The 134,953-nt window shown below is 36.6% G+C and overlaps 19 protein-coding genes and 1 long non-coding RNA gene across 48 annotated transcripts in view; 10 read left to right on the top strand and 10 right to left on the bottom strand.

The window, feature by feature from the left end:
* Positions 1 to 486: 486 nt before the first annotated feature.
* LOC111798317 (glutathione synthetase, chloroplastic) lies at positions 487 to 12,509 on the bottom strand. 3 transcript variants are annotated; one of them, XM_023681381.2, is made up of 13 exons: positions 12,334 to 12,508; positions 12,084 to 12,254; positions 11,307 to 11,476; positions 10,478 to 10,553; positions 9,210 to 9,340; positions 6,134 to 6,256; positions 5,963 to 6,043; positions 5,642 to 5,722; positions 5,483 to 5,552; positions 3,824 to 3,945; positions 1,961 to 2,100; positions 1,674 to 1,866; positions 487 to 826 (listed from the first exon to the last, which is right to left on the bottom strand). In XM_023681381.2, exons 1-13 carry the CDS (start codon positions 12,469 to 12,471, stop codon positions 703 to 705), a joined length of 1,620 nt encoding a protein of 539 aa, XP_023537149.2. In that variant the 5' UTR covers positions 12,472 to 12,508; the 3' UTR covers positions 487 to 702. The 3 variants fall into 3 exon arrangements, with proteins under 3 accessions (XP_023537149.2, XP_023537148.2, XP_086981813.1); XM_023681380.2 differs by having other exon boundaries at positions 12,084 to 12,509; XM_087125687.1 differs by lacking the exon at positions 487 to 826 and adding an exon at positions 1,135 to 1,580 and having other exon boundaries at positions 12,084 to 12,509.
* Positions 12,510 to 16,717: 4,208 nt separating this feature from the next.
* Positions 16,718 to 27,506, bottom strand: LOC111798318 (glutathione synthetase, chloroplastic). 13 transcript variants are annotated; one of them, XM_087125682.1, is made up of 17 exons: positions 27,345 to 27,506; positions 26,266 to 26,539; positions 26,034 to 26,150; positions 25,194 to 25,382; positions 25,024 to 25,102; positions 22,993 to 23,149; positions 22,384 to 22,553; positions 21,806 to 21,881; positions 20,747 to 20,877; positions 19,853 to 19,975; positions 19,694 to 19,774; positions 19,480 to 19,560; positions 19,317 to 19,386; positions 18,599 to 18,720; positions 17,599 to 17,738; positions 17,314 to 17,506; positions 16,718 to 17,007 (listed from the first exon to the last, which is right to left on the bottom strand). In XM_087125682.1, the coding sequence occupies exons 4-17, from the start codon at positions 25,288 to 25,290 to the stop codon at positions 16,884 to 16,886; spliced, it is 1,644 nt and encodes a 547-aa protein (XP_086981808.1). In that variant the 5' UTR covers positions 25,291 to 25,382; positions 26,034 to 26,150; positions 26,266 to 26,539; positions 27,345 to 27,506; the 3' UTR covers positions 16,718 to 16,883. The 13 variants fall into 13 exon arrangements, with proteins under 13 accessions (XP_086981808.1, XP_086981809.1, XP_086981810.1 ...); XM_087125683.1 differs by having other exon boundaries at positions 25,194 to 25,352; XM_087125684.1 differs by having other exon boundaries at positions 25,190 to 26,150.
* A 4,430-nt stretch (positions 27,507 to 31,936) lies between these two features.
* On the top strand, positions 31,937 to 32,813 carry LOC111798491 (putative WRKY transcription factor 50). The gene is made up of 3 exons (XM_023681670.2): positions 31,937 to 32,341; positions 32,423 to 32,531; positions 32,606 to 32,813. The coding sequence occupies exons 1-3, from the start codon at positions 32,134 to 32,136 to the stop codon at positions 32,724 to 32,726; spliced, it is 438 nt and encodes a 145-aa protein (XP_023537438.1). The 5' UTR covers positions 31,937 to 32,133; the 3' UTR covers positions 32,727 to 32,813.
* A 101-nt stretch (positions 32,814 to 32,914) lies between these two features.
* LOC111798490 (protein PLASTID MOVEMENT IMPAIRED 1-RELATED 2-like) lies at positions 32,915 to 36,782 on the bottom strand. Its single transcript, XM_023681669.2, has 2 exons — positions 36,525 to 36,782; positions 32,915 to 36,236 (listed from the first exon to the last, which is right to left on the bottom strand). The coding sequence occupies exon 2, from the start codon at positions 36,154 to 36,156 to the stop codon at positions 33,049 to 33,051; it is 3,108 nt and encodes a 1,035-aa protein (XP_023537437.2). The 5' UTR covers positions 36,157 to 36,236; positions 36,525 to 36,782; the 3' UTR covers positions 32,915 to 33,048.
* A 16,937-nt stretch (positions 36,783 to 53,719) lies between these two features.
* On the bottom strand, positions 53,720 to 55,527 carry LOC111797991 (protein phosphatase). Of its 4 annotated transcripts, none has more exons than XM_023680919.2 (4): positions 55,283 to 55,527; positions 55,104 to 55,188; positions 54,933 to 55,011; positions 53,720 to 54,093 (listed from the first exon to the last, which is right to left on the bottom strand). In XM_023680919.2, the coding sequence occupies exons 1-4, from the start codon at positions 55,369 to 55,371 to the stop codon at positions 54,017 to 54,019; spliced, it is 330 nt and encodes a 109-aa protein (XP_023536687.1). In that variant the 5' UTR covers positions 55,372 to 55,527; the 3' UTR covers positions 53,720 to 54,016. The 4 variants fall into 4 exon arrangements, with proteins under 4 accessions (XP_023536687.1, XP_023536688.1, XP_086981349.1 ...); XM_023680920.2 differs by having other exon boundaries at positions 53,720 to 54,127; positions 55,283 to 55,525; XM_087125223.1 differs by having other exon boundaries at positions 54,041 to 54,170; positions 55,283 to 55,526.
* Positions 55,528 to 55,824: 297 nt separating this feature from the next.
* Positions 55,825 to 59,692, bottom strand: LOC111797989 (protein phosphatase 2C 50-like). 2 transcript variants are annotated; one of them, XM_023680916.2, is made up of 5 exons: positions 59,465 to 59,692; positions 58,090 to 59,231; positions 57,694 to 58,011; positions 57,513 to 57,618; positions 55,825 to 56,507 (listed from the first exon to the last, which is right to left on the bottom strand). In XM_023680916.2, the coding sequence occupies exons 2-5, from the start codon at positions 58,912 to 58,914 to the stop codon at positions 56,170 to 56,172; spliced, it is 1,587 nt and encodes a 528-aa protein (XP_023536684.2). In that variant the 5' UTR covers positions 58,915 to 59,231; positions 59,465 to 59,692; the 3' UTR covers positions 55,825 to 56,169. The 2 variants fall into 2 exon arrangements, with proteins under 2 accessions (XP_023536684.2, XP_023536685.1); XM_023680917.2 differs by having other exon boundaries at positions 58,090 to 58,772.
* Positions 59,693 to 62,917: 3,225 nt separating this feature from the next.
* LOC111797988 (U-box domain-containing protein 51) lies at positions 62,918 to 67,936 on the top strand. Of its 3 annotated transcripts, XR_002815628.2 has the most exons (10): positions 62,918 to 63,447; positions 63,562 to 63,644; positions 64,362 to 64,483; positions 64,563 to 64,775; positions 64,883 to 65,189; positions 65,291 to 65,392; positions 66,049 to 66,477; positions 66,554 to 67,321; positions 67,414 to 67,622; positions 67,701 to 67,936. XR_002815628.2 is itself a non-coding variant. In XM_023680914.2 (9 exons), exons 1-9 carry the CDS (start codon positions 63,276 to 63,278, stop codon positions 67,438 to 67,440), a joined length of 2,223 nt encoding a protein of 740 aa, XP_023536682.2. In that variant the 5' UTR covers positions 62,918 to 63,275; the 3' UTR covers positions 67,441 to 67,936. The 3 variants fall into 3 exon arrangements, 2 of the variants coding, with proteins under 2 accessions (XP_023536682.2, XP_023536683.2); XM_023680914.2 differs by having other exon boundaries at positions 67,414 to 67,936; XM_023680915.2 differs by having other exon boundaries at positions 63,285 to 63,451; positions 67,414 to 67,936.
* A 331-nt stretch (positions 67,937 to 68,267) lies between these two features.
* On the top strand, positions 68,268 to 69,853 carry LOC111797990 (uncharacterized). The gene has a single exon (XM_023680918.2). The coding sequence runs from the start codon at positions 68,953 to 68,955 to the stop codon at positions 69,481 to 69,483; it is 531 nt and encodes a 176-aa protein (XP_023536686.2). The 5' UTR covers positions 68,268 to 68,952; the 3' UTR covers positions 69,484 to 69,853.
* A 787-nt stretch (positions 69,854 to 70,640) lies between these two features.
* Positions 70,641 to 73,686, top strand: LOC147791612 (uncharacterized). The gene has a single exon (XM_087125229.1). The coding sequence runs from the start codon at positions 73,214 to 73,216 to the stop codon at positions 73,529 to 73,531; it is 318 nt and encodes a 105-aa protein (XP_086981355.1). The 5' UTR covers positions 70,641 to 73,213; the 3' UTR covers positions 73,532 to 73,686.
* A 934-nt stretch (positions 73,687 to 74,620) lies between these two features.
* Positions 74,621 to 76,426, top strand: LOC147791611 (uncharacterized). Its single transcript, XM_087125713.1, has 2 exons — positions 74,621 to 75,835; positions 76,261 to 76,426. The coding sequence occupies exon 1, from the start codon at positions 75,080 to 75,082 to the stop codon at positions 75,800 to 75,802; it is 723 nt and encodes a 240-aa protein (XP_086981839.1). The 5' UTR covers positions 74,621 to 75,079; the 3' UTR covers positions 75,803 to 75,835; positions 76,261 to 76,426.
* Positions 76,427 to 77,299: 873 nt separating this feature from the next.
* Positions 77,300 to 81,279, top strand: LOC111798849 (mitochondrial carrier protein CoAc1). Of its 2 annotated transcripts, none has more exons than XM_023682198.2 (8): positions 77,300 to 77,543; positions 77,856 to 78,310; positions 78,910 to 78,995; positions 79,079 to 79,286; positions 79,495 to 79,627; positions 79,760 to 79,944; positions 80,657 to 80,785; positions 80,859 to 81,279. In XM_023682198.2, the coding sequence occupies exons 2-8, from the start codon at positions 78,119 to 78,121 to the stop codon at positions 80,961 to 80,963; spliced, it is 1,038 nt and encodes a 345-aa protein (XP_023537966.2). In that variant the 5' UTR covers positions 77,300 to 77,543; positions 77,856 to 78,118; the 3' UTR covers positions 80,964 to 81,279. The 2 variants fall into 2 exon arrangements, with proteins under 2 accessions (XP_023537966.2, XP_023537965.2); XM_023682197.2 differs by having other exon boundaries at positions 77,803 to 78,310.
* A 675-nt stretch (positions 81,280 to 81,954) lies between these two features.
* Positions 81,955 to 88,880, bottom strand: LOC111798410 (heat shock factor protein HSF30-like). 4 transcript variants are annotated; one of them, XM_023681533.2, is made up of 5 exons: positions 88,461 to 88,880; positions 87,312 to 88,151; positions 87,153 to 87,214; positions 84,373 to 86,830; positions 81,955 to 83,351 (listed from the first exon to the last, which is right to left on the bottom strand). In XM_023681533.2, exons 1-2 carry the CDS (start codon positions 88,761 to 88,763, stop codon positions 87,384 to 87,386), a joined length of 1,071 nt encoding a protein of 356 aa, XP_023537301.2. In that variant the 5' UTR covers positions 88,764 to 88,880; the 3' UTR covers positions 81,955 to 83,351; positions 84,373 to 86,830; positions 87,153 to 87,214; positions 87,312 to 87,383. The 4 variants fall into 4 exon arrangements, with proteins under 4 accessions (XP_023537301.2, XP_023537302.2, XP_023537299.2 ...); XM_023681534.2 differs by having other exon boundaries at positions 84,373 to 86,827; XM_023681531.2 differs by having other exon boundaries at positions 87,153 to 88,151.
* Positions 82,592 to 86,841, top strand: EDA39 (calmodulin-binding family protein). Of its 2 annotated transcripts, XM_023681528.2 has the most exons (8): positions 82,592 to 82,938; positions 83,016 to 83,130; positions 83,206 to 83,271; positions 84,008 to 84,096; positions 84,176 to 84,263; positions 84,355 to 84,585; positions 84,665 to 84,766; positions 86,220 to 86,841. In XM_023681528.2, the coding sequence occupies exons 1-8, from the start codon at positions 82,592 to 82,594 to the stop codon at positions 86,649 to 86,651; spliced, it is 1,470 nt and encodes a 489-aa protein (XP_023537296.2). In that variant the 3' UTR covers positions 86,652 to 86,841. The 2 variants fall into 2 exon arrangements, with proteins under 2 accessions (XP_023537296.2, XP_086981264.1); XM_087125138.1 differs by lacking the exons at positions 84,008 to 84,096; positions 84,176 to 84,263.
* Positions 88,881 to 90,561: 1,681 nt separating the features above from the next.
* On the bottom strand, positions 90,562 to 94,584 carry LOC111798128 (ADP/ATP translocase At5g56450). Its single transcript, XM_023681106.2, has 2 exons — positions 93,924 to 94,584; positions 90,562 to 91,561 (listed from the first exon to the last, which is right to left on the bottom strand). The coding sequence occupies exons 1-2, from the start codon at positions 94,269 to 94,271 to the stop codon at positions 90,932 to 90,934; spliced, it is 978 nt and encodes a 325-aa protein (XP_023536874.1). The 5' UTR covers positions 94,272 to 94,584; the 3' UTR covers positions 90,562 to 90,931.
* Positions 94,585 to 97,663: 3,079 nt separating this feature from the next.
* Positions 97,664 to 99,736, top strand: LOC111799189 (zinc transporter 4, chloroplastic). 2 transcript variants are annotated; one of them, XM_023682624.2, is made up of 4 exons: positions 97,664 to 97,914; positions 97,989 to 98,046; positions 98,274 to 98,980; positions 99,047 to 99,736. In XM_023682624.2, the coding sequence occupies exons 1-4, from the start codon at positions 97,900 to 97,902 to the stop codon at positions 99,500 to 99,502; spliced, it is 1,236 nt and encodes a 411-aa protein (XP_023538392.2). In that variant the 5' UTR covers positions 97,664 to 97,899; the 3' UTR covers positions 99,503 to 99,736. The 2 variants fall into 2 exon arrangements, with proteins under 2 accessions (XP_023538392.2, XP_086981275.1); XM_087125149.1 differs by having other exon boundaries at positions 97,906 to 98,046.
* A 6,032-nt stretch (positions 99,737 to 105,768) lies between these two features.
* LOC111799293 (glycine dehydrogenase (decarboxylating), mitochondrial) lies at positions 105,769 to 111,301 on the top strand. Its single transcript, XM_023682785.2, has 15 exons — positions 105,769 to 107,201; positions 107,301 to 107,546; positions 107,632 to 107,709; positions 107,960 to 108,060; positions 108,145 to 108,340; positions 108,454 to 108,579; positions 109,274 to 109,459; positions 109,539 to 109,652; positions 109,744 to 109,896; positions 109,975 to 110,163; positions 110,253 to 110,330; positions 110,409 to 110,534; positions 110,617 to 110,715; positions 110,805 to 110,922; positions 111,011 to 111,301. The coding sequence occupies exons 1-15, from the start codon at positions 105,954 to 105,956 to the stop codon at positions 111,103 to 111,105; spliced, it is 3,153 nt and encodes a 1,050-aa protein (XP_023538553.1). The 5' UTR covers positions 105,769 to 105,953; the 3' UTR covers positions 111,106 to 111,301.
* Positions 109,127 to 110,134, bottom strand: LOC147791610 (uncharacterized). Its single transcript, XR_015421772.1, has 3 exons — positions 109,994 to 110,134; positions 109,548 to 109,891; positions 109,127 to 109,421 (listed from the first exon to the last, which is right to left on the bottom strand). It is a non-coding gene; the product is annotated as an uncharacterized LOC147791610 (long non-coding RNA).
* Positions 110,335 to 116,596, bottom strand: CBL10 (calcineurin B-like protein 10). 3 transcript variants are annotated; one of them, XR_002815801.2, is made up of 11 exons: positions 116,180 to 116,596; positions 115,914 to 116,085; positions 115,689 to 115,771; positions 114,518 to 114,595; positions 113,636 to 113,744; positions 113,507 to 113,559; positions 113,312 to 113,392; positions 113,116 to 113,228; positions 112,855 to 112,988; positions 111,661 to 112,269; positions 110,335 to 111,624 (listed from the first exon to the last, which is right to left on the bottom strand). XR_002815801.2 is itself a non-coding variant. In XM_023682783.2 (9 exons), the coding sequence occupies exons 1-9, from the start codon at positions 116,189 to 116,191 to the stop codon at positions 112,934 to 112,936; spliced, it is 756 nt and encodes a 251-aa protein (XP_023538551.1). In that variant the 5' UTR covers positions 116,192 to 116,595; the 3' UTR covers positions 112,515 to 112,933. The 3 variants fall into 3 exon arrangements, 2 of the variants coding, with proteins under 2 accessions (XP_023538551.1, XP_023538552.1); XM_023682783.2 differs by lacking the exons at positions 110,335 to 111,624; positions 111,661 to 112,269 and having other exon boundaries at positions 112,515 to 112,988; positions 116,180 to 116,595; XM_023682784.2 differs by lacking the exons at positions 110,335 to 111,624; positions 111,661 to 112,269 and having other exon boundaries at positions 112,515 to 112,988; positions 114,536 to 114,595; positions 116,180 to 116,593.
* A 6,377-nt stretch (positions 116,597 to 122,973) lies between these two features.
* On the top strand, positions 122,974 to 132,544 carry LOC111799051 (K(+) efflux antiporter 6). Its single transcript, XM_023682441.2, has 20 exons — positions 122,974 to 123,418; positions 123,922 to 123,965; positions 124,121 to 124,179; positions 124,273 to 124,348; positions 124,438 to 124,499; positions 124,573 to 124,648; positions 124,762 to 124,836; positions 125,739 to 125,810; positions 125,893 to 125,976; positions 126,234 to 126,302; positions 126,392 to 126,469; positions 126,559 to 126,647; positions 127,919 to 128,015; positions 128,113 to 128,166; positions 128,773 to 128,868; positions 129,231 to 129,419; positions 129,510 to 129,587; positions 130,777 to 130,821; positions 131,761 to 131,850; positions 131,945 to 132,544. Exons 1-20 carry the CDS (start codon positions 123,190 to 123,192, stop codon positions 132,026 to 132,028), a joined length of 1,746 nt encoding a protein of 581 aa, XP_023538209.2. The 5' UTR covers positions 122,974 to 123,189; the 3' UTR covers positions 132,029 to 132,544.
* A 1,558-nt stretch (positions 132,545 to 134,102) lies between these two features.
* The window catches only part of LOC111799076 (putative transcription factor At5g61620), a 1,751-nt gene continuing 900 nt past the window's right edge, over positions 134,103 to 134,953 (bottom strand). Inside the window, exon 3 of the mRNA XM_023682473.2 lies at positions 134,103 to 134,651. Within this exon, the coding sequence (XP_023538241.2) occupies positions 134,280 to 134,651 (372 nt within the window). The 3' untranslated portion in view covers positions 134,103 to 134,279. The remainder of the gene's footprint in view (positions 134,652 to 134,953) is intronic.

Genomic DNA, 134,953 nt, shown 5'->3' with positions numbered 1-134,953 from the left:
TTCACTTGTAGCTGTTTACGATCTTAATTAATATAATTATTACAATCCCAAATTTATTAATATAAATTAATTCTTTTTCGAAATATATATAAAAATTAGTTTGTGTAATTTCAATCTGGTTTATTGAGTTATGTCATTATAAAATTTTGGACAATAAAATTATCCCTTCACATAATTCTCTTTAAACTTTATTCAATCCCTTTGAAATTTTCTTTTAAGAGGCTCGAGCCATAGCCTTGTATTCGAGTCATGACAAACAAGATTTTATGAAATATGAAGAATACTGGAATACTTCCGTAAGTCTTGCCTCTATACAAAGGTAGGGTTCTTACTCTCCTATTTATTCTTTTATTTTAATTCTTAATAAAATCAAAACAGTTTCCGATGTCTCCGCTGTATGAATGAAGTGTTCATTCCCTTCAATTGATATCAGAGTCAAATTTCAATCCTGGGACATGTGGGTGTGCTAACAAGGACGCCACTAAATCAGAGAAACTTGGAAACTTTAGATGAATTCAGCATAGTTGGGGGAGAAAGTTGTCTGGTGAGTAACATGAATCATAAATATCAATAAAATCTATCCCTTAGTTGGGAGTTTATTAGGATTCCAAATGATCAAATCCCATTGAAGAACTTAGAAAATTCAACCAATATAGGAGATTTTCTATGGGTTTTTGCAAAGGAGAATTGGAAACAAAGCCGTCAAGTTAAGTAAATACTGTCCAAGACAGCAAATCCAGCTGCAACACCACCCTCATTTGATGATGATACTTTTGTCCTCATCAAGTAACCACATCGGTCATTCACAATTACTTTGTCCTTGTTTCTGCACATATCAAACAAAGAAGTTTCAGGAAAGAATGAAAAACATAAAAGACAAGGTGGTAATTTGAGCGTAGCTTGGGAATAGGCCACAAATGGCTATTCCAAATGTCGATGGTTCGTTCGATCCCGACCCACAATTCGACCAACAAAAACATCAGAGAGATAAAACAACCACTAGTTCATATTTCGTATCATTAGCATATGTAACGACCCAGATCCACTGCTAGTAGATATTGTCCGCTTTGGGCTTTCCCTTTCGGGCTTCCCCTCAAGGCTTTAAAACGCGTCTGCTAGGGGAAGGTTTCCACACCCTTATAAATGGTGGTTTGTTCTCCTCCCCAACCAATGTGGGACATCACAGCGTAAGCAAGCGGGTCAGTTTCCTTGTCTAGGAGGGAAAAGAACTGATGTAGGCTGTGTTTAGGCTGTTGGTGGCTGCTTGTTATTTATAGCCTTCAGCCCCTCTGTTCTTTCAACGGCTGCTTCAAGTCTTAAATGTTCTCTTTGCTTGTTATTTATAGCCTTCAGACCCTCTGTTCCTCTTTTAACGGCTGCTTCAAGTCTTAAGTGTTCTCTTTTAAGGAATTTACTGTAGCTTGAATCCAAACTAACTGAAAAATATACTTCAAACCAACCGAACCAACCGAACCAACCAATTTTCCGATTAATTTCTTTAATTTCAGCTAATGCCTCTACTAAATATTTCATTTAAAAGTATCTTCCTAACAGAAATCTCAAAGTCACACCATGGTTGACTGAAAAGAGCAGAACAAGAAAAAAAATATATAGAGTAAAGTAGGTTAGCATCAGATAATCTCAAAGAAGTTGTAGATAAGGGAGTTGCATACCTCAAGTAAGCGCCAAATATACCGAGCTCTGAAATTGCGTGATCCTTGTGACAAATCCCATCTCGAACAAAAATGGTCGGGTAAACAGATGGGAATATCCTCTGCATAAGAATGTAAGCAGCATCTTCTACATTCCCTTCCTTCTGCAATCTTACAAGGGTTTTCCTCACATCATCGCCATAGATATTGTTCCCTGAAGGAGAGTGATGAATTCTTTGTTAATGGATTTACTGCAAAGGAGTTAAGGCAAATCACATTGAGAAAACTCAAAAGGTGATGGAACCGACCTCCGCCTTCTCTTTGCGGCTTCATAACGAATAGGTCTGGTGCTTCAATGGCTTTTTTTACGATATCTTTGTCATCTAAACTCCACAACCCTGCAAAGCATTTCCTTATCTTGGCAATATCCTCTTTATTGTCAAGGAACCTGAAGTAGGGGCTTAAAAGTTCAGCTGCATATAGAAATTGCAATAAGGAAAGCTATTTCCTACATAAATTATCAAATCCCAACAAGATCAATCCCACTACGAGGATTGAAATGCTCTAACAGTGAATATTTTTATGAGGACAAAGTCTATTGAGCTTCAGGAAATAAATGGTATGCTTCAGTTTCTCAACTTATAAAGAGAATTCATTTCAAGATTTTTGACGCACTCTCCTCTAAGTACAACCTTGGTTTCTTCAATGGGTTAATGATTCTTGTAAAGCTGAAGAGTTTTACGATGATGTTTCATGATGGGCTTTAAAAGGCCTTTTTGTTGGTTGGTGGTTGGTTCTTGGTTTTCTTTGGAAGATTTAAAATAGCTACCGTTTTTTAGCGTTTGGTAGGGACCTTATTCATAGTTTCATCATTCATTTGCTGTCCTTCTAAGTTTTTCTTTGGGGTGTGCAGCTAAGTTCTGAAATCCGCTCACTGAAAGAATTGAGAACGAATTGCCTGCATGGAGAATTCCCCACAATTTCCAAATGTGCTGGTTTAGCTTTTACTTTTTTAAAATATATAAACACATTCATACACATATACATATACATACACTAACGGGTATTGCACTGGGAATCTTTTGTACAAATACATAAATTAAGAGGTTGATAGCCATATTATAAACTAGAGGGTGGTATTGTTGCCTTCTATTGAGAGCAGCCTCGAGAGAGATAATATTTGGGATAGAAACTATGCATCATTGAATTAGAAGGCTTTAAAGCTCTCCTTAGGGAAGTAGCTTGCTTTGGCATGGTTGCTAACTTAAAAAAATTTAGGTCCCGTTAGATAACTATTTGATTTTTGAAGCTCAAATTTAAAAACCAAATGTTTATCGAACAAAGGCTTAAATATTTGTGCCTTGTCGAAGTAAGAAACTATGGCCTATATTTGGAATATATTCTATTTTGAGAGAGTTGAAAAACACCCATCTCCATAGAGAGAGTTAATAAGGTAAGGATTGCTTAGGGTGATTTAAAGAAACAGTTCTGTCAGAAACCGGCCAGAGATAATTCTTTCATCTAAAGGGTTAATTCAGGCTTTGGCCATTTGATAATTAAGGGAAATATAATAGTACACAAAAACCACATTCCTTAATTTACAGGAGCAATATGTCTAATGATGCACTGACTCTAAGAGACTGTGTCAACTTGGAAGAGAGTGTACAATAAAAGTTACAGCTTTGATCATCCTATAGATACAATCAAGGCATTTTCAGCAGGGAATTTGAGCATCTTCAGTCTTAATTAATGCAGTCCTAACGACCTCAGACGATCGACCATCTTCTGTTTCTAAGGGAAAAGCTAAGGTGTTGTGGGTGGACTAGTCTTGCATCCCATTTTTAGGAAATCGGGAAACCGTAGGATCATCGGGGTAGTATTCTTGCAGCAAGTCTAAGATCAATTTCCATCTTTAACAATTGAAATAACTCTTTTGTAAGCTTTTCAGATTTTGGTTATCTTCTGAGGATTACTTATCTTCCTCTTCACCCCATCTTATAATGAAATTGACTATAACTTAAAAACTTCTATATTCGTCTTGGGTGGGAAGTTGACTGCATTCTATAACATAAAGAACTTATGTATCTGTCTTAAAAAGTTGACTACAATGTGTTGGAGGGAATTGAATCGGGAGAAAAGATGAGAACTGAAGATACAGAAATAATTAATACCTTTCAAGTACATTCGGTTTTGCCAGTTCCTGTTGAATTTTTTTGGTGCCTGCTAAATGGTAAGATATGGACGGGCATTTGACTGCAGATGACTGCTCCACAAGTAACCTAGCTGCCCATTCCTGAAATTTGTTTCCATTCAAATGAGAAAATAACCCCAAAGCTTCACTCAAGATATAATGAACTTGAATAGTTGACAAGGGAAGTAAAAAAAAAAAACTTTAAGAGAGACTTTTTATTGCTTAGAATTGAAATAGATAAAAGTCATCAAATTGGAAGGATTACATTAAAAGAAAACAACCATCAGATGTATGGCTAATGAGTTGGCAGACTGCAGTTTAATTTACTGTAACAATTGCCTGTACATATGTACCAAGGATTACCCTTAAATGGGAACCACAAATACTTCTCCTTCAGGAAGACCATTATTGAAAAATAGAAAGAAAGGGGTCGTGGAAGTACATAAAAATTATATCAAAACCTCATCACCAGCCGAATTCACCAAAGGATGGGTGATGGAGGAAGTAAATCTTTCTAGACCAATCTTTGGATTGAAAACACCACGTTAACCTTGCAGTTTCCACTTGTGTATGACTCTCTCATAGGCAAACCAACCATGATCAAAGAAACATGGAACAATGTAAACAATTTCTGGTTCCCAAAGCTTGGTAGGAACTTAAAGGATAACGAAGCTATGTAATGAATATTAAAACTCGACCTCGTCCCAGTTGTATCTAAAGAAGCAAACTCGTTGACATGGCTTCCTACCGCTAACGTGGTCTTGTCTACAAATCTCTGATGATGAACATAAGGAAAAGGCAAAAGCAATAAACCCCACTCTAGCAAAAACAATATGGAAATAAAATCACCCTGAAAATGTGAAGTTCTTCTTGTAGAAAATAACCCATACACCCATGACTCTATTTCCAAGGTGGTGCTCATTATCCAAGAAAGACACCGAATCACAAAACCACTTATTTTGCAATGCACATACACTCACAATTTCTAAAATAGGGTTCTCAATACCTTCAGATTGCATCTGAGGTAAGAGAGGTAAAGGATTTATTGGACATGGCCTTAACGTACCACCTTTTCAAGAACGCAAAAGCTCAACTATGGAAAAATGCTTTCATTTCGAATCTGTGGAAAGAAAGAAATTTAAGAGTATTCACGAAGAAGACACATGCTTATACAAAACTTTTCGACAATGTTGTTTACCACACTATATCTTGGATTTAGTTGTCTTATACTTTTGCTTCCTATAGTCATACCTTACAATAATGGTTTTTCTTTTTTGTAAGTATCATGGATAACACTTCCTCTTGTAAATTTCAAGCATGAATGAAATTATTTTTTATCAAAATAATAAATAGTAAAGAAATAAAACTATTGAGATTCATCAGCTTAAGGAACTTTAAATCCACAAACAACTAATCTACATTCAGATTTATATTATACAATTGAATTTGAATTTACTTTTACTTGCATCTTAAAAGTCTCACAAAAGTACTGAGATTCATAAGAAAATGTGAGTTTTTTCCTAAAATGAAGGGTAACACTAATGCATACCAGCAAGCTCATTCCAAAATAATATATCAACTTAATCCCAACCAAAGAAAGGTCTGCTGCCAGCAGCAGCCTAATGAAGCAGTTGCTCACCGTTTCAGAAGGATAGTCAATAGGCGTATATCCAGCCCTGAAGTACACAACTGCAACTGCTTGGCCATCTCTGCAGAGGAAAGTTCTCGGGAATTATAAGTAACATAAAATTGTAACCCAATTTTCGAAAGAAAAACTTAGACATTCAACACTACTTACACAAGGAGTGTTCCATCAGATTGAAGTTCTCCCTCCCGATCGATTTCTGCCATTGTTTTCCGAATAGTCTTGACATTATGTGTGTTATAAAGCTAAGGAACACTTACTTGGAAAGCTCAAGATATATCAAATTGTTCAATTAGTCAAAAACAACAATATATATATATATATATATATATCAATATCTGCAGTTTTGGTCACAAGTAAATTGGACGTTGAGAAAATTAATCCATGCTATCTATAGTAGATCGGAAGAATGGGTGAACAATAGAGATAATTATGTACTCTAATGGAGCCTGTCAATCAGAAAAACGTGGATATCTTTTCCTCAAATGAACAGAAAGCCAATGTTGATCATACATGTTGCGTTCCTCGGCTTGAACCACAATCATAATAACAGCACTGCAAAAATTAATAACCCACGTCAGTCATGCTGAAAATTAGGTTTGTAGGGATGGTGATGAATAATAAGGTCAAATTTTCAAATCTAACCTTGGATTGTTATATTCGGTCCAAGCTTTGGCCAATACCTCAGCAGACTGATTACCGGAATTATTTTCAGGAATCATTCTAGAGTCTAATCCAAGGACTTCCCCATATTGATCAAGTAAGTCACTGGCAGGATCAAATAACAAAAGGAATGATCAGGCAAGGAAATAAATTATGTCTTTTACTGAAGAGTAAAGATAAAGCTCTGGAACATCTCAAACAATCAAGAGAACTTTTGGAGGAAAAGTACAAAACTCTGAGACATAAATTCTTAGAATAACACCAACCTAAGCACTATTAACTTAAGTCCAAAAATGATATTTTAAGAAGAGACCATGAAGCTTTCTATTGACAAGATGAGTAAGTACAATGATAGAAACTTAACATTGAATCAAGGGAACTAAGTTGCAACAGAGGAAAATCTGAGGGTCCCTATAAATCCCCTCACCAAGTTACTGGTATTCCCATCAAGAGCATACCCCCAATCCTTACTTTCTACTATTATTTATACTATATCAATGTTTTAAAAGGATTAAGGCGGCCCTGAGGGTTTTCTCGTGGAGAGGCGAGGCATAAGTCTTGAGGCGGTATGAGGTATAAGCCTCATTGTAAATTTGAAAAATATATTTAAAGCATAAAACATAGGACCTTATACATTCCTAATATTATAAAATTTCTTAAAAGGAAGAAAGTACACTAAAAAATTAATAACTATAAAGGAAATAATCTCAATAGTCCATCAATGTTCATCACAGCATCTACCTTTCTTGTGTTAATAATAATCTTGAGTTCATCCAAAATATGATTATTGTTATCACTAATAATATAACTAATAATAAGAAAAAGAAAAAAAAAGAAAAAAAAAAGAGAGAGAATGGAAAGAAAAATAGTAATCAAAATTTAAAAGAAAACTAAAAGAAAACAGGAAAAAAGGGGTTGAACAAAAGAGAATCGTAATGCGGTTTCCCAAATTCTCTCTCTTCTCAGTTGAAAAATCGACAGCATGGAGGACAGGGGCCCTTTATCCTTATTAGATCAAACACCCATGAGAAGACTTTTAAGAGAACATATTGAGAACTTAACTGCATAGGAGCACATTTACTGGAAACAACACTGTAAGTTGAATTGGCCTAAAGAGAGTGATAAAAATACAAAGAAAAAAATAATAATAATCGTATCATGGCTGCACACAAGAGGAAAAATTCGATTTCTGAGGTCCTATCTTAAGAAGGAATCAGTTTACTTTCAGCAAGCGATATTGAGAATGAATTCAATGATTGGAGTCCGATTAGAGTTGTTCAACTTGCAGATTGGGAAATTGATTTTTCTGACGAGGTTTATCAAGCAGTAAAACCCTTAGGCTCAAGTAAGTCCGCTGGTCTTGATGGTTTCACTGCGGAGTTCTTAAATTCTGATAGAATATTATTAAGCAAGATGTTATGACTATGATTAGAGACTTCTATACTGTTAGGATAATCAATGTGGCTCTCAATGAAACATACGTTTGCTTAATTCCAAAAAACTAGATTCTAAATATGTGTTTGAGTATTCGCCTATTAGTCTTATCCCTTGGACATATAAGATCATTGCCCGCATTCCATCTAATAGATTGAACTTCTTATGCCTTCTCAGTTTCTAGTGCATTTTAAGTTTTCTTTGATATATGCATAGTCCCATGGCCCATGGCTCACCACCAATAAACAAAGGATTACAACTTGTTGCCTGTGAGGCGTTCACATAGAGGCTTACACCTTTCAGTGTAGGCCTCTTTTTATGTCTTCAACGCATAAGCCTTGAGACACAATGTTGCCACCTAGCCTCAAGGCTTACACCTTGAACGCTATTTAAAACATTGTACCATATTACTTACCAGCCTTTTCATATTCTAACTTAAAGATGGAGGTTTTGTCATATCTTAAATACAGTCATTTCCCATACACTAGTTACCCTTTTTGTCTTTGACAATTAATTATCTCTTTTGATTGATTTCACTTGTATAGTTACCCCTTTTTGTTTTCGACTATTAATTACCTCTCTTGACTGACTTCCACTTGTATACTTTCATGATTAGGACCTATGATATAAAAAGAAGTGAAAGCACACCGCAATAAAGGAATTTCTCAATATACAATTGGTAGAGATCAAAGAAATCTTGTAATTACAAAGGTGCGGAGAGATGTCACCTATCTCAAGAGGGTGGAAGGGAGTACAGCCAACGAAATTGATAATTTTTCGCACACTAAAGAATTTCCCTATACTCTTAACTAACTTCTTAAAAAATTATTCAACTTCTTTCCAACTAAATCTTTCAAAAAAGAGCATCGATCCAAAAGGACCAAACATAATCTTCCACCTCTTATGCATCCTTTCAACCTACCCGAGTGCCCGTTTGTTCACTTTGGAAAGGTCAAGATCTCCAAGAATGTCAAATTCTTTGCTCGGTAGGTTTTGTAAGGAAAAGTCAACACTTAGAATTATATTGAGAGGCACCCTTCCTATTCCTTGAGGCTGCAGCGGTGCATCCTTTACAGAGGAGAATTTGAAAAATCTCAACCATATTCGTCATTGTGGGATCAGGACTTGGAGTTGTTTGGGCTTTGTTTGACATGTAACACAGACTGTCATTCTATGATGGACAAAATGCCACAACAACCTCCTTTTTGGAATAAGGGCAGGGTTTTGCTGGTTGCTTTGTTGTTTCGTGCGGTGTTTATAAGAAAGGAGCAATAGAATTTTTAGGGGAGTAGAGAGGTTTGAGATACCATTAGATTAACACTTCTTCATGACTTCAATCTCTCGAGTTTTTTTTGTAATTACCAGCTAGGTACCATTCTTTTCTTTTGGAGTCTCTTTCTTTCATTGGACTTCCCTTGTTGGGATATTTTTCTTATATGCCCTTGTATAAGAAAAGTTGGGTTCTCATAAAAATAAATAAATAATTGAAGGATCAAATATAATCATCTGTATGTACTCATTTTTTCTGATAAAAGTTATATTTTAATGGGAGGATTAAAATGGCCAAATATACACAAAATTGAAGGCACAAGAAATCTTAATGGTAAATTTCTCTAATACTTACCTATGAAGTTTACTGACTATTTGACTAAGTCCAGCAAATGAAGATGATATGGTGTTGAGCTCTACTTGAAGAAGTAATTTTGTTTTCTCATCAAGCATATAATCTGAGCGATGTAAACCCAGACGAATTTCCTGCTTGAATAATTGGAGAAGTTCGTTATAATCCTTCAGTTAAATAATACAACCCTTTTGGATAAAACTGCATACCAAAGAGAAATTAAGTAGGTAAGGCCTTTAGGAACCACGAACATCAAAATTAAGTAGGTAATGTCTTTAAAAACCACAAACATCATGGAAGTTTCATGTTCATTTACAAAACTGAAGTAATGAGATTTCTCGTCTACTATTCTAACAAGTGAATGGAATATATCTAATGAAACGGCTGCACCAAAAAACTAATTTTTTTAACAAAAAACTTGTCATAAACAACATTTTAAAAGGCGTTCTAGGCGTAAGCCTTGAAGTGAGACAGCAACATTGTTTCTCAAGGCTTATGCCTTTAACACACAAAGAGCCTCAGTGCAAACAACTCTGTGGCTATAAGGCGTAAGCCTTGTGTTTATTTGTGGTGCGCCATAAGCTCATGCTGTGCAAGCGGTGCATTTAATTCAAGCAGTGCATTTTCGTCAACCATAATTTGGTGGTTGGCCATGGGGCTACGCAGATATTAAAGAAACCTTAAAAATGCACTGCAAAATGAGAAGAAGAAGTTCAATTGGTTTACTTAAAAAAAATATATCCAACGTTCACCTTGAGGTGTTATTTTAAAAATAGAGCTGACTGTGAGCGACTGCATTAACCAAAGGAAAAAGTCACAACAGCAACACAACAAGGTGAACTTTGTTTTATTCTTTTTCCTTTCTTTACTCTTGTTATCTTTTTGTTTTTGTTTCTTCACAGTGAGTTTTATTATTTTTTCCTACTTAACCTTTGTTTTCATTTTGTTTAGATTATTATTAACACAAACGGGACTATTGAGATTTTTTCCCTTTTAGTTCTTAACTTCTTAGTGTGTTTTTGTACTTTTAAGAAATAATATAATATTAAGAATATGTATATGGTCTTGTGTTTTATGATTACAATATATTTTTTAAATTTAAAATGAGGCTTACGCCTCACCTCTCTGTAAGGAAACACCTCAACCGCCTTAAGCCTTTTAAAAAATTGGTCATAAAGCATATGAACTGTATCCAAAAAAACTACAATATAAAAGTTTCATAGTTTACTCATCACGCCAAACAATATCAATAAAACTTAGCATACACTTACCTCTTTTTTGTCCATCTGAAGCATCTTGGAATGAATATCTAAAAGTCTAGACGTAAAATCATCCGCTTTTTTTGTTCTGCAACATGAATGACATATAAAACATCTTTTTGAGGCAGAGACAATCTCGATTAATAACCATGATGGTAGAAAATAGGGAAGGTAGTCATACACCCTAATTAGAAGAATTAAAGAGGAAAGAACAAAAAATAAGGATGAACCAGATCACAAGATGAATAGAATACATTGGGATCACGATCCATACATGCTAATAAAGAAGGCACTGCCATCAAACGAAATGACATACAAAGACAAGTTACAAAAAACAAAAGTAAGTACTGTGTAAAATGTGAAGGTCCAAGCAAGAGCAGAGCTAAGACAAGATGATTGTGTCAAGTATAAGGACATGAGAATTCCAATCTGAAAACATCATTCTCCAATTTCAGATATTTAAGCAAGTATGATATTAGAAATTCTAGAAATGTTGACACATACAAGTTGAGATGAAAAGGGATGTAGGACTGAGCATGTTGATTGCTTCATCAAGTATTACTATTTAATACATTAGCGGTGGCCTCGGAAGAACCATGTTGATATTTAACTAATGCATAGGGTAATGAGAATGGAAAGAAAATGTAATAGACCACTGATGAGCAAGTGATTATTAATTACATAAAGTGGAAACTGGCTTTTAGTTTTTCTAAGCCAGAGGTCAGAGCATACCTATCCTCAAGACATATTTCATGGAACGGTCAAGAACATGTTTCATGGAAATTAGAAGAAAGAGTCAATAACTAGTGTCTGTGCCAGACATGAAAGGGCTCGAGCATACCTCGATAATGATTCCTGTAGAAATTTCCCATCCAAGCTCACTCGATCGACTAATTCATTAAAAATGGAGACTAACTCACATGCTTGCTTCCAATGAGTTTCAGGAAATGATCCAGGCAACAAGGCAATTGGCGAATGAACCAAACCTACACCAGGTACTATGCCTGATCTCTGCAGCCCAAAATATTTGAAATTATATTAAAATTTTACCCCCAAAATACGTTTGTTGTTTCAGCATCAGAAACCACTCTACATACATCCTTATTCCAATCACTATTTTGAGAAATTTCTACCATATTTTTAATGGAGAAATAACAGTTATACTTGAAATTGTTGGATGAATGTCCCACATCTGCTAATTTAGGGAATGATCATGGTTTATAATCAAGGAATACTCTCTCCATTAGTATGAGGCCGTTTGGGGAAGCCGAAAGCAAAGCCATGAGAGCTTATGCTCAAAGTGGACAATATCATACCATTTCGGAGAGTCGTGAAAGACGAGAGGATATGGAATTTTTAATATTTTGGTTCAGAATCTAAAGGAATGCACCATATCTTCTTCCAATGCTCCTTTAGTAAGAACATTTGCGTTTCTGTTTCATAAACACTAATTGGAGAGAGTATCATAAGCAACGAGTAATAATCCACTATTATCAATCATTCGATCCTTCATCTTTCCAAACTAACAGCAGAAGCAACAATCATAAGACATTTTCAGCAAACAAAAACCAAATAAGAGGCAAAGAACATCCATCCTATAAACTGCAGAAACGCTTACCTTCACTGACTTGTCACCAACAACAAGTCCATGTAGAGAACTCCAAACAAGAGCGTCATAGACAATCTTGTTCAGCAACTCTTGATCAATGCCATGAATATCCGCCATGGTTTTCAAATACTTCACTTGGGTTTCAAATTCACCTACTTGATTACACCTTAAAGACAAATTCTGTGGAGAGGAACAACAACGAAAAGAGTGAGAAGTGAATTTGATAGATCTGATTTGATTCTGATTTGCTGGACGTAACTTTGATACGCAAATTGGCGATTGGGGAAAGCAGAAATGTTGAGTGGAGGAAGCTGTAAGGAGAGAGCATGAAGAATGAGCAGAACCCATGTCGAATTTTAGCTCTATCTTTGTAAAAAGATGCGGCCAATGCCGCCATTAGCACGAGGGAGCACAGCCAGCCGAGTGGATTGGGCGTGGAAGTTTTATTAAAAAAATATTAAATTAATACAAATATATATATATATATTAAATTAATAATAATATTCCTCAATTTTATTTTCAAAGATATTCTTATAATTTAAAAAATAAACAAAAAATACGTTTATTTTTATTATTAATTTTAGACATAACCCATCAAAAATATTTTTAAATTGTGAGAAAGTGTACCTTAAAAATATATTTCCATCCACTTTTAATACCGCTTTTAAAAATCATATTAATATCTTTAAATTTTTAAACAAAAGTTAAACGAAAACCACTTATTTATCACTCATAAATCATCTTTCTCCGTGATAAAAAAAAATTAAAGAAAAATGGAAAAAAAAATTAATAGGGTTGCGATCCCATACCAACCATGAAACCCTTTTTAAACTTACCATTAATGGTACTTTTTAACTTTTTAAAAATATTTAAAGATATTAATAAAATTAATATTTTTGAAATATTTTAAAAACAAATTGAAGGTAATATTTTAGAAACCGCTAATTTTGATAAGAAGGAATAAAAAGCATATGAATCCAAAATTAGCGGTTTGGATTACATCCCATCAAATATGAATCCGATGTCCTTTCCTTTAATGTTCATATTTTATTTTAAAACCATTTCAATCCTTTACTTTTCCTTCTCCTTCTAGTTGTCCATATTCTATAGCACGACCTCGTGACTCTTCGTAACGGAGGAAAATATTGTTGAAATTTGTTATGAGTCCCACGTTGGCTAATTATAAAGAGAATATTATAGGTATCTATCTAGCTACGGAGCTTATACTTAGGGACTTCCATTAAATATAAAATTGAAAATTATGGACTTATTAAACAATTTTCAAAGTTTAATGGTCAAATAGACACAAATCTCGAAGTTTATGAACTAAACTTGTAATTCAACGAAAAGAATATGTTTATTTACCAACATTGGTTATAACTTTTGAGGATAAGATCAACTTTAGCCTTAAGTGTAACAATTTTCACCATAAACTTTAAAATGATTATAACTCAAGGATTATAACTCAAGTTCTCGCAGACAAAAATTTATAACTCAAGGATTAAAATCAAGTAGTTAATGATTATTTCGTAAAATATTAATCTTTTTCAACAGATTTATAAAAAGAGATTAAATATTTTGTGGTCTAGTTTTATACAAGTTCAGGGTAGAAAATACCCACTCACATGTATTCACATCAACGATTTGGATAAAATTATTAATAATAATTACAAAATGAGTCAATCACATACTCTTCAAGTTTATGCTAATAACTTAAAATTTTTTATATAATGAATAATGTTAAATTACAAATAGTCAAAATTACTATTAAAATTAAACCATTAATTATGGGCTTTAGAGCATAAATACCTATCGTTTTCAACTAGAGCATAGATTCAATAAATTCATTTGACAAATGCATGTCCAAATGAAAACTATACATTGCATATTGGTGAAATCATGGTTGATGCCACCTCATGACATGGAGCCTTGCCTTTTATGAATGGATCATCATATTATTGCCAAAGATACAGAGATAATGACCTCTCCAAAAAAAGATATATGGTTTCGACTCAAGTTGGCGCTAATTAAGAACCTGCTATACAAAAGGTGATATGCTACATTAACGTGTCGAATGCTATTGTTGATGGTTCCGTGGTCGTTTCTAAAAAATGACAGAATCACTTGAGTGCTATGTTGTTACAAGACATTGAAGGATTGTATTAAAGTAATAAAAAATTGAAGCCATACAAAAGATTGCACAAATGTTAATGAGGAAGGGAGAACAAAATGATATTGAAAGCATCAAGAAATACTTGTCTAATCCCTTTTTCTTTGGTGTCCCTATAGAAGAAAATCCACAAATATTGTACACCATCACTCAAGAAAGATTGCACAGAGCGTTGCTAGCATAAAAGAAAGAAAATGGAATGGAACGTGCCCTTTATTATGTGAGTAGGACAGGAGATGGAGTTGAGATAAATTACTTTCCAATCGAAAAAATATGGGTTGCTATTTTCTTTGCGTCGTAATAAAGGAAAGAGTCGCAATTCCATTAACCTTACACGGATACCGCTAACTCAAAAAAATATAGGTTGGATGAAAGATGTGGTTCATGGATTCTTTTCGGTCCATCTGAGAAGTTTTTGAAAAGAGGCAATGGAATTGATTTTCTAAGATTGGTTGGTCATGCAAGTTGGATGAAAGATGTGGTTCATGGTTTCTTTTCGGTCCATCTGAGAAGTTTTTGAAAAGAGGCAATGGAATTGATTTTCTAAGATTGGTTGGTCATGCAAGGAGAATGTATAGCTAGCTGATTGACTTAAAATACCAAAAGAAGGAGCTCAAAAGCTTTTAGTGGAGAAGAGGCATCGGTAGTCCTCTTGATATATGCGCATTGTGTCACAAATATACTATGAATAGAGTAGGTTGTGACCCTCGCTTTGCGACAAGCAAAGTGGCGACCCTTAAGTGGCGCCCATCTGGCCACGTGATAGCCTAGAAGAGTGTCGTGATGCGACTGAAGAGAATGGTGTATCATCCAACATATCACACAGAGTGGATATTGAAGAGATGACGAGACATAAGCAAGATAAGGGCCACAATTAGACACGAGTGTCAAAGATAGACTTGTTGAAGGATCGAGTAGGGCCCCAAGCCTTAACCTCGAAAGTCGGAGTTCCAAAGGGAATTTGGGCATGCGGTTCTCGAGTCAAGTCCGTCCATATGAAATATGACGTCAAATTTAGTGTCAATCGAACACCGTATGGCCATTCACCAAAATGGATCTACCCGAGGAAGATTGAAACTGCCTCAAAATGTACTTTAGGGGGAGGCATGGTGTCAGCTCTCCACCACCCCTGGCCCTATGCCTAAGCGAGCTACCCTATGACACACAAGCATTGCGAGACGAGTGTCTGAGTAACTTCCTTTAAAATGGGTTCTTCAAGGACAGTACCGGGTGGCACGAGTGTGTCATTATTGCGTCCTAGCACGAGTACACATGGGCTGGGGGTGCAACACTAGCACACTTGTGCTGCTCGATGTTGGCTTTTTACCGATCCAACACCTAGTACTATCCTTGAAAAACTCATTTCAAAGGAAGTAGCTTGAGACACTCGCCCTCACTTGACACATATGTGCCACAAGGTAGCTCACTTAGGCCACAGGGCCCAAGGATGGTGGAGAGCTGACATCATGCTCTCCCAAGAGGTATATTGTGAGGCCTTTTCAATCTTTCTCAAATAGATGCCATTTTGGTAAACAGTCAAACGGAGTCGTGGAATGTCCGTCCGGTGTCCGACTGACACCAAATTCCCTCCAGAACCCCGACTTTCGAGGTTAAGGCTCGGAGCCCTACCTGGCTCTTCAACAAGCCTATTTTTGACACTTGTGTCTACTTGTAGGCCTTATTTTGCTTATGTCTCGTCTTCTCTTCAATGTACACTCTATGCGGTGTGTTGGATGAGTCATTGTCCTCCTCATTCGCATCATGACACTCGTCTAGGCCCTTGCATGGTCATATAGGCGCCACTTAAGTGTCGCCGCTTTGCTTGTCACAACATGAGGGTCATAACCTACTTTATTCATAGTATGATCGTGACATGATGCTTATATATCAAGAGGACCATAGGTGCTCCTCCACTAAAAGCTTTTCGACTCCTTTTTAGTATTTTAAGTCAATCAGCTATACATCCTCCTTGCATGGCCAACTGAACTTAGCAAATTAAAACACCTCCTCTCCCCCTTGATCTCACAATTCCATTGCCTCTTTCCGTCTCTTTCTAGAAGAAAACCCAAAACAGCTCCTCTCCCACATCCTTTATCCAACCTTTTTTTCTTTTTCATTTTCTTTTTCTTTTTTTCTTTTGAGTTAGCAGTATTAGTGATGCTTAATAGAATCATGGCTCTTTCCTTTCCTTTATTACAACGTAGGGGACCAAAAGTATTAGTGATGCTTAATAGAATCGTGGCTCTTTCCTTTATTACAACGTAGGGAACCAAAAGCCTCCTCTTTATCTTCACAATCTTTCGATTCATAGCGAGACTCCTCGGCCTCAAGCCCTACACCCAAGGCTCCTATCTCTAACATTGGAGGCTCCCGAGCTGGGGTATTTTTCTTTGGATACAACCTTAGAGTTGCAATGGCGGGGATTCTTCCCACCCCTTAATATCAGAGAAAAAAACAAAGCCTAAAGAACCTAAAGGCAGAGAAACTTGAACTCCATAAATAGAAAACTCTAGATCAATTCAGCATAGTTGGGGGAGAGAAAGATGTCTGCAGAATATATAAAATCCTTCCCTAAGTTGGGGATTATTAGGATTTTCTATAGGTTTTTGCAAAGGAAGAATTAGGAACAAAACCTGTTGTCAAGTTAAGTAAATACTGTCCAAAACAGCAAATCCAGCTGCAACCCCACCCTCATTTGATGAAGATACTTTGGTCGTCATCAGGTAACCACATTGGTCATTGACAATTACTTTGTCCTTGTTCCTGCATATCAAACAAACAAGTTTCACAATTAAAACGTCTCTGTTTGTCCCTTCTTTCTTCATCCATCATAATCATCCAATTGGTTAGCATCAGATAATCTCAAAGAAGTTGTAGATAACTGAGTTGCTGTAACGGCCCAAACCCACCGCTAGCAGATATTGTCCTCTTTGGGCTTTCCCTTTCGGGCTTACCCTCAAAGTTTTTAAAGCACGTCTACTAGGGAAAGATTTCCACACCCTTATAAAGGGTGTTTTGTTCTCCTTCCCCTCCTCTTCCCAACCGATGTGGGATATCACAGTTGCATACCTTAAGTAAGCGCCAAATATACCAAGCTCTGAAATTGCGGGATCCTTATAACAAATCCCATCTCGAACAAAAATCGTTGGGTAAACAGGTGGGGATATCCTCTGCATAAGAATGTAAGCAGCATCTTCTACATTCCCTTCCTTCCGCAATCTTACAAGGGTTTTCCTCACATCATCGCCATAGATATTGTTCCCTGAAGGAGATTGATGAATTCTTTGTTAAGAAAAGGAAGAAAGGTGTTCAGGCGAATGACAATGAGAAAATTCAAAAGGTGATGGAACCGACCTCCGCCTTCTCTTTGCTGCTTCATAATGAATAGGTCTGGTGTTTCGATGGCTTTGTTTACTATATCTTTGTCATCTAAACTCCACAACCCTGTAAAACATTTCCTTATCTTGGCAATATCCTCTTTATTGTCAAAGAACCTGAAGTAGGGGCTTAAAAGTTCAGCTGCATATAGAAATTGCAATAAGAAAAGCTATTTCCTACATAATTATCAAATCCCAACAATCTGATAACAATGTCTTATCTTAACAGCTCTCAGCAATTGGGAGATATAGGTTTAATTGTTTCAACAGCGTTGGAGAATGAAGATGCATTGGTAATGGCAGTCAGTTTATTAGCAGGCATGCATGTAGATTAGTCTCCACCTCATGGTGATATGTCCAAGCAAAACATGCTTCATTTTGGAGTACCTATGGTTGAGCCACCGAGAAGGAAGGTGTACCTTATTTATATAGGTACTAACTTTCAATTCTTTTAAGTCTTTCTTAGTCATCTTATTCTTAGGATCGCTCTTATTCAAATGTACCCTTCCTTTACTCGAGTGTCACATAGTTGTGTGGAATCAGTCATTCAGCTGGTAAATTTTACTAGACTAATCTACTATGTATATTTTCACCTTCTATGGAGAGAGCAGCCACGAGATAGAAATATTTGGGATAGAAACTATGATTTAGTGAATAAAAAGGCTTTAAAGCTATCCTTGGGAGAGTAGCTTGTTTTGCCACTTGGTTGCTACTTAGTTTCGTCTAAAAAGTATCCAAAAATAAAACATTTAGAGCCGTTTGAATCACCATTTGGGTTTTGAAAATTGATCCAACAGATACAATTAAGGCATTTTCAGCAGGGAATTGGGATAACTCGACACCTTTCCCTCGAGTAATGCAGTCCTAATGACCTCAGACGATCATTAAACTATCTCGGACCATCTTTCGTTTCTAATGGAAAAGCATAGGATCATTGGGTAATATTTTTCAGCAAGACTAAGATCAATAATTAATACCTTTCAAGTACATTTGGTTGTGCAAGTTCCTGTTGAATTTTTTTGGTGCCCACTAAATGGTAAGATATGGATGGGCATTTGACTGCAGATGACTGCTCCACAAGTAACCTTGCTTTCCATTCCTGAAATTTGTTACCATTCAAATGAAAAATTGCTTGGAATTGAAATAGATAAAAGTCATCAATTTCTATATGAAAAAACCAACTTTTGCTTGTCTTAAGATTTCATAAAACTATTGAGATTCATTCGAAAATGCACACTAATGCCCAGGAAGCTCATTCCAAAAGAATATATGAACGTAATCCCAATCAAAGAAGTGTTGTAACGGAAGCGGAGGCAAGATCGATCGCACTCACTCACCCACAAACAAAAGTTAAACAAAGAGACACAAAGATTTATGTGGTTCGGAGATAAGAAATTCCCCTACATCTACGGGTAACAACCAATCTCAATAATCAAAGTGTTTACAAAGTGTATATCTCACACCACAAAATCTCTCAACAAAGTTCCTGCCAGATGTCACTCAACAAATGCAAAATGACACTCAAACTCAATACAAGACAACCCTTTATATATATAGGTATAGAAGCATTAATGTCATACATGAATCAACAAAATGGAAGATGAACCAAATAAATTAGAGTTATGAATCAAATAAATGCCATGCATAGGAGATGCATGAATGACAAGTTAGAACAGGAAGGAAGCAGTTACTTACCGATTCAGAAGGATAGTCAGTGGGTGTATATCCAGCCCTGTAGTACACAACTGCAACTGCTTGGCCATCTCTGCAGGAGGAAGCTCTCAGGAATTCCAAGTAACATAAAATGGTAACCCAATTTTCATAGGAAAAACTAATTTTGACATTCAAAACTACTTACACAAGGAGTGTTCCATCAGATTGCAGTTCTCCCTCCCTATCGATTTCTGCCAGTGTTTTCCGAAGAGTTTTGACATAATGTGTATTATAAAGCTAAGGAACGTTTACGTGGAAAACTCGATAGATCAAATTGTTCAAATAGTAAAAAGAATGGGTGCACAATAAAGAAAATTCTGTACTCTAATGGAGCCTGACAATCAGGAAAAAGTGGATATCTTTTTCTCAAGTTAACAGAAAGGCAGTGTTGATCATACATGTTGCGTTCCTCAGCTTGAACCACAATCATGATAACAGCACTACAAAAATTAATAACCCACTGAAAATTAGGTTTGAGGAATGGTGATGAATAAGAAGATCAAATTTTCAAATCTAACCTTGGGTTGTTATATTCAGTCCAAGCTTTGACCAATGCCTCAGCATATTGATTACCCGCATGATTTTCAGGAATCATTCTCGAGTCTAATCCGAGGACTTCCCCATATTGACCAAGTAAATCACTGCAAGATAAAATAACAAAATGAATGATCAGGCATGGATAAATAATGTTCTTTTACTGAAGAGTTAAGACAAAGCTCTGGGACATCTCAAACAATCCAGAGAACTTCCGGAGGAAAAGTTGTAACAGCCCAAGTCCACCGCTAGAAGATATTGTCCTCTTTGGACTTTCCCTTCTGGGCTTCCCCTCAAGATTTTTAAAACACGTATACTAGGGAGAGGTTTCCACACCTAGTAAGGAATGCTTTGTTCCCTCTCCAACTAATGTGGGATCTCACAATCCCCCCTTGTAAGCCTAACGTCCTCGCTGGCACATTGTCCAGTGTCTAGCTCTGATACCATTTTTAATAGCTCAAGCCCACTGCTAGCAAATATTGTCCCTTTTGGCTCGTTACGAATCATCGTCAGCCTCACGGTTTTAAAACGCGTTTGCTAGGGAGAGGTTTCCACACTCTTATAAGGAATACTTCGTTCCCCTCTCCAACCGATGTGGGTCTCACATTAACAACTAGGCATCATTCTTTTCTGTTGGAGTCTCGTTCTTCTATTGGACTTCCCTTGTTGGGATATTTTTCTTATATGCCCTTGTATATGAAAACTTGGTTTCTCATAAAAATAAATAAATAATTGAAGGATCAAATACAATCTGCTGTATGTACAAGTTTTTTCTGATAGAAGTTATATTTTAATGGGAGGATTAAAATGGCCAAATATACACAAAATCTAAGGCACAAGAAATCTCAATGGTAAATGTCTATAAAAGTTATATTTACCTATGAAGTTGGCTGACTAGATGACTAAATTCAGCAAATGAACATGATATGGTGTTGAGCTCTACTTGAAGAAGTAATTTTGTTTTCTCATCAAGCATATAATCTGAGCGATGTAAACCCAAGCGAATTTCCTACTTGAATAATTGGAGAAGTTCGTTATAATCCTTCAATTAAATAATACAACCCTTTTGGATAAAATTGCATAGCATGGAGAAATTATGTAGGTAAGGCCTTTCGGAACCACAAACATCAAAATTAAGTAGGTAATGTCTTTAGGAGCCACAAACATAATGGAAGTTTCATATTCATTTACAAGACTGAAGTTAACTTATTCTAAACTGCAAGGTTATGTAAATATTTCATGTCACATAGTAAAAACATAACAACTAAAAACTTGTCATAAACAACGTTTTAAAAGGTGTTTAAGGCAGAAGCCTTGAAGCGAGGCAGCAACATTGTTTCTCAAGGCTTATGTCTTTTACACACAAAGAGGGGCCTACGCCTCTCTCAATAGAGGCATAAGCCTCAATCCTAACACCTCTGTGGCTATAAGGCGTAAGCCTTGTGTTTTCTGGTGCGCCATAGGCCCGTGCTGTGCAAGCGGTGCATTTAATTCAAGCAGTTCATTTTCGTCAACCATGGGGAAAGACAGATATCAAAGAAAACTTAAAAATGCACTGAAAAATTAGAAGAAGTTCTATTGGTTTACTTAAAAATATATATATATATATCCAGTGTTCACCTTGCTGTGTTATTTTAAAATAGAGCTGACTCTGAGTGACTGCATTAACAAAAGAAAAAAGTCACAACTCTTTGACAACCAACACAACAAGGTGAGTTTTGTTTTATTCTTTGTCCCTTCTTTACTCTTGTGTTCTTTTTGTTTTTATTTGTTCACAGTGAGTTTTTACCCTTCGCCTCTCTATAAGGAAAAACCTCAAGCCGCCTTAAGCCTTTTAAAACATTGGTCATGAAACACATTAACTGTATCCAAAAAGCTACAATATAAAAGTTTGATAGTTGACCTACACAATATCAAAAAAATTAGCATACACTTACCTCTTTTTTGTCAATCTGAAGCATCTTGGAATGAATATCTAAAAGTCTAGACGTAAAAGCATCCACTTTTTTGGTTCTGCAACATGAATGACATATGAAAAGTCTTTTATAGGCAGAGACGTAAAAGCATCTTGGAATAAATATCTAAAAGTCTAGACGTAAAAGCATCTTGGAATGAATAACTAAAAGTCTAGACGTAAAAGCATCCACTTTTTTTGGTTCTGCAACATGAATGACATATCAAAAGTCTTTTTTAGGCAGAGACAATCTCCACTAATAACCATAATGGTAGAAAATAGGGAAGGTAGTCATACACCCTAACTAGTTAGAAGAATTAAAAAGGAAAGAACAAACAAATGAGGATGAACCAGATCAGCAGATGAATAGAATACATTCGGATCATAATCGATACATGCTAATAAAGAAGGCACTGCCTTTTAGTTTTTCTAAGCCAGAGGTCAGAGCGTACCTAAGCTCAAGACATATTACATGGAACAGCCAAGAACATGTTTCATGGAAATTAGAAAAAATAGTCAATAACTAGTGTCTGTGCCAGGCATGAAAGGGCTCGAGCATACCTCGATAATGATTCCTGTATAAATTTCCCATCCAAGCTAACTCGATCGACTAATTCATTAAAAATGGAGACTAACTCACATGCTTGCTTCCAATGAGTTTCAGGAAATAACCCAGGCAACAAGGCAATTGGGGCATGAACCAAACCTACACCAGGTACTTTACCTGATCTCTGCAGCCCAAAACATTTGAAATGATATTAAAATTTACCCCAAAAGACGTTTGCTGTTTCAGCATCAGAAACCACTTTACATACGTCCTTATTCCAATCACTATTTTGAGAAATTTCTACCATTTTTTTAATGGAGAAATAACAGTTACTTGAAATGATGAGAGGATATGGAATTTTCAATCTTTTTGGTTCAGAATCTAAAGGAATGCACCATATCTTCTTCCAATGCTCCTTTAGTAAGAACATTTGCGTTTCTCTTTCATAAACACTAATTGGAGAGAGTATCATAAGCAACGAGTAATAGTCCATTATTATGAATCATTCGGTCCTTCATCTTTCGAAACTAACAGTAGAAGCAACAATCACAAGACATTTTCAGCATACAAAAACCAAATAGAAGGCAGAGAACATCAATCCTATAAACTGCAGAAACGCTTACCTTCACTGACTTGTCACCAACAACAAGTCCATGTAGAGAACTCCAAACAAGAGCATCATAGACCATCTTCTTCAGCAACTCTTGATCAATGCCATGAATATCCACCATGGTTTTCAAAGACTTCACTTGGGTTTCGAATTCACCTACTTGATTACACCTTAAAGGAAAATGTTGTGAAGAGGAACAACAACAATGAAAAGGGTGAGAAGTGAATTTGATAGATCTGATTCGATTCTGACTTGTTGGGCGTAACTTTGATACGCAAATTGAAGATTGGGAAAAGCAGAAATGTTTGGTGGAGAAAGTTGTAACGAGAGAGCATGAAGAATGAGCATAACCCATGTCGAATTTTAGCTCCATCTTTGTAAAAAGTTGCGGCTTTTCCTGTTCTTTGTTTCTTTCTTTTTCTTTGTTCTTATAATCTTATTAAGGCTAATGCAGACCCCGGAAAGGAGGGTCAAAATGACCAAATGTGGGTTGACTTTGACCGATTTTTCTAACTTTCACTATTTTCTTCTATATATTTTTTCCGTTTATGGAATTTTTCAAAGCATTTTTCTCTTCTATCTCATCTTGAAATTTGGCCTCTAAGACTCAATAGAATCTCAAAAGCTCGACTTTAAAAGAAAAGATTGGGTTTCTAATTCCTCGTCGAGACTCAGGTGTTACAAATTCTCCCCTCCTTAAAAACTTTCGTCCTCAAAAGTTGCTTATGCCCGATTCCCAAAGGACATTCTCTTGCTCAAGTTGTTACATTGACTCGATGGTAGCTCTACCAAACCGTGACCATGGACACCCGCTCATTGCACATCCTCGTGTGGATGATGCAGATCCACCGCGCAGGGTAACCCACCCAAACTCTCTCTTAGGTCACACGTTCCTAACCGGCCTCACGCCAAGCTAAACGTACCATACTGGAGTGGAATTTGCAAACACTGTACTGGCTGCTATCGGCTTATAGGCTACCTTTATTTTTCTCCAAGGTTGCTGTGGTGGCCTTCTAGGTCTCTAGAGGCGTCTAGGCAGTTTAAATCTCATCTCTCATTTCCAAGACTTTAGGGTTAGCTCCTATGGCCAAACCAATCTCTGGGTGCATATAGGTTTAAACCTCTAATCATTCACGATCATGGCGTGCAAGGTCAACAAGAAACATACTGACCTGGGTCAAACATGTAAAACACACTAGTTGTAGTGCACTAATCTTAATTGAGCTCTCTCGTGCATGCTTTACTAGGGAGATATTCCTATCGATCGCCTAAGCGTGTAATCCACAATTTAAACTTCACCTTAGACATATATGGGGAATCGAGGAGGTCTATTGGATTCCTAAAGCGGCTAGGTGGCTTGACATGATTTTATGACTCCAAGCTGCTCTTTTTTTACTCCTCAAGTCATTCTTAGTCTAGGAGCATTAAGGTCTAGACCCTCTGACCATTGTGTATGATTCTAAAGTGCTCAATCTACTTGAAGTGTTCTGACCTAAGTTATCGTCTAGTCAACCTAACTCTAATGCCCTAGTTCTATGCAAATAAACATGCTTTACAGGGAGAACATACAATCACACCAGGAGCTAACACGTACTATATCATGCAAACATAGAAGCAAACAAGCTCTATAGGAATATAACATCCATCAATCACCCGGAGCACAAGTCACAATAGCTCATCCTTTTTTCTAACACAATGGAAAGCATATAAAACGACGTTCATCACAAATCTCATCATAGAGGTATTTTTGTAATTTCTTACATCATGCATACCACACTCATCCATATTGCCCAACTCGTATTTTAATCATGCATATTTTCTTTTTAGCCTTGTATAATACATAAAATAGCATGCTTCTTGGAAATCTCAACCTAAGGGTATAACTGTAATTTTACCATGACATACGTACAATACATACTCATCCAAAACGCCCTTTCAAAGTCCCTAATATGCATTTTCTAACCACCTAAGGTAAGGAATGTTAGCATGATAGCATATTCTAGCGATTGCTAATTACTTGCCTAAAATCCATGTGGTAACTTACTTGGATGAAGCGTGCCCTCCCAAGCTAGCTTTTTCGTGAGTCAGGAGCTCCAAAATTTCTAAAATTCCTCTGGTAGGTCCTGATTCAAGTAAAATTAGGGTCAATATCGAAATCAGGATGAAAATAGGTAAACGGAGGCTGAACAGTACAAAAAGAAGTCACTGACGCGCCTACACGCGAAAGAAGATTCCCTACGCGCGCAGGCCATGCATGAGTAATCAATGCTTTGAGGGTGGATAGGCAGGATCTCAGCATGCCACGTGTCATGTTTGATTTGTGAACATATCTCCCATGATGTGAGTTCAACGTATCTCCCACGATCAGCACATCTGAGGCAGGTCAGCTAATGGCTCTCGGGTCTAAATAAATGCTATCATAATGTTCATAGGTAGTGCCAACTTTCTTGAGTCTAAAAAATCACTACAACAAATATTGGATACAATAGCAGGTGAACAACTATCATAGACCTTTGATAGCTTTTTTCGTACATCCTAACAACCAACACTATTAAATGTCTTAGACTTTTTTTATAACTTTTTTGTATAGCTATAATGGATGGTTATAATATTCACATATAGCATTTTTATTAAAGCTATAGTATGTTATAAAATAAATTTAATTCAATTTAACTAAATGAACATATGGAATACTTCAAAACACATTAAATAATATGACTTCCATTCATAATTAAAATTTTATAATCTATTTACATTACAAAATAAAGTATTCAATACACGAGGGGTGGGGCTAAAAAGGATGGATAGGACAATCTTTACATGTTTTTTCGTCATGAGTTCGTGAGGAATTAAGTCAAAGACTCACTTGGGTTAGCCTTCCTTATCCACAAGTACTACAACATCATCATCAAACTTTACCTCACTTATTCAAAACACACTAACAAAACTAACATCTATGTTTATCAGAGTTCTACTACAGTATCACCAAGCAAGCATTTTAACCTCAACAATTAATAATTAATAAACTAAATAAGACTGGACATAATCACTAACTTGTAGAGTGTCAAATTTCTTCGCTCGAACTATCATGTCATCTCTTAAAGAACTCTCATCGCCACTGCCGCTGACATAGATTTCGACAATACTATCGTTTGTTGGTCGCATATGCATCTGTGGAAAAGAAAATTTAGAAAATAATGCAGAAGAAATGGGAAAAAGAGTTCAGCCGAGGAAATGTGGAAGATAAGAGCACAAACGAAAGAGAAAGAAGAAGCTTTTGACCCACCTTGCCTAAATTGTCATTAGGCTAATGCCTCCATCATTGTTCACTTTTAAATAAAATATCCCTTCAAAAAACTGTGTCTTATCGAGGGATTGTGAGTATGCATATTAGTTTATTATGATTAATTCATCTTAATCAATTAGAAAAAAACCAATATGCATGCTCACAATCTCTAACGCAGTTTCTTAAAGAGCTATCTTATTTAACCAAATTGAAAAAACCCCATCATGACTCCCATGCCCGTTCCTTGAATCTCTACATTCTTTCCCATTTCCATCTGAATAAAGAAGTTCAACAAGTGAGCAATCATTGAAATATGTACACGCAAACAACTATTGTTTGAAAAGAGCCACTTCAATAGAACTAGAAATATGCAATTAATTTTACGACGAGAGGTGAATTTTCCTGAAAAAAATAAAAAAGAATGCACAAGCAACCAAAGCAAACATAAGAAAAACATCATTCTAATAACGGGCAAGGAAATCATTTGTATGGGCAGTACCTTCTACTTCCTATGGTTCCTTAGAAAGTAGAAGTAAGCTTTTCCAATGATCAAAAATATTGACAATGAAATAAAACAAGACTATATCAGCAATTGACTTTAAATAGCCCCTAATAAACACAATCTTTAAAATCAAACACAACAAACTAAATCAACGATTTCAGATTTCATAACACAATACCATTTCAGATTTCATAACACAATACTTCCAATTGGAACTCTCAACACAAATTAGAGACAACATTTCTCACGCCACGCTCTACTTCTTGATAAGGGATAAAGATAAAGAAAGTGACTAAAACAAATAGAACAAATTCAAAATCGAAAAGATAGAATAAAACCTCGCTACAATCTTTCAATTTTTGAATGATAACTTACATTGATTGCTTAGCCACGAAACCACGAAAGGAGATTTTTCTCATTATGTAAGTTAAATTGCAGATAACACAACATGCAGAAATCAAAACTTGAAAAGAATGGAGATACTAGTAATTAATCGAAACTAAAAAGATAAAAAAAAGGAAGAGTTCTTGTTAGAGAAAATTAGAATTTGTGGAATCTCAAACTTATTCACTTTTACCATCGAGCCATGGAGGAATCTAATCGCCTCTGTTGCCAAGATGCGAGGAAAATCGTCATTCGTCGATTACGTGTCGTGTGTGGGGAAAAGATGAGAAAATAATGCATACGAAATGAGATCGTGGAAAAGGTTGAAGAAAGTAAGGGAAGAGAAATTGGAAAATGTTACAGAAATAATGGAAAACAAGACTAAAAGAAATATAATTACTAGGGTTGCATGCGGAACCCGACCCATGGGTTGGGTCGAGGTAATTTTTCCAACCACTCTATAGTTTTCAAATTATGATAAAATAGATTGCAACAAATAGATAATAAATAAGAATAACAAACGAAAATAATAAACTTTTTAAAAGAGCGAATCTGTAAAATAAAAATAATATGATCTAAAACCTTCTACATAGCATGTTCATAAGTAGTGTCAAATTTCTTGAGTCTAAAAAATCACGGCAACAAATACGAGATATGATAGCTAGTTAACAACTATAGTAAATCTTTGATAGCTTTTTACGTAATCCCGACAAGCGACACTATTAAATGTCAGAGACTTTCTATAACGTTCTATTATGGAGTATGAAATTATCTTTAATTTATAATAATTTTTTTACACTATAACCTAGTATTTATAGCTTTAATCTTATACTATAACAAAGTTATTTAATAATTTATAATTACTATAGCTATCCTAATAACCTTTTGATAGCATTTATTTTCTGTTGCATAAATTTAATTCAATCTAACTATAATGTTTACGGGCCGTTCTCCTTTCTTTACCTTTAAAACTTTTAGTACAAATCTCTTCGCTTGGACTATCATGTCATCTCTTAAAGAACTCTTATTGCCACTGCCATTATCGCTAACATAGATGTCGATAATACCATCGTTCGTTGGTTGCATGTTCAACAAGGGAGCAATTCATTGAAATATTATGCTTTAAAATAATTCAATTATACGTCATCATTCGACAACAACAAATTCATATTAATGTTGATATAATAAATAATTCTTTCGGTTTTGGTAAACTCAAATTCATTTCTAACAAACCCAAAACTCGAACCAAATTTATTCAATTCCAAAAAATTAACTCAACCCAATTAATATATTTAATATATTATAGACCATATATGTATATTTTATATTTTTTTTGTTTAATATATTAAATATTAATGTAGACCTTTTTAATTAAATATATTTTTTTCTCCCGTGTATATCAAATTTAACATTTCAAATTAAATATATTTTTTCGTAATTAAATATTAATTTAAACCATTAAAATTAAATATATATTTTTTCTCTTTATATTATATATATAAAATATTAATTTAAACACATTTTTTCTTTACATTTAATATACTAAATCTAATATGCATTCCGAGTATGAAAGGACATTCCATCCTTACCATCGTTCATAAAAACAAAGTAGGCATCAACATGTTTCCGATGACGGCGACGGCTTGTAAGTAGACATCAACATGTTTCCGACGACGGCGACGGCGGAAAGCCGCCGCAATAGCCGCTGTACTGAAGTTTATTGATTTCAGTCAACGATGCCTTGGGCAATGGTTTCGAGTCTTTGACGTTGACTGAGTTGTCGCAGTATTCGGATGTCCACGTGGCATAATACGTCAGCAAAATGACGTAGGTGACCCACCATATTCCCGTCCCTAAATCCACCGTGGAATGAATCTTTTCTTTTTCTTTTGACTTTTGCAACTAAAAAATGAAGCAATTGGACCAATTTTTAATGGTGGGCCTCCTCTCCTCCATTGACCATGACTTCTTTTTTTTATAATTTATTTATTATTATTATTAGAGAATATTTTGTTATTTTTCTTTTAAATATCAATTAAATTGTCATAAATTTGAAATTTTAGGTTAGTATTTAATATTAATGTTATGTTAATCCAACCCGTTAAGCTTTCTTTGGTCCAATTCGTGATCGATATCCACTTTCTAACTAATTTAGCATAAGGCCAGTTTCCTTCAATTTTAACGTTTTAAAGTGTTTTCTTAAGTTTAAGTCGAATTAAAGACTCTAAAAGCTTATCTAAGTGAGATTAATAGGGTCAGGAGTAAGAGCCACGATATGACCACCTATGTTTTATCCATATGGTCACAATTATACATATTGAAACTTGACGATACAGTCAAGAGAGAGAGTAGCAATACGATCACGTGTGATGATATGGCCATGTTCGACGATATGGTCAATTAAATAAAAGCTAATAAAAAATAGTTTCGGACATTTAACATTTTTGCATCTATTTGCATACTCTGGTCACTTACTAATTTAAAATACAAATTTAATAAATCATTAAAAAAAACACTCAATTTTTTTTAAAATTATTTTAATGTATATGTAAATATAAAATTTTATATTATTTATATTATTAGGTGGTTAAATATTTAAAATATAAATATGGATAATTAGTGATTTATATAGTTTTTTTTTTTTTTTTTTTTTTTGTGAATAACTAAATAAGAATATTTTTCATAAATAATTAAGTATTTAATTAAAATTTATAAAAAAAAAAAAAATATTTAATTAAATGACATTAAAGAATTATATAATTTATGTCATTTTCATTCAATTCCCTCTCATCAAAGTAGAGACGAAATTAATAAAAAAAAAAAAATTATTATTTAACGCATCTATAATTTATTTTCATCATTAAATTATATACTTAAAATTGCACAATATGATTGATCTTCTTAGCTTAAGATGATTAAACATTTTTTATTCAAAATAAATAACAAAACAAAATAACATTCCTTTTTTTTTTTTCTTGAGGAAGAATATTTACAATTTTAGAAAAATAATCTTTAAAATTTGATACTTGATTGGTTTAACATAGCAATATACCAATTCTAATTTTAATTAATTTTATTTATTAAAAAAAAAAAACAACTTTAAGTGAAATGTCCATAATACCCCTCCTTCATTCAATTAATTTCCTCACCAACCCTTGAACCTTTGTCAACCACAACATATAGTCAATCACTTTTGGCACAATATATAGAGTTTCTTGGAAAATGAGGGCTAAACCTTCTTGCCAAAGTTATTATTAAAATATTTAAACGATCGGGTTTTGCCTTCTAGCTTCTTTCTTCCTGTTATCTCGAGAATTGAAGGGATGTCGGTCAAAGATGAAACTTTAAAATCTTTGACCTTTTAAGTATAATTATGAATATAAAACAACTTAACAGGAGAGTTGTCATTCCTTTCTTTACTCGGTACTTGTCACGTAACTATCAGTAACATGTGTTTTATCCTCTAAAATATTATCGAATTGACCTACAGTGTACCAGGTCAATAAACTTCATTTATATATATTTGTAGTCAAGAATTTGTTGCATTTTTAGAAGGGTATTTCAAATTAGATAAAAATATCAAAGAACTAACAACAAGAAATGTGATTTGTAACCGTCCAATCCCACTACTAGCAGATATTGTCTCATTTGAACTTTTCCTTATGGGTTTCCCCTTGAGATTTTAAAATGTGTCCAGTAGGGAGAGATTTCCTCTAGTCGCTGTGAGATCTCACAATCCACCGAACGGTATACCAGGCGGTGTGCCAGCGTGGACGTTAGACACGTAAGGAAGGTGGATTGGAAGATCCCTACCAGACGCATTAGTGGTGGGTTTAGACTATTACATGTCGGTAACGTTGAATTTTATGATGTAAATTGAAAAAGGATTTGGGTTTAGGGTTTGAGTTAGATTTTACCCAAATTAGAGAAGCGAGGTGTTGAGAAGTTTCAAACATTGTGGGACTTTGGAGATTTGAAATAATGAAAATGGTTGCTTTCAAAGACCAAAACAAATGAGGCCACATGAACCACTCACTATGTGAAAACCCTATCAAATGGGCTACGTTTTCCCCTTTATTTGCTTTGAAACGCAAACAAATTCAATTTCAAACATGTCAAATCATATGCTTATTATGTGTACATACCGGTGTGATACATGAACGAGCTGATATCATATCCAAATGAGAGATTCTGAATCTACCCAAGTAAGTACGGTTATAAAAATCTACGTCGTATTATCTGCACGGTTCGAGTCGAAGAAACAATGTAAAAAATACTTATTAGAATTGGTGTATCTTCCTCCTGGGTTTGCTAAAGGTAACATTTCAAGCCCACCACTAGAAGATATTGTCCTCTCAGATTTCCCCCTCAAGATTTTTAAAATACGTTTGCTAGTGAGAGGGTTCCACATAGTTATAAGGAATGATCTAAGTTAGTCCTTATTACAGTGAAGATTCGAATGAGATAGATCCCGAGACCAAGCAACCACAGGTAAGAAAGAGTGCACGGTCTAATAGTAAGAACTCTAAAATTAACTACGACTTGGAACAATCTTCTCTAGAAGCGTAAAAGTGAAAACATAACAAAGAGCTCAACTAGAAACACATATGTAAGTTGGTCAATCGGGACAGACTTCACTCTAGCAGATGTAGAATTGACGAGATCTGTTGCGTGTTTACGGCACGGTATCTTTAGTGCCCATTAAAGGGGTTGATTTTGGGGGATAGATATTAATGTTGAAGCTCAAACAAACACATGCAGCTGAAAGTCTACTCAAAGTCATCTCTTTTGGCATCATACCCCACAGACTTAATATTCTACACCTGTTGGTCTTCACCTTTCATCATATTAAGCATTAGCGTTGAACCTTCCTTAACTTTGGTAGGAAGCTCAGTGGGAAGCTGCCTATCAACCTTAACTCACTTCATATTTTTGTTCCACAACTTTTTTTTTGTTAACTTTTGGCTTCTCTCACCTTCCAAATGTCGTACAATAGTAACCAGTACCCGGCAACATCCGAGAGCGATCTTGCCGAGCAGCCCGGGATCGAGTTTACGGACTCGATGTTCAATGGGTGGCTCGATGTAAACGCTTCGTCTCTGGTCGACACGGTGATGTATCCGGGTTATCAATGGGACGAGGTTGATGAGCTTGCTCGGAACACCATCCACCAAGGAGAGCCTAGCAGTGGTAAGCGCATAAGTTTTGTTACATTTTAGTATTCATATGTTCTTGATGATTCCTTCTGATATATTGATGATCTTTCATAAGTTCGTGAAAGATTTGCATTCAAGACAAAATCAGAAGTTGAGATTTTGGATGATGGGTTCAAATGGAGGAAGTATGGGAAGAAGATGGTGAAGAACAGCCCGAATCCGAGGTAAGGGAAGCATGGATGATCTAGAACGCAATGAAAAAGAAACGTTGTTTGATATGACGATTTATGAAATGCAGGAACTACTACAAATGCTCGGTCGAAGGCTGCCCGGTGAAGAAGAGAGTCGAAAGAGATCGAGATGATCCAAAATACGTGATAACGACCTACGAGGGTGTCCATACTCATGAAAGTTCATAAGAAAATATTTCAATCTTTTTTTTTGTATGAAAATCGTTGTCGGGTACGAGTTCTAGTGTTTTCTCGAATGCATAAATCGTTGTTCTAGCTTCAAATCCTTTCTCCTCTTTGTGCCATAAACTCGAAGAACACGGTACGGGTAGCGAACGCATAGATTTACAGAGAAATGGCTCTGGATTCAGCCAATATATAACAAAGTAGCCTTATGATATGAAGACATGAAAACTTTTGCTTTGATCAATTCCTTTACAGTGAAACAAAATGAAAAGAAATAGTAATGGGAAACTCATCGATATACAAGGCCAAGCGATCGATCGATCGATCAACTACGGATCGGGATCACGACATCGAAGTTTCTTTTATATGAACTTGAAGCTGTTGAAGCAGAGATCATTCCCTCACCATGTATATCAGAGGAAATGCTCCACAAGATATCGCCAGTCGGAGCTTTTGACGAAAACGTAACGATTGCTTTCGACTTCGACATCGGGAGCTTGAAGTTTCTACCCATTCCGCTTGAAAGCAGCCAACGCGACCCAGATTGCTGCTGCGTCGTGGTTCCCCAGAATTGCATCCTATTAGGCTCAGAATTTACACCCAAAAGATGAATATCATCGAGTTTAAATGCATGAACACGGTGTCCTTGTGCTTGCAATGTCTCGTTCTCCTTGTCGATGCAGCTCATTTCACTGACGGTGTCACGAGCTGTGTCGATAAAGAACCTCTCGACCTCCATTATGCACATCATTGGGCAGCCCACGGGTTCGTAGTCTCGTAAGTGATCTCGAAGTTGCACCATGAGAGCCACCACAAGCTTGTTCTTAAACAAGCCCATCTCTTTGCTGGATACCCCGGACTTGTTAACTGATACCCTTTCAACTATGTCTGCATAGTTAGCACCATGAGCCACAAGAGTCTTCATAATATGCTGACCATTTGGATCATCATCATCATTAATGTTACCAGCATCAAGCTTTAACCAGTTCTTCAATGTTATACAAAGATCCATCAACCCAACAACATCATTAGCTGTTTCGGGGCGATCGATAAACTGCAGTTCCTTCAATCCTTCAGAGCTACAAGAACCATCCCGATTGGGACGTCTCGGTCCACAGGCTGACACGCAATGAAACGGGCGAGCACCGATTCTTCGTGGTGTCTCGCCATCTGTAAAGCCAGATTGTATTCTTAATCCTTCTATTAAGAGAGTTTCAATCTTGTCCATTGCTAGAAAAGCTAGATCATCAGGCGACACGAGTTCTTGGTGCATCTCGAAATCGAGAAGAGATCGAAGACTGCTATTGTTCGGATACGATGGCAATCCTTCAGGGTCGTTCCTCCGACAACATGAAACCGAACCACACGAGTCCCAACTTGATATCATTTGGTGGAGAGTTTTCCCAGTGATATCATCCAAAGGCATCAACTTTTTTGTGAGTATAGAAAGGTTTTTGGTTCCTGCCATTGCTAGATTTTGTGATATCTCCATGATATCACGACCCATTTCATTAGGTAGAACAACAGGATCAGAACATTGAATGGCTAAGCTCTGTCCAATGCTAGTCTTTTGAGAGAGCCAAGGACTCATGAGCCGTAAAAACCCGCGGTTCATCTTAAGGAATGCTCCGAACCCATCTCCGAGTGAAGGTAACTTAGGTGGCTCGTCTTCTGGGGGCAACTCAATAGGACTCCCAAATCCACTTGAACAATAATGTGGAGAATGCTCGAAATCTCTCTCGTCTAAGCCCCATTCTCGCATTAGAACTTCGGTCTCCAAGTTTTCGAGAATTTCGACGTTCCTTCTGTTTCTCAAGGACTGATGCTTCTCCTGTCCTTCTTCAGCAACACGAATAGAAAAATCAAAATCCCCAGAAGCAGACTCCAGCATATCGACGTTTTCGTTATCCTGCCACTCTTCTGTACCCGAAAAGTCCAATAACGGATTACCAAAAAGTAGGGACTCCTCCTCGAATTCCCTCAATAAACGCTCTCTGGGAGACGATATATCAGGATCTGAAAACCTCGCCGAACCATTCTCCAACCCCAGCAGCTTTAGAAAATCACTAGCCACGGATTTGTAAGACTCATCCAGGCTAAGAGATTTTCTCGTACAATCTTCCTCGGTGTCGATATCGTTTTCCTCTTCGAGAAGTTCACCAACGATCGAGGGAGAGTTCTTGAGATCAGAATCTGAACTCAACTCTTCTGGAGAAACTTCTTCTACTTTTAGTTTTAGCTTACTCTCTTCATATTTGAATTCATCCCTTATCGAGTCATCTACATGAATATCGCACTCCGCATCCTTCAACGTGTTGCTCGACTTAAATTCGGTAGCAACTTTGTCGTCTCCTACGACCTCGTCCAATGAAACCGTTTCACTTTTCGAGCCCTCAGTAGTCTGAACAGCTAATTCTATTCCACATTCAACAATGGAAAACTTAAAACTCTCATAACTATCTCCACCAATTACTTCAGCAGACTTTTGTTCCTCATTAGTTTTTACTTCAAACTGCTTGGCAAACTCAGAACCTGAATGATCTACCTCATCCATCTTACTATACAAAACGCTTATCGACTTGGAGAGCTCCAATTTCGGGTTTACTTCATCGAAAATTCCCGTATCAACCCGAAACCTATTTAAATTACTTGAAGTAAAGGGTGCATCATAGGTAGAAAGCCTTGACCTATCATGCAATAACTTCAAGAGTTCGACAACGTTTTCGGGACCGCTCAATTTCATCGGATCGTCCTTAGTTACCAGAAAACTAAAGCTGACATTTAGACTAGCACCTCGCGCATTGCCAGCAAGTCGAAAGCTGGTTGACCAGTTCCCAGAACATTTATCCCCTTCAAGCTCTTCCAATGTAAGAGGCAAAATCCTCGTCAGGTCAATCCAATGCTTCCCAAACTCGAGCCGTGGCGCTCCGACCATAGAAACATAGACCATATAAAGCTTTTGATCATACTTCGCCGAGTTGTTAGCCAAACTTCTCCCACCAGATATCGAAGTTTTATGAATCAAAGTCTCATCAAATTCCGCCACGCCTCGAAAAACCTTAGACGGGCGAGTATGCAAAACCTCATCCTTCCTTTTCCAATGCACATGTAAACTATAGCCATTAAAACTCGAGGGTAACCCTTCAATGGAATGAACCTTAAGAAAAAACACACAATTGAACTTTCGATGTCGAATATGAGTAAGAGCTTTCAAAGATTTCTTCCAGTTCCATGAAGATGATGATGACGACGACCTTCTAGTTTCATTCACCAATAATTCTTCTTCATTTGATTCGAACCGTCGATCAGGAAGATCGAAACTCGAATTTGTGTGGCCCTTGTGTAAGTACAGAGCCTTACTTATTGCCTCAATTTCCTCAAGAAGCCGACCCCCATCAGACTCTCCTCTACCATCACAATACCTAGACGACATTTTTCACTAAACAAACCCACAATCTGCTATGTTCTTCAACAATTTCATCATAAAGGGTTCCCAATAACTCTGTTAAGCCACTAAATACACAAAGAAAAAAGGGAACATACAGAAAATAGAAACGAATTCAACATCAGCAGTTCCAATAAGATAACCCCATGATAAAACACCACAACCCTTTTCAGAAATCACAATCAAATCCATAAATCCAGTAGAAAAACGAACAGAAAAAGAATCAAAGCTATGAACAAATCAGTAAAAGAATCAAAGCTATACCAAATAACATAATGAAACAGTACCAAATTCAATAAACGGGGCAAAGTAAAGTGAAATTGTAGCAGATGAACCAGTGAGCCGAAAGTAATTACCGGAATGGAGCGGATTGGTCGCGCGGAAATCTTCCCCGATGATATTTCAGAGGAAAAGCGTGAAGGGCATTAATGTATTGTCTTATGCGGCAGTGGGAACTTGGAAATGGTAAGAAATTTTTAAAAATTGAATACCCGATTTGGGATTTTATTTGGGTGTGATCGAATTCAGGGGATGAGCAAAAGGGGTTGCTAGGAACTGAAAGATTAATCGTTGGATTGGGAAAAGTGAGGCCAATGATGGGACATAGTAGCCGACAGATTGGGGCGCGAGTCCACGCGGCGCTTGATTGTGGAAATGAAATCTACCCAACAACCCCGATTTAATATTCACCGGAAAATTTGAAGCTTTATATAATTTTCTCTTTTTTTTTTTTTTTTTTTTTTTTTTTAATTTCTTCCCTAACTTTGAAATGGCTTGGAGAATGCCGGAGGCACGAAACTCAATGAGTATGACCTCTATTTGTAAGTCAACGAACAAAACCATCTAATTTTGATTTTTTTTTTTGGTGACATAATTGAGGAAATAGAATAACATTAAAAAAAAAATGTCGATTTTTTCAGAATTCTGTATAAATAATTTGTTTAAGTAAATGTCTTGATTTTGTATTGAAAATTAATTTGATATGTGTGAGATCCCATGATTAGAGAGTGGAATGAATGCAGGAGGATGTCTAATCACAAAGGGGTGGATTGTGAGATTCCAAATCGATTGGGGAAGGAAACGAATGCCAGCAAGAATGCTGGGCCTCGAAAGAAGGATTGTGAGATCTCACATCGATTGGAGATGGAAACGAACGTCAGCAAGACGGTGGACCCCCGAAAGGAGGTGGATTGTGAGATCCCTCATCGATTGGAGAGTAGAGCAAATGCAACGAGGATACTAGACCACGAAGGGGGTGGATTGTGAGATCTCATATAGAGTGGAGAGGGGTATGAATGCCAGCAAGAACGCTAGGTCCTGAAAGGAGGTGAATTGTGAGGTCTCACATCGGATAGAAAGAAAAATGAAACATTTTTATAAGAGGGTGGAAACCTCTCCGTAACAAACGTATTTTAAAATTTTTAAACTAAAATTGGAAAATAAACATTCAAAGATGATAACCTTTATAAGGGTGTGAAAACCTTCCCCTACCAGACACGTTTTAAAGCCTTGAGGAAAGCCCGAAAAGAAAATAAAAAAAAAAACAATATTTACTAGGGGTGAATCTGGACCGACTACTAGGGTTTGTAACCGCGGTGTAATTTCTTAAAAAGTTAATATAAAAACACTTAACAGCCTTATAAATAAAAAATTAATGACAATGATTAGCTTAACTTTTATACATCATTTAGACACTAAAATACAATACTTACAAATTTGGAAACTAAAAAGAATGGTTAAAATAATCATAAATGAAACATTATAGTAAAATAAATATACAGGTGGCAAATGGTGAAAATTATTTAATATAATCGTCGCTAAATCATTCTCATGCATCCAATATATAAAAGTCACGTGGTAATATTTTAATTTAGTAATTTCATTTATAATAATTTAGTATATATATTTTTAATTTTTAAATTTTAAATATTAAATCTTCGGTGTCAAGCAATTCGTAGTATAAAAAACGATTTTATATTTAAATGATAAACTTAGGAAAAGTAAATATGGTAAGTAAATTCCTAGCGGTGAAAATCAAATGCAATCTATGGAGGTCTCACAATCACTCGCCGAGACAGTTACTTGAAGAGTTTTCTCGAAGCATTAGTCTGATGATAAATCAAACAAGGTGGGTCAAAATAGTAAATTACTTTTCTTGGTTAAAGAGATTTTTTTCACCAGGTTGAAAAATGGTAAATTATTTTTTTTACTGTATACTTATTATTTTGATCTAATATATAAACCATGAATTAACAAATTCCAAATTAAAAATAATGATATTACATTATCAAATTAATATTTAATATATATTTTCTAGATGCTTGTATTACAAAAATGAATATTAATAATTATTTGGTCAGTTGTTTAGAAGTATCAATCTATTTTTGTATTTATATATATTTTTTTATTTGATGGTGGTAATTGTCACACCTGTACATTAATAATGTTTCGAGTTAGGTTAGGTTAATTTTCTGGAACCCAATAAATTTGATTGGATAGAAAAGAATTCCCAGTGAGTGGATTTGAGACTTCAAATAATCTGTACGCATATCTTCGAATCTTAATATTTACATTTTTTTTATATTATTTTATTTTTTTAGGCTTTTTTCCTATTTTTCTTCTTATTATTTTATTTAGTTTATGGTTGGAATTGAGTCGGCTAATTTAGGGAATGTTTTGGATTTATAAACAAGGAATACTATCTCCATTATACCAGGTTTTTAGGGAAGCCCAAAACAAAGCTAGGAGAGACAATTCATGAAAGTTCCATCTCTCTTCAAAACCTCCTTTATAACCGTTGGGTACCTATTCTCGAATTTTCTTTCAAAATTGATTGTGATGTCTATATTAGTTGGGAGGGAGAACAAGACCACCTTTATAACGGTGTGAAAATCTTTCCTGATTGGTGAGGAGAATAAAACACCGTGTTAAGGGTGTGAAAACCTTCTCAAACCTTCCTTCGATTCGAGAGGAGAACAAAACATCATTTACAAGGGTGTGGAAACCTTCTCGTATCATAAAAATCTCATTATTCCAAACCAATTTGTACTTTGTAATTTTGGTGATTGTTGAGAGTAGGGCTGTACATTCAACCCGGCAACCCACAACCCGGACCAACCCAACCCGAACTATAAGGGTTGGGTTAGGTTGGATTAGCATTTCGGGTAGGGTTGGGTTCATTTTTCTGAACCTGAACTGAATCGGTTCGGTTTCGGGTTCATGGGCAAAACACTCGGATTGACCCGAGCCAAATAAAATATATAAAAGTATTAGGAAGATCCTTTCATATAAATTGTTTTGTGGTTTGTTTGATAACTTTTAAAATATTTTATGGAAGATTGTATCCGAATAATTATAAATTGTGGATAAATAAAACTTTAAAAAAAAAATTGACAACCCAATCCGGACCCAACTCGAACCCAACCCGAAAATAGAGGGTTGGGTTGAGAAAAATTTTGGGTTGGGTTAGGTTACCAATCCAACCAACCCGAACTTTTGGGTTGGGTCAAAAAAATCCCCCAACCCAAACCATGTACACCCCTAGTTGAGAGTGAGTAAGAAGTTGACTAAGTTAGCGAATGATCCTAAGTTAATATATTAGATATTTAAATATATTATTTGATAAAGATTCTTTTATTTAAAATCGAAAAAAGATTCTTTAAAATTTGAATAAGAATTAAATTAGTTAAATATATAAAGTTGAAATAAGATATTATATGTTAATACATTGATATTCAAATATATTATTTTGATAAGATTCTTTAAAATAAAAATTTGAATAAGATTTAAATTAATTAAATATATATAATTGAAATAAGATATTATATCATTTTGTTGAGAATTCTTTAAATTTTAAATTTATATAACATTTAACTAAATTTGAATAAAACTTAAATTATTTAAATATATAAAGTTAAAATAAGATTTAAATTAATTAAATATATAGAGTTTGGGTTTTAAGATTCTATAAATTTAAAATTTGAATAACATTTAATTCAAATAATTATTTTGTTAAGATTTTTTAAAATTCTATAAATAATATTATTGGGTTGACAAAATTGTATTCCATAATTTCTATTGAAATTCTCTCTCCCATACCAGTATTATTTAGGCTACCATAATCTTTGCAATTGAGTTATATCGAGAAAGATTCTCTCTCCCATACCAGTATTATTTAGGCTACCACAATCTTTGCAATTGAGTTATATCGAGAAAGATGGTACGATACACAAAAATATTTGCAATTTCTGCAAAAAAAAAAAAATAAAGGTAAGGGTTTTTCTTTTCGTTTCCATGTTTGAGAATGAATATTAATAGGGTAAGGTCAGGATCCATTTTTTTTTATTTGATTATGTTATTGTGAGGGGTGTATATTTACTCCATTTTAAATTGGGTTTCATTAGTTTCAGATAAGTTTGGTTCATGTTTTGGGTCTGCTGGAAAAGAATTGGCTTTTACCAGAATTTTTATTGTATTATCATAAATATTGATTCGTTGTTGGTTTTTAGTATTTTCAAATAATTAGCTTGCATTTTTTTATATATATTTTTTTTTGTTACACTTATTTTTCTGATTTTTTATATTATTTTATTTTTTTGTTATCTTTTTTTATTTTTGATTTTTTTTATTATTGCTATTATTTTATCATTTTCCTATTGCTTTATTATTTTATTTAGTTGAATGATTATGATTTAGTGATATATTTGAGTTGTTTGGTAACATAAACATATTATGTTTACCTCCTGTTTAAGGTCAGGGAACAGAGAGAGGGGCCGGAGCTTGACCTGATTCTCATCCAGCCTAGCCTGTTCTGTCTGACGAATCTTTAGTCTTGACTGACTGTTCAGGATCATTAAAGGTTCAGGGGGAGTCCATTCAATCCTCAGAGCGGCTTTACCTCCATCAATAAGGGAAGGTCATAATGGACCTAAAAATAGGGTAGGGGGGAATCTCGTCACAAATCCAATAAATGAAATGGGCCTTACACGAAAAAGAGTGAAAGCAAGCCAGCCCCAGTTCGTTCCTTCCAACCCAGAGCAAGAAAGAAAGAAAGGAGTTAAGGGTGAGTCTTTCCTTGATCTTTGTCTTGTCTCCCTGATAGTTGGTTGAGTCTGACAGTTTAGGCAATGCGGAAACCGACAGGTGAATGGAGAGAGAGTCCATGCAATCCTCAGCAGCTTTACCGACAGGGGAGGGGAAGAGGAGTCTTTATGTCGCGTTACTTACGGCCTTGTTTCAAAAGAATACGCCGTCTGGGGGCTTTACCGGGACTAACTAGTAAAAGGCCAAAAGCAGGAAACGATCTTCAAAACCAATCGCGGTCGCCGGAAACAAAGGATCAAGGGGTCAAGTTTGACTACAATTACTTGAAATGCGTTTGGATAACATCCTTTCTTTTTCGATTGGGTATGGCTTCGACTATTCCTCAAGCCCGCCCGCCAATTAGTTAATCATAGACATGACATATTTGAGTTAATGGTTCTATATCTATATATAGTGGATATAGCAAGTTAGTTATCGTTGCAAACCCCTCTTATTACAGCAAAGGCTGAATCGAGAGCACTGATTCCAAATTCTCTTTCTTCATCATCCCGGAATTGCCAAAAGATTTGACTCCTCAGCCAGCCATTGCAATAGAAAGGATTACTCAATCAAATAATAGATAGTAAATAAATGGGTCAGTTTGCAAATCAATGCTCGTTGTAGAATAGACTGAAACCTAACTCAAAAACAAAGGTTAGGACAATTTAGGCCTCCCCTTCGCCGAAGTCTAAGTAAAGAGACCGAAGGAAAGTCAGGTTTTGATTCGGAAATTAGTCTATCATTCATGTAGTATCATTGATCGGTAGGGGGATTTTCATCTCTTGTCCATTCTTTCCAGCCAGCCAGCCAGTCTTTTCGTTTCCGTACCAGACAAAGACGAACTAGAAAATCTATATCCAAGCAAGAAAGGTATAACCATTACATAGTATCCATTGTTATTTGATTTGATACATTGTGGGGTCAGTTACATTCTTTCATTAGTCCGGAAAGAGAGAGAGGGATTCGAACCAACCCTCGGTAAACAAAAGCCTACCCACATAGCACTGCTGTTCCAATGCTACGCCTTCAACCACTCGGCCATCTCTCCTACAGAATGATTATGGCCCAGAAACCGAGTTAATAAATAGGGAGTCATTCATACATATTCTTCTTTTCTTTACCGCTCTCCGTCTTAAGACACAGTATTCGGGATAGAAAGAAAACAATAATGGAAATAAATCTACGCTTCTTGTCTTGGTGGAGGTGCAATTTTCAAATACAAAAATGCCTGATGTCGCCCCCATTCATGTAACCTCAGATCCTTTCATTGTCGATTCTAGTCTAGTATCGAGCGAAAGAACCTATGGATTAAGTCAACCCTACTCCACTAGTCAAACAAAATAGGTAGCAGAAGGGAAGAAGCACTACATACACCTAGGAATCACCAAGACGAAAACTTTGTTAGCAATTATCCCCATCCCTTTTCCTTATCGGGATCGTAACTTATAAAAATGGTTGGGACAAGATCTATCTCCTTTGTATTTTGTTTGGATACCTAACCATCGAAGACTGTTGAAGTTACTAATTCCTGGAAATTGAGAGACGTTGAGGACAAAGAAAAAGAAATTGTTAGAGTTACCATTTTGCTTTTGATCTAGTAACAAGATGCTTGAAGGAAGGTTGGCTGGCTAGAGTAGAGATTTTGTGTAAGCTAGTCCCATCAGTTCATAATGAGAGTATTTCAATCTTTACGGTTCTTTCTGTAACGGAGATTCTTTGAATGGAATAACGAACCGACCATAAGGCTCAATCCGAAGGAAATTATGCGGAAGCTCTACAGAATCATTATTCTGTTATGCGACTAGAAATCGATCCCTATCCCTATCATCGAAGTTAGATACTCTATAACATAGGTCTTGTCTTATCCACACAAGGAAGGAACGGAGGGAGAACATACCAAAGCTGGGGAATACGAGACTCTTTTCGCGCACTAGAACTAAACCCCACCCCTTCTTACCACACCACAAGCTTTTAATAATAATATGGCGGCTAGAGAAAGAAAGAAAAAGAAAGAGGCTTTCCACATATCATATGTATTGTCCTAAGGATTTGTATCAGCTGTAGCAAAGAAAGAAAGAGAATGGAAGTCGAAATATGAAGAAATAGGTATGCCTAGAGATAGTTGAGATTCTATGGATAAAGGATCTAATTGATAGAAAACCGTAAAGATCCATTAGTCAGGGTTTTGGCCGATACAATCAAAACTGCTTACTTATATCATGCTATGCCTATATATAAGATCAAAATGAAGGAATCCACTTATGGATATGTAATAGGGTTGATACCGTCCCATATTGAGTGAGCAGCGGTGTAGCATCAGATCCCAAAGACAGTCAGTCAGTCTTTTCCGTCTTATGAAAGAAAGGCTTTGTTCAAGGATTCTATATCAATTTCTAGATGAGAGATAGTTATCTTTCATCAAATTGTAAGGGAATGGCTATGCTTTATTCTTCGGAGAAAAGATCAAACTGAATTATGAAGCAAGAAGTTTGAAACTTAGATAATGAACCTCTTTTGCTTATAACTCGAGAAAAAGGCTACTACTAGATCTATGAGAAATTTCATTCAATTAGATTCCATATGGTTTGGACAGCAAAAGAATTGACTCTTTGTTGGTTGAGCCGTATGAGGTAGGAAACTCTCAAGTACGGTTCTAAGGGAAGGAAGGAATTTACCTGCCTATTCCGACCGGGGAGAACAGGCCGGCCATTCGACAGGGAGATTCGGAAATTGCAGAGGCTTGGTTCAATCAGCTGAGTATTGGAAACAAGCTATACTATAGTACTGACTCCCGGTAATTCTATTGAAGCACTAAATAATGGGTTGAAGATCACAAGGCGTTTCAAATAAGAAAACTCTCTCTTTCTTTCATAGCTATTCCATTATATTTATATAGTAGTATTAGTTAGCAATGAATATAGTTGTTATAATCCGCATCCATCAGTCAAATCAACTAAAAGGGAGAATTTCTCAGGCAGGGAAGAACCAAGCAAAGCAAGCAAGATCGTTCAATTTCCTTTGGTATAAGGGTAGTAAACGATACAGAGATAGATTAGAGAATCTATTTGAGAAAAAGCTAATTCTATCTATAAAGGGTTGATAAGATTCAACAAGGTCCGTTGAGCGCCTCTTGACTATGGCATAATAGATACGAACACTTGTCCCGGCCGGATACACTTCCAGATCATAATTGGGCTCTAGTGAATAACTCAAACTAAAATGGGAGATAGCAGAGCAGAGAAAGAAACTCAGTATCAAAATCTCTCATAGGTTCACTAATTACTTAACTGGGGGCTGGCTCTTTGTATGTGTTGTACGGAAAGAGGAGGACTCCATGAGCATGAGTGTGATTATTCGTTCGCCGTAACCATCAGTCAAAATTGGGGTGGGGTAGAGATAGGGCGTCAACCCTTCTTTCGAGGAATGGGCCAGCCGGGGCATTTAGTTCTCTAGAACAATAGCTAAGGGGATACTAACTACCACCACTTGGATTGATTTGGAACCTTCCTTCATGCTGATGCTCACGATTTCGATAGCCATACTAGTGATTTGGAGGAGGATCTCTCGAAAAAAGTCTTTAGTGCGCATTTCGGCCAACTCTCCATCATCTTTCTTTCTTTCTTTGGCTGAGTTAGTTGGGATGTATTTCCACGGTGCTCGTTTTTCCAATTATAATGGCTAGGCGATCCTACTCACATTGAAATATTGACATGGTGATGTATGTAGGTAGGCGTGGGGTTTGTTTCGAGGAATAGAAATAACCTCTCTCTGTGGTCAGATGTGGCAAGCATCCGGAATAACTAGTTCATTATTGTACCGCAGTGCATTAGTTCAGCCTTAATGCTTTTTGCCGGTTGGTTATCACAAGGCTGCTAATGGGCTTGGTTCCCCAAGATGTAGAATCCACATGTTCAATCACCATTTAGCGGGTCTCCTAGGACTTGGGTCTCTTTCTTGGGCGGGACAGACATCAAGTACACCTATCTTTCTTTACCGATTGAGATTAACCAATTGAATTTCTAAATGATGCTGGCTGGAGTAGATCCTAAAGAGATTCCACTTCCTCTCCTGATAGCTGGTCACATGTATAGATAGGACCAACTGGGGCATTGGTCAGGGTATAAAATCAAAGATATTTGAGAGGGAGGCTGATCAAGGTCCATTTACAGGCCAGGGTCATAAAGGACTATATGAGATCCTCGTAATGCCATGCTCCATTATCTATTCCACCTAGTTAGGCTCTTTCACCATTATTCTAGCCTAGCTCACCATATGTATGCGATGCCTGCCCCCTTATCCGTAGCTACTGACTATGGGACAGAACTTTCATTGTTCACACATCACAGTGGATTTCTCATAGTTTAGTTGGTGCTGCCGCGCATGCAGCCAGTTTTATAGATGGTAAGAGAGAGACTATGATCCAACTACTCGCTACAAACAACGATTTATTAGATCTCGTGGACTTAGGCATCGCGATGCAATCATATCACATCTCAACTGGGAGGGTATGGATATTTTGAGGCTTTCACTGTTTTGGTATATTCATTCATAATGATACCATGAGTGCTTTAGGGCGGCCCCAAGATATCTTTTCCCCCTATACAATATGGATACAAAAGACCCATGCTTTAGCACCTAGTAGAACGGCCCCAGGTCCAACAACAGGCACCAGTTTGACTTGGGAGGATGGATGGTGATTTAGTGGCAGTGGGCGGCAAAGTGGCTTTGTTACCTATTCCGGTAGGAGCCGCAGATTCTTTGGTACATCATAGTCAGGCATTTACAATTCATGTAAGGGTATTGATACTCAGGGGTTCCATTTTCTCGTAGCTCGCCTTTGATACCGGATAAAGCAAATCAAATCTAATCAAGGGTTTCGTTTCCCTTGTGTGTGATGGACCGGGAAGAGGGGGTACATGTCAAGTATACGCTTGCTTGGGATCATGTCTTCTTAAGGACTATTTTGGATGGACAATTCCATTTCGGGGTAGTAAGTAATATGCCTGCCATTTACGGTGGAAAATGCAGTCAGATGTTTGGGGTAGTGACAGTGATCAAGCAAGGGGGAGTAACTCATATTACGGGAGTCAACTTTGCGCAGAGTTCCATCATTACTATTAATGGGTGGCTTCGCTCTTATAGGCACAGGTAATTTAGTCTTATGGTTCTTCTTCCCGCATATGGCCCGTTCGTTTTTCCTAGGTGCTAATTTTGGTAGGGGCTTTTAGTTTCATCTTTCTATTCCGCAGGCGTGGTTATTGTATTGGGAAGAACTTATTGATTGAATCCAGCGGTTGGTTTGGGCTCATAATCAATGAGAAAGTTGCTCCTCCTACTCTCAGCCTAGATAGAGCCTTGATTGAGGATTGTCCAAGGACGTGCTGTATGTAGGAGTAACCCATCTATTCATTACCTTACCTTCTGGGTGGAATTGCCACAAGATAGACGCTCTTTCTCTTCTTAGCAAGAATTATTGCAGTCGGATAATGGCTAGGAGGATTTGAAAGGCATTATGGCACTAGGATTTACAAGGTTTAGCCAAGGCTTAGCTCAGGACCCCACTCTACTCTACTACTCATGGTATTTGGTTTGTTATTGCTACTGCGCCTGACTTCGAAAGGCATGATGATATTACTGAAGAACACGTCTTGACTTTATCATCATCTTTTTGCTTCCTTCGCATTTCGGGCAATTAGTAAGAATTTGTCTGTGTATACTTCCCGAAATCTCTTTCATGTAGCTTGTCAAGGGAATTTTGAAGCATGAGTACAAGCAAGACCCTTTCCATCTAAGACCTATTTGCAATTTGGGATCCTCGGTCAACCGGAAAAGCTTTTACTCGAGGGGGTGCTCCCAGTGAATATCGCTTATTCTGGTGTTTCTTTCTTTCTTTCTTTCTCAGTGGTGGTATACAATCGGTTTAGGTACTAAGGGGTATGGATCTTTCTTTATACGGGAGGGGAGCTCTTCTTTTTCTATTCTTTCTTTCTTTCTGCCATATCTTTCATAGCGGATTGGTTACACCTACAAGCGAAATGTAAAGCGAGCCTTTCGTGGTTTCAAAATGCCGAATCTCGTCTCAATCATCATTTGTCAGGACTAATCATTCGGAGTCAGTTCCTTGGCTTGGACAGGCCATTTCATCCATGTCGCTATTCCTGCATCCCGGGGGAGAATAGATGTTCGTTCGATGGAATCATTTCTTAGACGTATTGCCACATCCCCATTAGGACCACTTTAGCCCGGTCAGTGTAATCCTTATGCTCAAAACAAACAAACCCCGATTCAAACAAACAAATAATCATTGATTTGGTACTGCCGAAGGAGCAGGAACTGACATTCTAACCCTTCTTTCTCTGGGGATTGATTCTCCATACGCAAAGTTTCTGGCTGACTGATATGGCTCATCATCATTTAGCTTAGCTATTGCATTTCTTTTTCTTGTTGCTGGTCATATGTAGAGATAGAACGAACTAACTTCGGGACAAAGTATAAAAGATCTTTTAGAAGCACATATTCGGGGGGACAATTGATTGGGGCGTGGACATAAAGTTATGACACAATCAAGAATTAGCTTCATTTGCAATTAGGCCTTGCCTTGCTTTAGCCTCTGACGGGGTTCTTCCTCTCTCCTCTCATTATCATTACCTTCCTTCCTTGGTAGCTCAACACATGTACTCTTTCTTTACCTGCTTATGCATTCATAGCACAAGAAGACTCGACTACTCTACTCAAGCTGCGTTATATACCCATCACCAATAAATACATAGCAGGATGAAGACAGACAGGAGCTTTTGCTCATGGAGCTATATTCTAGAGATTACAATCCCGAACAGAATGAAGATAATGTATTGTCAAGAATGTTAGACCATTAAAGAAAAGAAGCTAGAATATATATTCCATTGAAGTTGGGCCAGCCTTTTTCTGGGGGGGTTCCATACTTTGGGGCTTTACCTTCGTTCATAATGATGTCATGCTTGCTTTTGGTACTCCGTAGAAACAAATCAATCTTAATCAACACCCATATTTGCCCAATAGATTCAATCTGCTCATGGTCAAACTGAATATAGGTTCGATGTCCTTTTATCTGAAACAAGGGGCGTTCAATGCTGTTAAATAGTAATGCCGCACTATTCTGAACAATGGGGCCCGGAGACTGATTGATTGGTTCATCATGCTATTAGTAGTAGGGTTACATACAACTCCATGGATCTTAGTAAAAGGTGCTTTAGATGGACATGGTTCCAAATGAATGCCGGATAAAGAGGTGGTACTTGTTATATTTCGGGACGCCTTTGGCCGGTTTCTGAAATAACATTGGTTACTTTAGATTGGCACTGGAAGCACATCACAGGCAGGGTCACGTTTCACAGTTTCTTTCATTCATCTTCCTTCCACTTATTTGCTGGGATGGTTAAGAGATTCTCTATGGTTAAACTCTTCACAACTTCTCAATGGGATAATGATAATCCTTGTTGGTATGAATAGTTTATCAGTCCGGGGGCGCAGATGTTCTTATTTGGACATCTTGTTTACGCTACTGGATTTATCTTCTTCATTTCCTGTCGGGGGGGGGGGGGGGGGGGCAAGAAGAATTGATTGAAACTTTTGCGTGGGCTCACGAACGCACACCCTTGGCTAATTTGATTGGAGAGAGAACCAACCCAGTGGCTCTTTCTTTCCATTGTGCAAGATTAGTTGGATTAGCCTACTTTTCTTTTCTGTAGGTTATAGACTTATGCGGCGCCTCTACATCAGGCAAATTGGGTTCATTTTCTATGTGTTGTCTATCCTCATCTCATTTCTTTGGAGAAGGGTTCTTTCTTCTATTTATACATCTATCTGACTTGTATCATTGATAGATAGATACTACTAGGAATGGAATCATTATGGCAAGGAAAAGTCTAATAGGTAGAGGGAGAAGAAGAGGGCAAAATTGTAACATAAATCTGATTCGTTATTTATTGTATACATTATTTAAATTTACTTGTATTCAGATGGAAATGAAAAAAAGTAAAGATTCGAGAAATGGACCAGAAAGTCAGAATAAAGTTTGTTTAATTTGCTTAAATAAGATATCAATTCATGAAACTGTTCTAGTGAATGATTGTGATATGTTTATTCACAACCATTCACAAGGACCGTTTCTTGTAGGAATATTTTATTCAAGCAAATTGAACAAGCGCCATCGTGACTTCCATGTTCAGTTTCTTGAATCTTCCCTTCTTTTTCTAAAGATTCAAGAAATGGAGCACGAAAGCCAGTATTTTATTTTAGGCTACTACAATATATCTAGAAAGAGGGTTTGATTAATTTTTTGAAACCAAATAAGTTTTGGTTCGAGTTCAGTTGGGCCGGAAAAGAATTCCCGTTTATCAGAATTTTTATTGTATTATCATAAATATTGATTCGTTGTTGGTTTTGAACATTTTCAAATAATTCGTTTGCATAATTTTTTTTTTTGTTATATTTATTTTTCCTTATTTTTTTATTATTTTTTTTTTTTTGTTATCTTTTTCTAATTTTTTATTTCTTTTTATTATCGTGTTTGCTATTATTTTATCATTTTATTATTTTATTTAATTTGTGTTTGAATAAGATTTATGATATGTTAATCGATTATAATTCAGTTATATATTTGAGTTGTTTTGAAACATATTATGTTTAATATATATTACGTTATATTGAATTATTTTTAAAGCATATTATTTTTATTTTATGGATTAATTAAGACTCATTTATTATGTATTATTATTGTGAGAAGTTACTTGTTTTGTTGTGAGAAATCATAGGAAGTAAGAGCTATGTACAAATAAATGATTTTCAATTATATAATTTCCTGTTCTTTTACTTATAAATTTGGTTGTTCGAAATTAGTTGCATATTTTTCGTTTGAGTAAAGTGTCTCTTTTTAAAACATTAGTTATTTGTTGTATACATTATTTCAATCATTGCTTACTTGTATATGGAAGGGAAAAAGAAGCTAAAGATTCAAGAAATAGAGCACGGAAGTCAGGATGAATTTTGTTTAGTTTGCTTAAATAAAATATCTCTTCATGAAACTATTCTAGTGAATGATTGTGATCGGCTTATTCACAACCATTCTCAAGGACCGTTTCTTGTAGGAATATTTTATTTAAGCAAATTGAACAAACGCCGTTATGACTCCCATGCTTCAATTCTTAAATCTTCACTTCTTTTTGTAAAGATTCCAGAAATTGAAACATGGAAGTTGAGTTGGTTTAATTTGCTTAAATAAGATATCTCTTCATGAAACTGTTATATTGAATGATTGTGATATGTTTATTCACAACCATTCAGGAGGACCGTTTCTTGTAAGAATATTTTATTTAAATAAATTGGACAAACTCATAGTGACTCTTATGCTCCATTTCTTGAATATTCACTCCTTTTCATTCTTATATCAATAAACAAGTTTGAAGGAAGCCATCATTTAAATATAAATATACTACAAATAACTAAAGTAAATAATAGCAAATAAAAAAATGTAATAAAAATAAAATAAAATGAAAAAATTGTTCAAATTAATATTTAAAAACCAATTTTGTTTAAGATTTAAATTAGTTAAATATTTTGATTTTTAAATATAATTTAAATAAGATATTAAATATTTAAAACATATTAAAAAAATGTAAATGATTAAATCTGCCCTTGAGTATAAAAACCATTTATACATAAATAATAAAATTAGGAAAAGTAAATATGATAACTTATTTATTATTTTAGGAGTGTTAAATTATTTTGCTACCAAAAATCATAGGGAGTAGAAACTACGTACAAACAAATAATTTTCAATTATATAATTTCCCGTTATTCGAATAATGTTTTTTTTACTTATAAATTTGGTTGATTTTGAATTACATAATTTTCCATGATTCGAATGATATTTTTTACTAATAAATTTGGTTGCTCGAAATTAGTTGCATATTTCTAGTATGAGTGAAGTGTCTCTTTTCAAACATTGGTTATTTGTTAGACACATTATTTTAATCATTGTTGGTTTGTTGAATGATTGTGATATGATTCACAACCATTCACGGGACCGTTTCTTTTAGGAATATTTTATTTAAGCAAATTGAACAAGCCCATCGTGTCTCCCATGCTCTGTTTCTTGAATCTTCACTTCTTTTTGTAAAGATTCAAGAAATTGAGCACGAAAGTCAGGATGAACTTTGTTTAATTTTCTTATCATGAAACTGTTCTAGGAATGATTGTGATATGCTTATTCACAACCATTAACCCGGACCGTTTCTTGTAGTAGGAATATTTTATCTAACCAAATTGAACAAATCTCGTCATGACTCCTATGCTCAATTTCTTGAATATTCAATCTTTTTTTGTAGAGATTCAAGAAATGGAGCACGGAAGTCAAGATGAGGTTTGTTTAATTTGCTTAAATAATATATCTTTTATATCTTTTCATGAAACTGTTCTAGTGAATGATTATGATATGCGTATTCACAACCATTCACGAGGATCGTTTCTTATAGTAGGAACATTTTATCTAACCAAATTGAACAAATCCCATCATGACTCCTATGCTCAATTTCTTGAATATTCAATCTTTCTTGAATTAAAATTTAAGAAATGGAGCATGGAAGTCAGGATGAGGTTTGTTTAATTTGCTTTTCATGAAACTATTTAGTGAATGATTGTGATATGCCTATTCACAACCATTCACGAGGACCGTTTCTTGTAGTAGGAATGTTTTATCTAACCAAATTGAACAAATCCCGTCATGACTCCTATGCTTAATTTCTTGAATATTCAATCTTTCTTGAATTAAAATTCAAGAAATGGAGCACGAAAGTTATGATGAGGTTTGTTTAATTTGCTTAAATAAGATATCTTTTATATCTTTTCATGAAACTGTTCTAGGGAATAATTGTGACATGTCTATTCACAAGCATTCACACGGACCTTTTTTTTTTTTAGGAATATTTTATCCAAGCAAATTGAACAAATCCCATCATGACTCCTTTGCTCCATTTCTTAAATCTTAAATCTTTCCTATAATAGATTGAAGATACGAAAGTCAGGATGAAGTTTGTTTGTTGACTCCTTTATTGAGGTGAGAATAGAAAAAAGTGGAGATTCAAGAAATGGAATATGGATCAATTTTCTTAAAAAAAATATTTATATTTAATATTTTAAATAAAAAAATTATATTTATATATTAAATTAATTAATATATATTAAACCTATTTTAGTATAAAATATATTTAATTTGGAGAGTTCAAATTAATATTTAATATATTAAATATAAAAAGTTATATTTATTTCTTAAAAGAAAAATATATTTAATTTGAAATTCAAACTAATATTTATTATATTAAATTATTAAATAAAAAATATTAAATGAGTTAAAGGTGTTATATCTTTTAACTTTTAAATATAATTTAAATAATATATTATATATACTAAATATTGAAATATATTATTTTACAAAACTCTTTGAATTCAAAATTAGTTAAATATTATACTTCTATATTTCATTCTTAAATATGATTTAAATAAAATATTATTTTAATATATTAGACACTTTCAAATTTTTTTAAATTAAATTTTGTATAATTAAATATATTGTTATATTTTTATTTTTAAATATAATATAAATAAGATATTATATATATTAAATATTTAAATATATTATTTTGAAAATATTGTTAAACATAAAATTTAAATTACTCGAATACCTATTATATCTTTACTATTATTTAAATAAAATATTATATTTTAATACATTAGATATTCAAATATATTATTTTAGAAGGATTCTTTAAAATTTTAAAAATAATAGTATTGACTTTGCCAATGTTTTTTATAATTCTTTAATATATATATATATATTTTTTTTATATTCTTCTTGTGATAAAATTTTGGACTTTTCTATGTATTTTTTCTAATAGAGTATTATGTTTGTATTAGTTTGGTAATGAAACAAAAGAATTTTAAAAATTTTTTAAAGTAAATAATAAAATAGCTACACAAAAAGGATGTTGATTTAATAATCTAAAACGAATTGAATTGAAAAACGAATTTATAATGGCCAAAGCCCACAGGTAGTAGATATTTTATTTTCCTCTTTGGACTTTCCTTTCGGGATTCTGCTCAAGGTTTTTAAAACGCATCGGCAAAGGAAAGATTTCCACACCATTATAAAGAATACTTCGTTATCCTCCCCAACCAATGTGGGATCTCACATCCACCCCCCTCGGGTCCCAACGTCTTCGGTGTGGAATCTCACATCCACTCCCTACGGGTCCCAACGTCCTCGTTGTTGGATCTCACAATCCACCCCCTTCGAAGGATCTCACATGTCATCGCAATTCTCTTTTGCATATAATCGTGTTAAATGAGTTCCTTAAGACGTAACGGAGGATCAGCAGGTCATTTTAAGCTAACGAGGACTTCACTAGGGAGACACTTTGACAAGATGGGTCTTAAATCAGATAGGACACGAGTATCCAAATTCAAGCTTTCAACTTGAAAGCCAAACATAATAGGACAGGAGTATCCAATATCCAAATTCAATGTAATTCATGACTACAAATCTATCTTATAGTATAATTCAGATATACCAAATGGGTTGAATTTTCAAAAGATAGTGTAAAACGAAGGCAAAATTTAGCATTTCAATGACAGGAAAAGTTTCCCAATAGCAATCAAAGCATGAATGGTCTTTAAATCAGATAACAGAGAGAGTGCACCTTGAATGTGATTGCACCACCAATGATCCTCAAGTTCACTTTGCACTTTGACTCTGAAATGGTGCAAATGAATGCAGCTCACTACCAGCATAATGCTCCACTATGCCACATTCTGATGTCGTTTTCAGATTACCCAATCAGAGTTTCTTCAAAAGAGGTATCATGTAGCAGATATCAACACCCAATTTTCTGCAATTTTCTTGAACATATAAGAAGAGCAGAACTTATAACAGCCTAACCTCACCGCTAGCCGATATTGTCCTCTTTAGACTTCCCTTCAAGGTTTTAAAATGCGTCTACTTAGGAGAGGTTTCCACACCTTTGTAAGAAATGCTTCATTCCCCTCTCCAACCGATGTGGGATCTCACAATCCACCCTTTGGGGACCAGCGTCCTCGCTAGCACATCGTCCGGTGTCTGGCTCTAATACCATTTGTAACTAGCAGATATTTTCCCTCAAAATTTTAAAACGCGTCTACTAGAGAGAGGTTTCTACACCTTTCTCGTGAGAAACCAATGTGGGATCTCACATAACTACTATAGAAACTAAAAATAATGAGCTTCTACGGGACGTGAATTGGCCAAAAAAAACTAGAAAAGAAAAGAACAAACTCTTTGGTTCTGTAACAATGGCTCGTCTAAGTGGGCTGCAGGATTACTGCTAAAGGAAGTGAAATATGCAGAGAGAAGAAGAAGAACTCACCATAGAACAGAGGAACTTTTCTATTAAACAAGAACACGTATCTTCTTAATAAGCTGATCTAGTTGAATTTCTATCATGTAGCTAAAGTTCAGATGCTTTTTCAAATAAACTAGAGTTTCAGCAGCAAAAAACTCCATTTGTTCTAACACAGTGGAAGAACAAAGAATGGAAAATGACAATTAAACATGGTTTTCAAGTTCGTGAAGACCTCAAAATGTTCATTCAAGTAAGCCAATCTCGATTCTTAACTCGTTTCAGCTTTCATGGAGGAATGAACAATCGTTTCCTCTTCCAAGAAGCGCTTCAGCTTCTTATCTTCCAAATGCTCCTGTAATTTGGAGGCAATATCAGATCGCAACGAAATCAAACGACATTGACAAAACCTAATAGCAAGGAATCAAACAAAGTTCGAAGACATACAGAGAGGCAAGCTCTGTACTTCTGCCATTCGGAGACGCAGGGTTCTTCATCGAATTGACCTTTTACAAACTTCTCCGAGTACCAACTGCAAAATCAAAACCAGAAATCGCTTGAACAAAACCGAGGTCCATACGAATTAGGGTTCAGAAAGGGTTTAGGGAATGAAAATGGAAACATACCGATTGAAACAATTGTGATATACAGCCCTAAGATCAGCACACGGCGATGTTGCAGAAGCCGACCTTTTACTCTCTCGCTTGATGCCCATTGATTGAGATTTTACCACTCCATCAAAATGGCCGCCGGAGAAGAAGCGGCGGTTTTTGTAAATTTCTGAGCCAACGAAATCGCTTCGTGTCCTCGCGCCTTCTATAACATTCTCATTTCAATTCAACGCTCATTTTCCTTCTTTGCTTCAAAATTTACATCATTTATGTTAATTTTCAATACCCAATTATATATTGATTTGATTTCATTATCAAATTTAACAAACAAAATACACATTAAATTAATCCATTTCACCCAAGACCACGGATAGCCAAAGAAAGATGAGACGGGACGAACGGTCCTAGCCGTGGCGGGACTACCATAGGAAAGTCCACCCCCTTCCCGCTGTTAAATGAACGTTTTTTCAGGTCAACCAAGCTCGAGTTCAGCTGAAAAACATTGGAATACCCGAAATATTTAGAACTTTGAAAGCAAGTAGCATACAACAACAACCTTCTTAATTTCTGCTAACTCTTTATCATAAGCACCAAGAGTACGAAATGATACACAAATCAAATACACCATAAGCGTTCTTTCTTTCACCTATTCTATCACATTGCAGCAGCAGCAGCAGGCATTTACATTGCCAGAAACTCGTCAAGACTCGAGCTTATAACAAATACGTCGAGCCACGACGTCCGGAATGCTGCATATACTTTCCCTTCCCATTCATATCATTAATATCATAATGCCCCGAAGAAAAATAGTCGGGCGAACATTAATATCGTGTTCTTTGTCTCATAAATCAAGAATATGGTACAACTAAAAAGGATGACACGGCGTGTCATCGTCATTGTCGTTATGATTTGGCTTTGAACTTCTTCCTTTGAGCTTTCAAATCAATCACAATTACTGTGATGTTGTCTTTGCTGCCCTTTTGAAGTGCTCGGTTCGAGAGGTATTCGGCTGCAGCTTGGGCTGCAGGATCGATCCCCACACCCCTCTCAGAAGGCGAAGGGACGCCGTTCTTCTTGTGCCAGAGTAGGATTCGTCTCCGAGCCAGGTCGCATACCTCTTCATTCGTCATCACGTCCCACAAACCATCGCTGGCTAGAATGAGGCATTCGTCGTCTTTCGCTCGAGGGAGGAACATCACTTCTGGCTCCGGGATGATCCATGGTTTCAAGTATCTATCACCTGCAACCCAAATGTATTCATTTAAAACAGTAACCAGCAAGTAATCAAATTTTCATATTTCCTTTTACTTCAGAATTCCAAGCAATAGAAAACTAACTGGAAACCGCGCAAGTAAACGGCACCAACACGACAATAATAGAAAGTCTCGACATAATGGTGAGCTTATTTTCATCGGGGAAGGGTTAGGTGGCAAGCATACAGTCGAGAAAGTAGATCCGGCCAAGGTTACCCTGCACTTGCAAGACGAATTGAAGGAGGAAGCCAAGACGCCAAGTTCAGATTCCAGTGGAGATTCAGACCTTCCCGGAAAATCTGTTGTTTTCTATTTCGACTTACAAGGCTAGGTCTGACACCCGAAAGAGTCTTGCACTTTACCTATCTTAACTGAGAGTAATCTAAACAGGCTATCAATGTACTGCAAGTACCGTATGGTTTCATACACTCAATTATCACTAATCTATAACAAGACAATTTATAATAGAATCAAAGAAAGTAAACTTCACGGTTAAAGAGGGGAACGAAACATTCCTTATGAGGGCGTGAAAACCTTTCCCTAGTGGACGAGTTTTAAAACCTTGAGGGAAAGCCAAAAAATGACAATATCTGCTAGCGGTGGGCTTAGGCTATTACAAATGGTATCAAAGCCGACATCGGGCGGTGTGCCAACAAGGACGTTGGGTCTCCATGGGAGAGATTGTGAGATCCCACATCGGTTGGAGAGGGAAATGAAACATTACTTATAAGGGCGTGGAAACCTCTCCCTAGTAGACGTATTTTAAAACTTTGAAGGGAAAGCCCGAAAGGAAAAGCCTAAAGAGAACAATATCTACCGGCGGATGCTTTGACTTGGAACCATTGGAACACTCTTCTTCTAAGTCCCATGGGTATGTTTATTTTTCAGTAACTATGGACTACTTTGGCGAAGCAGCAAAAGATTGTCATAGATATCATATCTTTGAAATGACAAGCATAGAGACTTGAAGTTTCATGTAGGATAAGACGTACCGATGGATCTCGACATTGCAAGAACACCAAAAACACGGTATCCGTTCCACTGTATGACCTTTCCTCCAGCAGCTTCAATCCTTTCATATTCATCTTCTCTGTTTGGCTGAGAGGCAACAAAGAGATTAAAATCAATGAAGATATGACAAGTTCACTAACGAAACGGCAAATGCAAACGTACTTTATGATCCACGGACAACGCTATAGGCTCCTTCCCACGACAAAGAACTGCTCTCGAGTCGCCACAGTTTGCAACAATAATGTGAGAGGCACAGATGATTGCAACAACAGCAGTGGATCCTACAGTTTCGGGTGCAACAGGCTCAGCGCCAGGTTTCCCTCCAATTTCAGCATCAACTTTTAGAAAACATTTGGTGAATGCCTTTCTCCACAGCTCTTGGCAACTATCCTTCATATTGCCAGCAGCTATGTCTTGCTTAGCAAGTTCTATCTCCTCAGACAAAGCCAAATGCATACGTTCATGACAAAAATTCGCGACCTATATATTAAGAGATTCGAGTTAAACCAACAAAGTGTGGCTCATTAGACAAGAAGCACATTCAAATTGTATGCAAACCTGAGAGCCACCATGACCATCATAAACTCCAAAAAAATGAACAGTTTGGTGAGCTATAGCCTTGTTCGAGCCATCAAGAACTCGGTCGCCAATAAGCATTTGGACAGGAAGTTCTGAAAACCTCGGTACAGCTGTGGCTGCATCTTCCATTTCAGGTCTTCTTCCACAAACGGACGTAAATCCCCAAAGAGGAACACAATCGACCTCGAAAACACTTCGACCAACCGGTTCGTTTGCTCTTTTCTCAAGAGGAAGCTGGAGAACCATGTTACATGCATCAATGCCTAACCCATCTCCAATATCTTCTTCAAGGCTAACTCCTGCAGAAGAAGAACTCGCAATCGGAGTCTCGAGACTTTCAACATTGGCTGTAGCTGCAATCTCGACACTGCTAACATCCTTGGAACCAAATGCTTCGAAATACGACACCTCAGAACCTAAAAAATCATCACCACAAATGCTGCTAGTCTCACTAACTACCGAATGCGAACACGAGCTATCATATATACCCTCTAAAGAGAAAGAATCATCTTCCTCACTTACATGGGATATCGTCTCATCAGCTGCAACCCAATTGGTATTATTTTGAGACAACACGACCGACAACGAAACTCCTTCGCACTTGTCATCGTTCATAACCGAAACCTCTTCTTCCCCATTAGAACTCTTACAATCATCAGAACCTACTTCAGTCAAGTGGTCAGAAGCCTTAGCCACAGAATCAGATAACAAACCAGCAGTGAGTCTAGTGATATCCATGGGAGTTGCCATGTCGGTATTACCTACTCTAAATGGCACGACAACCGCTCGGAACATTTCCTCCATCAAGCTCTCTACCTAAACAATGAGAAAAAACACCCCCTAACCCTTCTACAATTGTCATATTTCAACTAACCCACCGCCTTTTTCTGTCATTAAGAATGATCTTAGAGTGTAAAAGTTGGGGTTGAACAAACCATTTTCCATCCATAAGAAACATGATAATACCAAAAAGAAACGAACATTCAGATCTGGTCAACTACACTGAATCAGAACACAAATTTTGAAAAGAAATTTGAAGTTAAGAGGGGTTCATCGATTTCCCTCTCTGGAAACTCCTATCCGTTCAACCCCAAACAGGTATCAATCAGAAGAAACTTTATCTGTAAGCACAAGAAAGACATAGAAAAAGGGTAAAAAAAAATCACGAGAAACAGCCCAGAAAGACGAAATCTCAAGAATCAGAGGAAAACCCTAGAAAAGATAGAAACCCTTTTAACAAAATTGGCAGAGTTTCCCCAAATCAGAGGCAATCCATCGTGACCTCTAGTATGAAATTCAAACAAAAAAGATTAAACGCGAAGAACAAGGTTGAAGAAAGAGTTCATTATCTAACCTGTCGCTGTCTCGCTACTTCAATCCTGCTAATGCCTTCAATTTCTCCTCTTCAACATCGCAAATCCAGAGAGATTAAAAAGGGGGTAGAGAGAGAGAGAGAGTAGAGAGAGAAGAAGGGAATCAAAATGAAGAAACGAGAAATGAAGGGTTGCTTACCACTTAAACAAAGAGGAAATTAGAAGACCCAGAAAAGAAAAAGATTAAAAAAAAAAATGGAAAGGCTGCAGAGAAGTACACAAATACGAGGAAAAAAAATTGAAAGAAATACTAACTTTTTTCAAGATGAACGAATAGAACACGTGTCGAGTAGATGAAAACCTACCAATCCATGATGATGATGATGATGATGTTCTCAAATCCTCCTGTTCTAACGCTCCAATCAAATCAAAAAGGCTCTTTTGTTAATTACAATGCTGTTCCTCTTCCAATCACTGGCTACCAATGGATGAACAACAAGTCTACCTATATTTATTGCTCAAAATTTATTCCCGCCAATAAACAAATCATAAATATAAATATATATATATATATTAAGAGTGTACACACGATCTGGATTGAGAAAATCTTTTAGATTAACCCGAGACTTCAATTGGTTGTATCCGTGACCCAAATAAGCTGACTAGAGTTCTCAACCTAACCCTTTTCGGATTGCTAGCATCAATTACAAACCTTGAAAATTCTTAATTTTCATAATAATTTTGAAAGTAGGATAAGGTTGGGTTAGATTTTAGTATTGTTGGTTGACCCGACCAAAAAAAATGTCAACTCGCAAATTTTCAACAAATTCAAGACAAATAGGACGTCTACAATGGTATGATATTATCCACTTTGAGCATAAGCTCTCGTGACTTTGTTTTGGGCTTCCCAAAAGGCCTCATATTCTTTGATTATAAACCCATGATCATTCCAATTAGCGACGTGGAACTTTCATAATCCAACAAACCCAACCTCGACGGAAAAGAAAAAAAAAAAACTAACCCAACCTAACCTTGGTTTAGTTGGATAGTTTGGGTTATCGGGTCATATAAACATCTTAAGAGAGTATTACTTGTCTTCCATATAAAAAAAAACATTAAACTCAGACATGTGTATTACTTGTCTCACTCCTCACTTTTAATAAATATTTTCAAAATTACAAAAACAGTGTATTTTTTTTTTTCTTCTAATTTTTCAAACAGATCTATAAAAAACTCCGAGTAAAAATCAATTTATACTCTTACATATTAAAATTAATAATTATATAAATCAAAACAATACTTAATTAATTAATAGAGAAATCATGAGTTAAGTAAGGAATAATATCTCGATTAGTATGAGGTATTTTGAGGAAACCAAAAGTAAATCGAGTTCGTGGTTGACTTGAAAATAAGGTTACAACATTCAAGAATATTTAACATTTGTAACCGATATTAATGATGCGTTGTGGCTGGTAAATATTTAATATTTAAATTCGGTCATGAAAAATATATATTTTTTATTTTTAAAAATAAATAACTAGATTTGAATATAATTTCCGAACTATTTTTATAGTCAACCGAATTTAAATTTTTAATTTTAAAATTTCTGGTAAGTACGAGTGTTCGGAGTTATATATGTAAATTTTTTATTTTAATATAAACGTAAAACCTTACTTTATTTGTTAGCTTCCGTCACATTTATGTATTTTTATAATAATAAAAAAATTAAAGATAAGATCACAATAAATAAAATAAATAGTCCATTAAATATAAAATTAGAAATGGGTAATCTTGTTTGCTTTTACAAAAGATTATGATTTGTTCATTAGTCAACTCAATCAATTAATTTAACAATAAACTATATATTATTTCATGTGATGTGACATAAATATCAATGATTAGAAAATGAAAGTCTGATTAATAATTTTTTTAATGAGAAAATTGAATATAAATTTTGAAAAAGTAAAAATTAATTAATTAATTAATTTGTGTTATTTAATTAATTTAATTAATTTAATTAATTTAATTTTACCCTAGGTAACAAATCACTTCATATAAGTTTTACTTTACACCTAATAAGATAGCAGCTTACCGAGGTTACAAGAGAGAGGAAAGAAAAGATTGTCGATCGATAGTATTTGAAACCAACCATATTCCTTAAATGGGCAAGACTCGCTTAAATTTTTAGATGGGACGGACGGTAAGAGATCACAGTGGGACTATGGAGTGACTTGGTCGAAAGTTTAGGTTTCGAAGGAATATCTTCTTCTGTTAAGCGTTTTGTAACGAGAATATGATTTATCTCACTGCTTTATTCGTTCATTTCCCTCTTGATCTTACCACTTCTCTCCTTCGCCTCGTAATCTCGGTTCACAATTCCATTGTCTTCCCTTCCTTCTTACAAGATTATTCTTTATCTCACAATTTTATTGTATGACTCTTCGACACTTATGACGTTAATATTGTTGGATCGGTATGTCAGAGGGGTGAATAGGGTTTTAACAATAAAAGTATTTAAACGTGTTTAATTTTTCTAATTATGATACTAATAATAATTAATACAACCAAATAGATCAAGTGAAAACAATACACATGCACTAAATCACTGTAATAAGTTTAAAATTAGATAGGAAGAATTAGGAAATATGACACAGAGGTCCTGTTACTCCACTCACAAATGTCCCTTGGAAATTTGAATAAAAAACTTTCTTGACTCTTTCTACGGATTAGAACCCAACCGCTACATCACTCTTTTTACGAGTTCAAGAGGAAACTCAATCCTTCTACTGTTACTCCACTCACAAATGTCTATTGGACATTTGAATAAAGAACTTTCTTGACTCTTTCCACGGATCAGAGTTCAACCGCTACATCACTCTTTTTACGAGTTCAAGAGGAAACTCAATCATTGTCCTGTTACTCCACTCACAAATGTCTATTGGATATTTGAATAAAGAACTTTCTTGACTCTTTCCACGGATCAGAGCTCAACCGCTACATCACTCTTTTTACGAGTTCAAGAGGAAACTCAATCATTGTCCTGTTACTCCACTCACAAATGTCTATTGGATATTTGAATAAAGAACTTTCTTGACTCTTTCCACGGATCAGAGCTCAACCGCTACATCACTCTTTTTACGAGTTCAAGAGGAAACTCAATCATTGTCCTGTTACTCCACTCACAGATGTCTCTTGAAAATTTGAATAAAGAACTTTCTTGACTCTTTCCACATATCAGAGCCCAACCGCTACATCACTCTTTTTACGAGTTCAAGAAGAAACTCAATCCTTTCTAGGGCGCATGATAAAACCGATATAAGTATTTGAATTTTGTAGCAACACACCACAACTCTCATTTCAATTTGAGCACTCACAACTATTTCTCCACAATACAATAAAAATCTGTGTAAAAATAAAATTAGGAGCTGGTTGAAATGGTACATAACGAAAACTATGTATTTAAACCATTTCAAACCTTATTATAAGGATTGATGAGAAATATTTTGAAGGCCAGAAGAGAGAAGAGGGAAAATTTGTGATAAAATCCTGAATCCACACCGCAGGGCGGTCCTGTCGCCAACAAAATTTGGGGGAAAACAAAGAGGACAATGATCGTAACCCACACGGCCATGGCTTTCCGAAATCTGGTCATGGCCAGGTCAAATTTGCCTAAATCAAGCCAATGGCGGAGAATCGCCTTTCTTCATTTGTCTGTTATGTTTGTTATCTTCTCCTTAGCTTACTACCTTCGTGCTGCTCCTCCTTCCCCCACCCCACCGCTCTCTTTACAAACCAAAATATTGGGTTACATTCAAGCGGCTGCGGCACCAAGATCCTGAGTGGCTTTGCAAAATGCCTCCCTCCACGCATCAACCTGATGATGGGTTTCCCTTGAACACCACGGCCGTCGCCATTGACAAGGATAAGAATAGCCAACACGCCGTACAGTGGGCTATTGATCATCTCGTCATAAGCAACCCGCTTATCATTCTCATCCATGTTAGGCATAAAACCAATCAACATCGTAGGTACCCTCTATCCTTGTTTTTTATTTGGGCTATCATTCTCATATGCATTGTTTCCTCGTTGGTCTAATTTCTGATTGTTTTTGTTTTTGTGGGTTTTTTCCCCTTCTTAGAGGGCGCAAGCGATTCTGAAAATGGCGAAATTGATGCGCAGCAGCTGTTTGTTCCCTATCGTGGATATTGTGCGCGTAAAGGGGTACATCTTTTTAATTATATGTTGCAAATTCTTGACGTTTGTTTTATGCACTCTAGGTGTTTGTGGATATGTCTGATTGAAACTTGTTGGGTTTGCTGTTGTATGGAAGTTGTTGAAAGTGCTTGTTGACGTTTGTTTTATGCACTCTAGGTGTTTGTGGATATGTCTGATTGAAACTTGTTGGGTTTGCTGTTGTATGGAAGTTGTTAGAAGTGCTTTTAGGATTTGTATTGGAAATGATTGAATCATGGCCTTAAATTCTTGCGATTGCCGCAAAGGGCAGGATGAACTTTGGTATTGTTTTGTTCGTGAAGAGTAGTACTCTAAAGGGTAACTGAATTGTGGGAGTACTTTTTGTAGTAGTAGTTGTTTTTATGAATGTTGAGTAGTACTCTAAAGGGTAACAAAATAGGTAGAGTACTTTTCCTGTCTCCTCCAGCATTTGATCAGAGTAGTCAGGCAGGAAGCCCTGTTCCCAACTACCTTATCTGGAGAACGGCGTATTTTTTATGAATGTTGAGTAGTACTCTAAAGGGTAACAGAATGCTAGGACTACTTTTTTATGGGAGTTATGGGTTGCTGGTCTTATGAAAAAAAAATTATAAGTTGCTGGTGTTGGATTGTTTAGATGGTTTATGTTAGAAAAAAGCTTGCTAAGTGATTGAGTAATGTTGAGAAATTAAAATTTACATCAGGAAATTTGCTTATGGAATTCAGGTTCAGCTGAAGGAGGTTGTTCTTGACGATACCGATACTCCCAAAGCACTCGTCGACTACGTTCACAAGAATTGCATCAACAATTTTGTAGTTGGAGCTTCAACAAGGAGCGCTCTAGCAAGGTCTCTCTTTTTGTTTGCTCTCTCTCTCACACACACACGTATTGAGTAACTTAGGTTTCTAATGATTGGGGTGTCTCAGGAAATTTAAAGGTCCTGATATTCCGACCAGCATAATAAAAACTGCCCCGGACTTTTGTTCTGTATATGTAATATCAAAGGGGAAGATAATATCTGCCAGGGCTGCTCTTCGGCCAGTGGCGAATACTGCCATGCCACCAAGACAACCATCACCGCTTGGAATGCAGCCAAATAATCAACCAGACAGCAACCATGAACAAGAAAATGGAGCCAAGTAATATAGTGTTCTGAGAAACTTCCTATTAATACTCATGTTAGCTTCTGTTTTGATAGAATTATATAGTTGTTATATCTCTTCGCATTATTATTTGGTAAATATAGAGGGCAACCAGCAAGGGAAGGTTGGAAGACTGCAGCTACAGAGAGAATGCTCAATGAAAGGAATGGTGCAAAGCCGGCAAAAGCGTTGACTCGTGAGAGGCCAAAAACTTCTCCGGCTAATATAACATTGGAAAATATTGAGGCTCCAAATCGAGGTTCTAGGCCTTCATTTAGTCGTGATTCGGTCTCTGACGAACATATGTTGACAGCACAGATTCCTTTTGGTTCAATGGATGCGAGTGGTCAAAATTTAGATTTTAGTTCTAGCTCAGTTGGTTCAATGGACTCTGCTTCTGCACAATCGACTGTAAGTGCACCTGGGTCATTGGCATTTGAAATTTATATGCTTCTAATAGTTATGTAGTTACTTTGCATTGGTTAACGTCTCTGTAAACGTCTTTACTAAAGCGAGAACTAGAGGCCGAGATGAAAAGATTGAAGCTGGAATTAAAGCAAACCATGGACATGTATAGCTCAGCCTGCAAAGAGGCAATCTCAGCCAAGAACAAGGTAAATATAATAAAAGTCTACTTTATTGATAATGGTCAGGCAAATACATTGCTAGTAAAGTAGAAAGCTTTAATTGTTAGATCCCACTTCGGTTGGGGAGGAGAACGAAACATCCTTTATAAGGGTGTGGAAACCTTTCCCTATCAGACGCATTTTAAAAACCTTGAGGGGAAGCCCGAAAAGGAAAACCCATAGAGGACAATATCTGCTAGCTGTGGGCTTGAACCGTTACAAATGGTATCAGAGCCAGACACTGGGCAATGTGCCAGCGAGGAGGCTGTTCCTCGAAGGGGACATGAGGTGGTGTGCCAGCAAGGATGCTGGGCCCCGAAGGGGGGTGGATTTGGTGGGGGTCCCACATCTTTTGGAGAAAGGAACGAGTGCCAACGAGGACGCTGGGACCCGAAGGAGGGTGGATTGTTAGATCCCACATCGATTGGGGAGGAGAGCGAAACACCCTTTATAAGAGTGTGGAAACCTTTCCCTAGCAAACGCGTCTTAAAAACCTTGAGTGAAAGCCCAAAGAGGACAATATTTGCAAGCGGTGGACTTGGGCCGTTACATTAATTTAGTCAATCTTGAAGGAAAATTTGGAGTTCACTTTCTTGTAAGTAAAGAAGAAAAGAACGCATAAAAAGTGCTGTCTTGAAATTCAGGCAAGAGAACTTAGTCAGTGGAAGCAAGACGAGGCACGTAAGTTTGAAGAAGTCAGACTAGCTGAAGAGGCTGCTCTTGCTATTGCGGAGATGGAGAAAGCCAAGTGCAAAGCTGCCATTGAAGCAGCGGAGGCAGCGCAAAAGCTAGCCGAAAGAGAAGCCCAGAGAAGAAAACAGGCTGAAATGAAGGCCAGAAAAGAGACCGAAGAGAAAAAACGAGCATTGAATGCTCTAGCACAGAACGACGTCCGTTATAGAAAATACACCATAGAGGAGATAGAGGAATCTACTGAAATGTTCTCTGAAAAATTGAAGATTGGAGAAGGTGGATATGGTCCTGTTTATGGAGGCAAACTTGATCATACTGCCGTTGCAATTAAAGTTTTAAGACCCGACGCTGCTCAAGGACGGAAGCAATTCCAACAAGAGGTACTATCATATTGTTCATATTAAATCAATGTGTTAAGGGATTCATCCAATGTCTCCTTTGTAAATGGTTTTGCAGGTGGAGGTCCTCTGTTGTATTAGACATCCAAACATGGTGCTCCTTCTTGGGGCATGCCCTGAGTATGGTTGCTTGGTGTATGAGTACATGCATAATGGGAGCTTAGAAGACAGACTCTTCCGGAGAGGGAATACTCCTCCAATCTCTTGGAGACGACGATTCAAGATAGCTGCTGAAATCGCAACCGCACTCCTTTTTCTTCACCAAGCAAAGCCAGAGCCACTGGTGCATAGGGACCTTAAACCAGCTAACATTCTCTTGGACCGCAATTACGTGAGCAAAATCAGTGATGTTGGCCTGGCTCGGTTAGTCCCTCCTTCGGTTGCTGATCAAGTCACCCAATATCATCTGACTTCAGCAGCTGGCACGTTTTGTTACATCGATCCTGAGTACCAACAAACAGGACAGTTAACAACAAAATCAGATATTTACTCTTTTGGAATAATGTTACTTCAAATCATTACTGCCAAACCTCCAATGGGTTTAGCTCACCATGTTCAAAGGGCTATCGAAAAAGAGCGGTTCAATGAGATGCTGGATCCTACAATTTCAGATTGTCCATTGGAGGAGGCTATACATTTTGCAGAACTGGCTTTGAAGTGCGCTGAACTGAGGAAGAGAGACAGACCAGATCTCGGAACTGTTATAGTTCCAGAGCTCAACAGGTTAAGAGATCTCGGGAGGAGTTCTGATAAACGCGATGGTCGGAATCAGTTTCCACGCTCTGCCGCATCGAGTTCCAGTTTGAGGGCGCAGTCATCGAATGAGGTCCACAACTTACATATAATTTAGTGAAATCTTGTTTAAATTTCTAGACCTGTTATTTTCAATGATGCTCAGTGTTCTTATTCCGAAACCAGGATTCGGGAAATAGTTATACTGACTAATGAAGTTAGAGGCCTGCCTAACCCATAGGAGGAAAGTTACTTGATTCCATGACTGATTACAGAAGGGCTGTGGTAGCAGAATATGAAGCTTATGGAGTTCTTTGTTTGGACGTGGAAGAAGCTGAAGGATCAATACTGTGACGAAACTCGTCTCTTCGAGATCTTATCGATGCTAGGAAGAGGTATGATCCTTATCGATCTTTGCGACCAGGTTGAGAATTATAGCTTATCCTATCAACAGCTGATACTCATTACTCCAGGAATAAAGCAGCTGACTCCTCAAGTTAACTTGGATTACATCATTCCAGGATTAAACAAAAAACAGCATTGTAAATTTGTAGCAGCGTTTCTTTATTGTCGAGTCTGTCGAGTCATGGAGATCGACATAGTCCATTCACTTGTATTTGTTGCATGTTATTGTGGCATTATCCGCTGGAATGTAACGCAAACTTATATAGTTTATACTAAATCCATGACTCGTTTGGTCTTTTATGCATCTGCTACAACTTCATTCAATCCTTTTAAGTTCAATCCTTTTAAGTTGGCTGGTTGATGGATTAGGTCTGAATTCTTTCTAATGTCATATCTTTCGCTGCCTGAATTAGTAGCTTTAGTTTAGGGAGTTATTTGGAATTGTAATTGCTAGTAGATATTGTCGTTTTTAGGCTTTCTCTCAAGGTTTTAAAAGGTGTCTGTTAGAGAGAGGTTTTCACACTCTTATAAACATCGCTTTTCTCCAATGGATCTCACAGTCCACCCCCTTAGGGACCCACTGTCCTCACTCACAGTTGTTTCCTTCTCTAATTATTGCTGGCACACCATCTCGTGTCTACCCCCTCTCCAAGGTTACCTAGCGTCTTTGCTGGCACACCGTCTCGTGTCCACCCCCTTCAAGCCTTAGCCTCATCACTGGCACATCTACGGGTGTCTAGCTCTCATACCATTTGTAATGTCCCAAGTCCACGCTAGTAGATATTGTCCTCTTTGAGCTTTTTCTTCCCGGTTTCCCCTCAAGGTTTTAAAACGAGTCTACTAGGAAGAGGTTTCCACGCCCTTATAAAGAATGCTTCATTCCCCTCTTCAACCGACCGTGAGATCTCACACTTCATTACTTCTTGTTAGGGAAGCCTCATGGAATATTACTTATTGAAACAACAGGGAATTCCCAGGAAGGAACAGAGCAGCCCAGGACGGGAAGAAAAGGATCAAACAGAGCATAAACAAAAGGATTAAAGTGCTTAAAGGTTGATTATGTTCTGAGAAAGGTATAAGCTCTATGTTATGCTTTCAGTACCCAATTCAAGCTTCCAGCTTTTAGATGAACTCCTTTGCCATTACATAGAACTTTGGAATAAAGATGCTGAATCTTTCCTTTTTTGTTCCTAAATTTGATTCTTTCATTTTGTTCCATAAAGTAACAAAAGTTATTGTTTTTATGAATGTTTTTGATTTATAAGCAATCCATTTCAACTCCCATTTCTTGTTCATCTTAACCACACCTGAATTTCCGCCATGGAACATTCCACTACAACCACCCTCTTCATTCTTCTCATCTTCCACCTCGCCGGACCCGTCATGGCCTCCGACGACCACCGTCTCGTCGAGGTGGTGCCTCCGGTAAGCCTCCTCTGTATCAGCGAATGTTCAACTTGCCCTGTCATATGCGCACCCCCACCACCGCCCACGGTGACACTCAAATCTCCTCCACCGGTGCCTCACTCCCCTCCGATGGCTTCCTTCCCACTCAACCCACCCCCATCCCCACCTCGACCAACCCCATCAGCACCGCCGCCTCCAGTACCGGCGGCGACTTCATCTCATTCCCCACCGCCTCCCGCTTTCAAATACTATTTCAGCTTGCCACCACCGCCGCCAGTGCTGATCCCGGAGCCTCTGCCGCCGACGACGGCGGCGCCTCATGGAAATACCAACGCTTATAATTACTACTTCTACGCTACGAATTCATGTTCTCTGAATTCTCCGGCGTTTTTGTGGGCTCTGTTTCTCTTCCATTTGGTGTGTGTCTTGGTGGTGGTGAAGTGAAGCTTGATTTTCATGGTGTTTTGTATGGGAAGTAGAATTTTAGGAACTATTCTTTTTCAAAGCTTGGATTTTTCTTGTGCAAATCTTAAAGATTTCTTCTTTTTTTTTTTTCATCGTTAAATCAAGGGGTATGAACACTTCCATGTATGCATTTTGAAAATTTTAGTTTTAATTTTTTTTTTAAATAGATGTAAATCTTTTGTCTCGTTTAGTCAATGAAACTCTATTCTGTAATTGTCCGGCTATAAATTCTGCGAGAATATTAGGGTGTCCATAAGGGTTTGCTATTCTTGTAATAGCAATGTTGAGTTTTCGGTTCACAGAATTTAATTCTTTTTGTACATTCATCTGTAATTCTTCGATTTTTCGAGACCCACCTTGAGTAGAGTTGTGTTTACATAAGTTCCATGAATTTACTCGGTAGTTTATAAACGTTCATCAATATTTAAAAGGGTTTAAAATGAATGAATTTAAATCACTAAGGATTCTAGATTTTTTTTTTCGGATTTGAGTTTGGGTTGAATTTTTAGAAAATCTAAAATTCAATTCAGTTTGCAGGTTAACATTTTCTACCCGATTAACTCGAAAATAGGGTTACAACCTAACCCTACTTTTTAAAAAATTAAGAATATTTGACGTTTGTAGCCTATTTTAGTGATGCATTGTAACTTATAAATGTTTGATATTTGAATTTTAGGAAAATTTAATTTAACATATACTGTGAATAAGTATATTTAAAAAAAAAAAAAAAAAAAATTGGACAGCACAACCAAGTCCAACCTAATTTTGGTTGGTCAGGTCATCAACTGAACCAACCCAAAATTTTGGCTGGGTTAATATTTGGGTTGGTTAGGTCATCAACTCAACCAATCCAAAATTTCGGCTAAGCAGTTCATTTATTATTCTCGTGCAATATACACTTTACTTTCATGCAAATCAAAGGATAAACTGTTATAGGCACGAGTTCATACGTCACTTATAATTAAGATCGAGTCACTTATGATCATCATGTAAAATGTTAATCTTTTTTATCATCGAATTTATATGGAGAGATTAGATATTTCGTTATCCAATTCATAGGAACTTATTGTATCTTGGTATGAATGATTCGGATCAAATTATTTTTACTCAGTATCAATAATATTACTAGAATAGATCGATTGGTTGTTTGGTCTTTTGATTTCTCGCTCTCGCTTTCAGGTGCTGTATGATTCTTTTGGTTTCCGTTTGAGTTTTCTATCACCCCTTTACTTGTATGTTAAAATGCTTGCATTTCTTGTCATGGCTCCTCCCATTTGCTTCTCTCCGATCGGCTATTATGCGTTATTTACTTGAATTTCTATTTAGTTTGGAGAGTGTAGAGCTGGCTGCGTGATCGATTGCATTTTAGAATTAAGATCGATGTTTATATATCTGTTTTGATTTGAATTGGTTGTGTTTATGTCGTGCAGCGCCATGTTCTTATGTTGAGTTACAAAACTTAAGTGAATCAAATTCGTTATCTGGATGTTTAGGGTTTGTTTGATAGGTCATTTGAAAACAATGGATTGAAGGAAAACTGAATTCCGATTTGAACCATTTTTCAAAATGTGTTCTGTAATATGTTTGTAGACGATGAAACTAGGTTTATACGTGCATTAGGTGATTATCTTGGTGCATCAATTTCGTCACTACAGAGGATGAAAGGATGCTGTATGACATCCAGATGTTCTACACTGTCGTGGTTGAGGAGCTGACCTTATATGATGCACTTCTGATTAAGCTAGGTAAAACTTGGCTTTGATTTCGTCTCTGTTTTATTTCACCTATTTCTCTCGGTAGTTGCTCGTTAGGGGGGCTCGGTGAACTTGCCCCAATACTCGGTATTAGATGTAACAGCCCAATCCCACTGCTAGCGATATTATTCTCTTTGAGCTTTCTCTCTGAGTTTCCCCTCAAAGTTTTAAAATGCGGCTGCTAGGGAGAGGTTTCCACACCCTTATAAGGAGATTCATTCGTTCACCTCTCCAACTAACGTGGGATCTCATAATCCACTTCCTTAGGGGCTAGAGTCCTCGCTAACACATCGTTCAATGTCTAGCTCTGATACCATTTGTAATGGCCTAAGCCCAATGCCCTTTCGGGCTTCCCCTCAAAGTTTTAAAACGCGTCTGCTAGGGAGAGGTTTCTACACTCTTATAAGGGTTATCTTGTTCGTTCTCCTCTCCAACCAATGCGAGATCTCACAATCCACCTCCCTTGGGGCCCAACGTCCTCACTGACACATTGTCCGGTGTCTGGCTCTAATACCATTTGTAACAACCCAAGCCCACTGTTAGGCCATATTGTCCGCTTTGGCCCATTACGTATAGCCGTCAGCCTCACAGTTTCAAAACGCGTCTACTAGAGAGAGGTTTCCACTGCTTCGTTCCCTTCTCCAACCACCAAGGTAGGATCTCACATTAAGATTTGGGCATTATTTGTGGTACTCCCTGGTGGAAAACAATACAATTTTGCATGTTTTGTCACAATTTTGATTCTGTATTTGGAGTCCAAGCAGGCAGCAGTCATTACACAACTGGGTAGCTGCTGTTACTTTGTATTCTTAGTTTGAATTTATGTCTGGTGATTGTCTGAAAGGAATGAAATTATACAAAATGATGAGGATTTAATTATGCATTATAAATCATGACTTGTTTCAGCCATGTTTCTGAATTATTGATGGGGTTGGAATTATTTTATTACTGTACAGTTTGTCGATAGGTTCAGCCTTAGTTGGTGATAAAGGAAATTTAAGTTGGAAACATGCATCAGTGGGTCCTTTTTTCTTCTTAAAACAATCCACAAATCAAGCGTGAAAGATAAGATAAACAAATTGTGTGGCTTTGATTTCGATGGAACAGAAACATGGTATCTGTGTTCTTGTTCATTTCTGATATTAGTTTTTAAACCTGTCTGGTTGTTGTTGGGTTGGGTCAGTGCCATTGATCATGTCTTCAGCTGATAACTCAGGCTTTCATAGCTTTCTCTTTCATTTTCCTTGCCTCTTCAAGCTCCTTGGGAGGCACAAAAGTGAAATACTTATAGACATTTGAGTTTGTATATCTGAATAGGATAACTCGTGAGGGAATTGAGTTCGAAAGATTGTCATTTGGGCACGTTGACTTTTGTCAACGTTCTAACCGGACGATATAGGTTGTTTAAGAAGAGAGAATCTTTGGTTTCTTTTATTTTTCCTATTGTGACAACTCTTGGTCCCTACTTTTTTACCATTCTAGGAGAGCTGCCTTTTTCAACTCCGAACTTGTATATTAGTTTCAGTCCCGGTCTGTTTTTTCAAATACTTTGAATGATTATTTGATTGAATTAGTCTTTGTTGTCATTGAGACGTAAGTGAATTGAGTCGGATAGATTTCATTCGAATGCATTGACTTTTGTCAACGTTCTAACGGGAGAATATAGGTTGTTTAATAAGAGAGAATCGCTAGTTTCTTTTAGTCATTTTTCTTTCCTACCGTAACAACTCTTGTTTCCCCCACCTTTTTAGCGTTCTAGGAGAGAGCGTCTTTTTTAACTCGAACAGTAGTTTTGAAACTTGGGTCCATTTTTTCAAATACTTCGAATCTGAAGGTAATTATAAAAGTTTGTGATAGAAAGGCCAGCCAACCCACCCACCATCCCTTTTTGTTGTTCCTCATTGCTCCCACGTTTTCATCTTCCTCCTCCAAAACCACAGCCAAAAAAGTCCTCCATGGATGGAAGGTCACGCATGGAGATTGAAAGCTATTATGGCCCTCCAAGGCCTCCTCCCCCTTCCTCCTATCCACAAACCCAGATTTCAGGTAAGAAAGGTAAAAGAACTTCTGGGTCTACTTCTTCTTCTTCTTCTTGTTCTTCATCTTGTTCATCATCAAAGCCATGGAGATTTGGAGACCCTGAGTTTCAGAGGAAGAAAAGGGTTGCGAGTTACAAGATGTACTCTGTTGAAGGCAAGATGAAGGGGTCCTTCAGGAACAGCTTCAGATGGCTCAAGGGTAAGTACACCCAGATCCTTTATGGCTGGTGGTGACTTCTTTTATGAATCATCATTGTTCTTCATCTTCTTTCTCTGTGTTGTTTAAATCTTTTGGGAGTTCTGAATTCAGCTGCGTTTACTTTGATTCATTCTTTGAATTGGTCAATGGTTTTGAAGATGATGATATTATTTTGTTCCCATTTCTGAAATGTTTTTTCTGGATGTTCACTATTTTTCTTGGCCACTCATTTGTTTGATGAAGATCAAGAATCTTCTCACAAAACAAAACATGAAAATATTAAAACGCTCGTATATAATGTATGAGATGTCAATAGACGATTTTTTGTCGTATTTTTTTATTATTAATTTAGTTTTTTTTAACAATATTATTTAAGCTATAATTAAGTTAGAAAGTTACATATTTTAGGAATTAATTTATTTAAATTTGTGATCTCCTAAACTCAAAATTAAAAATTCATAATTTTATTAAACTTACTTTGTATAGAAAAAAAAAAAAAAAATCATCAAATTACGATTCACATTAGGGGTATACATCCCACCCGACAACCCGGACCAACCCAGAATTGGGTTGGATTAGCTTTTCGAGTTGATTTGGTTCATTTTTTTGAACCTGAACTGACAAGGTTCGATTTCGGGTTCATGAGACAAAACCCTCAAATTGACTCGAGCCAAAAATTGCGACAATTTTTATCATCTAATCAAGTTTGGTTGATTCGCCAACCGTGTTCGTGAGTAACTCACAAACCTTATTAAATAACGAACTTTAGTTCAAGTTGTACAAGTTATTTATTCAAAATTTTATTTTTAACAAAAATAAAACCTCAATTCCAAAATATCTATTGGTTTATTTTAAATATTTAATTAAGAGTTGTAATTCAATTTTAATATATATTTGAAAAATTACAAATTATGAGTGGATGGAAAATAAATAATAAATAATAAAAAATAATAATTATGAAATTAAATAAAATTAAATATACGTATATATAATTGTATAGTAACTAAAATGTATATTTTAGAATTAATAATAAATTCGAGTTAACAGTTCAATCCAACGTCAATTACACAAAAATAACCTAAAATTTCTATACTCCACTTGTTCGTTATAACTTGAATCCGTAAATTACATCCCGTCTAATTAAAATAACTCGCAAAAAATTAACCACTTTACCGACCGAACTACAACATCATGTTATCTACGAGCTGTTCGAGTAATCCACTAACGATCCTGTCCACGAACCCAACATTTATGACCGTTGGATGAGATTGGTTGAGTGGAAAAGAGATGAAATTTAAAAACACCCATTTGAAAAAATGGGCTGTCAACAAATTTAAGTTATTTATAGCAAACCAGAAAGAACAGAGCCTCCATTACAGTAAAGCTCAAGCTCATACACCTCTGTTTTTCTGCCATTTTTGCCGGTATTCAAGCATTCTGTTTCTCTTCTTTTTCTTCTTCTTCCTCCTCGTACATAATCCCATTCCTTGCAGAAAAACATCAGTTTTTGCCACTTGGGTGTCACAAAAACAGAGAAACAGAGTATTAAAAAACAGAGCTTTTGTGGGAAATGAACGGATAAGATGAACATGTTGGGTTTGTCTTTCCTCTGTTTCTTAAATGTTTTAGTCATGGTCGGAAGCTTTCCAACAGATGAGAATCTGTTAATTCATCCCGTAATTTCTCTAACCCTTATGGCGGCTGGAATGGTAGCAGCCATCGCCATGATCACCGCGTTATGCGGCGTCCGATCCCGATCCCGACGAAGCTCGCCGCCTTCCGAAGCTTCATCTAAAACCGCCCATAAGAAACAGGACATAAACGGTTCCCGAACGACAACCTCATCAACAGCGGGGACAACCCCAGTAGCTGGAGAATCAGGAAACGACGGCGGCGAAACAGAGGAGCTGATGAAAGAGCTTCCCCTGCCACCAAAAATGCAGCAGGTGGCGAGTTCGAGCCCGCCCAGCCAAATTGCAAAATCGGCATCGGAGAGAAGGCTGAAGCATATGACGAGCTTGAACATGAAAGTTCCGAGGAGCCATTCGGTGGCGAGGAAGGATTTGGAGGAAGGAGGAGGGAGGAGAAAAGAGAAGATGAAAGAGGAAGAATTGATATGGCAGAAGACGATAATATTAGGGGAGAAATGCAGAGTTTCAGATGAAGAAGATGGTGTTATTTATGAAGGAAAAGGGAAGAGGATTTCCGCTTATCATCCGAGATCTCCGAGCTCGATGTCGATATCGATTTCTCGACAAAGTTCCGCCATTGATGCTGAAGCTCTGCCTGACCTAGGAGCAAAATAGATGCACAAAAAGGAAGAAGCCATTGATGGGAGTGTGAGCCATACTATACTCATTCTTTCTTCTTTCATTTTCGTCCTTTTGTTGTCTTGCATCGTGATCGAAATGCATAATTGTGTGTTCACGTGCATTGGGATACTTTCCCATTATGATGAGTACATAATCGTACACTATGAGACTGATTATGACCATCATGTTCGCCATGATGATACGACAACCGCTATTCTCTCTGGGTGTCTAGCAATAGCTCATTAGGGACTGCTAGCCCGACCAGTAGGCCCAGGAGGTGTGCGAGGTTGGTGGGTTCACGTTCACACGCGTGGGCTGTGTGTAGAGAAGTGTTACACATCCAATTAAACTCGGACTGGAATGAAATGATGTTTTAAATGATGGGTCTCACTATTGTTACTTCCTCATTGTTTTTTAAAATACTCAAGCTATGTGTTACTCTTATATTTCAGGTAAAGTCAAGACATTGCTGTAAATATGAGACATGACGTGTGAAGACCATGAAACCGATGTTAGAGTAGTTGCATTTCATCTTATTTATTAGTATTTTAGGGTTAGATTAGGACAACGTGTTGTTTTCTATTTTTGGATATATTGTTTATTTTCGTTTCTTATATGTTTTTGGACGGACTTAAATGATTTTATTTTTAACGTGTAAGTCCATGACATTGTTTATGAACTATTTAAAATGAATATTTTCGTATAAAAATGTACATTATGCATGTAGTAACAGTTTTATTTAAGTAGAAAATAGAGTCGTTATATAAAGAATTTTAGATGGTGTTAGGTGGGTTTTCGGGATTCGAATCCCTACAAACAAAAAAGAAGTCAGCCGGTGTCTAATGCACCCGACTGACTTAATCCAAAATTTCGAGCTGGTTGGATTTGTGACTTGAACAACCTGAATAGAGTTTACAATTCAACCCAATCTAGATTAGATTGTCGGGTTGTTTTTTTTAATTATTTAAAAAAATCATATTTATCTATAATACTTGTTATATTAATAAATAAAATCTCCCTCGTTTATCAATAAAAATTTAATTTATTCAATTTTATCTAATAATTATTTTTTCTTAAAACTTTATAATACAAAATTAGATGCAATTTAAATAATTATCTTCTAATAAATTATAATTAAATACCAAAATGTGAAAGTTCACCATAATTACTTTTTTCTAATTTCAAATGGAATTTTAATAAACACTATTTTAAATAATTAAAATTAAAAAAAATATATATATTATTTTAAAAATACTTTTTTTTTCTTTTAATTTTTAAAAAGGATTTTAATAAAAACAATATTTATTCTATAAAGCCGGCCACATACATGAACCATAATCAGCTCCGTTTGATTCGGTCAACGGTGAACTGGAAGCCACGTGGAGGATTCTTATTGGTGAATCTACCGAAAGGCTGATTGTACCTGATTCTCCAACGCATCACGTTTCCGAAATGGGAGATGAAAGACATAAAGAAAAAAACACATTTTAAAAATCCCATTAGAAGCGCCTTGAAAGAACAAACCAATCCAGATTTCAGAGGAGCGGAGAGGAGAGGAGAGGAGAGGGAGGCCCACGACGGAGTAGACGGGGGATCCGGCGGTTCCGCGAGGAAAGATTCCTTTTCCGTTGCGGTTGTCGAGAACGGTTTCGTTTTATGTCTTTTTCACTAAGCTTTCGACAACAAACTGCGATTTCTACTGCCTCTCTCCCGTCTCCACTCCGTTAAATCACGAGTATGTTTTTTTCTTTTCTTAATCTTTTGTTTGATTCTCTATTTTCGATGAATTTCCTTGTTTAGATAGGTTCTTTGGGGATTAGGTATTTTGTAGTTTTCGATTTGGAACTCTCTCTTGGAATTGGGGTTTTGATTTCATCGAAATCTGAATTGGTGGTTGAAGCGGATACTTGTTTTGATGGGATTTGTTGTGTTTGAGTTGTTATTTAATATTACGGTGATCAAATTCTGATGGGGGATCGGTATCTCTTTGATAGATTGATGGGGGCATTGTTATAATTGAAGGGTTTGGAATATATTTCGTCTGCAGGCTGAGCCTCATTGTTCCTGTGGATGTATCTTGTCGTCATTCAAGAAGAAGATCGGCTTGTGAATTTGCCCAAATCCTTTCTGGGTATTCTCAGGCCGCCTTGTCTGTCTGTTAAGAGAAAGATCTTCTCACATTGTGTTCAGAGAGATAGATGGGATAAAGAATTCTTCAAGCTGCAGAGTGGATAATATCGATTTCGTGTGAGATTGGTTTCAAAGTTGTTTTTGTTTGAGCAGTTGGTAAGGTTTTTTTGATTATCCAAGATGAATTCGTCTCAAGGGTCTACCTTGTCAGCAAATGTTGCGGGGTTTGTAGATGGTTCGTCTGCGAAAAGAGAAGTCTCGTTCATTGATGGTCTACCTGTTTATGTTAAAGAGCTGATAGCTGGTGGTGCTGCCGGTGGCTTTGCTAAGACTTCTGTTGCACCCTTGGAACGAATTAAGATACTCTTGCAGGTGACTTTCTAGGTGGTTTCTTTAGAGACTAACTTTATTTAACTTTGTTATTGTTAATTTTGTTTACCTATATGCATGAAATCCTTACAAGACTGTAGGATTAAATGTTGATAGCAATCGGGATTGGTTTAGAGAATGAGGAACCGCCGTTTCATTATGTTCGCGGTTTCCTTCCAATCCCAAGAGGGTTTTGTCATTCTCAAGGCCAGGCCAATTCAGACATTAAGGATCTTAAGATATTGAGTTTTCAATTTGAGTCTTAAACCATGGACTTGGAGGGTATCTGTAACGTTCCAAGTCCACCGCTAGTAGATATTGTCCTCTTTGGGCTTTCTTTTTTGGGCTTCCCCTCAACGTTTCGCTACAGTATCTCCCAATGTACTAAGCCTTTACCACTAGACCGTCCTTGGAGCTGTCTCATATTTGTTGGTGCAAGAAGTATAATCACTTTTTTTAAGTCAATGAGCTTATTCATTTGGGAGAATAAGAGAAGTAGGTGGCTTACGATGGAAACATATAAACTACAACATCAATATCAGTACAATTGTTCTATATTCACTGAACATTTAATCTGAACTCTGTATTATGAACATTGACAGACGAGAACCGAAGGATTCCAATCTCTTGGAGTCTTTCAATCTTTGAGGAAGGTGCTGAAGCATGAAGGTGTACGTGGATTTTATAAGTAAGTTTAGAATTTTGTATAGAACTTTTCTTTGTCTAAACTACTGTCCTCTGAATATAAGTTTTCTACTTTTTATGCTTTAGGGGAAATGGCGCTAGCGTTGTTCGGATTATTCCTTATGCAGCTCTTCATTTCATGGCGTATGAGCAATATCGGTGTTGGATTTTGAATAACTATCCTGGCTTAGGAACTGGGGCTCATATCGATCTTCTAGCTGGTTCGGTAGCTGGGGGAACAGCTGTTTTGTGCACGTATCCCTTAGACTTGGCACGGACAAAACTCGCTTATCAGGTATATATTATAAAGCTATTTCATTATGTACATTAACTTCAAAAGTATATTTTTTAATCTGCGATCATTTTACAGACTGATATTCTTCCTCGTGTCCCATTTTTTACCTTGTACATATTCAAGATATGAACAATTTCGTGTTCAACTGTTTCATTCTGTTTTAAGTGCTTGGAAGTTCATCTAACCGTTTCGTTACCTTGGGATATAGATTAGTGACACAAGAATGGTGAAGAGCGGTGGTTTTAGAAGTTATCATACTCAACCTATGTACAATGGCATCAGGGATGTTCTAATGCGTGTTTATAGCAGTGGTGGAGTACGTGCACTATATCGTGGTGTAGGTGTGTCTTGATTGTCTTCTCTTTTTGTCATTGTTTTTAGTTGATCTTTACATGGTTTTTTGTATCCTGAACCAAGTTAACTTGTTTATTTTATATGGACACTGATTAAACATGTTTTTCATGTTTGAATAGGTCCAACACTGACTGGAATCCTTCCATATGCTGGCTTGAAGTTTTACGTTTATGAAGAACTTAAAAGTCACGTTCCTGAGGAGCACCAGAAATCTATTGTAATGCGGCTTTCCTGTGGAGCTCTGGCTGGTTTGTTGGGGCAGACGGTCACTTATCCACTGGATGTTGTTAGAAGACAAATGCAGGTATTGTTCTTCATCATTTTCTAACACTCTTGTTTGGGTTTTAATCTCATTGTTGCTGAAACCAAATTCCTTGAAAACCGAACTGAACCGATCCAGACCGACAGAACCAACTAAAACATATGAACTGCCAGTCTATCCAAACTGTAATCGATTAGTTCTTGATTTTATACCATTGAAAACCAAACAGACCAATAAATATGGTTCAAAACATGGATCGGTCCGCATTTGGCGACACTGGGTTTTCTCTTTAAGTCGAATTGCTTGACGAAACCTGGGAGGCAGACCATTTTGCTTTTGATTTTGGGGAAATCCAGCTGCTGCCGGGGGCAAAAACATTGACCCGCGAACCTGCCCAAAAAGTGGGGTGAAGACCTACACTATTGACTACTTTTCAAGCCGAATCAGACTGAATATCTGCTGAATACGACAGATTGTGGGAAGTGATTCTTTTGGTTGGAATTGCATCCTCTATTACAAGAAGAGATGAACAGTAAAGGGTAAAATTAGTTTGACAAGCATGTATTGTGAAGGATTTTTGCATAAAAATCTCTACCCTTAATTGTTGAACTCGTAAATATAATGAAATGAATGGGGCGTTCGTGATCTTCCCTAGAGCTCTCCAATTCCCACATCCACAGTTATAATGTTAGTTCGAACTATGAACGAACGGTTCCTTCTTCGTCGGTTTAACCCATTGATTTGTTATGTGCAGGTTGGAGATATGCCATCTTCGCTAAATGGTGAAGTCAGATATGGGAACTCGAGAGAAAGGCTTAGGATAATCGTTCGTAACCAAGGATGGAAGCAGTTGTTTGCAGGACTCAGCATTAATTATATTAAGGTAACAGTTGAGATTGAAACGGTTGAAGTGTGTTGTTCATGCTAAGTTCTCTTCCATTTTGTCAATTATGCAGATTGTTCCTTCTGTGGCCATTGGGTTTGCTGCATACGATAGCTTGAAGCTATGGCTCCGAATCCCACCCCGCCAGAAGACACAGTCGATATCGTCTGCTGCATAAACCTACCACGCTCCGACGCGACGCTCTCTCTAAAATGCCTTGTAGTAACTGGGTCTCGTTGATTATGAACTGCTACTCAATCTTACATCTTTATGAAGTATCTGTTTGTGATCTAACACTGGTTTGAATCTATAACAACACATGCTTCCTAATTCTCTCAATGTGCCCTGAACTAGAGAAGTTTTTTTTTTTTTTTTTTTGGGAACTCTACTTACCAATGTAATGTATCTAAGAGTGATGACTCCGACTATGATCGTTACATGTATGATACTAAATATAGTTGGAATAATCACATTAATAGTTGCATTCACAGTTATCTTTGAACTCAAATTTGTATTGATAATTACTTTTTAAGTGGTAGTCACAATTACCGTGATAGTTACAAGAACTAACATAGTATTTTCTATAATCAAACGAAATTCTATTAATAATAAATATATACCTGATATATTTTAAAAGATTTTCAGTCAATTTCTTTTTTTGTTGTGATGTCATATATTGGAGGAGAACAAAATACCCTTTATAACGATGTGAAAACCTTCCCCTAGTTGCTTTTAAAGCCTTGAGGAGAAGCTTGAAAAGAGAAGCACGATGTGAAAACCTTCCCTTGAGGGGAAGCCTGAAAAGAGAAGCCCAAAAGGACAATATTTGCTATCGGCTTAGGCGTCTCCTTCCCCTAGTTGCTTTTAAAGCCTTGAGGAGAAGCTTGAAAAGAGAAGCACCCTTCCCCTAGTTGCTTTTAAAGCTTTGAGGAGAAGCTTGAAAAGAGAAGCACGATGTGAAAACGAAACCTGAAAAAAGAAGCCGAAAAGGACAATATTTGCTATCAGAGTGTCTCCCATGTTTCTTGAAAAATGTTATTTTAAACTAATCTATTTTAAGTATATTTTATTTCTAAGCCTATCACCAAATAGATTAAAAAACCCAAGAAATAATTTTATTTTTATTTGAATTCATAATTTTCCATTTACAGGACACAAAACACAAAATATTTAATAAAATTTCCATCCAATTAGACATAAGAGATTGAAACATAGCATAATTTTTTTAAAACAAAAAAACAAATTCAATAATGGCAGCCAGTGATTAACATACATATTCTGGGTAGGTGAGTCCACAAGAAAATGATTTTATGGACTCTCAACTGCCTTCTGAAGCAGGCAGCTTAGAATTTAAAACTGACCTTCATCTTCAACAATGGCTGGCAGCTGCAGCTCTAGCAGACGCCGCCATGCACTGCAAACCTTCCATATCTGGCTTTCCTGTCGGATATTATTATTAAATCAACAACTTGGGATAATTTACCTTTTTTCTAAACCAACGTCCTGTAAATTAGATCAATGCAAGACTTTTTGATCCCCAGTTTGATGACAGCGACTACTGACCCAGAAAACGTCAGCGCCATTAAAGAACACCCTCAAGGTTTCCATTAAATACATCAAGAGAAGGCTTCCTTCCTTCATCTTCCATTGGAGCTCAACACAGAACATCGAAACCCTTTTGAGGATTTCAGGTCAGAAACTCATTCTTTTGGGGAATTTTAAGGTTAAAATCCATCTGGGTTTTTTGTTTCCTGTTTTAACCAGCAAAATCAAACCCTTTTGCCTCCATATTTGCAGGGTGGAGAGATGAATGTCAAGGAATCTAGCTTGAAGGATGAAGAAGGAAGTGGTAGCAGAATCAGAGCAGAAAAACCACCAACATTACAGAATCTGCAACTAAAACAAGTTCCTAATTCCTTCAACAATATGGTCGTTGACCAGAGGAGTTTCCCTTCATCTGGGAGAAAAATTCGACAGCCAGAGAATCAGAGAAAACCCAGAATTTCACTTCCCAAGCCGGTCGTTATATCTTCTTCCATTACTAAGCCAGTCAGTGAGCTGGATTCTGCAGCAACTAAGCTACAAAAGGTCTATAAGAGTTACAGAACCAGAAGGAACCTGGCAGATTGTGCAGTAGTGGTTGAGGAGCTATGGTGTGTGAAACAATTCTATTTCTCTTTTCAGTTTTTGGCTTACAGAAATGTTTCTCACTGTTCATTAAACTTTGAAGGTGGAAAGCTTTGGACTTTGCAGCTCTCAAGGTAAGCTCTGTGTCATTTTTCGATGTCGAAAAGACACAAACTGCTACATCGCGCTGGTCCCGGGCGAGGACACGAGCTGCAAAGGTAGATTTTTGGTATGATTGTGGCCTTTGTTTCTTGGTGGGAATTAGGGCATTGATGATGTTCTATCTTGTCTAGGTCGGGAAAGGTTTATCCAAGGATGAGAATGCTCAAAAACTAGCTCTACAACACTGGCTTGAAGCAGTAAGTTCATGTGATTCCGAGTTTTTTTTTGTTGAATCTTCCACGTTGTCATCTGAGGCTGAGAGTGGTATTTGAGTTATCTGCAAGAGAAACCATCTTTTTAGATACCAATCATTCTAGATAAATCATGGATCTCCACATATTGTCCAGCATAATCTCTCGTGGTTTTGCTTTGGGCTTTCCTAAAATACCTCGTACCAATGGAGATGTATTCCTTATTTATAAACTCAAAATTAGTCCAGGTGGGACTACCTCCCAACAATCCTCCCTTCGAACAAAGTACACCATAGAGCCTCCCTTGAGGACTATGTAGCCCTCGAACAGTCTCCACTTAATCGAGGTTCGACTCTTTTCTTTGGAGCCCTCGAACAAAGTACACCCTTTGTTCGACACATGAGTCACTTTTGACTACACTTTCGAGGCTAGTAATTTCTTTGTTCAACACTTGAGGATTCTATGGAGATGTATTCCTTATTCTATGGAGAAGTCTCATACCCATGGAGATGTATTCCTTATTTATAACCCACGATCATTCCCTGAATTAGCTAACGTGGGACTCCCTCCCAATCCTCAACAGTTTTTTCAAGATATAAATTCAATGCTCAGTAACAAAACTTCATACCATCACCAAACGTCTCAAACTCAACACGGTCATTGACTCGACAAAGTTCATGATTGAAACTTAAAGAGCTTAGATAGCAGCATGTTGACATAGCTCTATTGAACTTATGAGCAGATTGATCCCCGGCACCGCTATGGACACAACTTGCATTTTTACTACGATGTTTGGTTTGACAGCAAGAGCACACAACCTTTCTTTTACTGGTAATTTGCCTATCAACTACAGGCATCATTACATGACTAAATCCTCCTCATTCTAATCCTTAGATGTGTCTTTTAAAAGGTTAGATATTGGTGATGGGAAAAAGGTAAATCTTGAGAAGTGCCGTAGATCAGTTCTATACAAGCAATGCATACAGTATCTTGGACCAGTAAGTCCCACCCTCACTGGCCTGATAATGTAGCAGTTTCCATTCCATTGCAAGCATTAAGCAAGTATTTTTCTGTTAATTTATGTTGCAGAAAGAGAGGGAGGAGTACCTGGTGGTTGTGGAGGATGGAAAGCTTATTTACAAGCAAAGCAGAGTGCCCATCAACACAGTTGAAGATTCCAAGTTGATTTTTGTACTCAGTACCACTAGAGATTTGTATGTGGGGCTGAAGAAGAAAGGCCGTTTCCAGCACTCCAGCTTCCTGTCTGGAGGGGCTATAACAGCGGCCGGGCGATTGGTCGCCGTCGAGGGGGTTCTCAAGGTGTGTACTGCAATGCTTGAATATTGTTCTGGATTATCTCATTTTCAATGGGTGATGTCTCTATTTGAATCTTCTTTAGGCTATATGGCCATACAGTGGACATTATCTTCCAACAGAGAACAATTTCAAAGAGTTCATCAGTTTCCTTGAAGAACACTCGGTAGACTTGACCAACGTTAAGGTACATAGCCACTTGCTGTATCTGCTTCTTCTTCAGCCTTGCATATTACTTAAAACTATTTTCCTTAGGGAATCATCGGGGTTTATGAGTAAAGAATACATCTCCATAGGAATGAGACTTATTGGAGAAGTCCATGAGAGTTTATGCTCAAAATGGATATCATACCATTATGAAGAGTGGTAGTTTCTAACACGGTATTAGAGTTCTGCCCTAAAATTAGACATGTCAATAGAATCCCCGAATGTCGAACAGAGAAGTTGAAGTGATTCAAGTGTCAAATAAGGGTGTATTTTGTTCGATGATTCTAGGGGAGTCGAGCCTCAATTAGAGAGAGGTTGTTTCAGGGTTCCATAGGCCTCAGGGAAGGCTTCACTGTGTTACTTTGTTCGAGGAGAGAATTGTTGTAGGGTAAAGCATCGATTTTCTCCCTCAAAATAGGGTAAAGCATCGATTTTCTCCCTAAAAATAGGGAGAAAGAAGGAAGAAGACTCAGACATGATTCATTCCCCGGGGAACCGATATTCCCGATGAGGTAAAACACTCTCTTTTCTTTCACTCTTGAACAAGGTCAAGCTAGTAGAAGAAGAAGAAAGATATTCCTTTACAATTCTCAATCATAAATATGAGAAAGACAAGATTCATTCTCTGGGGAACCTATGTGCCCTTGCCTTATTTCAGGGGTTAGCTGCTTTGAAAGCCGAAACCAAGAATTCGGGAACAAGATTCTTTCTCCTACACCTTCTTGAACTCAAAGACTCGGTAAACTAATTCATTGACTTGACTCTCTTTGCATTCTCAATCACTACTGAACCTTTTCCTTATTTCACGAGATAGGTAAATAGGTTCATCTTCTGTCCTTTACTTTCCGGTCTTGCAATTCCATTGCCTCTGCCTTCTTTCACTCTTGAACTCGGTATGTTTGCATCTGCTTCTGTCCTTTACTTTATGGTCTTGCATCTTCGCTCCATTTCTTTCAAACATGAGTTCTAGACAAGGTATCAAATCTATTTTCTTTTTCTTTGTGATTTTGTTTGAATAACGAAAGAGAAATAGACTCGACTTCGCCTTATCGTAATAGGGCCGAGAAGTATGACCCTTCGATTAGAACGCCCCATATCTCGTGACACCCGGAGCGTGGCATTTCCTTTTAGTTGGTCCGTCTAACTTCTTCTAACCCCAAAATGCATTCTTTATCAATCAAGTCCCATTCAAATCTTTGAGTGCATTGCCGGTGAAGAAGAGAAGGGCTTTGTATAGACACCCTTGATCAATCAATCCTATCGAAGAATCAATTCGACTTAGTCCAACATCGAATAATTTTAATTTAGGGAATGATCATGGGTTTCCAAGTAAAGAATATATAGCAAAACCACGACAGTTTATGCTTAAAGTGGACAATATCATATCATTGTAGAGAGTCGTGATTTCTAACAATTTCTTCATAATTACACAGAGGTGTTCAGTAGATGACGACAGCTACTCAGACAAAGACGTGGTCAAAGAAACATCAACAGCAACATCGTCAGAAGACATGGTTGTAGAGGATGTCGATTTGGAAATACCAGTCAAGTTGGTTAGCACACTTGAGCAGCAAGAGAACCCAGGTAGCAGAATAGAGGCACCCTTGATAGATGTACCAAAGCGCTTGCTGTGCAGATGGAGCAGTGGAGTTGGCCCCAGAATTGGATGTGTGAAGGAGTACCCAGCAGAGTTGCAAGCACGAGCACTTGAGCAAGTGAACTTGTCACCAAGACCCACACCGGGTTTTTTCGGCAGCTCTGTTCCGATACCTTCGCCTCGGCCTAGCCCGAAGATTAGGATGTCTCCCAGGCTCTCATACATGGGGATCCCGAGCCCAAGGGTGCCTGTGACAGCCACCATCTAAGGTTCAGGCTCCTGCCTCTGCAGCCCCACAACAAACACTCTTATTTGGCTGAGCATTTCATGTAAATGATAACTCATCTTTGTTCTTTCTGCCTGTAATGACTTGAAAGTACATCTTTGTTCTCTATGTAGATTTTCTTTCTTCCACTTGAGAATATAAACATGTGATTCTTCCTTCTTCTGTCAGAAAAGGGTATCAATAAGGCAATTGAATTCATAAATGATAGCTTAAACGATTGTCAAAGAATTCAAGAACATCTATGATAACTGAAGTTGGTTAATATTATTAAGTTCAATCATGGATCAAAGGCTTTTCAAGATCAAAAATAGATTCTATCAGAACCCATATTTTCTAAATTATGACAACAGGAACTATCTTCCACAAGAATTGGCAAGAACCTAAACGAATTTGAGGTAAGAAAATGGTTGAATTTTTCAGCAGACTCCTACAATTTACATGAAAAGAAATAATTGATTCTCAGTTAATCAATGGGATAGTTACTCTTAGTGGTAAAGAAATCAGCAAATGACTGAATAATCTCGCAGGTCCTTTTCTGCACATGCCTGCAAATAAAACAACGAAGGAAAAGAGTAACCATAAGCCAATGATTCTTAAAAAAAATATAAGCGAAACAAGAACAATCAATGGCTCCTTTGCGACCTCCACCATCCTCAAACCTATACCACACCAAAGAGGATCAAATCATTGATTTCACTATCTACATTGCTATATCTACGGCTTGGGCTGAAGAAACCCCATTTGATCAACGAGTTCCTCCAAGTCCTCGGTCCAATCAGGAGGTTCATCAATCAAATCCTCCACTTCCACATCGATTTCTGATTGATCACCAACCATTACGCCTTCCTCCTCTGGATTTTCAGCCATAAGATCTTCATTCCAAAGTTCATCCAATATTTCCTCATGAATTGAGTGACCAACATCCTTGATCTCACTGCTTGACTCATCTTCAAAATTGGCTGTTAACAGCGATTCCATATCAGGCTCCGGAGTTTCTAGCTGTTCTTGTTTAACAGCTGCTAGTATGGTCTCATCCTGGAGATTCTCTAGACTTGAGCTAGCAGTTAGTCTTCGCTTTCGACCGATTCCAACGCTTGTCAGTTCTCTTATCTGATTACTATGGATTAATTTCTGAATGAAGGACGGATTCTTTAGGGCTTTGCTGAGGAATGTCATGATCTGCTTCTGTTTACTTTCTGCTTTCTGTAGCCTATCCTCCATGGCCATTACTTGCTCTCTTGAACTTTGATGTTGTTGCCTCAATCTTACTAATTCCACAATTAACGAGCTTCTGTCCCTTCTCAGCCTCTCAAGTTCGCCTTCCAATCCAAATTGCCCTAATTCCACACATGTTCCTCCTTGTTGTTGAGAGCTTTGGGACGAATGCCTCCTCCTCTTAATCGTTTTTAATAGATTCCGCTGTCCTCCAAGAAATCCCTCATTCGCAAACTCCCAACGATCGGGATCGACTTTTCGAAAACCCTACATTGAAGAATTACAGCATTATCGAGATCAGGTAATCAAGATTTCAAACAATTTCATCCAAACAAAGAAGATAGAAAGAAAGACGATCCTAACGATCGGGATCGACTATTCGAAAACCCTACGTTGAAGAATTACAACATCAACGAGACCAGATCATCAAGATTTCAAACAATTTCATCCAAACAAAGACGATGATCCTAGATTGTATTTTCCACGAACGAAAAGATCAACAGTTCCAAACAAAGCAGTTTCCGAATTCGAACTCTAACAGAACCGAAATTGAAATTGATTTTACAGAGAACTTACATAAGTATTGAGCTGACGAATGAAACTAGAGAAATTAGAGTGTTTAAAGTATCGAGGAAGCAAGGTAGTGGACAATTTGAGATAGTCCCAAACGATGAAGCTATTACGAGCTTTACTCCACGAAACAATGGAGTCCGTCAAAGGATCTTCCACCATATCAAAGGTCTTCGACAGAAATGGAGGCGGTCCGACATCGTGTAGACCTTCAATCGGCCGGGGAGCAGTTCTCAAAGACGAAGGAGAAGTAGAGGAAGAAGACGCCGGTACGCCGTCCGGCTTCGCCTTCGCTTCGAGTTCATCCATTGCTTTGATCGGAAGTAGTTTAATCGGAGACCGGGAGGTTAATCAATGTGGTAATTTGAAGAAGGATGGAGTTTCCGGAGCTTAGTGTTTTGAATGTTAATGGAAGGAGGAAACTGAATATTAATGGCGTCGGCATGGAAGGTTCTAGGACTGCGGGTAGAGGATTCGTTCGAAGCTTCTTTTGCCACGTGTCCGAATCACAAATATCTCAATTCACTTGCTTCTAGAAACTTCTCGTTTGTTCCAGCGCCGAAACCATCTTGAAAGATATTTTTGCTTTTTTAATAAAATATCAAAATCCAAGATTATTGCCACGTGTTCCAATAAAAAATTTGCTCTTTTTTTTTTCTTTTCGAAAACCCTAAACCCTAAACCCGAAACCATGCTTATACTTTACTTGATTTTAGGGTCGAAACCCTACTCCAAGATTATTTCCAGTATTTTTATTGGATAGGTTGGTCGAGCTAGGATCATGACAGGTTTACAATTTTAGAGCCGAAACTCATGTCACTCATGACAGGTTCAAAGAAAACTAATGACAAACTTCTTAGTAGTCCGCACATAATACAATCATACAACATAAGGCATCATAGGCCAGTTTTATAGTTACTCGAACCTTTGACAATCGAGTTAGGTTTACGATTAAGGGTTAGTTGGTAAACACCTAATCATCCCCATGTAACCGCTAAATCACATGCATGAACAATAATCAAAAGTCTCAAGGTCAACCATAAGGTACAATTGTGGACCCCAACTGGTTAACCAAACCCGAGTTAGGTTTATGATTAAGGGTTAGTCAGTAAACCCCTAATCGTCTCCATATAACCATTAACTCACATGCATGACCAATAATCAAGAGTCTCAAGATCGACTAACTCAAAGGTACAATTGGGAACCCTTGGCGCTTGTGACAGGTTCACTAAAGGAAAGCTAACTTGAAAATTCCTTAATTATCTCCATATAGTACAAATATAAGATATCATAAGCCAGTTCTATAATTATCTGGACCACTCACAATTGAGTTAGGTTTATGATTAAGGTCACAATTGAGTTAGGTTTATGATTAAGGGCTAGTTGGCGAATCCTTAATCGTTCCTGTATAACCGCTAAAATCATATACATGTACAATAGAGACATAGTGTAGCGACCTAAATATGGATACCTAGTCATGACTTCAGTTTCGCTCAAATCGGAGCTCAACTCATGTCTTCCTTGAAAAACGTGCATCATAGTGTTTAACTTGCTCTTACATACAAAAAATCAACCATTTCCATACTCAAATCATGATAATATGGTTCCTATAACATGCTATTGATCATACTAATGACATGTTTTCAGTTCTATTCTAATTAGAGTTCAATAGATAATTTCTTGGGAAACATGAACCATAACGTTTAACATATTAAGACTCTTCTCACCACCATCGACGTCCATCCCACCGCCATCGAGTCATCTCCGACAGTTTTCATTCAGGTTAGTTGGGTTGATGACGGTGACTCGAGCAACCAGAATGATTTGGGATGGATTGTCGGGTTATCTTTGACATAAAAAAGTTGACTCAACTCACGTTAAAAAAATCTCAAAAATTAATTCAACAGCCTAACTTTGGGATTAGCCACGTTCTCACGTCATATGAACACAAGCCCTTATGACTTGGGTAGTTTGAATTAGCTCGTCCTTATGGTTTGGGTAGTTTGGATTAGCCACGTTCTCACGTCATATGAACACCCTAATCTTACCGATAATCATGAACCAAAGTAACAATAGAATATTTAATTTTGTTTTTTTAATAAAAAAATCAACAGTAAAAACTGCAACTTTACTGCTTTTTCTGTGTAAAGGAAGAAGAATAAAGAGCTCTCCCAGTGCTCGGCCTGATCTGTTCTAACATAATTGTTTTGTCAGTAAAGCATTATTCAAAGAACATACAAGAAAAAATCTCGGAGATGAAACAGGAAACCAAGTTGCTTTCCTTCTATATCAGAATCTCTTCTTGTATTACTGTTTTTCTCTTGTTGATCTTGTGTTATCCTCGTTCGTGCGATTGGCTCGAGACACAACGAGGCGAATGAATGGCTTAGGAACACTCTACACGACGATATCGAGCGTAAGCTCGTTCCCGAACTCACTCTACAAGAATTTTGCTAATTTCTAAAGACTATAACATACTACAACCCACCCCATTTCATGAATTTCTTCACCTCGTCGTACAAAACTAGGATCGCTGCAGAACCTGTACTCCTGAACATGTTCGACACAGCGCCTCGATAGAACGAGCTAACCCCCTCCAATCGATAGATCTTCTTCCAGCAGTCCAGAGTGCTGTTGTACATTGGCTTATCCAACCCGGATTGCATCATCATCCGCCTTCGAACTGTATCGAACGGATACGATAACAATCCAGCAGACGTTGTGACCACTTGAGCGACCCCCCAACGCTTCCATAGTGCCAACTCTGATTTGGACTGTTCGACCAAAATCTCTTTCATCGTGTCGAAACCGCCAAAATAAAGGCCTCGGTGCACGACCATTCCTTGTAGAGAGGCTGGAAGTCCCCTGTAAATCCCTTGAATCCCATCCTTTTTGTATATGGTACCAAGGAAATGGCAGATGCCTCGAAACTGTCGGACATCAGTTCTTCCGATATCGGCAGCGAGACGAGTGTGCGCGATATCTAAAGGGTATATCAAAACTAACGTCGAACAACCAGCAGCTGCCCCAGCAATAAAATTGGCTGATGAACCAGAAAGAAAATGACCATCTACAAATCCATTCCTTAACATTGCTTTATATAGATCCTGTGCAAGGAAACAACATTCAGAAACCATAAACCCACTTCAAGAATTCACCAGAAAAGCTGTTTGAAATACAGAACGTTCAGATACCAGCACGTGCAACAACATCGAACGAGTTCTTAAATGAAAACGAGTATAAATAACGCAGAATGCCTACCAGAAAAGCTTACAACACAAATATATAGTACACGTGCAAGAGATGTCCGTTTTACGAACAGAACGCAAGAAAACCTCGAGCACAATCTTTATGGTTTGCTCATTTTCCACACCGAGCGATTTCTTGCAACGCTTAGACTTATCAAAGGAGGTTAGAACTAAAATCTTAAGATACATCTCAGTTAAATGGCAATGAATCAACTGATAGCTTGATGTAATATAATCATCAGCACGTTGATTTCCAATCTCCTATCTATTGAGGATAGTTGGGAGAGGAGTCCTACATCGACTAATTAAAGGGTTGATCATGGGTTTATAAGTAAGGAATACATCTCCATTGAAATGAAGTCCTTTGGGGAAACCAAAAGCAAAGCTACAAGAGCTTATCCTCAAAGTGGACAATATCATACCATTGTAGAGGTTCGTAGTTCCTAACAGGGTATCAAAGTCATGCCCTTAACTTAGCCATGTCAATAGAATCCTCAAATGTCAAACAAAGAAGTTGTGAGCCTCGAAGGTAGTCAAGAGTGACTCAAGCGTCGAACGAAAGGTGTACAAGCTCCAGAGAATTTGCTCTATAGTGTAATTTGTTCAAGGACTCCATAGGCCTTAGGGGAAGCTCTATAGTGTAATTTGCTCGAGGGGAGTACCACATCGACTGGGTTAATCATGGGTTTATAAGTAAGGAATACATCTCCATTGGAATGAAGCCCTTTGGGGAAACCAAAAGCAAAGCTACAAGAGCTTATGCTCAAAGTGGACAATATCATACCATTGTGGAGGTTCGTAGTTCCTAACATAGTCTCAAAGCCATGTCTTTAACTTAGCCCTGTCAATAGACTCCTCAAATGTCAAACAAAGAAGTTGTGAGCCTCAAAGGTAGTCAAGAGTGACTCAAGTGTCGAACGAAAGGTGTACTTTGTTCAAGGGCTCCAGAGAAGGAGTCGAGCCTCAATTAAGGGGAGGCTGTTCAAGGATTCCATAGGCCTTAGGGGAGGCTCTATAGTGTACTTTGCTCGAGAGGAGTACCACATCGACTGGGTTAATCATGGGTTTATAAGTAAGGAATACATCTCCATTAGAATGAAGCCCTTTGGGGAAACCAAAAGCAAAGCTACAAGAGCTTATGCTCAAAGTGGACAATATCATACCATTGTGGAGGTTCGTAGTTCCTAACATAGTCTCAAAGCCATGTCTTTAACTTAGCCTTGTCAATAGAATCCTCAAATGTCAAACAAAGAAGTTGTGAGCCTCAAAGGTAGTCAAGAGTGCCTCAAGTGTCGAACGAAAGGTGTACTTTGTTCAAGGGCTCCAGAGAAGGAGTCGAGCCTCAATTAAGGGGAGGCTGTTCAAGGACTCCATAGGCCTTAGGGGAGGCTCTATAGTGTACTTTGCTCGAGAGGAGTACCACATCAGCTGGGTTAATCATGGGTTTATAAGTAAGGAATACATCTCCATTAGAATGAAGCCCTTTGGGGAAACCAAAAGCAAACCTACAAGAGCTTATGCTCAAAGTGGACAATATCATACCATTGTGGAGGTTCGTAGTTCCTAACATAGTATCAGAGCCATGTCTTTAACTTAGCCCTGTCAATAGAATCCTCAAATGTCAAACAAAGTTGTGAGCCTCGAAGGTAGTCAAGAGTGACTCAAGCGCTCCAGAGAAGGAGTCGAGCCTCAATTAAGGGGAGGTTGTTCAAAGACTCCATAAGCCTTAGGGGAGGCTCTATAGTGTACTTCGCTCGAGAGGAGTAACACATCGGCTGGGTTAATCATGGGTTTATAAGTAAGGAATACATCTCCATTGGTATAAGGCCTTTTGGGTAAACCAAAAGCAAAATCATGAGAGCTTATACTCAAAGCGGATAGCATCATACCATTGTGGAGGTTCGTGGTTCCGAACACTATCATCAACAGGCATAACAACTAGACTTTGACAATGCATTAACATTTGTAGCTTCTGGCTGTTCTCAGAGCCTATCTGTTCTACAACTTCTAGTTTCTACTGATTCATCATATTCCAGTTCAGCCATGAAAACGAAAACATTAAATGCATCATAATTCTTAAAACTCTATCAAGAACAAGAACACAAGAAAAAGTAAACCAATCAATTCCCCTTCACATTCAGCATAGATTCAGGAAGAACAAGTTGTGTAAGTATGAACTAATATCAAACAAATCAGAAAACAAGAACAAATTTGGAGATACCTTGAGAGAAAAATTTAGGGCAACTGAAGGGTAATAACGAAGAACACTACTTCCATTGCCTCTCCACAAAGAAAGAATACCTTCTTCCCTAACGGTGCGAAGAATACAATCGAACATACCCTTGAATCTCCTTCGCCCAGCCCCAACAATGGCCAGATTGCTCTCTTGAGTCTGTAATAGAAGCTTGGTCCTCTCAATTGGGGCAACGATTGTGTGCACTACTCCGCCCATGACTGCCCCAGCCAACAAATCGCGATGGAAATTCGTCAGCCAATTGTACGCCGGCGGTGAAATCGGAAGCGATCTTGAATCCCTCGTTTCAAGATCATCGTCATCCTCTACACGCATTCCTCAAAACCCCTCTTCCTCGATCGATTACACGATGAACCAGAAATCAAAGATTACCGAATTTATGGATTCTTCCAACAAGAGGAATGAAAGAAAAAAAATAAGAACAAATAATTTATTCTCAAATCATCTCGGATTTCAAACGAGGGTATTTGAAATGGGTGCCGAAGATTGAACTTGATGGAATGGTCAGAGAAACCGACGGCTCTGATTGGTTCTGGATTTTGATCCTTCTTATCTAATCTACGTAATTCCATCTCACGAACCCATTGATTTTGTTTTGGAAAATAAAGGATGAACTCATCAATTTCGATTAAATTTGAAGGCTTCATGTCGTAGCGTGTTTGTTTCATAAATGGATAACGAGGCTGAGTGGATTTCTTGGTTGACCTAATCACTAATGTACTTAGTTAAAAGAAATACGTATTATTATTGTCCAATCAAATAAACTAACTCGTCATATAATAAAGATGTAACAACCCAAAAATAATAATAATAATAATTAAAAAAAATGGTAACCCCATCCCTCCATAAATCTGCCAATAGATCAGTAATTCTTTATCCTTGTTTGATCAGTAATTCTTTATCCTGTAAAAACAACAGCAGATTTACCGTGCGCGTAGGGTCGTCCCCCACTCCTGTCGCGAGGCCCTTTGGGCATGCCTCCTACGCGGGGAGACCCGCACGTACGGGAACGCCTCGCAAGCCAGGCTGATAGAGATGAGGCCTGTAAGCCCATACCTGTATAGAGTAGATCGTTCAACACCTGCGTCACATGCCATTACCAATCGCGGGTAACCCCTGGGCCAGCTGCTCCTGGGATTTCGGTCGTTTTACTCTCTTTTAAACAGTATTCCTTCTTTCCTATAAAAACAAAACAAAAGGTTTAACAGCAGATTTATCCCTATCAGAATTCTTTCTTTCCTAAAAAAACAAAACAAAAGGTTCAAGCATATTTAGTTTCAAGCTAGGAGGAGATATTTGAAGAGGGGTATGTTACATCTTCCTTTGTTTTATTAAATGATATTAATTTGGTTAAATTAGTGACACTAGCCTAAGCTAATAAGGTAAGTGGTCTTACTATTGACATGATTATATTTGATGTTGACACGTGTCCCGTGGTTCTACACGTGTCATATATATTGATATGTGTGAATTGTTTATGGATCGATATGCTTATGATATGATATGTATATGTTACAATATGTGAATTGTACGATAACACTTACGGTACAATGTGTTCAATGATATGTTTGAGATAGGATACGAGAAGGATGCACTAAACGTAATGTAATGATTGGAGTAAGATATGTTCATGAAACGTTAAGGTTAGGTTACGTATCGAAGTGCTATAGATATGAGAGATTGATTAAAGAGATATGGTCACGATTGATTAATAAAAGAATATGGTTAGGTTATGAGTAGAAAGGGATATTATTATGATAGATTGATAGAACGATAGCATTAGGATACATTCCTGTAACAATACGACTAAAGTATGTTTATGTAATATATGACTGTGATAGGTATAAGAACGTTAATACTATGATAAGTTAGGGAATGATATGACCACGAAATATTTACGTTATGATATGATTATGATATGACATGTGAATGACGGAAATATATATATATATATGTTGTGATATGATATGAAACATGTTATGGTACGAGATATGTGATAAATTGACATGTTTATGATATGATATATTGTGATGCCATATGTTATGATATGATATGTATATGATGAAAATTGTTATGTCTTGAAGCATAAAATGTTATGATATTATATATTTATGTAATTTGAATGATATGATATGATTGACATGCAAAACGACGAACTAGCATGAAATACAACCCCGACGTATGCATGAAAGATATGATAAATGATATGATAAACGATGTGTGAAATGGTATGAAAAACGATATGATATGTACGGAACGCTAGCTAGCGGTTGTATTAAATGATAACGAAAATGGAAAAATGTTGGGACCTCATGCATTGGGGGATACCCCTTACCCTTCACAATAGTATAGACGCATACGTTACGAGGCAGGAAAACGATCATTATGATTATCATAATGCTGCGATGACCAAACAGGAGAACGATCCTTCTGTTTATAATAAAAAGTTTTATTAACACTTTTCAACTATTAAAAAAAAAGAAATTAAAAATACTCTTACGCTTCATATAGTATCTCCAAGTTTTTTTATTTTTTTTTTTTATTCCTAAAAAATTTAATGACATTAAACTCTACCAACGTCGGAATTTATTCATGCCTAACTAACTCTTTAATTTTTAATAATAATTTTAATTATTTTATTTACCATATATAATTTTAAAAATATATATTTGAAATTTGAGGTTGGGAAGAAAATGCTGTTAAAATTATCAAAAATATTTCCATTCATGTAAAAGACTGGAGTTCATGTTAATTTTGGGTGGATTACAATTTAGAATTAATGTATTTCATTCATTCATTTCAAGATTTTTATTAACTTTTAAGTTACATTTATCTAGCCGCTAATTATAGTCATAAAGTATACATAGTGTCTAATTATAGACATAAAGTATGAATGTTACAAACTCTTGAAATGACTAAAGAGTTTCATTTTGAGGCTATATAAAGTCTGACCACACAAGATCTGACGTTGCATTGAGAGACCTTGGCCCTGAGTAGAGGCAAGTCGGATGTGTCGCAAACGATTGAACATACACGCGCAAGCGGCGTGTGTGGTTGAACAAGCTTGGATTCCACACAAGCGATGTTCGATTGGCGAAGACAAACCTCGCCTAAGGTCCGACGAAGCCACAAAGTCGGGGTGAAAATGGGGCTTAATTCCCCTTAAGACTGGTCGTGAGCGTGTCAAAATCACGACGCCGCACGGTAAAAAATGGAGAACCGTGACAGTTGTGTTAACTTTGTAAAAAAAGACTTGAAAAATGTAGTAAAATAAGCATGTACGCTCTTTTTTAGCCAATGACTAAGTTTATTTGCAATTTTACGTAGTTTAGGTTGCAGAATCATTTAGACATAATCAATCTTGTTTGTGAAATGATTCGAATCTCAAACAAGTGTAGTTAGACATGATCGGTCTTACTTGTGGAGTGATTCGAGTCTCAAACAAATATTCTTGCTTTACTATATTCGATCATAATCCAAATCTTACTCATATCATACGAGGTAACTTGTGACCGACAATAGGCTCACATTAGAAGGTCCAAAAATAATAATTTAAAAATTTGTTAGGGAAGAGAGAGAGAAATGAATTAAAAATAAATAAATAAATTTATTTAAAAAAGAAAAAGAGAGAGATGAAGGGCAAAAAAGGAATGAAATAAAAATGCAAAAGGAGGGCGTTAAGAGTGTCGACACTATCGGCCTCATTGTTAAGCAAGAAGTCATAACTGTAGGCTCATGCCTCTGCGTCTGCCCTCCATTTCATTCCATTATGTCGACACTCTTCTCTCTTCCCTTCTCCCCCATCTCCCACCTTCTTTCTCTCTTCTCCTCCTTCTCCGATCGCTCGCTGCCGCTTCTCTCTTATAAACTCTTCAAAACAATCCTCCTTCCATCCTCATTCCATTTCCGGCGCCTTCTCTTTTCACCATCTTAATCTATTCTCATGCTGTTCTTCGAGGTTCCAATCCCTCCCCATTCTTCCCTCTTTTGTTTCTCTGATTTCTCCTCGTTTATATGTTTTCTGTTCTTCAGGATTTGTGGCAGATGCTCTGGTTTGAAGGTTTCCAAGATCAAACCCGACTTCTCTCTGGTAATTTCTCCATTCTCGTTTGTTTTCGCCTTGATTCGTCTATTCCGCTTTCGATTGAACTGAGTCTGTTTCAGAAATCTGTGGATTCCTAATTTCTTGGAGTTTCTGTATTCTTGTTATTCATGGATTAATTTATTGATTCTTCGTTTCTAGGTTTTAGTTAGATTAGGTTTGTGTATTTGATTTCTAATCTGAGGAATTTTCGTTCTCCATTTGTAATCAAACAGAGTCCATTGTACGGACTGTATCCGAATCAATGGGTAATTCATCCTGTAGTGTATCTGAGTTAGAACTCTGTAGAGATGATTCGGCAGCGCTTAATTTCAAATTAATCGCCATTGCCTCGATTCTCATATCCGGAGTTTTGGGAATTGCCATTCCGTTATTCGGCAGACATCGCCGGTTTCTCAAAACGGATGGCAATCTCTTTGTAGCGACTAAGGCGTTTGCTGCCGGCGTGATTCTTGCGACGGCGTTTGTTCATATGCTTCCTGATGGAGCGAAAGCTCTCTCCGATCCGTGCTTGCCGGAATTTCCATGGTCGAAATTCCCCTTCTCTGGATTCTTCGCGATGATGGCGTCGCTTTTGACGCTCCTCGTCGATTTCGTTGGAACTCAGTATTACGAGAGGAAACAGGGGCAGATTCGATTGAAAGAAGAAACGAATCGGGTCGGGTCGGGTTTGGATTCCGGGTTGGAGGCTGGGATTCTCCCGGCCGCCGATTCGAACGTGAAAGTGTTCGGCGAAGAGGATGGCGGCGGGATGCACATCGTCGGAATGCATGCACACGCCGCGCAACACCGTCACAGTCATCCGCAGGGGAAGGATGCATGTGATGGGCACGTGACACTCCATGATCATGGCCATGGTCATTCTCATGGGCTCGACGGCGACGATGACGAAAGCGGTGTACGACATGTCGTTGTTTCCCAGGTAATCCATTTATCTTCTCGATTAATGAAAATTCCCGAATATTGACGTCATTATTCTATGGGACAGATTTTGGAGCTTGGAATAGTGTCGCATTCAGTGATAATTGGGCTGTCTCTGGGAGTGTCCCACAGCCCATGCACCATAAGACCCTTAATTGCAGCTCTCTCGTTCCATCAATTCTTTGAAGGCTTTGCTCTTGGTGGCTGCATCTCTCAGGCTCAGTTCAACACCCTCTCAACCTCCCTCATGGCTGTGTTTTTCGCCGCCACCACGCCCGTTGGGATTGCCATCGGCGCGGCGATCTCCTCCACCTACAACCCGAACAGTACCGGAGCGTTGGTTGCCGAAGGCATTTTGGACTCTCTATCAGCTGGGATTCTGGTGTATATGGCTTTGGTTGATTTGATCGCTGCTGACTTTCTTAGCAAGAGAATGAGCTGCAATTTTCGACTCCAAATTGTTTCGTATTGTACGCTCTTTCTCGGTGCGGGATTGATGTCGTTGCTCGCGCTATGGGCTTGATCATAAATTCTATTCGTTTTTTTGGGAGGAAATTGTTTTTTCAACGTTGTTAGGAGGAAGAATGGAAAGAGATAGATGATGTTAGGGAATTAATGGTTTTTGGAAGGGTATGTACACTCGAAATCCCTTTTGGAATTCGACAAAAATGCATCAACTGACATAATGTCTTAACTAGTTGAGTTATGCTACGTGATATTGTAAGTTAATAATAAATTTGGTTTTCAAACTTTTAAACTTGTGGCACTAGCTTGCACGTCGTCTAGACATGGATAATAACGTTTAGACCACGTGGGTAAGTTGACCACGTGGGTAGCTTGCACGTCGTCTAATGCTGGACACCATGGAAGGGAAGGCCCTAGGCGAAATGCATAGCTGGACACCATGGAAGGAAAGGCCAATATCGAAAAGGTATGTGTCCATGCTAACATAGCATAACATGGAAGTATCTCAATGCACACGACATGCATAAATACATGAGGTTCTCATGATTTAAAATCATAGTATATAATAAAATCATGGTACAAATATGAGTCATGTATGCCTAGTACTCATCAGGACTTTCATCTTGCATCATCACAGTATAGTATAATCTATAACGTAACATGACATTACATACCTAGCATTTTGTATCACAACCTAGCATTTCGTACCATACATATCATGACATAATAGAACATCACATACACACATAACATGGCATCACAGGTCATCACATAACATAACATTATGACGCATGAAAGGCCCACGGTCATGGGTCGCCATACATCATACAATTATTCCAACCATCAAACATTAAAGTCACTTACCGTGGCCTTGATCAGAGCCTCTAACTATTTTATAGCTGTTCCAAGACTGTCCTTCAATCGTTCAATTTAAACCTATACATGTCCATATCACTCCCTAAGGACAAATTATTAAACTTAGTTTAACCAAACATATTGATTATTCCGAATTTTTTAGCTCAACAATAATTAATTTGAGTAAACATCAGCCTTACCAACCTCAAACGCCCTCAATAATGTCAAAAACAGGCCCGAGAGAATCGAAAAAGTAAGATTCAAATTACCTTGTTAATCGAATATCTCAAGACAAAAATATTTGTTTGAAATTCGAATCACTCCACAGACAAAATTGATCAAGTTAAGCTCTAAACTACATAGAATTGCAAAGAAATTTAGTCACCCAAATTTTGTAACCATCTAAAAATAAATGAAGTTTGATTATTCTTTATCGTGACATGAATTGCAACATCTTATAAACATTTGAACTAACATTTTCTTCGCCACATCTTTAAATTTTATATTACATGATTGAGATATCTTTGTTCATATCATGGAGTTAGGAATATAAGGTTCACATGACGAAATTTACTTATTCCTATATAAAAAATACCGATTTCAGGAGTTAAACAATGAGGGCTTATCCTTTCAAAATGATTTAATTTATAATTTGATCATAAACAAATTGTTCATTAGAAAATCAATTGTATTTAAGGTACAAGATGTAATTAACGGTATAAAACAAACGAAAAATGATACAATAATATAATTTGTCTATTTATAGTAAAATGATTATTGATAATAAATGAAAATTAATTGAGTAAACTTTTTAATTAGTTAACTTTTTAAAAATGATTATTGATAGCTCATTTATTTATTATTATTATTTTATTTTTGTAATTATTTAATCATCAAGGATGAAATAATAGAGTTAATTTTGGATAGAATATTATTGTTTTTTTTTTTTTTTTTTTATATTTAATACTTTTTTAATTTGTCCATAAATTAGTTAAAGCCGTTCAAATATTTTAATATACATATAATTTGAATTAAAAAAGACATATAATGTTATTAATATTAAGCACGTGCGTAATATAAATAAATATTAACATAATTGCACATTTTTATTTAAGTACAAAATAAATTGTTAATTTATCTTTTAACATGTGCATGCATGTGATGTTATTATTTTCGAGTTAATTATTTTTCTTAGATTAATCTAATTGTTCAGGTTGTAAATTTTTTTTATGAATTAACGTTGTAATAAAGATGGTTTGACATTCCAAGCTATTTAGTACGGTGTTCGTGGGTTGAGTTTAGATCAGGATGTTTGTTCGAGTTGTAAAATTTTTCAACCTATAAAATATTAAATTTAACCCAAAGTAATTTTAATTTTTTTTATTAGGTTCATCACGTTGTTAAATTCAAATTATTGTTTTTAATTTTCGTTCGTAAATAGTTAAACGGAGAATAAATAATTAATAAAATTATTATGAATTTAAATAAAAATAATATATAATTGTATCGTAGGAGAAGTATATATTTTAAAATTAACAATAAATTTGGGTTGATTAGATTTTTCGGATCATCAGATTTTTTAACACCTCTATTATTTAAATGATTATTAATCGAGACCAAATTTAAAGCTTATTAGTGGTAAGAATAGCTTATGTGACGATTGTTGGTTGACTATGACAAGAAGTCAACTAATGATAAGACAGTTCGAAACTTATGATTTAAAATCAATTATTTAAATTAGATTTATCATTGGATGAACTGTGTTGAGACTCAAACGATTAAGGGTATACATTGAACTCGAGAATTCAAACCAACTCAACCCGACAATACTTTAGGTTAATCCAAACCAAACAAAGAAATTTATGGCACATTTCTTATTATTAAGGATTATTATATTTTAGTTTCTTTTATATTATTTTATTATTTTATTTAATTTTTATTAAATAATAATTCCTTTTATAATTAAACCTTATTTTATTTAATTTCTTTTATATTATTTTATTAATTTGTTTACAACAACAAATATCTTTTCCTTTTTTTATTTCATAAGCTTATCTTTTTAAATTAAAAAAAAAAATATCTCAACATTTCATAATATATTTGAACACGTTATTTATATATTTTACATACTATTTTTAAATATATTATTTATAATGTGAATAAAATTATTTATATTTTATATTATTTATAATATAAATAAACTAACAAACAACTCTCGATTGAGTAATTTTAAAATATATTATTTTTACTTTATCGATTTTTAAATAAATTTTCTAAAATTGAAAAACGACTATGAAGGTTTTTTTTTTCAGAATTCTTTTTGTTAGATGATGAAAGTTTCACGTCCACTAATTTAGGGAATGATCAAATAATACTCTTTCCTTTGGTACGAGGCCTCACCTATTAAATTAATAAAGGTGAAATGTGTCGGTGCTGCTCTTAAATTTTGTGGATTGTTTTTAAATATAGTACCGACAGTAAATGTATATTTTTTTTTTTAAATTGAAAGGTATCAATTTTTGAAACATTATTAAAAGTTTAAAATTTTTTTAAAACAAAGTACTAACCGTTTTCATCCGGGGGTATTATTGAAACTTTTGAAAATTTATAAATATTTTTTAGACAAATTGGCAGTACATTATTATTAAACTTTTGGTAGTACATCAAACACGTAGCTTATTAAACCTATTACGCTATGAATGGAAATGCATGCTCTAAAAGATAGGGTCGAGCCTAATACATCAGTCCACAGTCACTTCTCGAGATATATCTCTCCAAAAAAATCGCTAGGGTTATTCATATATATATATATATATGTCTTTTAAGAAAGATAAGGATTTGCAAATAATGGCTAAAAAAGAATATTCCATCACATATTTGGATTCACACTATATTCTTTTTTAAAAAAATTCCCACCAATTAAAAAAGCACAAGTTGGAAGATAAAAAGTCCCCACACCCTCTTGCATCAATCCCACACCATTCAATTTTATTATTTTCTTCCTTTAATTAATAAACCTTCATTTTTCATGTTATGATGATAATGAAATTAAATAGTGGAATTTTGTCCACAACAATTATTATTATTATTTTTTTTTTGAAAAAAAAAATAATATTTCACGACTACCGAAAAAATATATCCCACATTTGTCAAAATAAAGCGACGTTCAATGTTACGTCATATAAATAAAATTAAGACATTTTGAATATCGTTTAAGTTTTTGGTGACTGCCTACCTATAGATATGTACCGGTTTTATGATAACTACCTGTTATATAATTAGACGAGGTAGGTTAATTAGTTATGTGCTCATACATTAAATTAGATTATTAGATTATGTAACATATTTTTCTATTAATATCAACAAAAATATATATATATATATATATATATATATATATATTTTTTTTTTCTAGTACAGGAAATATTAATTACGATTGAGCACCTAATAACTCGAAAATTTTGATCAACTCAACTTAAGCTGTATAGGTTGGGTTCCGTTCGGATTCAAATAAATAAATATTTTATAAATTGAATTGGTTCATGGGTTTTTTTAGATTGGATTAAACTGAACTCATCTAAATTTACGGATAATTTTATAATTATTTTATTTTCTCACCCTTTAAATTTTAAATTTTAATTAAATATTTAAAAATAAATAAATAGACGTTACTTATATAATTTTTTAGAATTAATAACTAATTTAGCTAATTCAATAATTAGTATAAATGATTCTTAAAAAATTAATTTAAATAATTTAATTAAATATATTCCAATAATAAAAGTAAGGGCAAAAATAAATCTTACTTTTGTGAGTATACAAAAAGCATTGGAATAATATATTCTCAATTATTTAAACCTAAACTATTATATTTATTATTTATTATTTATTCTTGCTTTTATTTAAGTCAATGTTTTAAATTTAAAAAATTGGATAAATTCTGGAAATAGAATAATGCTTCATTTTTTAAAAAAAGATTAATAAATATTTATTGATTCGCGCAAATAAATTAAAGGTGGAAAAAAATATATTAGGAATATTTAAATAATTATAAATAAGCTTTTGAAAATGGTTCCCATATATATCACAAACAAAAAGCATCCCAATCACCTCCCTCTTGCATTTTCACATAAGTTTTTGTTTGTATTTAAATTGAGGTTGGATTTGAAGATGAGCCAATTGAGAAGGAGAATTTGCCAACAAAATCAAAAACCCGAGTCCGGATTCAATCTAGATTCTGTTTTATGTTCTCAATTTGGTCGGGGTGTCTAGTTTATCTAATGAGTTTAAATTTTAGTTTTACGGTGTTATAATCTGTTTTTTAATTAAAATATATATGATATGAATCAATACATTGGTAAATGTGGGAAAAAATACAGTAAAAACATATTTGTGGGTTATTTTTTTGTTCAGAGTAAATTAGACCTTTAACTTTCAGGGTCATTATTGAGATACCACTCTGAAAGAGCTAGAATTATAATCTTGTGTTAAAACCTATGAGCCGAGGGAGAGTCTCAAGTAGACAGTTTCTATGGAGTGTAGGGCCTCCGAAAGGTAACTGAGGTTTGCAAAGGTTTCCTCGGGTTAGATTAATTCTAACCTTATGTCAAGACCTACAAGCCAAATGAGAGTCTCAGGTAGACAGTTTCTATGGGGTGTAGACATCCAAAAGGTAACTGAGGTGTGCAAAGGTTTCCTCTAACTAGATTAATTATAACCTTATGTCAAGACCTACCGACCAAGGGGGAGTGTAGACAGTTTTCTATGGGGTGCAGGCCTCCGAAAGGTAACTGAGGTGTGCAAAGGTTTCCTCGAGTTAGATTAATTCTAACCTTATGTCAAGACCTACAAGCCAAACGAGAGTCTCAGGTAGACAGTTTCTATGGGGTGTAGACCTCCAAAAGGTAACTGAGGTGTGCAAAGGTTTCCTCTGACTAGATTAATTCTAACCTTATATCAAGACCTACAGACCAAGGGAGAGTCTCGGGTAGATAGTTTCTATGGGTTGTGGGCCTCCCAAAAGGTAACGGAGGCATGCAAGAGTTTCCTCGAGCCAAACCGAAGTCTAATCCAAATCGAGAAACCATTTTGAGGTTTTTTTTTTTTAATATTTTAGATCTAAAAATCCCGTTTTTATAATTTTACACAAACAAGATTTAAATTCTTAATTTAAAGAAGTTTTTTTTTTTTTTTTTTTGAAAATTGTTACCATTTTTATCTTCTCCAATCTTAAAATCTGGGAAGGAAACTGGAGATCCATTAAAACATGATCCCTTCGGCAATTCATTCTGTTCCATTCATTCCTCAACCCGATCGTGTTCTTGCTTTGGTTGGCTGTGATTTCCTCTCATCAAAATATTCCTTTTTTTTTTTTCCTTTAAAATTCCAATTAATTCAAAAAAATTAAAATTAAAATCAATAAAGAAAGCTCCCCCTTGCCGCAAAAGGACACCAATTTTGTATTAATACCTGCTTTTCTTGCTCATGGAAAAGAGTGAACTACCCCCTATATTATCCTCCACCCTTTTCTCCCCTCATTTCCATGGTGTAATCCAGACGCCATAGCCACACAAATCTAAGCTTTTCATCAAAACCCCACACCCCATTTCGATTCTCAACAAACCCCATTTGGGTTTTCTTTCCCTTCAATCGATATGGAACGCGCGCGGCGGTTGGCGAACAAGGCGGCGCTGAGGCGCCTCGTTGCAGCCTCGAAGCATCACCGACAAATCGATCCCCCATTGTTCAATTCCTCCCCTGTTTCCTTCACAGCGTCGAGATTCATCTCTTCAATGTCTTCCAATTCGTTCGTTTCAAAACCGGTAAGATCGGATTCGTTTCTCAATCGAAATGGATTCGGAATCGGTTCTCAGATTCAATTCCGGTCCGTTTCCGTTGAGGCTTTGAAGCCGAGCGATACGTTCCCTCGCCGCCATAACTCTGCTACCCCTGAAGAACAAACCAAAATGGCTGAGGTATGTGGATTTGATAGCCTCGATTCGCTTGTTGATGCCACTGTCCCTAAATCGATTCGGCTTCAATCGATGAAATTCAATAAATTCGATGAAGGGTTAACAGAGAGCCAAATGATTGAACATATGCAGAATTTGGCTGCTAAGAACAAGATTTTCAAATCTTATATTGGGATGGGGTATTATAATACTCATGTTCCTCCTGTTATTTTGAGAAATATTATGGAGAATCCTGCTTGGTATACTCAATACACTCCATATCAGGCTGAGATTTCTCAGGGTCGTCTTGAATCTTTGCTTAATTATCAAACATTAATCACAGATCTTACTGGTCTCCCTATGTCCAATGCCTCATTGCTTGATGAAGGAACTGCAGCTGCTGAGGCTATGGCAATGTGTAATAATATTCTGAAAGGGAAGAAGAAAACGTTTATCATTTCGAATAATTGTCACCCGCAAACGATTGATATTTGTATTACTCGAGCAGCGGGTTTCGATCTGAACGTAGTGACTGCAGATCTTAAGGATATCGATTATAAATCGGGGGATGTTTGTGGTGTTCTTGTTCAATATCCTGGTACTGAAGGGGAGGTGTTGGACTATGGGGAGTTTATTAAGAATGCTCATGCTAATGGGGTTAAGGTTGTGATGGCTACTGATCTTTTGGCGTTGACGATGTTGAAGCCCCCCGGTGAATTGGGGGCGGATATTGTCGTTGGATCTGCTCAACGGTTCGGGGTTCCGATGGGGTATGGTGGTCCTCATGCTGCGTTTTTGGCTACCTCTCAAGAGTATAAGAGGATGATGCCAGGACGAATCATTGGTGTTAGCGTTGATTCGTCGGGTAAACCTGCGTTGCGTATGGCGATGCAGACGAGGGAGCAGCATATCAGGAGGGACAAGGCTACCAGCAACATTTGTACTGCTCAGGTATATAGATTATATAGTTCATATGATCATTTTGAGAAATGTCGATTAGTAAATATGTATTGAGTTGGCTCTGCTTCGAATGTGTTCTCGTTTATATAGGCGTTGCTCGCGAACATGGCTGCCATGTATGCTGTGTACCATGGACCAGCAGGCCTCAAGGCCATTGCAACGCGAGTTCATGGCCTTGCTGGTGCTTTTGCTGTTGGACTGAAGAAACTAGGCGTAGCCGAAGTTCAAGGTCTTCCCTTCTTTGACACCGTAAAGGTTAAGGTTGCTAATGCTGATGCAATTGCTGATGCTGCTTACAAGAAGGGTATTAATCTTCGAATCGTCGACAAGAACACGGTAAGCAAAGTTCCATATTGTGCATCGATTACTTGATGGAAATATTTCATGTCGTGTGATTAACAATCGATGGATTGCTTTCCAGATCACCGTTGCTTTCGATGAAACGACGACCTTAAAGGATGTTGATGATCTTTTTTCGGTTTTTTCGGGTGGAAAGCCAGTAAGTATTTGAATTGTATCTAGAGTTGTATTTTTGTAACAATCCAAGCCCACCGCTAGCAAATATTGTCCGCTTTGACCCGTTATGTATCGCCGTCAGCCTCACGGTTTTAAAACACGTCTACTAGGGAGAGGTTTTCACACCTTTATAAGAAATGTTCCGTTCCCCTCTCCAACCAACGTGGGATTCTCACGAGTTTTCTTTCTATTGTTCTCATTTTCATCTCTGGCAATATCTTGTTCTTGTATAGGTTCCATTTACCGCAGAATCTCTTGCTCCCGAGGTCGAGAATGCAATTCCTGCAGGTCTAGTGAGGGAGAGCTCATACCTTACCCATCCGATCTTTAACACGTACGCATCGTTCACAATCGTCGGAATATAAACTCATGTAGGAAATCGTATAAGATTTGACTAATATGTTATGTTCTGCATCAGGTACCATACTGAACATGAACTGCTGAGGTACCTCCAGAAGTTGCAGTCGAAGGACCTTTCGCTTTGCCACAGTATGATTCCGTTGGGGTCTTGTACAATGAAGCTGAACGCAACAACGGAGATGATGCCCGTAACATGGCCCGGTTTCACCAACCTTCACCCGTTTGCTCCTACTGAGCAGACTCAGGGGTATCAGGTAAATACATGTTGTCTGATCGATCGCCCGAAAGGGGCAAAAGAAGCATCGTGTTTACTTAAAACAGATTGAGTTGACGTGGGATTAACGTGTTGTTGTTTTCGAATTTGCAGGAGATGTTCAGTGATTTGGGAGACCTGTTATGTGCGATAACAGGGTTTGATTCATTCTCGTTGCAACCAAATGCTGGTGCGGCTGGAGAGTATGCTGGCCTCATGGTTATTCGTGCTTACCACATGGTACGTAACATCGAAACTAATCTCGACTAGATTGAAATTTTTAAAACCATAGAGTCAAATTTTTAATTGAACAAATCAATTGTTGTAGTCTATGGGTTCAAGGTGAGCCTCGTCAACAGGCTCAAAGGCCAAAGGTCGATCTAAGTTCAATTCAAGCTCGACCTAGATTTGATTGGCTCGACCTAATTCAATTCATTTATTCATTGAATTTGATTAAAAATCATTATAGTGAAGATCGAGTTGACCCATGAGTCAATTCATTTGGATTATATTAGGTTGACTTGGTCAAGTTCTAATAGTGTCTTAGGACTATTAGGGTCGGAATAAGCTTGAGCCTTCACTTTAAGGATCAAACTAGTTTGAGTCAACCCAATCATGAGAGCGAGTTCGAGGACTATTTAAAATTGTTTTTTTTAATTATGTTATTTTGAAATTCTAAGAATGAAATAGACACGAATTTCAAACTAATCAAAAGTTTATTTTACGCTAAAATAGAATAAATTTTATCATAGATATTGTTTATAAAGGTAATTATATGATTAATTAATTAATTAAAATTTTAAATTTGCAGTAATGACATTATTAAAATTAAAATCAAGAGTTCTTCTACTTCTTACATTAAGATAAAAGATCATGGAAAAAAGAACTAAGATTTGCCTTAAGAGAAAAAGTGAGCGAACTCAAAATTTTGCAGGCAAGAGGAGACCACCACCGCAACGTGTGCATCATTCCGCTCTCGGCACACGGGACGAATCCTGCAAGTGCAGCCATGTGTGGAATGAAGATAGTTTCAGTCGGAACCGATTCGAAGGGGAACATCAACATTCCGGAGCTGAAGAAGGCTGCAGAAGCCAACAAGGAGAATCTCTCAGCTCTCATGGTAAGAGATTCTATGATTCATTCATGGAGAGAATTAGATTTGAGCTAAAACTCAGACTGTTTGGTTGAAATGGTGATAGGTCACATACCCTTCTACTCATGGAGTGTATGAAGAAGGCATTGATGAGATTTGTAAGATCATTCATGACAATGGTGGTCAAGTCTACATGGATGGAGCCAACATGAACGCCCAGGTACGTGTCATGGCATCTTCCGATCTTATCACTTCTGATATCGATTCATATTCAGAGTGTATTGACAGTAGATTCTGGGTGTGTTCTTCAGGTGGGTTTAACAAGCCCGGGTTGGATCGGAGCTGATGTTTGCCATCTCAATCTCCACAAAACCTTCTGCATTCCACATGGAGGAGGTGGCCCTGGCATGGGCCCTATTGGTGTCAAGAAGCACCTTGCACCATTTTTGCCTTCACATCCTGTGGTAAAACATCTCAGTTCAATTTGATTGCTATACAAGAGACACTTTCAATAGATTTTAATTTGGCGTTGAATTCTGAAGGTACCTACTGGAGGCATACCTGCTCCTGACAATGCTCAGCCTCTTGGTACAATAGCTGCTGCACCATGGGGGTCTGCTCTCATTCTCCCTATATCTTACACTTACATAGCCATGATGGGATCCCAGGGGCTAACCGACGCATCGAAGATCGCCATTCTGAATGCAAATTACATGGCTAAACGTTTAGAGGTTCCTGATTCTTCCTTTCATGCCTTCAATAATCCTTGTAAATTGTTTAAGAATAGATGTCCGATCCGATTCTGTTCTCTGCTCTGCAGGAACATTACCCTGTTCTCTTCCGTGGTGTCAACGGAACGGTTGCCCATGAATTCATCATCGACTTGAGAGGCTTCAAGGTAGTTTTTTTTCTTTCAAAGTTTTACTAGAGTTTCTATCCTGCAAGTTGGGTCATTTTTGTTGTGCAATTGGCGCAGCAAACTGCTGGAATAGAGCCTGAAGATGTTGCTAAACGTCTAATGGACTATGGTTTCCATGCACCCACCATGTCATGGCCTGTCCCTGGCACGCTCATGATCGAACCCACAGAAAGTGAAAGCAAGGTACCTTTCCTAATGCCGACTCCGACACCGACACCTTTTTCCTTTTCACTCCCTGCTAAGTAAATACAAACGCGTTTTGCAGGCGGAGTTGGATAGATTCTGTGATGCCCTTATTTCGATCAGAGAAGAAATTGCTCAGATTGAGAAAGGAAAAGCTGATATCAACAACAATGTCCTAAAGGTGAGGTTCTCTTCACCAGAGTTCAGTAACGTAACCAATTTTCATCTAATAAGACCCTTAACAAGGATTTTCACTGCGTATTGATGCAGGGTGCTCCTCATCCGCCATCTCTGCTAATGGGAGATGCATGGACAAAGCCATACTCGAGGGAATATGCAGCTTTTCCTGCTTCCTGGCTCAGGGGTTCCAAGTTCTGGCCAACCACAGGTACATACAATTTACTTGGTTCTTACTTCTCTGCCTAGTTTATGTCGATGTGGTTTCTGTTACTGAATGGAATTCGCGGTGGTTTCAGGACGTGTCGACAATGTGTATGGTGATCGCAACCTGATCTGTACTCTACAGCCAGCGAACCAGGTTGTCGAGGAAGCAGCAGCAGCCACTGCTTAGTTTCCTACACAGTTCTTCCTGCAAGATTCTCAATTATATTACAACTTTTCTCTGTTTCTCCTCTCTAGTTTCACTGTACATACATTACCAATATTGGTATTTGTCATTTTCACTTTCCTGAAACGTTGAAAGTTAGTTGCTGCAATACAACATTTGTTGCTGATTGCAACTTCAACATTGTAGTAATTGTTGCTTACCTCCCTGTTCTCTTTTTCCTTTCTTCCTTTCTGTTCTATTCTACCACTCAAGCTCACCGTTGGTAGATACTGTTCTCTTTGGGTTTTTCCTTCCGAGCTTTCCTTTGAGGTTTTAAAACGCATCTACTAGTGAAAGGTTTTCACACCCTTATAAGCAATGCTTCGTTCCTCTCCTCAACCGACGTGAGATCTCACAATCCATCCCCTTTTGGGGACCAACATTTTCGTTGGCACACTGCCCAATATTTGCTTTGATACCCTTTGTTGTAACAGCCCAAGTCCACCTCTAGCTGTTATCTTCTCTGGGCTTTCCCTTCCAAGCCTAGCTGTTATCTTCTCTAGGCTTTCCCTTCCAAGCTTTCCCTCAAGGTTTTAAAATCTTCTCTGGGCTTTCCCTTCCAAGCTTTCCCTCAAGGTTTTAAAATCTTCTCTGGGCTTTCCCTTCCAAGCTTTCCCTCAAGGTTTTAAAGCCCAAGCTTTCCCTCAAGGTTTTAAAATCTTCTCTCGGCTTTCCTTTCCAAGCTTTCCCTCAAGGTTTTAAAATCTTCTCTCGGCTTTCCTTTCCAAGCTTTCCCTCAAGGTTTTAAAATCTTCTCTCGGCTTTCCTTTCCAAGCTTTCCCTCAAGATTTTAAAATGTGACCTCTAGTGAGATTTTCACACCTTTAACATTAATTTTGTCACCAACTCCTATATGGCACAAACAATGAATCAAACTCGTATCTTGTATCTTTGAAAACCAAGCTTCTTCAATAATTCAGAGGCCAGAAAGTCAACCGGTGGCGACCCGAGATGGTTCGTTTGCCTCAACTCATCCCATCGCATCAAAGACACACCAAAACACCAGCCGTTCATAAACAACCAGTAAATTTATCCTACTCATGACATCAACAGATCATCTACCAGAAGGAAAACTTACCTTTCAGGAATGGACTTTCTCTGACTATTACCTTCAGCATCGTCCACATTCTGAAAAACCAAACATTATTTTTCATTGTAAAATTAGTCATTGACGCACAAAGAGCAAAAATGTCATACCTAGCTAGCATCGAATTCATTAAACAAATGGCTTTCCAAGCAACATTTTTATTTCGCACGAAGTAGCCCCTATTGGCGAAGCAATTTGTTGGTTTGATTTTGCGGACGACTACTAATTCTCTTGCTTACCAAGAAACGGGATTCCATCAATCTAATCTGGAACCTCATTCTCAAACTGAAAAAACAAATCGTCTCGATTTTTATTAATTTTGTTCACTCACTCACCATTTATTTTGTGCTCAATTTGTACACGTATGAAGAGGACCAAAACTTCGTTACAACTAGAAAAGCATACAAAAAGATGTCGATGTCGATGTCGATATCGATATCGGTATCGGTATCAAAGTCAAGAAATACATTCATGTGTAGATTCTAACACATCTCTTAGGCTATGAACAAGCTAGCTAGAATAACAATGGTAGAGCGCTGGCAAGAAATGATACACAAAACCTGGAAAATGATACTACTGTACAATGCACAGATGGAATAACCAGAGTGTTTTGGCCTGAGTGATACCTTCGCATCGATGCTTCCTCAGTTCTAATGAAGTAAGATCCAGTGATTTCAGTTCAATGCAAAAGTGGCTGTGAAATTTTTAATCTTCAACCTCAGTGTTGAAAACAAAACTGGAAAATATCGTCGTTACATCTCTGAAAGATTAAACACCATTAAAAACTAAATATAGTTCGTGTTCTTGTAAATAACGACTTGTTTGAAATGATTTTTCAAGTATTTTTAGGCACTTGAAAAATCATTCCGTCGTGAGAATTTACTTACTTCAAATAAGGAAGGGTCATGTTCTTCAAAAGAGATGGATGTTTGCTTACAAAAGCCTTCCACTCTTCCTTGCTGATTCTTCCATCCTTATCAGCATCAGCATCAGCAAATGTCTGCAGGTACTACAAGCCATTATAGAAACTTCAAAGAGTTCTGAGAAAGAAAGAAAAAAAATGGCAATAAGTTCGACCGAGACCTGGTCGATAATTGCTTCGAGAAGTTCATCGGATAACCTCGTGTCAGATTCCATTAAGATTGCTATAAGCATTTGCTTAACCTGAATCCAGCAAAACTCCTAGTTAGCCAGAAGCCCAAATGACACCAACAAAACAACCATCTTCTACCCCTTGAAGCTCGGCTTACACATCAGTTTGACCCAGTTAATACTCACTTCTTCACGTTCAATGAACCCCGTTTGCCTCAAATCATAGAGTTTAAACGCAACTACAAGAAATCATGGACAAAAATCAATATATATACAAGATGATAGAGCCAAACAAACGTTCTCTTCTACACTTACAGTCAATCTTCTCCTCAGTAGGTGCATGGGGATGGAAAATGCTAAGAGCATGGACAAATTCATCAAATTCAATCACTCCATTTTTTCTTTCATCAAAAAGATCAAAAACCTAGGCATAAAGTAGTTAAGTGTCAAGTAAAAGAAAAAGAGCAATAAAATGACATGGTCAATAAAATTTGTCAACGAAAAATCCTTCTTGATTCTGACCAGAAAACTTTTTTTTTTCTTCTCATTTGGTGGATGGAAGAGACTTTTAATTGTGTAAAAACATTTAGGACCTCGCATCCAATGTACAGTAATTTTGTACATTCATTGTATTCTACAGAGAGAGAAATACAGAGTATGAACATAATCACAAAGAAATGGAATGATTTTGTTGAACATAATCACAGACAGAGTATGAACATATAAGAGTGTAGCTGTAATAGTCCAAGCCCACCGTTAGCAGATATTGTTCTCTTTGGGCTTTCTCTCAAAGGTTTTAAAATGCGTCTATTAGGGAGAAGTATCCACACCCTTATAAGAAATACTTCGTTCCCCTCTCCAACTTATGTGGGATCTTCACCGTAACTCCATGCCTCAATATCAAGATTTCATTCTAACTTAATATATGACTAAATGTTACTTTTATGTGATTCCTTTATACTACCCCAAGTTAACCTTTCTACCAGCAATAAATCACATATAAGGATTAGTTGAACATATAAATTCCATCACAAAATTTTTATTCATGGAAGTATAAAGATTGAGAAACCTTAATGGAAACAGTGACAAACATTAAGAAAAACATAAAAGGTCATGATGACAGTGACTTGGATTGTGTGTCTTGTGCCCATTCTATGATGTAAATAATCTTAATGAAGAAAAAGGGCTTTAACACACTTGATTTATTGCATTTACCCGATCCAGAAAGAGGTTCTCGCCATATGGACTTCTGAGAAGTGCCAGCTGAAGCTCCTCCTACAGTATGAAACCAGCATGTTATAAGAATCCAAGATGGTCTTGCTAATGGGCGTTCCCGCTCCAGTGAAATGGATTATTTATCTCATATCAGAACCCACATGGGATAGAAACAAAATACGAACATTTGAACATGTCATTTACTGTTGTACTATATTCACTGTATATTTAGAGCTTTACAGTATTCTCCACTGCACTTTTATAATATGCTTCATAACTTTATGCGGGCTAATGGAAATTTCATGTACTACACTAACATGGGTAGTGCTTCCATTATTGTTACGATGGCATCTTTCAAAAAAGAATGATGTGAGGTACCAATTAGCTTCAAAAGCATTATTCATAAAGTAAATTCATAGTGTGAATGGAGTGAATATGTGCTATATGCTAAAGAATGCTGCGGTATATTCATGGAAAGAAATGTTCTCCTCCTAAGTTTTTAAAAAAGGAGAGGTTTTCACACCCTTATAAAGAATGTTTCGTTCTCCTCCCCAACCGATGTGGGATCTCACAATCCACCCCTCTTTGGGGTCCAGTGTCCTCGCTGGCACTCGTTCCCTTCTCCAATCAATGTGGGACCCTCCAATCCACCCCCTTTTGGAGCCCAACGTCCTTGTTGGCACACCGCTTCGTGTCCACCCCCTTCAAGCTCAGCCTCTTTCGTTTTCCTCCCCAACCGATGTGGGATCTCACAATCCACCCCCTCTGGAGCCAAATGTCCTCGCTAGCACTCGTTCCCTTCTCCAATCAATGTGGGACTCTCCAATCCACCCTCCTTCGGGGCCCAACGTCCTTGCTGGTACACCGCTTTGTGTCCATTCCTTTCCGGGCTCAGCCTCCTTGCTGGCACATCTTCCGATATCTGGCTTTGATACCATTTGTAACAACCCAAGCTCACCGCTAGTAGATATTGTCCACTTTGAGCTTTCTGTGAAGAAATTTGAAATGCTAGGGAGAGGTTTCCACACCCTTATAAAGAATGTTTCGTTCTCCTCCCCAACCGATGTGGAATCTGATAGTGAATCAATCAAATGAATCCGTAGAATATATGAGAAAAATCAGAAGAAGAAGCCAGAAATCCAATAGCCACTACCTTGTGAATCGATCCATCATCAATAATCGAACTACTCAGCTTCTTGAAAAGCTCATACAGCGCTTCCACTTCATTGGTAGAAACTGTACAACACCCACACCAAAGCTAAAATTTAAACCTCACTTCGTAGTATGAACAAGAAATCAAATCACTCCACCAGTCTAGCCTCCTAAATTGAAAAGGATTTGTTAAAAAAACGCCCTAAAGAAAGAGAGAAACCCTTACATCTAGTTTCACTAGCAAGCCGAGAAAGTTCACTAAGGCAGCGGCGACCTTTCTCACTCTCATGGCGACAATCAAAGCACCTGCTCATCGTCAAAATCAAGGCCTCTACAACCGCAATGATTGGTATAAATGCCGCACAGATCCGTTCGCTCACCGTGAAGAAACTTGAGCTCTGTTCAATAACAAAACCAGAAACCGAACTTCATCTTAAATTAATGGTAGTTTCAAATATGTATATGAAAGAGCTGGAAGCGTCGAGCATTTACCGATAAACTCATGGCTGTCGATACTCAAATTTCCAGAAAAATTTACGAACGCCTACACCCCATCGTCTCCTGCCTCCATGTTTGCCTTCATAAAACAGAAATCGCAGCGAAATCTTCCCCAGTTTACGTGTCGCATACGAAGAAGCGAAAGGGATGGAAGATGAATTAGATGAATCACCGGATCTGGACAGATTCTTCCATTTCTGTCAACTTTCAACCCTTTCCCGCTTTGACGACGTGCATATATAGAGTTCTCGATTCACCATCTATGAATTCGATGATATGACATTAAAACAACAATAAATCACTTCGATTAATTTCATTCAAAGCAACTAGAGGTAACGGTTGAGTCACCAATCCAATCCAAAATTTGAGAAAATTTGAGATTGATTGGAAACTCAAATCAAATCTAATACTCTATTTTTGTTGGGTTTGAGTAAATTAATACTCCATTTTTGAGTTGTTATGTTAGGTGGTTCAACACCTTTAGTTTCTATCTGAACCCTTGGATCACTTCTTATGGATTAGTTGAAAATGATTCTAATCTAGTTTATAACCTATTAGAAGTAAAAGGCTCTTTGTTGGGATTCTCACGGACGAAAAAAATTGTAGTCGATTTGATAATCAAGTGACATTGCTTTTTCGGCTCGAAGCCAGGAATCCCTTATATATGATACAAAGGTGGTGTGGGATCATCCAACACCTCTCCTTAATTGAGACTTGAAGTCATTTGTTCGACATTTGAGGATTTATCAATCTATTGACATGACTAAGTTTAGGGCATGACTCTGATACCATATTAGATCAACACGATTCTCCATGATTGTATGATATTGTCTACTTTGAACTTTGAGCATAAACTCTCATGGTTCTGCTTTGAGCTTACCAAAAGACGTTGTAACAATGGAGAAAGTATTATTTGATTATAAACTCATGATTATTCCCTAAATTAGCTGATGTGTGACTTTCATCATCCAACAAAAACTAACCAGATGTCGGAAGTTTTTCACCGTTGAAAAAAAATTATATTTAATTTTAATGATTATTATAAAAATTTAAGAATATTTGGACCCACCGTCAATTGTAGAGTTTAATAAAAATTTAATTATTAATGCAACGTGCATAAATACAATTTTTTATAATAATAAAAAAATAAACAATTCCACAACTCAACCCAACTTGAGAACGGAGGATTGTATTGAGTTAGACTGAATGATGAACTTTATGTTACTGGGCCAATTTAACTAACTCGAAAATTTGGATGGGTCCAAAAATTTATCCAACCCACCCAACTCCCGTATATCCTTCTAGTTAAATTAGTTGGGTCAAAATGTCGAGGATCGTAGACTGAATTATAGTCATATATTATATTTAAAAAAACATTTAATTCATTTTTTTTAAACATTGGACTATTATTTAATCGATTATACATTAATAATGTGTATTATTTTATTTTAATCTGGTGGCCATGAACTCTCTTCCCCGGTATTCATATTTCTTTATTATTATTTATTTGTTTGTTTATAATATTTTGTTTAAGTCTTGTAAACTTTATTTTATAATTAAAAAAGAATAAAATATTTTTTAATCTAAACCTTAAATGAATAATAATTTTTTTTAAATCATCCAATATAAATTTTAGGTGAGTTTTGACAACGTTCTTTAATGATTAATTTATATGGTACAAAATAAAATAATTAAAGAAAAAAAAAACACATGACATGACATGTTCAATATGTTCCTTGGTCCACCTCTCCATTTTATTTATTTTTGTTCTTAGCCATAACGAGCACTAACAATACTTTATCCGACAATAATTGCCTCATGAAATGTACTTAAACTAATAATTTTGTTGGCACAAATATATAAATATGTTTCTAGGTTAAATACTATTTTAATTTAGGCTAAATTAATAAATATATATATATATCCCTATTTTCTGTAATAAAAAAAATTCTAAACTTTTAACTTTTTAATAATACCTTTAAATTCTTTAAAAAAAAAAAAATCAATTTCTACGGGATGCAGGCCAATGGGACCCTCCAATAAGTCTATTGGAATTGGCTTTGTATCGACCGAACCTTATCATCCATACATAAGGAATTTATGTGGTATATGTTAGGTTGAATGACACTGTGACCTATATGGGTCACGACCTCATGTATTTATAGATATATATAATGATGATGTAACAAACCATGAAATCATAGATTTGGTAATAAAGTGGAAATCATGGATTTGGTAACAAACCATAAAATCATAGATTCTCATTGATTCATGGTAACAAACAAGTAAATCACTAGATTATCTTACTATGAATAAATATGACCTATTCTACGTTTAACAGTATATTCGTATCATAACATGTGAACAGTAAGAAATAGCATTCGTATTGAGACTCGAACTCATAGGAAGAAAATTTATGGATGGAATCAAATATGCAGTATTTACAGACAAAAGTACTCGATTATTGAGGAAAAATCAATATACTTATAATGTCGAATCGGGATCAACTAGGACAAAAATAAAACATTGGGTTGAACTCCTCTTTGGTGTCAAGGTAATAATAAGTTTCTTTATTTTAACTCTTTATAAATGTATAAAAGTACTCTTATTGGCACGGTAACGGATTAGAAAAGAAAAAAAATTCCTGCGGTCGTCGGCGAGATCGAAGACTCCGGTGAATGCCGAGTTTTCGTTATCACGCGACCCACGAACCTCGCCAAACTTCGGGGGTCACCACAACAACAGACCCCGACCCTTAGTCAAATCGCCTGCAAGGAAGAAAATGAAAAAATGTGAGAGTGAGGAAGAAACTGACGACGCTCCGGCGAAGCCAAACCATACGAAATCGACTTCGAAATCTCTGATCTACACCACGAAAACAATCCCAGTTGACGCAATATCTACCACTCAAAAGTGTGCATAGATATGAAAATATTATTACTTAACAAAAGAATATAGATTTAAGAATTAGAAAAAGAATTGGGATCAAATGTTCAATCTTCATTGATATTCACGATCTTTAAATAGGATACAAGATACTAAATAACATCTACGAAGAAAATATAAACTAACTAAATCCTGATAATAAAATAAAATATACTACTATTCAAATTCAACTGATTACGATATCTAAGATATATTTCCTAACTAATATATTCTGGAAGATTACGAATATCATATATTCCATAACTAATTCAAACTAAAATAAGTTGCACTAAATTGTGACACCAGTGACCTTTACACACATCGGGGATAAATTTTGACGTTGCGTAAACGTCGTACACCGTCGGGTAAGGGAGACAGAACGTCCGATTCGGAACCCTCTCAAGTCCGAGAGTGTTAGGCCCTTACGAACCAAACAAACACCAGAAACGAGATTAAGGGGAGGAGGAGACTCGGAAACGGAGGAAAAATGAGGAAAAATGACATCGGAACGACGTGACCGAGGAGAGAGAGAGAGTCGCCGGAAAAAACTCTCTAGCAATCAGGCGAGGAAGACGAAGTCCGACCCGATCTCCGACCCGCAATCCAAAACTCTCTCGGCCCAACGATTCAACCCTCGGCCCATTGAAACAAACCGCGGCCCACCAAGAGAGTTCAGCCTAGCCCACCGCAACCAAAACCTTGCAGCCCATCACAACCAGAATTCGTGTCTAGAGTCCGACCCGCTCGACAACCAGCGCGCTCGACCCGACGACCCGAGACGCTGCACACGCATTGCCCTCTGGTTGTGCCATGTGGCACGTCTGCAGCGCGACACCCCCTCGGCTTCGGCGGCTTGATCAGCTCAGTGGTGGCTTATTCAGCTCGGGGAAACCTGTTCAGCACTGTTCCGACCCCCCCGGACTTGATTTCAACCCTGTTTAAGGTAAAATATATCATTTTCAGGTCGTATTTCACAAATTCAAGTTGAAATTTAATTATGTTTGTGAAATACTAACAAAGGTGTCGAATGATCCAATAGGAACCAACCACCAATGGAAGCGTAGGACGTATACGAGGAGGTAGGAGCTTACGTTTATATTTTAGGGAGTACTTCGGCTAAGGCCTACCAAGTAAGTGGCTCACCCGTCGTAGGTTACGCGTTGTATATTGTATGTTGGCACGTGCCCGTGGATTCGCACATGTCATTAAATTGTATGCTAGACTGTTATACTCGATTAAGTACGCTTGTGAAATGTGAATGTATGTTGTTTAGTATGATGTGATATGTTATGCTTATGACGTTTATGATGTGTCTGGATGATTTTGGCATGAATGGTACTATAATTTTGAATGTAAACAACATGTAATGTATGACATGAAATCACGATAAATTGCATGAAATGTAACACCGTTAGGATTATGTATGATACGTAGACTGAAAAATGAGAAATGACATGTTAAGCATGAAAGATGATAGCGGGGTTATATTCATTAATGATGAAAGTAGAAATATTTGGGGACCTCATGCATTATGTGTGCTCATGCATTGGGGGATACCCCTATTCCATCACGAGGGTACGAACACGTACACCCAATGGCAGGGGTATGATCGTTATGTTTTGCATAGCGCTGCCGTGACGGTTACTAGTTTTAACGGGTGTCCGGCCTAAGCAGCTCCTAGAGTATGCTCGCCTGACAAGGAAAGTGGCCCAGCGGTGTGCGAACTGACTGGTGAGCCCATACTCGCACGTATGGGCTGTGTGTAGAGTACATGGTACACGTCCAAATTACCCGTTAGGACAGCACCGTAGGAAGATAGATTGAAAGATAGGTCTCATCATCTCATTTACATGTGATTGTTGCATAACCCCACTAGGGGGTCACTTAATGAGTATTCTAGAAATACTCAAGCCTCTTGCTACCACATTTTCAGATAAAGACAAGGCACCCATGTAACCGACGACAACATCGCACATCTTAGGATCGTGGCACATGCATAGGATAGTCGTTTTCCATTCGTAGTATAGGTTAGTATAGGTTGAATTTATTCATAGTATAGGTTAATATAGGTTGAATTCCGGTTTGCATCATTAGTATAGGTTGAATTGTAATCGCATTAATAAATCATAGGTTAGTATAAACATTTATTTCAAAGTTGTTTTTCTTTTTTTCCCTTGTATTCGTTATTCACGAGGCAATAAAAGACAAACTTATGCCGCTCTTATGATAAGAACCCATTTAAAGTAAATGATGTGTATAGTAATGACTTTAGATTAAATAAATAAAAATTTAGAGTCGTTACAGACACTATGTCTTAAGAATACTTATTAAAATTTTAAAGTAGCGCCAACGCTCTTTTATCTTTATAGAAAAGTTCAAAAAGTTCTTATTTATAATATATAGACGAAATTCGTCTATCGGTATCTTATAGGATATCTCCAAACTTTTTAACGTTACTTTTAAAAATTCATGTTTGATTTTTTAAATTTTTTTAGAAAAAATCATAAGTATTTTTTAATTTTTTTTCAAAAAAAATTAAAGGTAAATTATTTTTTAAACTTTTTAACTCTTTTTTTTTAGTTTGAAGACCGACAACAGAACCAAGCCCAAACAATCCGGGCTTGGGTCCAAAACGGCGCATGAGGCTAACCGACGTCGTTGAATGTCGTTTACAAGAATCCCAAGTGACAAGTCAACTTGGCCACGTGGGTGGGCCCCATTCTCACTGGATCTCCACTGTCCCCTTAAGACTTCTTCTCAATATTACTCCATTTTAAATTTTAATTATAGATTTAAATTCTATTTTCCTTCCAATTAAAAAAAAAAACAAAAAACAAAAAACAAAAATTCCTATTTTACTACCTTATAATTTCTTTTTATTGTTTTTAATTTATCAAAAGAATTAATCCAATAACTTCTCTCTACACAATTTTAACAAGTTTTTAAAATTTGTGATTCATAAATTTATTAAATATTTTAAACATTTTATAAATTAAATTCACACACTCCAAAATTCACAAATTTTATAATTTATTTTATTACATTCAAATAAAATAAATCCATTCATTATCTTATTTTTTTAAAAAATTATTTATATTATTTATTTGAATTATTAATACACTCAAATTATGGTCAACATTACCATTTTTTAACTAAAATTTTAGGACTACAATTACTATACTTATATATATTTAGGGTGCAATTTTATGAAATTAAAAGTTTATAATAAAAATTAATTTGATTATTATGATTTATTAAATTAAATATATATATATGGAGGATTATTGGGAGTGAGTCTCGGTTAATTTAGTGGAAAATCATGGGTTTATAAGGGAGGAATACTATCTCCATTGGTATGAGGTCTTTTGGGGAAACCCAAAGCAAAGCTATGAGAGCTTACACTCAAAGTGGACAATATCATACCATTGTAGAGAGTCGTGATTTCTAACATGGTATCATAGTCATGCCCTAAACTTAGCTATGTCGATAAGATCCTCAAATGTCGAACAAAGAATTGTGGGCCTCGAAGGTGTAGTCAAAAGTGACTAGAGTGTCGAACAAAAGGTGTACTTTGTTCGAGGGCTTCAGAGAAAGGAGTCGAGTCTCGATTAAAGGAAGGCTATTCGAGAGCTTCATAAGCCTCCGGGGAGGCTTATAGTGTGCTACGGGGAGGATTTGTTGAGAATTGTTGAGGATTATTGAGAGTGAGTCCCACGTTGGTTAATTTAGTGGAATATCATAGATTTATATGGTATAAGGCCTTTTCGGAAAGCCCAAAACAAAGCCATGGTTTCTAATTCTATATATATATATATATATATATATATATATATATAAATAAATAAAGTGTACGTCCAGAAGTCGGCGATGCGCTATTCAACGACGGTTCAAGAACTACACATTGACCTTTCACTCTGATATGGTTAGCTACTGACTCCCTCTCTTCAACGCTATCATCTTCTCCTCCACACTCTCTCTCTTCCTGGTTTCTTCATTTCTCCTGCTTCCGAATCCCTGTGTTTCTCCTTTCACCTCCATTTCTCTCCCATGGTGAGCAACTAGTTGCCAACATTCCTGCAATGTTGAAGGTTTCCTCCTCATCTGACTGCATTTCCATCTTCATCTCTCTCCTTCTCCTCTCACTTCCTTCCACCGCTCTCGCCCTCTCCGACTCGGATCACCTGGTTCTCGCTAACGCTACTCTCCAGTCTAGTAATGTATCCAGTCCGAGGAATAAGGAGGGTAGTTTTGCTGACATAATTGATCGTGCTTTGGAGAATGAGTTCAAGGAGAATGAGCAGAATGAAGGTTAGTAGATCTTAGATCTCGTTTGCTCACTCCTTTTTGTTAGGGTTTTCATTTGTTTGGTTTAGCAATTTGCGTTAATTTTGGTTACGAATTCTTCAGTTCTATAGTTATGTGGTTTGTTTGTTTGTTTGTTTTTTTTGATCTGGTTCGTTTCAGTTTTGTAGCTTTTGGATACGTATTTCTCACTTTTCTTAGTAAGAGGATGTTAATACGGAATTTGTCTGTAATTACGATTTCTGTATGAATTGTTCTTTCTACCTGTTTGGTTTTAGCTTTTCAATTTGATCATTTAGATCAATGCATATCGATCTCATTTGTTATTTCTATCCTTCTATTGTTCACGTATTTTACATATTTATTTTAGTGTTTAAATAGTTTGAGAAAGTTGTTCAATGCGCATGATGTATGTTAGATATATCGCTGGTGGCTTCACTATTATGATGTTGATACCTTCTATATTCTATTTGAGTAATGTGAGGACATTTCTCTCTCTTGTATTTCAGCAACTGATGCAGGAGGCTTCAACAACAGCGTAGCGGAGCAGCAGGTATATTTTAAACTAGTGATCATTATTCTTAAAGACTTAATAAGCTCAACACGTGAATATGGATCCTATTCACACAAGTAAAGTAAACTGTTTCAAGCATATACGGTCACAATCATGCGCTGGTTTTGCCCTCATTGATTGACGTTGTTAATCAGGCAGTTCTGGAGACTGTGGCAAGGGTAAAGTCAAAGAAAAATGATACCAAAGAGGAAAAGTATATGCTTCTTACTTGAGTATTACATTTCACTTTCAGGCCATACTAGTGGATATAGCGTGTATTTCCCTAAAACTTGTGCTTCTAATTTAGGTTTCAGCTGCAACATGTTTTCAATTTGGACAGTGATAATGGAGCTGAAGACACTCCTACATTGATTGATCGGAAGGTACAAGTATTTCATTTTTGGTATTCTATGTCAGATGTTTGTTTTATGTTCAGAGGTTGCTGAAACTTCTTATTTTCCTTCTTTTTCAGGACAATGTCTTTATCATATCTAACTTCAAGTCTAAATATCCAGTGCTGCAGCTAGACTTGAGGTATGTTTTTATTTCATATAATTGTCCCTTAAGTAATGAATGGATATTAACTTATGATTTTTTGAGTTGGCAGATTGATCTCAGATTTGGTTATCGTTATTGTCTCTGCAACTTGTGGTGGCATTGCCTTCGCCTGTGCTGGACAACCAGTATGATTATTTTTTACTTAAGCTATTTGATGGTGAATAACATTCCTAGGATGTGATCTGATTTCATGATATGGAAATCCAATGTATGTGTAACATGTGTTATATTTTATCAGGTTATAACTGGATACCTTCTAGCAGGATCTATTATTGGGCCTGGAGGATTTAATTTTGTCAGTGAAATGGTGCAAGTACGTTTCTCCTAAAGCTATCATTTATGTTTCCTGGGTCTCTTTTTTCCTCTACTAAAAAATTGAAAGACAATAGCATGTTATTTGGAATGCATGTCCTTGAGTTCTTTATGTTTTAGTCTTGTCGTCAGTGCTGAAAATGGAGCATTCAGGCTTTGTAGTTCAACCTGAGAAGATCAGAATGCAGAGTTCTTGATCTCTTCATGAGATCTTCTCAGATGAATTGGAAAAATACCCTACCCCTCTTATTTCTTATCTTTTTTTGTCTAATGAATTTGTTTTGCTTCCAAAGTTTTAATTTGGTAATTAACCACCAGCGATTTTTCTTTTTAATCTTGTTTATTTTTATTTAACCAATAGGACATGATAAAAGAATAGGCTTTGCTGCAGTTTGGATTAGTTTCTAAAATGGTTCCATCAAGAAAGTGGATTCTGATTATTTTAACGTGCATTGGCCTCTTGACCAAATTTCTAAAAGTTGATTCTAATCTGTGAGGTGACTTAGGTCTGTAGATAGGGGTCAATTAGTCCTTAGATAATAGTTGTTATGAAAGGTTGGTTATAAATAGTGTGAGTTAGGAAATTTAGGGTTTTCTATAGAAAAAAAAAAAAGAAGAGAGGTTTTCTTCAGAGGAAAGGGGCAGCCCTTCCAAAGCTATCACTCTGGTCCTTTTCTTTGATATTGTCAGTCAGTTTCAGGCACAATCTTTCTTGATTTTACTTCTAACGTTGTTGTGTCTGTCAAAGCCACTGTCTTATTAGTGCATGCAACATGTATCTCTCTTGTGATGGTTATTGAGAGAAAAATGACGTTTGTGCTGTTTTCTTTTCATGTTGCCTTTACCACTAGCTTTATCCTTTGTTTTGTCCTGAAATTCTTTCTTATTGATTATTGTGTTTAGGTTGAAACGGTGGCACAATTTGGTGTAGTTTTTCTTCTTTTTGCACTGGGGTTGGAGTTTTCAACAACTAAGGTCAGTCTAATTTCCATTCAATGTCATTCATGAATGTTTATAAAATTATAATAGATTTCCTAAGCCTAATGCTATATTTTAGCTTCGAGTTGTTCGTGCAGTTGCAGTCCTTGGTGGCCTGCTCCAAATTATCCTATTTATGTGCCTCAGTGGGATCATAGCCTCGGTAATAACTAGTGCTTCTCTGTATGATTTTTCTGCTTGTTAACAGAAAATCTGGTGATCTTGTATTGTTAACTACCCCAAAGGCCGTTGAATTAATTATTTTGGATCCTGCTCTGTGGTTCTAACGCTTATCTACCACACTTTTGCATACGTCCTGTAACAATGAACTTTTATTTTATTGATAAATTTTTTATAACAGAGTTCCCTAAGACTCTTTTCTTTCACTTTAACTTCAGCAGCTGTGCTTTTTTTTGGCAGTCATGCGGTGGGAGTGCTTCTGAAGGAGTTTTTGTTGGAGCATTTCTATCAATGTCCTCAACAGCAGTGGTAGGATACTATATAACTTTTTTCACAGGCATGCTCTATGTCCTATGTTTTTGCGTATATGGTAAAATTCTTATCATCTTGGTTACTAGGTGCTGAAATTTTTGATGGAAAAGAATTCGACAAATGCTCTTCATGGACAAGTCACGATCGGCACCCTTATCTTGCAGGTAACGTTTTTTGTTTTTCCCCCTCATTAAACCTTGACCTCAAAGGGAACAAATTATTATGTAACTCATCAGTTTCATTGGCTTTGCAGGACTGTGCTGTTGGGTTACTTTTTGCTTTGCTTCCAGTGCTGGGTGGGAATTCTGGTATTCTTCAGGGAGTGATATCCATGAGTAAAGTGTAAGTATAAATAGGAATTTATTAAGGACATGAGCATACCTTTTACTCACTCAGTTAATTATTATTAATTTTTTGTAAATCTCAAAGTTTGGACGGATCTTATGGCGAACAAGTTTTCCCACCTATTCCCTGATGTGTACATAACACTTACTCCTCACCCTCCCTGCGGTATGCTAGAAGTAGAAGATTCTCTCCATCCTTTTGTTTTTAGCATATCTGTGTGTTAGGCTTTCAATTAATATGATTTGTGCTGTAAAGAGATGGGCCAGCTGTTTAGTCTTATTCATTATGCTTATGTTTTTATCGTTAGAATCCCAAACATGTTTTGCAATTGTTACCTATGTTAGACATCTTTGTAAGTTGAAACCTTAGGCTGTGTTACCTTGCAGTATTTATGATTCTTGACAATGGTGAGAATGTTTCAAAAGCATCTCTTCCCACAGTAATAAACCCTTTGCATAACTTGACCTCAGCTTATGCTTGTAGCCTATTACACTGTTTTGGAACAGTTCATAGGAAATTTTGCTTTTGAATGATCAGTAGAAGTAGAGGACCTTTTTCAATGGACTTGTTTTAAGTTAATTTGGAATCTTAAGTACTTAAAGAAAGTTATAGTTTTCCTTTGGCATCTTTTCCACAATGGTATTATCACTTAATGAAGATTGAACAAAGGGGAACCATAATTGCACTCTTCAACCTAATTGTTGCGCTCTTGCAGCCTCTTGGGGCTTAATCTTTGAGTCCACTTGATTCCCGAGCTTTGTTTGGCTTCCCAAACTCGGTGCAAGACTTGGTGCTATATTTGTGCTTTTAATTTCAAATAGCAATTTAAATTCTTGAGCTAAATGTTATTAGTGGTATTCCTTTTGGAACATTGGTTAGAAACAAACCAGAGAGTTCTCTAAAATGTTTGTAGGGAGTAGGTAGCTTTTTGTTTTTTTTTGGTTGCAAACCTTTGGGGTTCAAAGGATGAAGTTTAAGCTCCTTTGAGTTCCTCACGTGTGTGTTGTTTCTTCTTGTGAGATATTTATTTATTATAAAAAGAAGGGTGAAAGTTGGTGTGTTTAGCCGGGTTGTATATTTGCTTTCAGAACCATATGGAACTAGTTTTTACACCTTTTATAGACGGTTAGTTTTTTTATAAATATTTTAATTCACAATTCTTTATTATTAAGGAAGAATGAGTACTGGTTTTGTAATCACATGTAAATGAGTAGAGAAATTATATTCTATGAGTCCTATATTTATGAGGTTTTATATTTATCAACCAGGTTGGTGATCTTGGTTACTTTTTGGGTTGTTTTGTCAATTTTATCCCGTACATGTATTCCTTGGTTCTTAAAATTGATGATAAGTCTATCATCACAGGTATGCTTTTTTGCATCCAAATACTTATTCAACTGTTTTAACAATTGGGTAACTGTCAGAAGTTCAGATTCATTTTCTAAGTTAATTTTCTCTTCAGACCAACGAACTCTATCAATTAGCATCAGTGGCATTCTGCTTGCTTGTAGCGTGGGTTAGTATCTACTTTCCTTTTTCTGTGAGTTTAATTTTATGCTAGCGATGGACTTATGTTGAATTGTTTTTTTTTTTTTTTTTTTTTTTTTCCTATCATTCAGGTTAGTTATGCATATTAGAAACTTAAGGATTAGTTTTCTGTGACCTTAAATTTGTGGGGCTGAATGAATAATACAATTTAATCAAGGCATGCTTGTAGTCTTTCTTTCTTGGGCTGTATCTCAGATAGTAAGCTGCCGATTGCTAAGTGAACGGAGAACTTTAAATTTAATGGTTCTCTACTGCATGATCTTTATCCTAAGTATTAATTTTGATGCCTCAGTGGTGAATATGGTTGAGCTTGCAATGGAAAAATGTCAACATCCTCACGTCTATTTTTCCAATTGAATTTCCAGAATATCATATTAACATAATTGTTCTGTCAGTTGAAACTTATTTGCATTTTTTCTTCTTTTTTAAATATTACTCTTTGAAGCATGGATTCTTCGGTGGGGATACCATGTCTGTGTCTGATGAACTTGTTTAATTTTATTGGTTGCAATATGATTAATTGAAGTTACTTTATGGGCGTATTATTTGTTATTAACTGTTTTTACAATTTCAGTGTAGCGATAAGTTAGGGCTAAGTCTAGAATTGGGCTCATTTGCTGCTGGAGTTATGATATCAACAACTGATCTTGCTCAGCATACCTTCGAACAAGTAAGGCATTCCATGCTTTGTTTCAAGAGGTGCATTTGACTTAATTGTAGTGTTACAAAAGCTTGTTAGTCTCATCTAATGTTGCTGTTTATTGATATTATTTTTTGAGTGGGGTTTCATATACCATTAGTTTTCTTTTGTGTGGCCTTCAGAACGTGGTATCACATTTCCAATATCTGAAGACTGGTTATAATTAGGTTGAAAAGAATTTGGAAGGGCAAGTGTAGTTGAATTAGGGAAGATGGACTTTGACACTCTAATGCGGACAATATGCTGAGGAATTATGTTTGAAATGTCTGTTTTTCTGTATCTCAAGAATAGTATTGCATCCTTTTGAATGATTAAAAATTGATTGTCTGCAGATAGAGCCTATAAGGAACTTCTTTGCGGCCCTTTTTCTTGCCAGCATTGGAATGCTGATCAACGTTCAGTTTTTGTGGAACCATGTTGATATATTGCTTGCAGCTGTTATACTAGTAATAATTGTAAAAACAATTGTAATTAGCACAGTGGTGAAGGGATTTGGGTACAACAACAGGACGTCACTTCTGGTAAGATTCTATTACTATATCCTAGGGATTTGTGCTTAGTTCATGATATGTTATAATTAGTCTTCTGGATTTTTGATTTGTGATGTGTAGGTTGGAATGTCTCTGGCTCAGATAGGGGAATTTGCTTTTGTTCTTCTCAGCCGTGCTTCTAATCTTCATCTAGTAGAGGTCAGTGCTGTTTTACCGCTTCTCAGGTCAAACATGAAACGAAGCATGTAAAAAAAAACTCTCCTGTTAATCACAATGTGGCCCCATGATTGAGAATTTAGAAAGCATGGGTAGAAGAAAGTTGTCTCTGTGGTGCGGGTTTATAAGCAATATATATTTAACAAATTATTGGGACTTAAATTTACTTAAAGTTCTCAATTTTTTTTTTTCTTATTATTCAAATTTGACTCAAGTCCAAAATAATTTTTTTTGTAGAACTGTTTTATTTTAATTTGACTAACTTCAGAATAAAATACATTTTATAGGTTATTTTAAACTGACTAATTTAAAAATAAGATACTATATGTTTATGTTAGTTTAATGTTATTTAGTTTAAACTAAATACCATACATATACTTTTTCTACTTAATGTGCTGATTTAAGAATCAGATACTTCCTTTAATGTGTATAATTTTAACTTAAATATAATTTATGAATTATTTTACCATTTTTATTTTAACGTGTCCAAAATAAAATACTTTTTACTTTTATTACTTTTTTCTTCTTCTTGAGAAGATTTGTTTTTGTTACTTTGAATATGGCTTTCTGTTAATCAAATTTATGTTTTTTTTAAAAAAATTTAATATGCTAACTTCAAATTAAATTCTCCAAAATTAACTACTCATCTTTAAATCACTCCTTTTTATTTTATTTTATTTTTATTATTATTATAAGAAACAATTTGACTGAAACATGAAATTACAAAAGTGGGGCCTATCCAAAGGAGTTTGAAGAAACTTCTCTAATTGGACAAAAGTGTAGAATAAGTGAATAACTAAGAAAAATGGAAATATTTAGACAATTTACTCCAAGAAATTGCAAGATCTTAAGATCACTTAAATTATTTATATATTTTTTTGAACTATTGTTATTTAGACAATGTTTTTTTTTTTTTTTTTGGTTATAATAAGTTTTATTTTAAAATAAAATATTGGCAGTCACATGTGGAAGGAATGAGAGAGGGGAGAGTTGCCTAAAAGGGAAAAACCGTAACCTGTTGGTTTGCGGTTCTAACATGCGGTGGGCTTAGGTTGCTGAACCCTTCCCAAGCCCACCCCTCCCCCTAATGCTTCCTAAGAGCTTAGATTTTCAGCAGAAACCTTGGGCTTAGCTACTATAGTGTTGATGCTGATATTATGACAATTTTCAGGGAAAACTGTATCTGTTGCTTATTGGAACCACAGCCCTTAGTCTGGTGAGATTTAATTCAGTTCTTTATATAATATCTGTATTACAGTTTCATAGGTGTCATTTTATGTGCTGTAATCATCTATTGCATAATTTCTTTTCTCAGCATGGTTTTCTTGTTAGATTTTTTTCGAGACAGCTGCTATAGTGTTGATTTTTTTAGATAACAATTGTAATTAAGAACGATGAATAATTTAGAAATAGTTGAAAGTGTGCTGATTCTTTTCCTCTGATATTCGTTAGTTTGATTTGTCTTCAGGAAACAAGTTAGTTTAAAGTGAATTATTCACTATGATTTGACAGAAGGTATTGCATTGAAAGTCAAGCCTTGTCCAAGAATTGACTGCTATAGATGGTTCATACAAGCAGGTCATCTGCCAATATATATATATATATATATATATAGAAGAAAAGAGAAGAAAAGAAAAAGAAAACAGCTTAAAAAACGTGCCATCAAAATTTTCCTTGGCGGCCTGACATTATAGAGGGGAAGTGCCATCAAATTTTCTTTTGGGATAACAACCCTTCTGCAAGGTCTCAGATCGACAGGAAAATTTTACACTTCAATGTTGGCTCTTGATCATTTTGGGCTACAATATGTTTCAAAGATTGAGCCACTTGCATATGCAGTGATTTCAGAAATTCACTCACAATGGTTTTCATTTCGTAAAATTTTGCATTGAGACTTCCTCACAAATTTAGTTTCTGGTCTTGCTTGGAACGTGACCAACAGTTGGTTTTCTAGTAGTAATCATACTAGAATTAGTCATCTGTGAAGGGCAGATCTGGAAATTCATTTAAAGCTGTGAAACCTAACGTATGTGATATGTATAAATTATAACAATGTTGTCTTTTTGCTTGAGCATGTGTGTTGCCATTATATTTGTAGTTAGTTATCTGAAGCATTAAATTTCTTGATGGGGGCATTTGTAAACATTTTGTGCAGGTTACAACTCCTCTTCTTTTCAAGCTGATACCTGCTGTAGTGCACTTAGGCGTGCTATTGCGGTGGTTCTCTCCAGACGGTCTCGTTGAGGTTGAAACTTTTCCTTAAACTCAAAGTTCCAGTTAATACACACCTATTTTTCTTGATTGTTATCAGCTTGATAACTTTTCTTCTTTATTTTCAGATTGGATTTAAAGGAGACATCATCCGCTCAGACAGTGTAAAGCAGCGAGTTATGTTGATAGTTCAGGGACCTCATGATTCATGACAGATTTGCTGAGAATGAAATGCTATTTCTGATCGAGGAGTCAAATTCTGGCCAGCTTATTCCCATGTGCAAGTGAAGTCGATTGAACCACTGTATATTTATTCACGTTTTTCTATCATATGAAGCGTGCCTAGAGTCATTTTTTGTTACATTTAACTCACTATTAGATATGGAAAATCAGATAGGGTGTTCTACATGGATGACTAATGAAGTGTGGTACCAAATACAGTGGAGAAACTATTGTATTTGTTTTCTCTATGACCTGATTCTTTGTAAAATGTAATATAGTTTGGATATTATAATGAAATTGTTACTGCACAAAATGATCACCTTCTGTTTTTTGCAGTGTAAATATAGATTCTTACCAAGTTGCCATTTAATGTCATCTGACTTCAGCCTCTCGGTTGCTACTTCAAGACTCTTCATCAGATGGTCACCAGCAGAAATGGTCCAAGGCTGTAAGTCCATCAATTACCCTTTCTGTCTCCCTTCCTTAGAAAAAAAGGGAAAATAAAAGAGAGACCAGAAAGAAAGAAAAAACCATAGAACCTTTGGAGTACTTAAGTTCCTATGGCTTTGTCAATTAGGTTTGTGAAAAAAAGGTTGGGAAAATGGAAGATTTTATGTTTTCATTATTGAGTTTTACATTTTACCAATTTCACCTGTGTTTTTTGAATACTTTTGGGTAGCCAGGTGTTGATAGGATAGTTCAGGGAGTAAATGAGAGAATCCTCTGCAGTTGAAATGTCACTGTTTCTTAAGATTTGGCTGCAGGAACTGACCTGTGCTATGTCATTTACTACTAGAGGTGATATTTAAAATCTGCAAGTCTCTCTCTGCTAAGTGTTCAATGCCGTGGCTTTGAACTGTATGGGGTCTGTTTCCAATTATCATCAATATATGCTTACTGACCACAAAAAATATATAACATGTGAAGGATGCCAAACAATGATTTCTAAAACAAAAATGGGTTTGGTCCACTTTCTTGCCTGTTCCTTTCTAGGCACCCACCCTTGTCCTGTGATTTTCAATTGGGGAACACACCAATTATCTTACCTTGCTTTGTTGTCAGTTTCCTAGTATTTTTCTACTTATGTTCCTGCGAATATGTAATTGTTTTCTTTGTAGCTTCTGGCTTCAGCATTTTCTTAGATTGATATTTTATAGGTTGAATTAGAAGCTTAGAGCCAGTTTAGTATGCAATTTATATTCAATTTTATGGGTTCAAATGTGTTCAAGACAACTTTTTTTATATTTTCAGTGTATTTAGGATTTGAATTTGAAGTTTTAAAAAGTAGGACTACATTAGGTGTCTAATGTTTTAATTGTGGGGTACACTTGGAACATAGTTTGGACCCAAGGCTGACATCTAGCACATTTAATGTAATTTTAGTAGTGGGGAGTCCAAAATACATTTAGTATTATGGAGCTCGAAATACCCCCAAAGGGTGAACACTTTAGTATCACTATTCATATGTTGTTTTTTTGCCACACGACATAGATGAGTGAATTATGAAATATTAGGTAGAAAAAAATTAAAGGGAAAATGTAACCATGTAAATTCATGATATTGGTTATTTACATGATATTGGTTAGATGAGCTGTTTGATGTATGTTATACTTATTATGAATAAATGCTTGCATGATTTTATCACATGCTAATGATGAGAACATTATATAAAAAGATAGAAAGTTGTTTTTTATTTTAAATGATGCATATATGCTCGTCGTACAAATTATTGAGAACTTATTCATACATTAAAACAATTATTGTAGGGTCGTTACGTATGAAACTGATACTACTTATGGGTATTTATTGAACCAAGATATTATGAAATTGATACGACCTTGTTGGGTTTTGTGTGTACGAAAGTAGTGCACACATGGATAAACATCTCGAGCATATGAAAGGCCGGACTCCAAGGCCATGGTTTTAGGTCTTATTAAAAATGAATAACATAATTCTTGTTTGAAATGCATATGAATGTATTTTTTCGACCTAATAGTAAGGTCACTCATCAAATATTTTATAATAGTGAGGAAGAGGCTTGCTTCAACTGAAATTGATCATTAGTATCATTTAAAATTACAAGTTACTAATAATTAATATTTCATCCTACACCCAAAAAGCAAGTCAATCCTTATTTATAACCTTAAAAAAAAAAAAAAACAAAAACAAAAAAACAAAAAAAACAAAAAACAAAATTTCAATATTCAATAAGACAGCTTCTTAGTTTAGTTGCGCTGGTCCTCACGTCACTGAAATGGCTCCATTAATGGGTATATTTCTGCAGCAATGCTGCTGCTGCTGCTGCTCAGCTTGCTCTACTGGCTTTGGAGTGGACAAACTCAGCTGCAAATCAGGAGCTTGATGATGGCTCTTTGTCTTCTGTTTCCCATGAAAATGGCTGCTTGAGCTCGAACATTTGATGGGGTTCTCAAGGAATTTGAATGCCTTATGATCTTCATAACCAAACCAAATGGGCAATAAACTTTGATGAACATGATTATGAATTGGAGTTGAATTTGATGGAATCCCAAAGGAAATGGATGGAGGCAGGTTGCTTGGCTTGGAATTGTTGCCCTTCACCACTTGGACTCTGAATTTGTCCCTTGTAGCTACCTGTCATTCATAATCACGACGAAAAAGTTAATTATACGTTAGTCTTCGGTGTTTAAAAAATTTCAATTTAGTCTCGAAATACTGATAAACTTACCCAACATAATATTTAGTGAATCGTAGAAATTTCAACAAGAAAAAAAAATCTAAAGAAGAAAGTTTGACCTTTTTATTTCTCTAAATTACTTTTAATTCAAAGTATTATGTCATATAAGTTTATTATTATATATTATAGATAGGCACTGATAATATCATCTCTTTCAGCGGTTTATTTAATGAGTCAATGAAAATGGAAATTCAAGTAA

Source organism: Cucurbita pepo, chromosome 7, assembly GCF_057944985.1.
Source record: "Cucurbita pepo subsp. pepo isolate OVF chromosome 7, ASM5794498v1, whole genome shotgun sequence".
NCBI classification, from domain to species: Eukaryota; Viridiplantae; Streptophyta; class Magnoliopsida; order Cucurbitales; family Cucurbitaceae; genus Cucurbita; species Cucurbita pepo.
Note: the sequence above shows the minus strand (reverse complement) of the source record. Positions and strands in the feature narration are given on the sequence as shown.

Coding starts and splice junctions, on each gene's coding strand:
- LOC111798317 (XM_023681380.2), bottom strand. CDS start 12,422: ATGGGTTCTGCTCATTCTTCATGCTCTCTCCTTACAGCTTCCTCCACT. Junction 11,477..12,083: donor TTGGTGACAAGTCAGTGAAG/GTAAGCGTTTCT, acceptor TTTGGGCTGCAG/AGATCAGGCATAGTACCTGG. Junction 1,867..1,960: donor GCCGCAAAGAGAAGGCGGAG/GTCGGTTCCATC, acceptor ACTCTCCTTCAG/GGAACAATATCTATGGCGAT.
- LOC111798318 (XM_087125676.1), bottom strand. CDS start 23,352: ATGGAGCTAAAATTCGACATGGGTTATGCTCATTCTTCATGCTCTCTC. Junction 19,387..19,479: donor TCTGATGGAACACTCCTTGT/GTAAGTAGTTTT, acceptor TTCCTCCTGCAG/AGATGGCCAAGCAGTTGCAG. Junction 18,721..19,316: donor CTGACTATCCTTCTGAATCG/GTAAGTAACTGC, acceptor AACAAATTTCAG/GAATGGAAAGCAAGGTTACT.
- LOC111798491 (XM_023681670.2), top strand. CDS start 32,134: ATGTCGTACAATAGTAACCAGTACCCGGCAACATCCGAGAGCGATCTT. Junction 32,342..32,422: donor CCAAGGAGAGCCTAGCAGTG/GTAAGCGCATAA, acceptor ATCTTTCATAAG/TTCGTGAAAGATTTGCATTC. Junction 32,532..32,605: donor AAGAACAGCCCGAATCCGAG/GTAAGGGAAGCA, acceptor TATGAAATGCAG/GAACTACTACAAATGCTCGG.
- LOC111798490 (XM_023681669.2), bottom strand. CDS start 36,156: ATGTCGTCTAGGTATTGTGATGGTAGAGGAGAGTCTGATGGGGGTCGG.
- LOC111797991 (XM_023680919.2), bottom strand. CDS start 55,371: ATGGGCATCAAGCGAGAGAGTAAAAGGTCGGCTTCTGCAACATCGCCG. Junction 55,012..55,103: donor AGTACAGAGCTTGCCTCTCT/GTATGTCTTCGA, acceptor TCCAAATTACAG/GAGCATTTGGAAGATAAGAA. Junction 54,094..54,932: donor CTCCATGAAAGCTGAAACGA/GTTAAGAATCGA, acceptor AAACGACATCAG/AATGTGGCATAGTGGAGCAT.
- LOC111797989 (XM_023680916.2), bottom strand. CDS start 58,914: ATGGAGGAAATGTTCCGAGCGGTTGTCGTGCCATTTAGAGTAGGTAAT. Junction 58,012..58,089: donor ATGGTCATGGTGGCTCTCAG/GTTTGCATACAA, acceptor CTTAATATATAG/GTCGCGAATTTTTGTCATGA. Junction 56,508..57,512: donor TGCAATGTCGAGATCCATCG/GTACGTCTTATC, acceptor TTTGGGTTGCAG/GTGATAGATACTTGAAACCA.
- LOC111797988 (XM_023680914.2), top strand. CDS start 63,276: ATGCCTCCCTCCACGCATCAACCTGATGATGGGTTTCCCTTGAACACC. Junction 63,448..63,561: donor GCATAAAACCAATCAACATC/GTAGGTACCCTC, acceptor TCCCCTTCTTAG/AGGGCGCAAGCGATTCTGAA. Junction 65,393..66,048: donor CAATCTCAGCCAAGAACAAG/GTAAATATAATA, acceptor CTTGAAATTCAG/GCAAGAGAACTTAGTCAGTG.
- LOC111797990 (XM_023680918.2), top strand. CDS start 68,953: ATGGAACATTCCACTACAACCACCCTCTTCATTCTTCTCATCTTCCAC.
- LOC147791612 (XM_087125229.1), top strand. CDS start 73,214: ATGGATGGAAGGTCACGCATGGAGATTGAAAGCTATTATGGCCCTCCA.
- LOC147791611 (XM_087125713.1), top strand. CDS start 75,080: ATGAACATGTTGGGTTTGTCTTTCCTCTGTTTCTTAAATGTTTTAGTC.
- LOC111798849 (XM_023682198.2), top strand. CDS start 78,119: ATGAATTCGTCTCAAGGGTCTACCTTGTCAGCAAATGTTGCGGGGTTT. Junction 78,311..78,909: donor GAATTAAGATACTCTTGCAG/GTGACTTTCTAG, acceptor GAACATTGACAG/ACGAGAACCGAAGGATTCCA. Junction 78,996..79,078: donor GGTGTACGTGGATTTTATAA/GTAAGTTTAGAA, acceptor TTTATGCTTTAG/GGGAAATGGCGCTAGCGTTG.
- EDA39 (XM_023681528.2), top strand. CDS start 82,592: ATGAATGTCAAGGAATCTAGCTTGAAGGATGAAGAAGGAAGTGGTAGC. Junction 83,272..84,007: donor TACAACACTGGCTTGAAGCA/GTAAGTTCATGT, acceptor ACTTATGAGCAG/ATTGATCCCCGGCACCGCTA. Junction 84,586..84,664: donor CCGTCGAGGGGGTTCTCAAG/GTGTGTACTGCA, acceptor AATCTTCTTTAG/GCTATATGGCCATACAGTGG.
- LOC111798410 (XM_023681531.2), bottom strand. CDS start 88,763: ATGGATGAACTCGAAGCGAAGGCGAAGCCGGACGGCGTACCGGCGTCT. Junction 88,152..88,460: donor TTCGTCAGCTCAATACTTAT/GTAAGTTCTCTG, acceptor TCTTCAATGTAG/GGTTTTCGAAAAGTCGATCC.
- LOC111798128 (XM_023681106.2), bottom strand. CDS start 94,271: ATGCGTGTAGAGGATGACGATGATCTTGAAACGAGGGATTCAAGATCG. Junction 91,562..93,923: donor CCCTAAATTTTTCTCTCAAG/GTATCTCCAAAT, acceptor TTCCTTGCACAG/GATCTATATAAAGCAATGTT.
- LOC111799189 (XM_087125149.1), top strand. CDS start 97,971: ATGTTTTCTGTTCTTCAGGATTTGTGGCAGATGCTCTGGTTTGAAGGT. Junction 98,047..98,273: donor TCAAACCCGACTTCTCTCTG/GTAATTTCTCCA, acceptor GTAATCAAACAG/AGTCCATTGTACGGACTGTA. Junction 98,981..99,046: donor GACATGTCGTTGTTTCCCAG/GTAATCCATTTA, acceptor TCTATGGGACAG/ATTTTGGAGCTTGGAATAGT.
- LOC111799293 (XM_023682785.2), top strand. CDS start 105,954: ATGGAACGCGCGCGGCGGTTGGCGAACAAGGCGGCGCTGAGGCGCCTC. Junction 107,202..107,300: donor GCAACATTTGTACTGCTCAG/GTATATAGATTA, acceptor TCGTTTATATAG/GCGTTGCTCGCGAACATGGC. Junction 110,535..110,616: donor CCACAGAAAGTGAAAGCAAG/GTACCTTTCCTA, acceptor CGCGTTTTGCAG/GCGGAGTTGGATAGATTCTG.
- CBL10 (XM_023682783.2), bottom strand. Junction 115,772..115,913: donor GCTTGCTAGTGAAACTAGAT/GTAAGGGTTTCT, acceptor GGTGTTGTACAG/TTTCTACCAATGAAGTGGAA. Junction 112,989..113,115: donor ATGACCCTTCCTTATTTGAA/GTAAGTAAATTC, acceptor TTAATCTTTCAG/AGATGTAACGACGATATTTT.
- LOC111799051 (XM_023682441.2), top strand. CDS start 123,190: ATGTTGAAGGTTTCCTCCTCATCTGACTGCATTTCCATCTTCATCTCT. Junction 124,500..124,572: donor GTGCTGCAGCTAGACTTGAG/GTATGTTTTTAT, acceptor TTGAGTTGGCAG/ATTGATCTCAGATTTGGTTA. Junction 125,811..125,892: donor TGGAGTTTTCAACAACTAAG/GTCAGTCTAATT, acceptor GCTATATTTTAG/CTTCGAGTTGTTCGTGCAGT.